The 144,179-nt window shown below is 41.0% G+C and overlaps 3 protein-coding genes and 2 pseudogenes across 5 annotated transcripts; 4 read left to right on the forward strand and 1 right to left on the reverse strand.

Moving 5' to 3' along the window:
* Positions 1 to 7,721, forward strand: part of LOC127652988 (myosin heavy chain, fast skeletal muscle-like) — a 14,894-nt pseudogene extending 7,173 nt beyond the window's left edge.
* Positions 7,722 to 8,060: 339 nt separating this feature from the next.
* LOC127652989 (myosin-8-like) lies at positions 8,061 to 9,046 on the forward strand (annotated as a pseudogene).
* A 37,817-nt stretch (positions 9,047 to 46,863) lies between these two features.
* On the forward strand, positions 46,864 to 94,783 carry LOC127653406 (growth arrest-specific protein 7-like). Of its 3 annotated transcripts, XM_052140088.1 has the most exons (11): positions 46,864 to 47,034; positions 50,530 to 50,598; positions 63,874 to 63,963; positions 65,764 to 65,876; positions 68,291 to 68,365; positions 68,568 to 68,646; positions 69,176 to 69,307; positions 77,765 to 77,888; positions 88,900 to 88,979; positions 89,164 to 89,262; positions 90,376 to 94,783. In XM_052140088.1, the coding sequence occupies exons 1-11, from the start codon at positions 47,020 to 47,022 to the stop codon at positions 90,487 to 90,489; spliced, it is 990 nt and encodes a 329-aa protein (XP_051996048.1). In that variant the 5' UTR covers positions 46,864 to 47,019; the 3' UTR covers positions 90,490 to 94,783. The 3 variants fall into 3 exon arrangements, with proteins under 3 accessions (XP_051996048.1, XP_051996047.1, XP_051996046.1); XM_052140087.1 differs by lacking the exon at positions 46,864 to 47,034 and having other exon boundaries at positions 50,381 to 50,598; positions 89,121 to 89,262; XM_052140086.1 differs by lacking the exon at positions 46,864 to 47,034 and having other exon boundaries at positions 50,381 to 50,598.
* Positions 94,784 to 94,856: 73 nt separating this feature from the next.
* LOC127653414 (recoverin-like) lies at positions 94,857 to 97,232 on the reverse strand. The gene is made up of 3 exons (XM_052140097.1): positions 96,713 to 97,232; positions 96,257 to 96,368; positions 94,857 to 96,180 (listed from the first exon to the last, which is right to left on the reverse strand). Exons 1-3 carry the CDS (start codon positions 97,091 to 97,093, stop codon positions 96,062 to 96,064), a joined length of 612 nt encoding a protein of 203 aa, XP_051996057.1. The 5' UTR covers positions 97,094 to 97,232; the 3' UTR covers positions 94,857 to 96,061.
* A 16,679-nt stretch (positions 97,233 to 113,911) lies between these two features.
* LOC127653410 (germ cell-specific gene 1-like protein) lies at positions 113,912 to 128,777 on the forward strand. Its single transcript, XM_052140093.1, has 5 exons — positions 113,912 to 114,212; positions 116,208 to 116,255; positions 118,616 to 118,768; positions 127,474 to 127,585; positions 128,498 to 128,777. Exons 1-5 carry the CDS (start codon positions 113,912 to 113,914, stop codon positions 128,775 to 128,777), a joined length of 894 nt encoding a protein of 297 aa, XP_051996053.1.
* Positions 128,778 to 144,179: the final 15,402 nt, after the last annotated feature.

A 144,179-nucleotide genomic window follows, 5' to 3' on the forward strand; every position in this document is an offset into this window, starting at 1 on the left:
AATGATTCATAGTTTGATTGTTCTAAATTAGTTCAACAGCCTGGAGCAGCTGTGTATCAACTTTACCAATGAGAAACTGCAACAGTTTTTTAATCATCACATATTTGTGCTGGAGCAAGAAGAATAAAAGAAGGAGGGCATTGACTGGGAGTTCATAGACTTCAGAATGGATCTAGCCACCTGCATTAAGTTTATTGAAAAGGTAGGCCATCATCACTCGGAAGGTGAAAGATGTAATTTTTCCACCTAAAAATGCTGGTTTCGGGTTAGATACTTTGCTCATGTACTCGTTCTTGATAAAATGTTCCAATGCCACGCATCGTAAAGGTTGAGTAGAGCTGCCATTATGCATCGTGACAGGTTTTGTATCGAATTGTGTCACCTGTCTGAATCTGTTTCCCTCTACCCCCAATAGGGAATGGGGTTATGATTATGGCTATGGTAGTGTAGGTTAGGGTTAGGTAGGATACCCTGCTGGAGGGAAACAGACCCCGACAGGGAAATAGAGTTCGACACAACACCGGCCGTACGAAGTTTATTGAGCGTGTACAGAAATGCTCGAACCGACCACAATCTCCTAGAATATCTTCAGCAGCGCTGGGAAGTTTATTCATTGTTGTGAATTAGTTTGTTTTGATATTTCATAGAAACAAGAAAAATGATTCACAGACTTCTCAGCACTATTTGAGAGTAAGGACATAAGAGAAAGTGTTCAAAATGCTCACGCATATCTAATGTCCGGAGTGTGCTCAGCTCGCGCTTGCATATCAAACAAATAAGGGAGCGAAATTATTTTGATCAATTTAAAATTTTATTTGTAACACATGTAATGACCGATCAGAAAAACATGATTGAATAACTAATAAATAAAGAGTAATTACTTATATCGCTTCATAGCAGGAACATTTTTAATATTCTGATAATTATTATGTCACACCCAAAACTGCTTGTGATTTGCATTAAAAACAATTAACATGCAAAATCCAAGGGCATTGAAAGTAACAAGCTCTTACCCAGTATAATATTTGTTACTGTACATAATTGCATGGTCAGAAATAAACTTTTCCATAAAGATGCCAATAATGGCCCTATAAATATAATTTTTAGGGGTTTATGAGGTTGCAATCTAAGTTTACTCACTTTTAGCACCCCCACTAGACATTTCTCTGGAAAACTGCATCCAAATGTGTAATGACGCGCGTAATTTTGGTTTGCAAAAATGTTGCCAATGTCACATACATTTCATGAGATCAGACTGTATGTAGTATTACATGACCTTTTTCCACCCTGTCTCTGGTGCTCAGCCTCTGTGTACTTTCCCTTTTCAACAAGCATGCACGCTGTGCTATTTTTTGGTTAGCAACTTTGGAGTACAATGTGAGTTTAATAAAACTGTATCCAGCTTACGGCAGAGTTGTAAGGGATAGTTGGCCCCGGGATTCCCCTCTATAATTTTCGGCCAAAATACGGGACATCCTGGCTAACGTTCAAATAGCTGACAAGCTTACAAGCATATACAACACCATTGTCTTTTGTTGCACTCTGCGCTACATGTTCTTCTTACCTAATAAAATAATTAGATCTCAAATCTATATTTTGAGAGCAATTATATATTTCTTTAAGTAACCATTTAATTAGCACAGGAGTCTTGATCAATATTTATTCTGCGATTAAAAAAACATCTGTCTATGCAGTTCCTTACATATAAAAAAATAAAAAAAATTAAAAAAATAAATAAAAAATAAAAAATCGCAGACAGATATGTACAATATACTGTAGTTGGCACTGTGCCATCTTTCAATACAAGTTTTTTTGCAAAGCATTAATATTGGTTCTCGCAAGAATCCATTGAAAAAATTGCCAAACAAATGTAGTATACACCCACTGTTATGAATGCAGACGAGGGCAGACGAGGAGTGGGGATCTAACTGCGGGTTTTATTGGAAACAAAGTGAAAACAAACAAACAGGAACAAAAGAAACATCCACGATGGGAAAACTGAATCTAAAACATGAAAACATCGAAGGAACACGGACAGAGAAAACATCAGGGTTCAAAACATCTGAAACATTCAACAATCGACAAAGGAATGGAGAAACAAACAGGGTTTAAATACACAGACACAGGATGATCACAAACGACAATCAGGCGCGAACAATGACAGAGTGATGAGGGCCGGGAATCATGAGAATTGGAGTTTTTTGACAAAGACTAGTGACACACAGGGCAGACAACAAGGGAATCGTGACATAACCCCCCCTCAAAGGAGCGGCTTCCAGACGCTCCTAAGAAAAAAAAAAAAAAAGAATACCCAAAAAACAAAAATCGTCCAAGGAGTGAGGGGGGGCAGGCAGACCAAAGAGGGCACAAGGGGCAAACAGACAGTCCAAGGGAGCACAAGGGGCAAACAGACAGTCCAAGGGGGCACAAGGGGCAAACAGACAGTCCAAGGGGGCACAAGGGGCGGACAGGCAGTCCAAGGGGGCACAGAGGGCAAGAAGGCAGTCCAAGGGGCCACAGGGGGCAGACAGGAAGTCCAAGGGGGCACAGAGGGCAAGAAGGCAGTCCAAGGGGCCACATGGGGCAGACAGGAAGTCCAAGGGGCACAGAGGGCAAGAAGGCAGTCCAAGGGGCCACATGGGGCAGACAGGAAGTCCAAGGGGCCACAGGGAGCAGACAGGCAGTCCACGGGGAGCACAAGATGGGGACTGGGTCAGGTGGCCTGGGAGCTGGCCACAGGGCAATGACAGGTCCAGGAGGCCTGGGGGGCGGCCACAGGACAGGGACAGGTTCAGGGGGCCTGGGAGGCGGCCACAGGACAGGGACAGGTTCAGGAGTCCTGGGAGGTGGCCAAAGGACAGGGACAGATTCAGGAGGTCTGGGAGCTGGCCACAGGACAGGTTTGGGAGGTCTGGGAGTCGGCCTCAGAACCACAGCAATGGGGAACTCCAAGGGCGTAGCAGAGGTAGGCGGAGCCATGGAGGGCGAGCCTTGGAAGACCCAGGTGGCAGAGCCATGGGTGGCTCAGGAGGTGGAACCGTAGAAGGCTCTGGAGTCAGAGCCATGGGAGGCTCAGGAGGCGGAGCCGAGGGCGACTCAGAAGACGGAGCCGTGGCAAGCGGAACCATGGAAGGCTCTGGGGGCAGAGCCGAGGGAGGCTCAGGAGGCGGAGCCGTGGGGGGCTCAGGAGGTGGAGCCGAGGGAGGCTCTGGAGACGGAGCTGAGGGAGGCTCTGGAGGCTCAGGAAGCAGAGCTGAGGGAGGCTCAGGAGGCAGAGCCATGGAAGGCGAAGCCGCGGAAGGCTTGGGAGGCGGAGCCGAAGGAGGCTCAGGAGGTGGAGCTGAGGGAGGCTCAGGAGGCAGAGCTGAGGGAGGCTCAGGAGGCAGAGCTGAGGAAGGCTCGGGTGGCGGAGCTGAGGGAGGTGGCACCGTAGGAGGCCCTAGAGGCGGGGCCCTGGAGAGCTCTGGAGGCGGAGCCGAGGGAGGTGGTGCCGTAGGAGGCTCTAGACGCTGAGGCCTGGAAGGCTCTGTAGGTGGAGCCGAGGGAGGTGGCGCCGTAGGAGGCTCTAGAGGCGGAGGCCTGGAAGGCTCTGGAGGTGGAGCCGAGGGAGGTGGCGCCGTAGGAGGCTCGAGAGGCGAAGCCCTGGGAGGCAGAGCCATGGAAGGCTCAGGAATTGAAGCCATGGGAGGCTCGAGGGGCAGAACCGAGGAAGGCTCGAGGGGCGGAGCCCGGGGAGGCAGAGCCGTGGAAGACTCGAGAGGCGAAACCCTGGGAGGCTCGGGAGGCGGAGCTCCGGGAAGCTCGGGAGGCAGAGCCGTGGAAGGCTCAGGAATTGAAGCCATGGGAGGCACGAGGGGCGGAGCCGAGGAAGGCTCGAGGGGCGGAGCCCTGGGAGGCTCGAGGGGCGGAGCCCGGGGAGGCAGAGCCGTGGAAGGCTCGAGAGGCGAAGCAGAGCCGTGGAAGGCTCGAGAGGCGGAGCCCTGGGAGGCTCGGGAGGCGGAGCCCTAGGAGGCTCGAGAGGCGAAGTCCTGGGAGGCAGAGCTGTGTAAGGCTCAGGAATTGAAGCCATGGGAGGCTAGAGGGGCAGAGCCGAGGAAGGCTCGAGGGGCGGGGCCCGGGGAGGCAGAGCCGTGGAAGGCTCGAGAGGTGAAGCCTTGGGAGGCTCGAGAGGCGGAGCCCTGGAAGGCTCGAGAGGCGGAGCCCTGGGAGGCTTGAGAGGCGGAGCCCTGGGAGGCTCGGGAGGCGGAGCCCTGGAAGGCTTGTGAGGCGGAGCCCTGGGAGGTCATGGCTACAGGCGCTGGCTCTGGGACGGTCGAGGCTACAGGCGCTGGCTCTGGGACGGTCGAGGCTACTGGCGCTGGCTCTGGGACGGTCGAGTCTACTGGCGCTGGCTCTGGGACAGTCAAGGCTACAGGCGCTGGCTCGCTGACGTACAAGGCTTCAGGAACTGGCTCGCTAACGTTCGGGGCTTCAGGCACTGGCTCGCTGACGTTCCAGGCTTCAGGCACTGGCTCGCTGACGTTCGGGGCTGCAGGCACTGGCTCGCTGACGTTCAAGGCTTCAGGCACTGGCTCACTAACGTTCGGGGCTGCAGGCATTGGCTGGTTGGCCGTGGTAGGCGGAGGCTGGAGAGCAGAAGCCTTTCCTTTTCTCCTCCTCCTCCGGGCGGACGAGACTGGCAACGCTGGCTCGCAGACCGTGGCAGGCGTGGACTCTGGCTCGCAGTGCTAACTTACCCTACTGCCACAGATTTGCAAAAACTTCAAGGTGATACATCAAGCTTTAATTGCTCAGATGGTGGGAGCATTCCTTATTGCGTTAACTTTTAACACGTTATTTTTCATACAATTAATCACGCTCAATTAACATGTTAAATCGACAGCACTATTTAAAAAACCCATTTTAGCTATTGCTTAAGCTATTGCCACCACTCATGGTTGCCACTATGTTGAGATCACATTACCGGTCGAACACCACTCACTTCATCTCCGTAACCCACCCTAATCAGACACTTTCAGTTGTCCGCTTAACCGCTCCTTCAGATGGAATTTTTATTATTTCAAGCAGCAATGCACAGGATTTCAAAGGCAGCAAAAGATACAAGTATACTGCCTTTGAAAACTGAACAGATGAAGGCATTTTAGAAGACACGATGGGATGCAAACATTGGATTCGGATGTATCTTGTTGAGTTCCCAACACTGTATACATCCTGCAAAGGCAGCATTTTTCAACTTTTGGGTGCAGACTTAGTGTACCTTTTCAAAAAGAGTTCATGTTCACACTCTGATGTTATAGCTCCAAATTATATTTAAAAAGAGTGTTTTTTCAGCCTCTCAGATCTTCAATAGGACAAAATATAACACTTGAGTTAAATATTTCCACATTAAACAAGACATCCTGTATATACCGAGTTTTCCGGTGTAATTCTAATTATTGAATTATGTTGTCTGCCAGCCAATGGGAATCTTCTCCATCCTTGAAGAGGAGTGTAAGTTTCCAACGACAACAGACACTTCCTTCAAAAACAAGCTCAGTGATCAACATCTGGGCAAGAACAGTGCTTTTTCAAAAGCGCAAGCCAGCCTAAGGCAAGTCTGAGGCTCACTTCTCCTTAATGCACTATGCTGGCACCGTCGACTACAATATCAGTGGCTGGCTGGATAAAACAAGGACCTGTTAAATGAGTCTGTTGTTCAGTTGTACCAGAAGACATCAGTCAAACTATTGGCTAACCTTTGCCTCTGCTGAAGCAGGTAAATCATTCAGCTTCATTAGAGGAAAATTACAACAGTTAGTTCATTAATCAATCACCTTTTTTGTGCTACAGAGGCCACTAGTAGTGGAGGAGGAGGGGCTGGAGTAGTAGGAGGCAAAAAAGCAGCCAAGAAGAAAGAGGCCTCCTTCCAGACGGTCTCAGCTGTTTTCAGAGTATGAACACTGAATATTAGCCCAAATGGACCACTGAGGGCTTCAGTATTTCCTGTCTCTTATAAGTGATTGAAATTTCATGAATTGTTTCACTGCTCACAGAAGAATCTAGGCAAGCTGATGACCAACTCAAGTTGTACGCATCCTCACTTTGTGCGTTGCATGATCCCCAGTGAGGTGAAAACACTAGGTATACGAATATAACTTATTTCAGCACTTTATAGTCAACCAAAATGTAATTTTTATCTTATTTAACATTAAATCATATCTGTTTGACTATGTTGAATCAAACAGGGACAATGGACAACCATTTGGTTATCCACCAGTTACGCTGTAATGGCGTATTGGAAGGAATCAGGATCTGTAGGAAAGGATTTCCCAGTAGAATACTGTATGCAGACTTTAAGCAGAGGTAATTTAACTAGGATTATCAATAGCTTTCCCAAAACCTAGTGAGCTGCTTGCCAAGTATTTTAAAGCATTATGGGTATGCTTCCGACAAAAAGGCATGATGCTGTCTTCTAAGATACCTTGTTTTGGAAAAAATCTAATGCAACATTCCACATAATCTTTACAGAATAACAGATGGAAATGTGACAAGCACTGTAAAAAAACATTGGATGGATGCACAGTGTAACAAAGCAGACAAGGAGTGAGGATCTAGACGCAGTTTTAATGGGAAAACAAAAGATGAACAGGGTAACTCGGTGAAACAAAACAACACAGGGAACAAATAAAACATCCACGATGGGAAAACCAAAATATAAACAAGAAAAACATCCACGAAGGGCACGGGTAGGAACACATTCAAGAACATACATTACATTTAACAACTGACCACGAATGAACAAACAACAGGGCTTAAATACAAAAGGATAATGATAAAATGACACACAGGTGATAACAATGAAGTGCTGTTGGCAGTGATGAGGGCAGGGAATTATGGGAAGTGTAGTCCCGGACAGATGACAAGGGAGAAACACAGGCCAGACAACAGGGAATCGTGACACACAGACTGCACAAATGTTGACTATAAATATATTTGCATTTCATTTAATGTTTAAATAGGGCTGCACATTATTAAAAAAAATATAATAATTTCTGATTATTTCCCTTGATGTTCTAATTGTTCTAATTTTCAATAAAGATAATTAACATAAAAAATATTATTTTGTGTGGGGCTTTGTTTTGGAACAGAACTAATGTACTGGTTTCATATCCAATTAATATACAAGATCTAATAGCTATAACATCATGATCAGAGGTACAGAATCCTTAATGCCAGTGCTATCCCTGAGGGACAGTATATCGATGGCAAGAAGGCTTCTGAGAAGCTCTTGTGATCTAATTATATTGATCACACAGAGTAAGTTTGGCCTAACAAAGGTACAAATGTATTTTCATTCAGGTCTTAGGCTATAGCCACACTAATCCGGATACATTTGAAAATGGCATTTTCAAAAAGATCAGTTTTCACTGTCAAAAATGCCATCTCAGTTTGGATGGAAGGTCAAAACCTAGAGAAAAAGATGCGTTTTCAAAATAAAATGTTTTAGTGTGTACATGGCCTGTCACAGTTTTTGTTCACTTGAAAATTATTACAAATATTTACTATTACATATTTACAATAAGCCTCTTTAACAGGTGTTTTTCAAATCTGGCCTGCTGGGAGCATTAGAGGAAATGTGAGATAAAAAATTGGCATCTGAAGTAACCTTGAAAATGTCTCAGGAATCCATCATGGACCTGAAGAATGACAAGCAACAGTTGAAGGAGAAACTCAAAAAGTAATATGGCTGATAAACGTTAATGGACATGCATCACCAGCTCTTAAGAAAAATAGAGACTGAATGGGTTGAAGCAATCAATGGGTGCCCTGCTTCTGCACACCAAGAAAAAGCTTGAAGCTGATATTTTCCAGCTCCAGAGTGAAGTGGAGGATTCTGTTCAAGAGTCATGGAATACTGAGGAAAGAGCCAAGAAAGCTATAACGATGTGAGTAGACATTTTGCTTAAGTGAAAAGGCTCTACTCTGATTCTATTTACTGATTTTCCCTTATTTCTTTCAAGGCTGCCATGATGTCAGAAGAGCTCTGGGAAGAGCATAGCATCAGTGCTCACCTGAAGTGAATGAAGAAGAGCCTGGAGGCCACAATCAAAGACCTCCAGCATTGTTTGGATGAAGCAGAAGACTTAGCCCTGAAATGTAAAAAACTGAAGACCAGGGTATATTTGTGAATGATACTAAAAAATTCTGACAAACACCTGGAACAACTGAATGTTTTTGACTATGTTGGTACCTGCTGTCCAGGTCCGTGAACTGGAGAATGAGCTAGACATTGAACAAAAGTGTGGAGCTGATGCTACAAAAGGTGTCCACAAATACGAAAGTAGACTGAAGGAGTTTACATACCAGGTATAGATTGCACTCTTAGAAAAAAAAGGTTGTTTGTGGTTCTGTCTAGAACCCTGCACTTTTTTTCATACTGAATTTTTAATTCACATATCTGTAATTCTGATAATAAGACAAAAACTAAATTTAAAAACTAAACAAAAACCAAATGTTACGATTCCAAGTTGGGAACCCCTAATAGGTTCTATATAGAACCTTTTCACTTGGCTCAAAGAATCCTTAAAACATTTTCTATTTAGAACCTTTCAGGTGTTTAGGCCAAATATAAAGCAAGAGATGGCAACCTTTTGGGTTCTACATGGAACATTTTCTTCTAAGATTGTAGATAAGAACATATCCAACAGAGGACTGAGCTGACCGTAAACAAAAATGATGGTTATGATGGAATTTCAAGTATGTGAAATGTTTGGTACTGCGTTTGCAGTCTGAGGAGGACAACAAGACTGTTAACAGACTTCAGGACCTGGTAGACAAGCTTCAGATAAAAGTAAAATCCTACAAGAGACAAGCAGTGGAGGCTATAGGTTAAATTACTATACATCATGATTACACATTCAAACTCCATAAAGCAAAGTGTGTGGTTGCATATAATATAAAGGAGGAACAAGCTAATGTTCATCTCGCACGGTGGAGGAAGGCACAGCATGAGCAAGAAAAGCCTGAGGAGAGAGCAGACATTGATGAGTCTTAGGTCAACAAATGAGAGCATAGAGTCGGGACCTGGGAGCAAAGGTCAGTGTATGCTTTTCCTCGAGCCATTACCAATACTGTATCCTTTATTAACATTACAGCTATTCTAAAATACACTCACTTATGTATTATTACAATAACACTTTATTAGGAACACCTGTACACATACTTATTCATGAGATAATCTAATCAGCCAATTGTGTGACAGCAGTGCAATGCATAAAATCATGCGGGTCAGGAGCTTCTGTTAATGTTCACATCAACCATAAGATTGGGGAAAATTTTTTGATCTCCGTTATTTCAACCGTGTGATGATTGTTGGTGCCAGATGGGCTGGTTTCAGTATTTCTGTAACTTTCATACTCAAACATCTAGATTTACTCAGAATGGTGCAATAAACTAAAAAACTTCCAGTGAGCTGCAGTTCTGTGGACAGAAATGGCTTGTTGATGAGAGAGGTCAACATAGAATGGCCAGACAGGTTCGAGCTGACAAAAAGGCTATGGTAACTCAGATAACCCCTCTGTACAATTGTAGTGAGCAGAATTACATCTCAGAATGCACAACGTGTCAAACCTTGAGGCGAATGCACTACAACAGCAGAAGACCATGTCATGAGCTTTATTAGGACCATACTATTCCTAATAAAGTGCTCTGTGAATATAAATATTTATTGACTTCACAGACCATTTATTTAATGTGTTATGAGTCATATGGTCACATTTGTTACTTCCTTAATAGCTTCAAACAAATCCTGATTTCTCTTTTGTACACAACATAAAACATTTACTGCACAATTTTAGATGACTCACTTGGCCCACTCAGTTGAAGCAAATTACCCAACTGAAGCTGACTAACCAGGCACAAAGGGCTCTATATGGGTGATTGACAGAAAACTGGTTGCTTTTATTTAAAATCAACAGGACATACATTTTATACCTTCCAAGGATCCCCTCTTTGACACAGCTGTTTTACCCATGCTGCTCTGAAATGGAGTCCAGTGCTCGAGACTGGCTTGGTGGCATCCTCATTTAATCTAGACAAATTTAGACACAAAGCTTTAATCCCTAGTGCGGCTGTTCTCACCTTCAATTATGATTGTGTTAATTAAAACTTCAGCCAAGTTTACTTCTGAAGACAATGTCACAGTAAGGTGATTGTGAAACAAGGGCAGCTTTGACTCACATAGTGTTTTTGTAAGAGGGGAAAATTATACAGGAAATCTTTTGTTTCAGGCTAATTAATCGCTTGACTTCTCATGACAGGCGTGACAGTCTCACACTTGCTGCAACAATTTGTCAGTGCCACACTTTCAGGATTTTGTTGCATCATTGGGAAATATTCAATACATTGTAAATGATCACATTATTTTAGAGAGAAAAGATTACAATATGGATAACCAAAACTTTGATATAAGCAAACAAACAAATAAATGCTTGTAACAAGTAGGCTACAAGGTAGGTAAATAGGTATTATTAATCCCATGTGGGGAAATTAGTGTGCAAAAGCAGCCAAACATTAAAACTATACAATACACATATAATAGCACATATAATAATACATTAAATAAATACATGACTTCCAAAGATAATTACACAATATACAATGTGTGTGTGTGTGTGTGTGATGAGGATGAGGTATCAGATGAGTGTTTGGGTGTAGGTGGGGGGGATGCTAATTTACTAGCAAATTCACAAAAAATAAGCGGTGCCTCTGCACATGGGGGATGAATTGTACAATCTTATGGCAGTAGGTACAAATTACCTTCTGTATCACTCCCTGTTGCACCAAGGTTGGATTTGCCTACTGCTGAAGGTGCTCCTCATTTCAACAAACATGCCATATATTGTCCATGATGGTCAGAAATGTAAAGATTATTCTCTTCTTAGCAACCACCTCCAGAGGGTCCAGGTCCTCCCCAATGACAGAACCTGCCTTCCTAATGAGCTCATTCAGCTGTTTAACTTCTCCAGATATAGCCCCACTATCCCAGCAGACCATATCATAGAACAAGGAGCTGGTAGAATAACAGACTGACTGATTGAACATCTGAAGCATCTAATTAGACACATTGAAGGACCTGAATCTTCCTAAGAAGATGGCTCTGGCCCTTCTTGTAGGTTGCCTCTGTGTGTTTAGTCCAATCAAGAGAACCCACAGTTACTTATGTGAGTCCACTATCTCCACGTTTCAGCCATGTTTACAGACAGGAGAGGGTTGGTCCTTTTTTCTCCTGAACCCGATTACCAGTTATTTTGTTTTTGTGATGTTGATTTGCAGATAATTTGTTCCACACCACTTCACAAAGCTTGTTGATTAGTGTCCTATACTCAGTGTCCTGTCCACCCTCGATACAGCCTACAACAGCAGAGTTATCCAAAAACTTCTGCAGGTGGCATAACTTTGTTTTGTACCAGAAGTCTGAAGTGTAGAGGGTGAACAGAAATAGAGATAGGACAGTTTCTTGAGGAGCACCTGTGTTACTAACCACACCTGAACCACAGTTCCTCAGCCTCACAAACTGATGTCTACCCGATAGGTAATCCATGACCCAGGAAATCATGGGGCTATCAACCTGTATTACATCCAATTTCCTTTCTTGTATTGCTGGTTGAATGGTGTTGAAAGCACTGGAGAATTCAAAGAACATAACGCTCACAGAGCTGCCTGTCCTATCCAGGTGTGAATAGACCCTCTGAAGCATATGAGTTATTGCATCATCCACCCCCACTTGGAAGCAGTAAACAAATTGCAGGAGGTCCAGTGATAAGATGACCAGGGGTCTCAGATGTGAAAAGACCAGACTCTCCATGGTCTTCATAATGTGAGATGCCAGTGCTACTGGTCTGTAGTCATTAAGAACGGTTGGGGACCCCTTCTTTGGTACTGGAACCAGACATTATTTTTTCCAGAGCACTGGCACATTCTCCAGGCTGAGACTCAGGATAAACAAATGCTGAAGCACTCCATTAAGTTAATCAGCACATGCCCTTAATACTCTGGGTCAGATGCCATCGGGTCCTGCAGTCTTACACTGGTGAAGCCTTCTCAGCTCCCTCCTAACTTGATAATCCATGATAGTCAGTCCCACCTGGGGGAGTCAGAAATCGTAAATGTGTGTGAGGGAGGAAGCTGTGTTTTTTTTTTTGGTGAGAATGATTGCTGAGCACTGTGTCTGCAAGCTTAGTGAAGTTGCTGTGGGGTGGTGGGTGATAGAGTGTAGCAGGTGGTCCCCAGTCAAACTTACTGAAAAACTGATTCAGCTTGTCAGCCATCTCCAGGTTACCCTCCATTACAACCCCTGACTGTTTGAAGTCAGTAATTTCCCTCATACCACTCCAAACATCTTTAACCCTATTCCTCCACAGCTTCTCCTCCAGTTTTCTCTTATAAGTGTCCTTACACTCCCTTAGCTTCCATCTGAGTTCCTTTTGTATGTGCTTCACCTCCTCCTTGACTAAATGACCTCCTTGTCATTTAATTTAGCCTTCAAGTCACTGGTAATCCATGGCTTGTTGTTGTGGAAGCAACACACTTTATTGGTGGGGATGGTTACATATATCAACACAGAAGTTGATGTACTTAGTTACACAGTCTACCATGCTGTCAATATCATCCCCATGTGGTTCGCACAGCACATCTCAGTCAGTAATGTACAGTGTGCTACACAGATCCTCAACCCCTTCCTGGGTCCATCTCCTCACTGTCCTAGTAGTCACAGGTTGACACTGGACAACAGGCTTGTAGAGTGATGTGAGCTGGATCAGGTTGTGATCTGATCATCCTAGTGGGGGGAAGGCAATAGAGTTATAAGATCTATAAGTCCTGTGTTCTGTTCTCTCTGGTTGAACATTTTACAAATGTATTAAAAGTAAGCAGAACTGATGAAAGAAAGACATGATTGAAGTTGCCCGATGAAAGTGTTTGGTTGTGTTTGGAGTCTGGCTGTGACTGTGTGTATGATGTCACATGCGGCCTCACGCTTGCCATAGGCAGAATGTAAGTGGCAACAAAGGTGTTAGACGTAAACTCCCATGGCAGATAAAAAGGACACATTCCTATGGCAATCAGTTCAGTGTCCAGGCTACAGAATTGTTCCTTAACATAGATATGCCTAGGATCGCACCATCTGCTGTTAATAAACCACCAGCCCCCTTCCTTTCCTCTTACCGCTCGTGGCTATGTCTCTGTCCGCCCGCACTATAGCTTTAGAGTCTGGTATACACTCACCTAAAGGATTATTAGGAACACCTGTTCAATTTCTCATTAAAGCAATTATCTAATCAACCAATCACATGGTAGTTGCTTCAATGCATTTAGGGGTGTGGTCCTGGTCAAGACAATCTCCTGAACTTCAAACTGAATGTCAGAATGGGAAAGAAAGGTGATTTAAGCAATTGCATGCGTGAGCGTGGCATGGATGTTGGTGCCAGACAGGCCGGTCTGAGTATTTCACAATCTGCTCAGTTACTGGGATTTTCATGCACAACCATTTCTAGGGTTTACAAAGAATGGTGTGAAAAGGGAAAAACATCCAGTGTGCGGCAGTCCTGTGGACGAAAATGCCTTGTTGATGCTAGAGGTCAGAGGAGAATGGGCCGACTGATTCAAGCTGATAGAAGAGCAACTTTGCCTGAAATAACCACTCGTTACAACCGAGGTATGCAGCAAAGCATTTGTGAAGCCACAACATGCACAACCTTGAGGCGGATGGGCTACAACCCACCGGGTACCACTCATCTCAACTACAAATAGAAAAAAGAGGCTACAATTTGCAAGAGCTCACCAAAATTGGACAGTTGAAGACTGGAAAAATGTTGCCTGGTCTGATGAGTCTCGATTTCTGTTGAGACATTCAGATGGTAGAGTCAGAATTTGGCGTAAACAGAATGAGAACATGGATCCATCATGCCTTGTTACCACTGTGCAGGCTGGTGGTGGTGTAATGGTGTGGGGGATGTTTTCTTGGCACACTTTAGGCCCCTTAGTGCCAATTGGGCATCGTTTAAATGCCACGGCCTACCTGAGCATTGTTTCTGACCATGTCCATCCCTTTATGGCCACCATGTACCCATCCTCTGATGGCTACTTCCAGCAGGATAATGCACCATGTCACAAAGCTCGAATCATTTCAAATTGGTTTCTTGAACATGACAATGAGTTCACTGTACTAAAATGGCCCCCACAGTCACCAGATCTCAACCCAATAGAGCATCTTTGGGATGTGGTGGAACGGGAGCTTCGTGCCCTGGATGTGCATCCCACAAATCTCCATCAACTGCAAGATGCTATCCTATCAATATGGGCCAACATTTCTAAAGAATGCTTTCAGCACCTTGTTGAATCAATGCCACGTAGAATTAAGGCAGTTCTGAAGGCGAAAGGGGGTCAAACACAGTATTAGTATGGTGTTCCTAATAATCCTTTAGGTGAGTGTATGTTCGTGCATCCATGTCTCAGTAAAGCACATAATACTGAATTCTCCATATTCTCTCTGACTCCTCACCAGCGATGACAGCTCATCCATTTATTCAGCAGGGATCTTACATTCCCCATGATGATTCTTGGCAGATATGGCTTGAATGTCCTTGTCTTCGCTCTTCATAGCGCTCCAGCTCTGCGACCCTGGCATCTCCTCCTTAGCTACTACGGGATTGATGGTCTCTCACCGGTGAGTAGTGTTAAATATTACCATATCGTCTCTGAGTATCAGAGGCCCCAGTTACTGAACTAATTTAAATTCACCAAGAAAACCCAAGACCTAAACATAAACGAGTCCTTTTATAACTTTCTGCTTTCTGCGATTTGCTTTTCAATTACTTTCTGCTATCAAAGCATCTGCCAGGTTTTTTTCTCTCTCTTCCAAATACACGTTTTCAATGTTTATTGTGCATATCTCCTGCTTTCTTGTATGGCAAACTCGTAAAACCACCCCGCCGTGATGCTTTCAGCAACGCTTGTGATATTTAAGTATTTTCTTTTTAATAAATTTGCAAAGTTATCACAAATCTGGTGTGGCATGGGGGGCGTGGTCATGTGTCGGTCTGCGGGAGAGAGAGAGCGGTAAGGCTTGTCACCTGGTTTGTAATTACCTCTAACACCTGTGTATTGTTATAGTGATACGGAGAGAGACATTTAAGGGATGCCAAGTGTCGAGAGCGAGAGAGAGAGTGTCCAGAAAGCACGACAGCCAGAGTTGCAACCTGTGCCATTTACCCTAAATATACATATAATTATAACGATGGTTACCGTCGTGTGTGAAAAAGAAGTGCAAATTAAAAGTACTAACATTGAACCTGCCTCATTGTCTCCTGACTCCTCCATCACCCCAACCAAACCAGTTTACATCTGGTTTTTATTTTGTCATTATGGGGTATGGAGTTTAGATTAATGTGAAAAAAATAATATAAAGCATTTTAAAATAAGGCTGCAACATAACAAAATGTGAAATTTGAATATTTTATTTAGCCTCTGAAAAGTGCAAATTTAGGACATCCACAACAAAATAAGGTACTTCAGATGTTGAGAGAAAGAAAAAAGTTGACGTGCTAACACTGATCCTGTCACTGGTCCGAAGCTCGTGTTTCTCTGCTGTGCCAGGGAACCACGGTCAAACATCTGCCTAGGGGACTTGTGCCTCTCAGTAATCAAACCATGGTTGTTCCACTGCTGTTGGAATTGTTTCAAATCTGAAATAAATAAATGTTTACATTATTTACTTATGACTTCACAGATATGGTATGCCCAGAAAAAACCCAGAACTAAAATCTACTGGTTATCATTGTATTTGCCTTATTAATAGACATAGACATATACAACATAAAGTTATAGGTATATGTTATCATCTAAGGCTGAATTTGTTGTGTCCAATTATGAATTCAACTGCAATAGATTAAAGCACCTTAAAGAATAATAATAATTAAAAAAAAGATAGATAAAAAGAAGATCCAAGTATGGAAGGTGGGTTTGTTGAGTAGGAATATAATTTTTTTTTAAATGCTTAAAAAGATGTCACACAAGAAATGAAGTTGATATCACAGCATCAAACCCACACCAGCTGGCTACAATGAAACATTAAATATTATTGTTACTTCATGTTTTTTAACTTTGACTGTAATACCCATACATCAGATTCTGACTAACATGCCTTAAAATACAATAATTACTGTTTATTTTTATTCTGCCTCACCAACACGCACATCATGGCGATTGTGCCTACTGTCAATGCCTCACACTGTGATACACATTTCACATTATAAATACTTTTTATCCTAAGCATTCAGTCAGTACATTGGCCTTGATCAACATTGTTCAACAACAGAACAGTAAACTCTTGTTCTGTGTCTTGTACATTTTTGAATGTCTATATTTAAATACTTGCACATTTAAAACTTGTATTTGATTTGTACTCTTTTTGTATAATAGGTACACAGTATATTATGTGTATTGTTTATTTTGTGTACATTTTCTTCATTTTTTTTATCTTAAACTTTTTCAGTCATCTTTACACTTGTGTTCATGATAAAGTGACAATGTGATTAGATTTGACTCTAGTCATATCAGTGCTCTAGAAACAATTCTTATAGTCTTATTCTACACTTTTCATGGCTGCTGACATAAGATGACATGACCAGCCGAGTACTACTCATTCTTTCTTTGTAATTACACTTTTGGTTGCAGAATAAGTTAATCATGTGTAACATTTACAACTGTGAATACAGTTTCTCTACAATGGCATGGCATCATTAACCAAAAAAGTATGCAGTGGTATGATGCTGCATTTACACTAATACTGTATTAATTTGAAGACCACTGTTGAATCAGTCAGGAAAAGATAAAGACATGTAAAGTTCTGCGGACAACCAAGTAAACTTCTGCAGATCATATAAGTTTTACTTGATGCACAAATTATGTATTAAAATGTGTGGTCAATGAAATATCACTATATAATAAAAACACAACTTACCTAATAATTATATATTGTAGAATATCTGCCTCTTTGTTACAGAACAACCACAGGATGTCATCAGAAATGTATAAGATGGTGAACCTATGTAACCACTACAAATCAGTGATGGTCGATGTCCAGAACTGTCTGTAGAGTAGCAGATTAAACTTATTCTTTTTTTAAATAAACAATCTTCCTCCAATATCAATGTGATTCTGACATATTTTTTCTTCATGCAATAATACATTAGCATAATAACAAGAACATTTTACAAACCGGCCAACAGCAATTATGTCTGTAAACAGTAGGTATATCAATACTTCTGTAATATTTGCAACACACACACACACACACACACACACACACACACACACACACACACACACACACACACACACACACACACACACACACACACACACACACATGTTGTGTTTCCATGTTTTATGGGGACTTTCCATAGACATAATGGTTTTTATACTGTACAAACTTTATATTCTATCCCCTAAACCTAACCCTACCCCTAATCCTAACCCTCACAGAAAACATTCTGCATTTTTACATTTTCAAAAAACATAATTTAGTATGATTTATAAGCTGTTTTCCTCATGGGGACCGACAAAATGTCCCCACAAGGTCAAAAATTTCGGGTTTTACTATCCTTATGGGGACATTTGGTCCCCACAAAGTGATAAATACACGCTCACACACACACACACACACACACACACACACACACACACACACACACACACACACACACACACACACACACACACACACACACATACACACGGCGGTAAGTGAATAGGGTCTTGGTTAAGGAATAGCCAGCTTAGCTAGCCACCTAGCTGTTAAACCTGAACTCAATCCCTGAGTCAAATTCTGTGTGATTGGTCGAATAAATAGTTTTGGACAGCAGAGACAAAATCCTTACCTACTTAATGATGACAGAGGATATTAGGTCCTTGACTATTTGACAACAAAAGTCAGGTGCAGGCATTTAAAGGTGCAATCAGTAAATCTTTGCTCATGTCACCTTGGACTTACAGTGACACCTTGTGGTGTGGAAGTAGTATCATTCAAAAAGTTTCCAGTTTCCAGTTACAGTATATATATGTTTGTAACGTGATAATTTTTTACTTCATAACTGTCTAAATAATCATATCTGTCATAATCTGTAGAAGTAGTATGCGTTTAGAATAAAGTTTAGGACAAAACCTCTCAGTGTTTCTCACTTCATGCTCATAGATTTAAATGAATACATCACATTCAGTCGGATGTCACATAAGGTCTAGTCGCAGAAATATTCCAAAATATTCAACAGATCCAAAATTGCGCCTCTGCAGATGGTCGAAACTCCACACAGCCATTGTACGACACTCCATTTGTCTGTAATCTGTAATTTGCCCAATACAGTGGAAAGACAGACTTCAGTCCAGTAAGACAAAAAAAATTTGGAAATGTAATTAAGTAAAAGTACAAGCATTCTGTTTAAATTGCACTCGAGTGAAGTACAAATCCCACCAAAATAATACTTAAGTAGAATTTGTGTCTCTGTTTTTCCTATTAATTGTTTGATAACTGTTTGACAAATGCTGTCTCCTTTTAGTTCATAATAATGATTTACACCTCCTCCTCAGTCACGAACCCGCCCCCTGCTGGGTGTGTGGAGGTAGGTAAGTGCTTTGCGTCTATTCTCAGCACCAGAGCCTCCGGCCGCTTCACTGCCTCCCGACGCCACATTACCTGTTCCGAACCGCTGCGAAGCCCCGCCGGGTACGTCAAAAATACTCGTCCCCTTGGTGCCCCTAGCTCGGAGTTTAGAGGCGTGGCTCTCACTGCCCAACCCGTCATGCTGGCTGCACCAGACCATTCGACTCGGTTACGCAATTCAGTTTGCCAGGCCTCCGCCCCCCTTCGTTGGCGTCCATTTTTCCGCAGTACACGGTGAACATGCCCAGTCCCTGCGCGAAGAAATCGCCTCTCTTCTTATCAAGGACGCGATAGAGCCTGTCCCTCCAACCGAAACGAAGAAGCGTTTCTACAGCCCTTACTTCGTTGTACCCAAGAAAGGCGGCGGCTTACGACCGATCTTGGACCTGCGAGTTTTCAACCGGGCTCTGTCCAAACTCCCGTTCAAAATGCTCACCCAGAAACAAATTCTATCTGGCGTCCGGCATCTAGATTGGTTCGCAGCGGTAGACCTGAAGGACGCGTACTTTCACGTCTCGATCCGCCCTCGACACCAACCCTTTCTACGGTTAGTGTTCGACGGCCAGGCGTATCAGTACAAAGTCCTCCCCTTTGGCCTGTCTCTGTCCCCTCGCGTCTTCATGAAAGTCGCAGAGGCAGCTCTTGCCCCGCTCTGAGAAGCCGGCATACGCATACTCAATTACCTCGCCGACTGGCTCATCCTAGCCCCCTCGCGAGAGTTACTATGCGCGCACAGAGACCAGGTGCTCAGGCACCTCAGCCGCTTGGGGCTTCAGGTCAACTGGGAAAAGAGCAAGCTCAACCCGGTTCAGAGCATCTCTTTTCTCGGCTTGGAGTTGGACTCTCCAACGAGCGTGCTCAGTCGGTGCTGGAGTGCATCGCTTCCTTCAAGCCAGGCACCGTGGTCCCTCTAAAATGATTCCAAAAGCTCCTGGGGCATATGGCATCCTCCGCGGCGGCCGCGCCGCTGGGGTTGATGCATATGAGACCACTTCAGCACTGGCTCCAGACTCGAGTCCCGAGACGAGCATGGCGCCGCGGCATGCACAATGTGAAAATTACCACCCCCTGCCGCCAAACCTTCAAACCCTGGACAGACCTCTGCTTTCTACGGGCAGGAGCACCCTTGCAGCAGGTGTCCCGACGCGTTCTGGTCACAACCGACGCCTCCAAACTGGGTTGGGGCGCTGTGTGCAATGGGCACACAGCCGCAGGCCGTTGGAACCGGGCCCCGCTGCTTTGCACATCAACTGCCTAGAGCTGCTGGCTGTTTTCTTTGCAATGAGGAAGTTTCTCCCGTTAATTCGAGACAAACATGTCCTAGTCAGGATAGACAGCACCACAGTGGTAGCTAGCCTACATAAATCGCGGTACTGTCCCCTCACGAGCGGACTCCCTTGTCTCCCTTAGGCAGTTACAGCTGCCTCGGTCGCCGTGCTGTAATCTTCCCCCCTCTACGAGGCTGGATCTACCACCGTGCCAACTTTCCCACATAGGTCCGAAGCGGCCATGTGATGTATTCGCCACTCTTTGCCTCCCCTGCAGGGTAGGTGTGGTCTCCGCAGGGTCTTCTCCCCCTGAAAGAATAGGAAATGGGGTAAGACCCCCTTCCCTTAATGCATGTAAGGGCCCTGGCCGTAGTTGCTCTATGGGAGAAACATAGAGAGAAAAGAGGCCCAGCCAGGCTTGGCCCGTTCCCAGGTTGGCAAGGATCACCTTGTTCCCCTCTCCAGGGTAACCAGAAGGATTCTGATGGCTTTAATGGGGCATTGGGGAAGGGTACGTGCAGCCTGATACAGCTGGTCGCCTTTGCACGTAAGAAATACCTGCCCGCTCCTGTATCAGCAGTTCACGTACACGGCTCAGCGCATGTCACATTTAAAAGTGGACCCCTAGTGTCGCTTCTCTGACACAACGTGGAGAGAGCGGCTGAAGGGGAACGTCTAGGTTACGTATGTAACCTCCATTCCCCGATGGAGGGAACGAGAATATTGTCTACACAGGGCAATGCACTGGGTCCTCAACATTGGAAGAACGCCAGTCAGCGAGAAGTCACTATAGACACATTTCAATTATAATAGACCGTGAATGTAATGCCATGACACTAGCTAACAGTGTAGTAAACATGGACATATATCAGTCCTCCGACATAGTCAAAACCTGTGAAGGGAGGGAGGAAACATCCAAGTTACAAAACCTGGCAAAGCACATCTAATACCAGTGCTAAGCCCCACACTGGGATGGTAGCAGAGCGAGAGGGTCTTAGCCATCTTAAACAATGCTAAAATGTACTGATCACAGACAATGAGTGCCCACAGACAAACCACCCAAAGGGTCATGGCCGTTTGTTATGGCAGTGACGTATGCTTTAAGCGTGGATGGATTAAGTCCTGCATCCAAGCACTCTTGCAAGAAGCAGAATATTGTCTGCACAGGGCAATGCACTGGGTCCTCAACATTGGAAGAACGTCAGTCAGCGAGAAGTCACTATAGACACATTTCATAAATATGTAGGGAGCCAGGGGCAAGCCGAAGGGCAGGACTTTGAACTGGTATGCAGTTCCCTCAAAGACAGCTCTCAAGAATGGCCTGTTCATCTGCACATATTTTACCTGTGAGCGCAAAATCACAATGTCCTCCACAGTGGAGCACAGGTCACTGTTAAAGCGAGGTGGATGCCTTGCGAACTGAATCACACAGCTGTGTAGTGCACAGAAGACCATGTAATGCATCCATGTAGCAAGCCATGGGGGACTCTTTCAGTAAAACCGTGTTTTTTGCTTAAAGCTGGACATTTTTGTCTGTAGTTTTGTGCTTCACACAACTGCAACGGGGTTCGAAAACTTTGTTGGAATGTGACAATCATGGCACGGACCCAACAGCAACAAACACACTGTGAACGTGTTCTCGTTCCTGGCTCATCGAGAGTGGGGATACATGAAGGCCACTTTACCGGGCCTTCTTGAGGCTGGAAAGAAAGCACTGTGCATCATAGCAATGTTCTGATATGGAGACACAGAATTAAAAGCAGGGCAAAACCTACAGTATTTTACAGAGGAAATGTCATGCTCTCATTCCTGGCTTACACTGCAGGGAAGCGAGAAGCCAATTTCTGATCAATTTAGTCAGGGTATCGCTCCACAGACACGGGGTCTTTCTAGGCTCAGGTGACAAACTTCAATCAACTCACCTGAGTGGGTACATGTTTCATTAATTAAGACACAGTGACAAAATATCCCTGATATCATCACTACCCCTGAATGATAGCAGTGTTCTGGAGCGGACTGCAAATCGCCACGTGCGCACTGAACAGGTGATGCCGTTTGAGATTTTGTTTCTTTTCACTGAAAGAAAAACACACAAAACAACATAATGCAATCAATATTAAACACAGAAATGTTTGAAGGCTACACACAGGGAAAATAAATATACTCCACTCATTAAAAGGGTACAGATCCAAACAACAATTAGCATTCATTTATGTTCTTACGACCCTGAAGAGGAAAATACTGATGATGTGTTGCGGTCCCCCAAATTATATGCACTCAATTAACAAGTGCCACCTGTGTATGTATGTAATTTTGTGCAATATGTAATTTTCATGATTTTATAAGTTTTTTTTTAGATCTGTAGTCCTGAGAGGAGCCCCCATAGCATCAGCTACTGATGCAGCATTGAAGTGACTGATTTGAAAGAGAACCATGGTTATTATATGAATACTACAGTATTACTGTAGTAAAACCATGATTTTCATCAAAAAACATGGTTACTGCAGGCATGTATACTACAATATTCCTATGGTAAAACTATGGTTACTACAGAATTAGAATATTAAACTATTGTTTTTTATACTTAATGTACACGTATAAACTAGTAAAACATCCCATTTTATATAACTGAATCAAAATATATTTATAAACAGCAGAAATACAGTAAATATTCTATTTAAAAAAGAAGACAAAGTCCCTTTAAGGCTGCGCATGGCTCAAGTAAATCAGTCAATCGTTTATGAAAACTAGTTTACCATTTACAATAAAGATCTAAAAACAACTCACTAAAATAGCACAACACAATCATAACACATAATGTAACAAAATAGTCAATTCTGTCCAAAAGATTAACGTTTTTATTTGTTTTTCCCAGCACTACATATGAGACAGGATTAAGATGAGCGTGTTGAATTACTCTCACAGCTCAATTGATGCACTCGCAATATAACGAGATAAATGTAGCGTTTTGTTACACTAACTGCTAATGCTACAATATTGTAAAAATAATTACTGTCAAGCTATTGAAAAATGTCCTGAAGTTATTAGCGCCACTACTTTTAGTTAACTAAACCCCAACACTGATATTGGTTTTTAATATGTTGTTTAACATGCTCCTAAAAAGTTCTGTTTGATGGTCTGTGGTCACCATTTCCATTCTGTAAGATCCAAAGATGTCAAATTTCTTGCCAGCTAGTGGGAGAGTTTGTGCAGGGAAACTTCTCTCCAGAATGCCCATTTAAGCTGCAGTCTCAAGACACCACTTTGTCTTCTGTTTTCCCCCACTTCCTTTCCCTTTAGCACTCTGTCTTGTCAGTTGCAAGAACAGCCGAGAAGCTCTATACCTCTATATAAGAGTTTCATAAAAGCAGAAAATGAGGGACTGCATGGGCAGCAGTCAATGCACAGAGGGTCAATTTGATTTACTAGAAATAGAGAGTCTGACAGCACAAAACCGGCCTTGTTGCTTACTAGAGTACCATCGCTTCATTCACACAGTGTCAAGCATTGAACCGCAACTCAGCTGCCAGATTACTGCAGTACATCCTTAGGTCCTTTACATCTAGAACTTTCCAAACAAAGGCTTTTAGAAATCTCTCCAGTACAGAAACCAGAGCAAGACATTTTTCATCTGACCCCTTTTTTAAGGAAATGAGAGAAGAAAAAAAAATGACGAGCTGAGTGACATTCATACTAGTTAATTCTTTCCAAGCCATTGACCCTGGGACTTGGGTCATTTCATGCATGAAGGAGTGAAAAGTTCCATATTTTTGAGACGTTGCCTCTCTTGAGACGCTTGGACTGCTTTTAAACACACGTTGGACTGTATTTCATAACAAATCGGAATTCTTTTCACATTGCTGGTAAAGGCTCATTTTGAAAGGCGTGGTATGGTAAGAGCTTTGGTTCATAACTTCATTTGAGACTAACAGCATTATAGATAAAAAACAAACAACAAAAAAAAATCATAATGTGTAGGCCTATCTTTAACTACTGTACATAGTTTCATATGGTGTATTTTTGGACTACCGCACACAATTTTCTCACTCAAAGTTAAAAGCTCACCATTCACAAATATGTGGACTAATTGTCTTATTTTACACAGAACTGCCCGAATAAAGAAAAAAGACTCACATTTTTCATAAATAATATTGTATGTGTTTATAATTTTTTGATAAACAGAATTAGTTTTTTTTTTTTTAAAAAAAAGATTTTTTTTTTTGTTTGTTGTTGTCCTAACTTTGTAAACGTATTTACTTTGAAAAGTCTAATTTTCCACTAGATGGCAGAAAGCACAAGAATTGTTTTTTTCTATCACATTCCATCACAATGCACAGATCTGAAATGTAGGTGGCGCTAACACATGTTAGCTCTCACAGATGTACTCATCCATAGACATTCAGTCTAATTTTCAGTTTAAGCACCACAATTGATGTTTAATTGAATAGCTTAGCCTATGAGTGGACTAGAAGCTCAGTCTAGGTGTCATTAGAAAGCTGGGATCCTCCCCGATTATATAAACATTTTATCATCAATAGTCGAAAACATATTTTCTGATTATTCATTTTGCATGCTTTTCCTACTTGACTGCATATTTTGTTCTGGACATCTAAGATATAACATTGGATTATTCAGCCAAGCAAACTCACAGACAAGTAAACAATGGCTAATTTTTTAGGTAAAAGCAGATATAAACTTTTTAGCTGTTTGGGGCTTACAGCAGCAGTTATACAGTCAGGTCCATAAATATTGGGACATCGACACAATTCTAATCTTTTTGGCTCTATACACCACCACAATGGATTTGAAATGAAACGAACAAGATGTGCTTTAACTGCAGACTTTCAGCTTTAATTTGAGGGTATTTACATCCAAATCAGGTGAACGGTGTAGGAATTACAACAGTTTGTATATGTGCCTCCCACTTTTTAAGGGACCAAAAGTAATGGGACAGATTAACAATCATAAATCAAACTTTAAATTTTTAATACTTGGTTGCAAATCCTTTGCAGTCAATTACAGCCTGAAGTCTGAAACGCATAGACATCACCAGACGCTGGGTTTCATCCCTGGTGATGCTCTGCCAGGCCTCTACTGCAACTGTCTTCAGTTCCTGCTTGTTCTTGGGGCATTTTCCCTTCAGTTTTGTCTTCAGCAAGTGAAATGCATGCTCAATCGGATTCAGGTCAGGTGATTGACTTGGCCATTGCATAACATTCCACTTCTTTCCCTTAAACTCTTTGGTTGCTTTCGCAGTATGCTTCGGGTCATTGTCCATCTGTACTGTGAAGCGTCATCCAATGAGTTCTGAAGCATTTGGCTGAATATGAGCAGATAATATTGCCCGAAACACTTCAGAATTCATCCTGCTGCTTTTGTCAGCAGTCACATCATCAATAAATACAAGAGAACCAGTTCCATTGGCAGCCATACATGCCCACGCCATGACACTACCACCACCATGCTTTACTGATGAGGTGGTATGCTTTGGATCATGAGCAGTTCCTTTCCTTCTCCATACTCTTCTCTTCCCATCACTCTGGTACAAGTTGATCTTTGTCTCATCTGTCCATAGGATGTTGTTCCAGAACTGTGAAGGCTTTTTTAGATGTTGTTTGGCAAACTCTAATCTGGCCTTCCTGTTTTTGAGGCTCACCAATGGTTTACATCTTGTGGTGAACCCTCTGTATTCACTCTCAAGTGATACATCATATGCCTGACTTATGTATGCAGAGACTTAAGTTTTCAAGTTTTTAAGTGTAAACCTTTTTTGTGATACAGAGCCCCCCTCCTTTGGACACGCCAGTGGAGAGTTTAAAGGGTTAACAACCAGTCATTAACTGCACTGCCTGATTTAAGTCTCACAAGCCTTAAGTATAAAATTAGAACACAATAACAGCTTGGTTCATTTCTAGCTGGATATAGTCTTAATTTATGAAGTCATAACTTACATGTCAATGAGATTTATTCATCTACTGACTGAAGTGGTTTTGATTTACTACAAACATAAATAAATAAATTCATCAATGTTCGGGAGCCACATTATTACACTGGTCGCTCTGTGTGTGCGTACTATAAGTTATAAGTTCAGCAATATATCTACACTGGTCATGCTGTTTATTTCACATTGTAGATTCAAAACAACCAAAATGTATTTGGTTATCGGAATGGTGTAGTGTTTTGCATAAATACAGAAATGGGGAACTAGCACTGCAGGAAACACTGACAGAGTATTTTAGTATGGTGTTCCATCCACATCAATGGAAAAATGCACATTCAAGAACCATTAAGTCATGAAAATCAAGGTTCCAGTATTTTTTACAAACATTTGGAAGTGTTTTCCAAATAAGAACTGATTCTCGGTTCCCAAACCTAGCCCCCAGTTTGGGATGCTTTTATGTAGCCTTCTTAACAAGCCTAACCAGAAAGATGCTTCCCCAGAAAGATCATGCTGGCCGACCAACTTAACCAGCTATGTTTTGCTGGTGAATAGCATGGATATGTTTGGCCAACAGCTAGACAACAACCAAACCAGCACTTACTAGCCAGAATCAGCATGGAAATTAAAGCTGGTATTTCCAGCAGGGTTATCTTATCAAATGAAAGACTTGGTTATTCCATTTCTGTGAGTAATTGTATTCTCAAGCCCCTGCTGTCAACCTTCCCTCTGATTTGTCTCTTTAAATCCCCCTCTTGTCTCGAAGGAGCAGAGAAAAAAAACTCAGGTCAAATGAAGTCTGGTTTGTTTAAAGTCATCAGCTTTATTCATCAGCTTTATCTAGTGCTAGAGATCTTTAGATGTTGTCCATGCTCTCTCTTATTAGGATTTGGCCCAAGGCAAATTCCCTCTTACATTTCTGAGAAGGTTTTGTAAGTAGCCCCAAATGAATACAGCTCAGCTGAGGAATTTAGTTAATCTTTTTTTTAAATTGGCTTCATTTAAATGCAGTTTGCTCCAGCTCTACTGTGAGTAGCCATAGAAACCAACTGGTTAATTGAGGTCAGAATATCAGTCGCAACATCATATTTTGTCTTTTGATCAATGACAAGCACATTGAGTCTAAATTTATGGTATCCTATGGATAAATATAGCCCTTTTTGTTGATTTTGAAATGGACCATCCTTCCCAAAAATGATCAGTCATGAAACTCAACATGGCAGCAACGTAAGCAGATCTAGTTTGCCAAGACCAACATTTCATATCCATTATAATACTATAAATTACAATACATAATATATAATACCTGACTCATGAATTAATTAAACTTTATAAAGAGTTTAGACCCAAAAGATAATTAACAATTTTGTGTACCAATTATAGAATATTGTTCTGCACAACTGTTGATGAGTACTAAAAATTAAAAGTAGCGAGTATTTTAACTAAATATTTCAGGAGCCTGACAGTAGCACATCTGCTTTCAAAGCAGTGTAGTTTTTCTAGCAACAAGATACTTTTTTCACCATGTAGTGGTGTAGCGTGACAGAATGATAAAGTATTGCATTGTACTGTATTTTATGTCACATTATATAGTATAGCACATGCAGCTATCATTGAGAAAATGGATACAATAATCAAATGTGCTCTCCTAAATTTTCCACTTTGTCAAGTAGCATAAGGACGTAATCAAGAATAATTTTAGTGAATCAGTTATTTTGGACAATTCATTTAAATGAACTGGTTAAAAAAATGGGTTTCACCAATATGACTGCTCATAATTAATCTTAACTGGAGACAGATCAGCAGGGAACAAAGCTTCATCATGGAGAAAACCCCTCACTCTCTGTGCTTCCTTCTCTGTATGAGGCAAATCTGTAGCTGAACCTCAAGGCAGATAGATGGAGGGACAGATGTAGGGAGAGAGGTACAGAGAGATGGAAAAATGGAGGGAAGACAGAGTGGCCGTGGAATCTCTTTTATGTAACGCATCAAAAGGGGATCAATCCACAGTGATCCTCACCCACTGCTGCTATAAAATTCATGATTGCCTTTGCAATTCGGTTAATAACCCTTGATGTCCATTTGCCTTATTTCATGAGCTGGTGTTCTGCTCTGCACTGAGAGATGGCCAGTTTGTAGCTTGAACTGTAATGCATTTTCATTTACCACTGCCAGACTGCAATTTTATTTGAACAGCTTTACACTGTGAGATGTTTTTTGAAAACAACAAGAAGCTTCAATAAATTACTTGTTTCAACAGCCCCCCCCCCCCAAAAAAAAACACTTTGACAAATGTGATTTTCAGTAACACTTTGGCTTTGTTCAGACAGGCGGCAAAAATTATATTTATGGTTTGTAGTCTGAACAGCAAAAAGCCACATTAAATCAGTTTTTTTTTTACAAACTTGATACAAACCATATCCATATGGGGTTTGAAATCCAATTTCAATCAGATTTTTGGAAATATGTTAGAGTCAGAATGGTCAGTTGTTGTTGTTTCTTTCAGTTTTTTGGGACATAAAAGATGACTCACGCAACATCTTATACAAAGCGCAGTGTTGTGCAAATTCACTCATTTTCTATGTAATAAATTACTATGTAAAAAATGTGTGATTTTTTTTTTGACACAACGTATACATGAATGTGTAAAATACAGTAATGTCTCTGACACTGTTGTCTGAAGCAACTCATGAGTTTAGCACCATAATGGACATGAACAGAGGCAATTATTACATTATGATTTCTGTGCCACTAGTGGTACCAAACAGAATTGCTGTCTTTTGTGCTTTTTAAGTAATGGAAACAAGCTATGAGTAAAATAACTACGTATACAAATATGGGGGTCGTAGGAACCTTGGGCACGTAGCCCGGTCACAGCCTCAGGATAACGTGAAAATGTGCCAGACCAAACTGCAGGCAGGTGTGGCTCAAGTGGCTCGAAGGGGGGTCTCTGAAGGCCCGAGAGGCCCACCTGAGAGATCCTAGGAGGGGAATAGGCTAGGCCGGGGAGGGTTCAGTCTCCAGGCACCTTTCAGGAACCTGATTATCAAGTCGTGCTTACCTAGGGACTTGCCATCTACAGCGTCCTGGTGGGCTGCGATAGCAGCTACATACACCTTCAAGGTGGAGGGGGACAGCCTCCCCTCCAGCCTCTCGTGCAGGAAAGAAAGCACTGACCAAACTGACACCTCTGTGGGTCTTCGGCTTGGGAAGAACACCAATTCGTGAACAAGCGCCACTTTAAGGCGTAAAGTTCCCTGGTGGAAGGAGCTTTGGCTTGCTTGATCGTGTCTACAACTGCAGGTGGTAGATCTACTAGATATTCTGCATCCCGTCCAGGGGCCAGATGTGGAGGTTCCAGAGTGTGCCCTGTCCCTGAGAAAGAAGGTCCTTCCTCAGGGGAATTTTCCAGGGAGGTGCTGTCGCGAGGAACGTAAGATCTGAGAACCAGGTCCGGGTGGGCCAATAAGGGGCCACCAGAATGACCTGTTCCTCGTCCTCCTTGATCTTGCACAGCACCGGTGCAAGAAGGTTCACTGGGGGAAATGCGTAGTTGCGCAGCCCCATGGCCAGCTGTGTGCCAGCGAGTCTGTCCCAAGAGGAGCTCCTTTCAGGGAGTACCAGAGCAGGCAGTGGGAGTTGTCTTGTGAGGCAAAGAGATCTATCTGTGCCTTGCCGAATTGGTCCCAAATCAGCTGGACCACCTGGGGATGGAGCCTACACTCTCCGCTGGGAGAAACCTGTCGTGACAGCGCGTCCGCCGTCGTGTTGCGGTTGACAGGGATGTGAGTGGCGTGCAGCGACCTGAGTCGTGTCAGACTCCAAATGAGGAGATGGCGGGCGAGTTGTGACATATGATGAGCGCACATGCCACCTTGGCGATTTATTTACGCTACCGTCATGGTGCTGTCTGAACGGATCAAAATGTTCTTGCCCCAGATTAGTGGGAGAAACCTCCATAGGGCAAGAGATACAGTCAGCAGCTGTAGGCAGTTGATGTGCCAATGCTGCCAGGGTCCTGTCCAGAGGCCAGCGGCAGCATCCCCATTGCACACGGTGCCCCAACCCTGTCGAGAGGCATCTGTGGTAACCACGACACATCTGGACACCTGCTGCGAGGGGACTCCAGTCCGCAGAAAGCAGAGGTCTGTCCAAGGGTTGAAAGTCTGATGGCAAGAAGGGGTGATTGTCACACGGTATGTGCCGTGGTGCCATGCCCATCTCGGGACTCCAGTCTGTGGCCAGTGCTGAAGCGGTGTCATATGCATCAACCCGAGGACGCTGCTGAGGACGCCATATGCCCCAGGAGCCTCTGGAATTGTCTGGAATTTGTGAGGCGCACCGTCGTTGAGATTGAATCTAACTCCATGCCGAGAAAAGAGATGCTCTGAACCGTGGCGAGCTTTCTCTTTTCCCAGTTGACCTGAAGCCCTAGACGGCTGAGGTTCCTGAGCACCTGGTCCCTGTGAGCGCATAGTAACTAGTGAGAGTGAGCCAGGATGAGCCAGACGTCGAGGTAGTTGAGTATGCGGATGCCCACTTCCCTTAGCAAGAGCTGCCTCTGTGATCTTCGTGAAGATGCGAGGGGACAGGGACAGGCCGAAGGGGAGGACCTTGTACTGATATGCCTGGCCGTCGAACGTGAACCATAAGAAGGGTCAGTGTCGAGGCAGAATGGAGACGTGGAAGTATGCGCCCTTCAGGTCTACTGCTGCAAACCAAACTAGCTGTCAAACGCAGGTAAGAATCTGTTTCTGTGTGAGCATTTTGAACGGGAGTCTGTGTAAAGCACGGTTGAGAACTCGCAGGTCCAAGATTGGTCGCAACCTGCCCCCTTTTTTGGGTACGATGAAGTAAGGACTGTAGAAACCATTTTCCATCTCGGCTGGAGGGACGGGCTCTATCGCATCCTTGAGGAGCAGGGTCATGATCTCTGCTTGTAAGGTGCTGGCTTTCTCGCCGTGCACGGAAGTGCTGCCAACTGCACTGATTGGTGTGCTTTTGAAGCTGCTGCCACAGACCTGGACAAGCTCATAGATACTGTGACATCATATATCAGTTTCTGTGAGGATATGTACATCCCTACTTGAACATTTTTATCATTCAATAAGATAAACCATGCTTTACAGGAAAACTCAGACAGCTTCGGCATCCCAAAGAGGATGCTTATAGAAGTGGGGATAAAATATTGCACAACCAGGCCAGAAATACACCCACTAAGGGGATCAGAGTGGCTAAAAGAAGATATTCTGAAAAGCTGAGAAAACTGTTTTCAGCCAATGATCCTGCATCTGTGTAGAAAGGCCTGAAAAGCATCTCCAAGTACAAGATACCTCCTCCTCGCTCTGTAGAGTCAACTAATGGCTGATGAATGGAATATGTTTTACTGCAGGTTTGAAAAGCCCAGTCTCAAACTCCTCCCCCGCTCTGGTCTTCTTCACACACACACACACACACACACACACACACACACACACACACACACACACACACACACACACACACACACACACACACACACACACCAACACCTCCTGGAACACCCCGCCTCACCCCTTCTTCTACTCAATCTGCACTGATGATCTGTGAGGAGGATGTATGCCGGGTCTTTCAGAAACAAAAGACTAAGAAAGCTTCAGGCCCAGATGGTGTTTGATCTGAAAGTCTGCACTAACCAACTGGCCCCATTTTCACAGAGATCTTTAATAGATCACTGGAGCAGTGTGAAGTTCCCTGCTGCTTCAAAGCTCCACCATCATTCCGGTTCCCAAAAAACCCCAAATCACTGGACTAAATGACTACAGACCTGTCGCTCTCACATCCGTGGTCATAAAGTCTTTGAGAGACTGGTTTTGGCCTACCTGAAGGACATCACTGGACCCCTGATGGACCCCCTTCAGTTTGCTTAATGAGCAAACAGGTCTGTGGATTATGCTGTAAATATGGGACTGCATTACATCCTGCAACACCTTGACAGACTTGGGACTTCAAGTATCCTATGCAAGTATCCTATTTGTGGACTTCAGTTCAGCCTTCAGAGAACTTCTGTTCTCTCTCCACTGCTCTTCTCCCTGTACACGAATGACTGCACTGCAAAGGACCCCACTGCCAAGCTCCTGAAATTGTCAGACAAGGTCCTGTTTTTTTGTCATAGTCATCTGGTCACCATAGTCTGGCTTGTTGGGATGCTCAAAAAAACTGCACTGTTTTCATAACACCATAGAGCCACTGTGTTTACACTTTTCAGTGAAATTCACAAACAAATGGTTTACTTAAGCTATAATTCACATTAATCCAGATACATTTAAAAATGGCGTTTTCATTTTCGGACGCTCTCCATCCACAGACATTTTCCTATGTTTTCCAAAAATTGCTTGTCCACACTGAAATGTCTGAAAACACTTAAATCCACTAACTGCAAAATGTTAGAAGTGTGGCCTGCATAATTTCCATGTAAGGTATGAAACACAATTGTCCTCGTGTTTCGCTGCAATTCCAAGTAAACTTCTTGTCACCTTTGAAGGTCTGCAATGTGAAGGCTGTACAAAGTAACAGTTTTCTTTAACAATGCTATCAAAGTAAATAGCAGACACAACAATGCCGCTACAACATGGGCCGCCATCTTGATTGATTTGGGTTAAACAGATTACATGACTGCGTCACATGACATCAAAATCATCACATTTTGAGTATCTCTATTTTCCCTGTCCACACTACAACACTAAGATTATGTTATGTATCTACCTGGAAGAGCATTTTAGAAAAGGTCAAAATTTGCTGCACAAAAATGCCGTCTCAATATGAGCGGAAGGCCAAAATATAGTCAAATTAATGCATTTTCAAAAGTATTTGTGTGGATGTGGCCTTAAAGTTGTCTGGATATTAAGCTGGGATAGGAGAAAGTATTTAACAGAAAAAATTACACACATCACCTCCAATGCAGCAAGACGAATGCTTTGATGTTCATTATCATAAATAATTTAGCAACACATTTGGCAACTTTGACATATTATAAATATTTCATTTAAAATCTATTACAAAAAATTATTGTTTTGAAGGTGTGCTTAATTAAAAAGGTTGGTGATTTATAAAATGTATTTGGATGAACTCAAAGCCTTCTAAAAACAGTTAATGGTGTTTCTTTATAAGCAGAACTCATTTCTAATTCATTCCAAATGTCACTGAGTAAAGGCCAAATTGCCCAAATATTAACAGTTTGCTACAATAAACAGAAATTACATTAATACCACAGATTTAGAGAACATTTACTGTCATATTCGATTATGTCTGAATGTTTGCAACAAGTGTATATTGATAAGGTTTGATAGAAGAAATGCAGTAATTATTTTATTTATTTGTGTATTTGTTTGTTGCTATAGCAGCAGCCGGTTGTCTCCTGCTCTTTTCCAGTAGAGGAAATAGAGAGTGTGTCACTTCCTGTGGCCTGGAAAAGCTACAGGTCACCTGAAGGACGGAAATACTATGTAAACACAAACACTAAAGGTATGTCTGATTTTTCTTTCTTTTTTTTTCTTTGTGTATGTCACTAAACTTGATGATGGCTTTAGTGTGGATTTGTGCACTGTGAGCATTCTGTTTATGAAAGTCAATAGTTTATAATATCTCAGAATGAGTGTCACTGGCAGTGTTTAAGACAACAGTCAGATTCAGTTTTCTGTACCAATTTTACACAGATGATAAGCTGTCAAAACCTTTTCACAATGGACTCTGAAACTTGAATATAGTCTTAAAGGCTTTGAGAACACATGGAAGCCATCCCTTACCAAAACGTACTGTGATGGATGGTACCATGAATAGTAGCATTCTGAAAATAAAATGCTATGGCTGCATCTCTGACCCCTTTGTGCATCACATTGATGAACAGGATGTCGTAAAGTTGAATTGTGTAATTTTTTAGATGTTAAAATACTTCTATTCTGCTTTATATGCAGACAGCTATATAACGATCTGTTTGACCAATGGAAAATGAGAGTGTTCAGGAAACCTATTTGAAATCAATAATTATTTTCGCAATCACGTTTAGTGAGACTAGAGTCACAGAAATTACACAATTTAGCTTTAAATTGCCCTTTCCAAATATCTCAAATATTTTAGTATTTTCAAAGCTGTTATGGCAGCAGTAAGATAGACTTTTATGCCACAGTTCTGATTCACATACCTTAAGGCTCCTTTTTTTACATGAGTAAAGAATGTGAAATGTTGATAAGGTATCTCAGTATTTTGTTATGTAATCAAAAGGATCCAGCTCATCGTCATACAGCGCCAAAGGCTGGAAAACTTAATTAGCATTCTCCATCATCTTTATAGTCTATTCATCTGAAGAGAGGCAAATCACACTCATCTGGATTTATCTGTGTAACGGGTTCTTACAATGGAGGCGGGAACCGGCGGAAAAGTTAACCTAACTTTAATGACTTAAAGAAACTGAAATATAACATAAAACACACAGACGTGCACACACACAGCATCCGCATGGATGTCTCTCTCTCTCTCTTGATCTGGCACCTCCAGCTCGTATTTATCCACCTCCCCCTCTCCCTCCCCGGCTGATTAGGACAATTCAGTGCCGGGTGTGCATCCTCATGGCCCGGCCATGCCCTCCTCCTCGTCACACTCTGATATTTTCATATCCCTTCTCACATACTAACTCGCTGTGTAAAACGTTATCATTTTGCTCTTTTCTGACAATCCCAAGCACACTGCCTAGGATATATAAAGATGTAAAGATGAAAAATGACCTCTTGTTTTCCATTGAAGCATAATTTAAGTAAATGATGACTTCATGGTTGTTTAGTCATGCTAACTATCAGCTATTTAGGCGTGCAGCTCCCAAAGAACATTTTGTGTAATGCAGGATGAAAACCAGACATATAAAGACTTACAAACTACTGTATATTGATTGAATATTCACAATGAATATTTACCACAAACCAGATTCAAAACAATGCATTCTATTGGACCTTTCACCCTATGGATAATTTGTAAAATAATATAATTGAAATCCTACTTGGAAAAAAAGATGACAGAAGCTTTTGGATCTTATGTCCGAAATGATATTTCTTTAGATGTGAAGCTGACCCCTGCTTATATCATTAGTCTCTGAGTCCAACAAAATGTGGGGATGTGTTTAAAGGATTAGATGTCATCAGAAATCAACAGTCATCATTAAAGGAAAAGTCTGTCAGCATTAACATTATGCTTTAAACTTCCAAATTACTTTCTTCCATCCATGGAACACAAACACAGCAATTTCTGTCTTTTCCTCACATAAAAGTGTCGTATGTCTTCAGAAGACTTTGAATATATTGCACAAGTCATATGGACAACTTTTATTGTGCTTTTTTTTTATTTTGGAGCTTGAATGTCCAAGTTCCTATTCACTTTCATTATATGGTAAAGAAAGACCAGGGTATTCTTCCAAAATACCCTTTTGTGGTCCACGGAGGAGAGACAGTAATACGGCTTTGAAACATCTCGATGATGAGTAAATGATTACAAAATATTTTGAATAGTTTTTTGGGGGGGGGGTTTGTCTGTCTGTCGATTACAATTTTAATCGTGATTAATTGCATAATTTTTGTTTTTAATCGCAATTAATCGCAGACCTTGAAAGTGCTTAAATTTGACACTATATATAACTATACAGTATAACACTATATATATTTGAAAATACGCATAAGAAAACCTGAATGGAAGCGCTTAATATACGAATAAACTTTCTAAATTCGCTTAAACTTTTATGTGCAAGGAGGAGGTGGATTTTCTAGAGTTTTGCTTTGTTCAAATGCGCATTAAGGTGATGGAAACGGTTTATTCACAAAACGATGATGTTTTTTGACCATTCGTTCATGTGTTATGAGTGTGTGATAGCTTGAGGTGACTAGCCCACCAAAAGGTATGACCTTGGCTCACAATTCTGTGAATGTAGCTCTTGTCATTCGGAAGTGTTTTACCCACAGCTGGTCGATAAATTGGATCCTCATAATCCGCCAGAACAGTTTTGAGTGTGGCGCTTTAATTCGTAATTTAGAATTAAATCCTAAATTACGAAAATTTAACATGTAAAATTTTTTTTAATAATAGACCTAAAAATTTAGGATTTAGAAATTCACTCTCCTGATATTTTTTTCATCACAAGGAGCCTGATGTATAAAATTTAGCGTTGATTTCATACTAAAATGTGTGTGCGCACAAGTCAGATTTTGCATAGGCAAAAAAGTTTTCAGATTTATAATATTGTACGTACACCAGAACCAGTGCACAGTTCTCCTTACTAATGCCATTTAGAAGAATATTGCGTGTACATACACAAGAGGTACATACACAAGCTTTCTTCCCCGTCCCGAAATAACAATTTATGGAGCTTAGAATGGCTGTTTTATCTATGCGTAACCTAATTTACATAAAATTCAAATATGTATATTGACATCCAGACATGTGACACTGCCATATGTTTAACGATATGAGAAACTAGGAAAATAGATGATAATACAGACTAAAGCCTAAATGCTGCAAGTGAATAGACGCTGCAGCTAAAATCATTTCTAAATCTTTATTTTGTTTTAGAGTAAAAATTTCTAAACATCCTTTAAACAAGATCAATTTACCTGCAAAACATAATTGTATCAAATACTTGTTGACAGAGAATATATCTTATATTATTTAAATGTCTTATTCTCAAACCATTAGGAAATTATTTTAGAGCATATTAAGCATACACCTAACCTAATTTTGCTCCTCAGGTACATTTAAAAAAATGTTTTTTAGGACGTTTTATAAATCCTTAAAAAATAAGATTTTATTTTTAATATTTCTGCAGTGTAAAACGTTATCTGACATCATAGAATATAAGTTTATTTAAAAAAATAATAATGCCAAAACATGCAACTTGTGAGCTTATATTTTGTTTTATATTCAACTTATAATACCACACCACTGCTGAACAGCAATTGTATTTTTCATCAGACCACAATCAGGGTTATCACTGCGTTTCTTGTACAGATTACCGGTAAATGGGCCAGTCAAAATTTTGTTCTGAATGCTTGGAATGAGGTATGCTGTTTTGCAAGTGTCAAAAATCTGTCTTGACTTACAGGAAAAATAGTTTCTGGCAACTGTTTAAGAAAACAATGTTAACTATTTTCAGCTTGGCTGTTGAAAAAGAAAAATAGCTTTCACAATGTTATGTTTCAGAAATTGCCCTCTTCTTGGGTTGGCTGTTGTGTATGGAAATGTGAGCAATATGTCTTTGTCTTGGTACTTTGGCTTTAGTTTTATTATTTGATATGTGATATGAAAGAAAACAAAAAAACAACAACAATATGGCAGCTCAAGGACAGAAAGACAAAAACACTGACTCAACCCTAATGCAGTAGACATTGTTCCCTGTGCAAAATAGTATTTGTTTTTTATTTAAATATTGCTAGTACTTTGGAAATATAGACTAGTGGGAATCATAATTAATATAACTATGCCTATATTTGTTTTAGAGACAACATGGGAATGGCCATGCATGCCAGCTGCCACACCAAAGGCTACTGGGACTCACAAAGACTCAGGTAGTATTTTCAAAAGGGCTGGGTTAAAAATATAGATTTTTTTATACATTTCATTCTTTATCTTTAAAATCAAGATAAATTATTAATTATGTTTTAAATGCACTTTTCAGTAGATGTGTAAAGATTTAGGCTAAATATTAATTAGTGTGCCTCCTGAATTAGATTTACGAAATCACAATAAATGTAAAAAAATAGTTCAGTTTAATGACTTTGCTGTTGTTGTTTCTGTTCAAATTAATATTTTAGTAATGTTCCCAGTTATGGTGCTGCTTGCACATTGAAATTACTTGAATTTTAGTTATGAAACTCGACATGGCACAAACTGAACTTGTTATCTGTTATACAATCGGTTTGTATGGTGTAAGCTGGTGCATATATCCTCTGACATGTAATCTATTAGCCAATCAACTTGTGTACTCTCTCTTTGTCTAAAATTTAAATTGCTCACTTTTACAGATAAGCCAATTTCACTGTAATTGGACACATGGTGAACAGATGTGGGAAAAGAACATGGTGGACAGATGTTGGAAAAAGTTGTAGGGAGACAAAATAAAAGGAGAACATGGTGGACAGATGTAGGAAGAGGAAATTGTGGGCAAAGGTCTGTGGAGAGGATGTGATGGACAGACATAGTACAGATGTGGAAGTCAGAGGCATAGTTAGAAAACATGGAGGACAGACTCGTAGGATGAAGATATGGTAGACAAATCTAGGAAGAGGATATAGTGGACAGAGATTTAGAAAGATGACATGATGGACAGAGATGTAAGGAAAGGACATGATGGACAGGGATATAGAAAGAGGACATGGTCGACAGAGGTCTATGAAGAGGACATGATGGACAGATGTGGTAAAGGCATGGTAGTCAGAGGCACAGGTAGAAGACATGGTGGACAGAGGTGTAAAGACAAGACATTGTGGACCGAGATGTAAAAAGAGGACATGGTGGACAGAGTTTTAAGAAGAAGACATGGTGGACAGAGGTCTATGGAGAGGACATAATGGACAAACGTGGTACAGGCATGGTAGTCAGAGGCACAGTTAGTGGACATGATGGACAGAGAAATAGGTTTGAGGACAAGGTGGACATACATTTGGGCAAAACACATGGTGGACAGAGGTGTAAGGACAGGACATGCTGGACAGAGATGTAGAAAGATGACATGGTAGACAAGGGCATACAAAGATAATATAGTGGAAAGACATTTAGGAAGAGAACATGGTGGACAGAGGTCTAGGAAGAGGACATGGTGGACATGTATTGACGGGATGTAATGGACAGACGTGATGTCAGAGGCATAGGTAGAGGACATGGTGGATGTATAAATAGAGTTGAGGACATGTTGGACATAAATCTTGGCCAAGGACATGATGGATATAGGCATAGGTAGAGGACATGGTGGACAGATAAATAGTTTGTGGACATGGTGGCCATAAATCTTGGCAAAGGACATGGTGGACAGAGAAATACGGTTGAGGACATGGTGGACATAAATCTTGGCAAATTACATGGTGACAGATATGTAGGAAAAAGGACATGTGTACAGATGTGGCAGTAAGAGACAAACTCTAGGTAGAAGACATAGTGATCAGAGTAATAGGGTTGAGAACATGGTGGACATAAATCTAGGCAAAGGACATGGTGAACATAAATCAAGGCAAAGGACATGGTGAACATAAATCAAGGAAAAGGACATGGTGGACAAAAGTCTAGGAAGAGGACGTGGTGGACAGGGCTCAAAAAGTGATAGAGGTGAAGGGAGAGGACATGGTGGACAGTGATGCAGGAAGAGGACATGGTGGAAAAATGTGGTGGACATAAATCTTGGCAAATTACATGATGACAGATATGTAGGAAAAAGGACATGGTGTACAGATGTGGCAGTCAGAGACATACTCTAGGTAGAAAACATAGTGCTCAGAGAAATAGTGTTGATAACAAGGTGGACATAAATCTAGGCAAAAGACATGGTGAACATAAATCTAGGCAAAGGACATGGTGGACAAAAGTCTAGGAAGAGGACTTGGAGGACAGGGCACAAAAAGAGACAGAGGTGAAGGGAGAGGACATGGTGGACAGTGATGCAGGAAGAGGACATGGCGGACAAATGTGGTGGACATAAATCTAGGCAAAGGACATGGTGAACATAAATCTAGGCAAAGGACATGGTGGACAAAAGTCTAGGAAGAGGACGTGAAGGACAGGGCACAAAAAGAGACAGAGGTGAAGGGAGAGGACATGGTGGACAGTGATGCAGGAAGAGGACATGGTGGATAAATGTAGTACAGACATGGTAGTCAGAGGCATACTGTAGGTGGAAGACATGGTGGAAAAATCTAGGAAAAGGACATGGTGGAAATATAGTAGGTGTAGGAAGAGGACATGGTGGCCATGCAAACATGGTTGAGGTCTTGAGGATATGTTGGACATAAATCTAGGCAACAGACACGGTGGATACAGGTGTAGGGAAAAGGCATTGTAGACAAAGGTGAAGGGACAGGACATGGTGGACAGAGGTGTAAAGAGAAGACATGGTGGACAGAGAATTATTGAGAGGACATGTTGGACATAGGAGTAGGAAAAGCACAGGCTGATAATCAGAGACATGGGAACAGCAGTGAAGAATTTTCCAGTATTTGAGGACAGACTGTAGTCAAAGTGTCAAAGGCTACATGTCAGTGCTTACTGTACATCTGAGCAGGCTGTCTCATTTAAGCTGCAGCTTTGAGTGTTTCTTTAGCCCTGAGGAAAGGAGATGGACAGCACAAAGAAGAACTACATTGTGGCACAGACTGCAACATAATATTAACTCACTACTGGACAGTCAGTTCACGCACACACACAGGCTGTTCAGCCTGAACGAGAGCTGAATGTTGGCCAACTGTGGGCCATAGGGCTGTGCTCAAATATATGATTACCATTTGGACATAATGCATTTCCTTACACTTTAGCCTCAGTGCTATGTAGTGTCAATATGTGTTTATGAAGGCAGCATGTATGCATGTATGTGTAATTTCTTGGAAATGAAGTGTAAGCTTGGAATCATGCACTGATGAATACATACAGTGAGGAAAATAAGTATTTGAACACCCTGCTATTTTGCAAGTTCTCCCACTTAGAAATCATGGAGGGGTCTGAAATTGTCATCGTAGGTGCATGTCCACTGTGAGAGACATAATCTAAAAAAAAAAATCCAGAAATCACAATGTATGATTTTTTAACTATTTATTTGTATGATACAGCTGCAAATAAGTATTTGAACACCTGTCTATTAGCTAGAATTCTGACCCTCAAAGACCTGTTAGTCTGCCTTTAAAATGTCCACCTCCACTCCATTTATTATCCTAAATTAGATGCACCTGTTTGAGGTCGTTAGCTGCATAAAGACACCTGTCCACCCCATACAATCAGTAAGAATCCAACTACTAACATGGCCAAGACCAAAGAGCTGTCCAAAGACACTAGAGACAAAATTGTACACCTCCACAAGGCTGGAAAGGGCTACGGGGAAATTGCCAAGCAGCTTGGTGAAAAAAGGTCCACTGTTGGAGCAATCATTAGAACATGGAAGAAGCTAAACATGACTGTCAATCTCCCTCGGACTGGGGCTCCATGCAAGATCTCACCTCGTAGGGTCTCAATGATCCTAAGAAAGGTGAGAAATCAGCCCAGAACTACACGGGAGGAGCTGGTCAATGACCTGAAAAGAGCTGGGACCACCGTTTCCAGGGTTACTGTTGGTAATACACTAAGACGTCATGGTTTGAAATCATGCATGGCACGGAAGGTTCCCCTGCTTAAACCAGCACATGTCAAGGCCCGTCTTAAGTTTGCCAATGACCATTTGGATGATCCAGAGGAGCCATGGGAGAAAGTCATGTGGTCAGATGAGACCAAAATAGAACTTTTTGGTCATAATTCCACTAACCGTGTTTGGAGGAAGAAGAATGATGAGTACCATCCCAAGAACACCATCCCTACTGTGAAGCATGGGGGTGGTAGCATCATGTTTTGGGGGTGTTTTTCTGCACATGGGACAGGGCTGACTGCACTGTATTAAGGAGAGGATGACCGGGGCCATGTATGGCGAGATTTTGGGGAACAACATCCTTCCCTCAGTTAGAGCATTGAAGATGGGTCGAGGCTGGGTCTTCCAACATGACAATGACCCGAAGCAGACAGCCAGGATAACCAAGGAGTGGCTCTGTAAGAAGCATATCAAGGTTCTGGCGTGGCCTAGCCAGACTCCAGACCTAAACCCAATAGAGAATCTTTGGAAGGAGCTCAAACTCCGTGTTTCTCAGCGACAGCCCAGAAACCTGACTGATCTAGAGAAGATCTGTGTGGAGGAGTGGGCCAAAATCCCTCCTGCAGTGTGTGCAAACCTGGTGAAAAACTACAGGAAACGTTTGACCTCTGTAATTGCAAACAAAGGCTACTGTACCAAATATTAACATTGATTTTCTCAGGTGTTCAAATACTTATTTGCAGCTGTATCATACAAATAAATAGTTAAAAAATCATACATTTTGATTTCTGGATTTTTTTTTTTAGATAATGTCTCTCACAGTGGACATGCACCTACGATGACAATTTCAGACCCCTCCATGATTTCTAAGTGGGAGAACTTGCAAAATAGCAGGGTGTTCAAATACTTATTTTCCTCACTGTACAACATACTTAATCTGTGTGTCCTCGTCTGTAGATTTCTTGTCTATTATAGAGTTTTCTTCATACTGCAGGCTCAATAGCCAATCAAAACCTGATCGGATTCAGTATTTCCAACATCGGATTCCTGTTACCATATAAATTCCTGTTCAAATGTGTCTTATCTTTTATCTGCATGTTACATTACTAAAAACTGTGGAGAATCAAGGCAAACCCTTATTTCAGTCAACTAAAAAGAGAAAATCTTAATTTGATAGTGATTACACACCTAATAACATTGTATATAAACAGAACTGCTCATTACATCTCTACAATACACTAACCATGGTAATATGAACTTTAAAAACAATTGCCTTAACCATGACCTGAATCAATATGTAAATTAATTAATGTTGAGTTAATAACATTAATCATATTTGAGCAATGTAGATGTCCTTATTAATGTTTTACATGTTCATTTGGGAATTAGGGTTGACACAGTTAATCAACTGTTTGCACTTCTCAAGATTTATTTTAAGATTTAAAAAAAGGGAAAATAATATACACTCTGGGCACCTTGTGTAACTAAGAGTTTAACTTTGTTTTTGGATAATGTCTGTAAAATTCAGTTTATTTTAATTTACATTAGAAAATAGAGAAAAAACGTCTCTGATAATATGGCCAACCACAGGTCTTTAAAAGAATAATTTTAAAAGGAATAGTTTACCCAATAAGGAACATTCTCTCATTATTCACTTACCATGATGCCATCCCAGATGTGTATGACTGTCTTTCTTCAGCAGAACACAAATGAAGATTTTTAGAAGATAGAGCTCCTTATAGTGGAAGCACACGGGTGCCAGCATTCTGACGGTCCAAAAGTCACATTTAAGGGGTATGAAAGTAATCGACACGACTCCAGTCAATCAATGAATGTGTTTTGAAGCAAATCGATACGTTTGTGTAAAAAATAAATTGATAATTAAAATGTTATTAACTTTTCAAAAGTGCTTCCTGCCAGCAGTTGACACGACACATGATGTAAGTGCGTCGGCGAGTTCATGCGAGTACTTGGAAGCGGCGCTTATTTACAACAGAAGAACAAACGTCCTGCGAGAGTTTGGCCATTTCAAACAGTGTCAGAGCCCTGGATGGAAGCGCTAATTTAAAGTTAAAAACTTTTAATTATCAACTTGTTTCTTTCATAAGCCTATTGATTCACTACAGAAGACATTCATTGATCATCTGGAGTCACATGGATTACTTTTATACTGCCTAAATGTGACTTTTGGACCGTCAAAGTTCTGGCACCCGTGTACTTCCATTATAAGGACCGGACATATTTTTTCTTCTTCTAAAAATCTTCATTTGTGTTCTGCTAAAGAAAGACAGCCATACACATCTGAGATGGCATCAGGGTAAGTGTATAATTAGATAATTTTAATGTTTGGGTGAACTATTCCTTTAAGTGATTAGCAAAGGGTTAATGTCATTGACTTCTAAAACATGGCCAATAATGTACAAGTAGTTAATTAGCAGATACTTTCACCAGAAGTACACAGGGACTGTACAGGGTCAATCCCCCTGGAGATACCTAGGATTAGGTGCTTTGCACAATGGTGATGGCTCATGCCTCGCTCCTTGTAGCAATTAAACCAGCAACCTTCTGGTAAACCACCTTGAGCTTTATCCAGTGTTTCACACAGACTGAATGTTGAACCTATGAGAGTGCAAGCTTTGAGGTAATTCAAGACTTACTTGCTATCTTTATGTTGCAGCATATGGATGTCAGTCTCTTGGAGCCACTGGTCAAATGCTGGACCATCCAGATGTGTTCCTGAGAAAAACCAGCTCCAGCAACCAGGTATATTCCTATTTATGCATAAAAAATTAAATAGGTTTGCAGTCTTGTTACCAAGGACTTGATTTACCAAAGACCAGCTTGAGAAGGTTTTATAGCGAGCGAGGGCGGGATGGACACCTGGGGCGAATTATCTCGCCCAGCTGTTGATGACTGCCATATTGGTGGGCGAGGGATAAAGATGCTAGCAGAGCTGCAGTTGAGAGAGACACAGAGAATGAAGGACACAATGAAGCTGTGTGTGTGTTTAAGTGTTGGCTGAAAAGGAACAAGTTTTTGTGAAAATAAATGTCATACGTTTGGATGTGTACTCTGCTCCCGCCTCCTTCTTCCCGAACAAGCAAAGGTCTTTAACATTGGTGTCAAAACACGGGACTTTGGAGGAGGACTATTCTGTCCTGTAGACCTTGCTGCTGGCTCAAGAACGCAACGCCAAGGATACATGATCTGGTGGTACTGGAGCGATTTTCCAGGGGGTGGAGGAGCCCAATACCATCCGCCAGTGGGCTGAGGAGCCTGCTACTGTCCACCAGGGGGTGGAGGATCCCGCTACCATCCGCCAGGAGGTGGAGGATCCCGCTGCCGAGGCGAAGAAGCCCGCTACCGTCTGCCAGGAAATGGAGGAGCCCGCTTCTGACCACCCGGAGGCGGAGGAGCCCGCTGCCGACTGCCCGGAGGAGGCTGCTTGTGTTCGGCAGCAGCCAAGGAACAGCTGAGTGAGTCCAGTGCCATCACTGACGGAGGTGTTCCAGATGGCTTAGGACCGGGTAGGCGGTGCGTTTTTTTTCTTCTTCATTCTCTTGTCTCTCACGCTCTCTCGGTCGCTACTTCTCTCTCTCCTCCCTACCCATCTCCTTCCCCTAGATCTGTTCCTGTTTCCCGGAGGTGGAGAAAACCATCCGGTGCTGGGTCGGCCGAAAGGGCAGCAGTTCCTCAAAGAAATTATGGGGGGAGTAAGGCACAGGCTGAGGAGCACCCTGGCCTGAGTCGGGAGATGGGGTATGTGACAAGCGAGGCGGGGCCGAGCAACGACCATGCGGAGTGAGGCCTGGATGGACACCTGGGGAGAATTATCTTGCCCAGCTGTTGATGATTGCGGTGTGGGTGTGAGAGGGAGAAAGGGAAAGCAGAGGTGCAGTTGAGTGAGAGAGAGAGAGACGCAAAAAAAGCTTTGTGTGTGTTTGAGTGTTGGCTGAAAAGAAACACGTTTTTGTGAAAATAAATGTCATACATTTAGATGTACACTTCCTTCGAATGAGCGGAGGTCTTTCGCACTCTCTTGATGGGCAAGATTCATGTCAGTGCTACTAAATTCAGAGTTCAACTCCAACTCTGATCGAACACATCTGAACCAGCTGATAAAGCATGGCCAGGTCTAAAGGGGGTGAAACCACACCCCCCAACAAATTTCTGATGCCCCTCCAGAACCAACGTAAAAACACAATACGAAAAGACAAAAAGAAAACCTGTTGCCCACCCTAAAGATCGAAATGCCCCCCAAAGATTGCATCGTAGTACCGCCCCTGTTATCAAGGGGGTTTGTTCCATTTTGAAGTGATAATTCATATGCCCTAATCCCTTTGAATGCTTTACCCATCAGAATGAGACCTTCACATGTTTGAAGGGTCTAGGACTTTAATATATTGGTCATTCTGAACGCAATGTCATCTTTCCAAGCCAAAAGAGCCACTGTTAGCGTTAAATAAATGCTAATGCTAATTAGAAGTGAATGATCAGTTGTACCAAATCAGAAAATATTATACATTATTTTTCCTCACTATTAACTAATTTTAGAATGTAAAACAAAAATAAATATTGGTACCACTTTGTTGTTTTTAAATAATATATATTAACATAAAAATATATCTTCAACTGAGGTTGAGGTATTGGTAGGTTTATGAGTAGGGGGTAGGGGTTAGGGAATAGGGAATAGGGTAAGGGTTGGGTTAGGATTAGGTTTAGGATTAGGGGTAAGGTTAAAAGTGTAACTTAGATGAAATTAAATGCAGGTAATTTCAATTTAAGTACACTGCAACAACACATATGTACATAATAAGTACAATGTATCAAATGATGTGTACATAGTAAAGACACCTAAGAGGAAGTGGGTCCAAAATGTTTTACTAATCTGTTTAGAAATTTAGGCTTCGTGTTTTAAATGTTTGTGTTTTATTTATTAAATAAAAAAATTAAAAGAGTTAACAAATGTTAACTCTGTATTAAATTATTAAATAAATATATTACCCCTGTTTATAATTCTTTTATTTAAACTCTATTAGAATAACAGAACAAAATTATTTGCAGTAAAAAGCAATCAATAACCAGTTTCAAACAAAAGGCCACAGGTTTAAATACATTTATAAATGATAAAAGTTATAACAATTAATGGCTTTCATAATCCACAGAGATAAAGGGTTGTCACAGGTTTTGTTTATATAACTAGAGTGTGTTTACAGGTGCTGCTGGTTTAATTTATGATACACTTGCAATCCTTGTGCATATTTATGACTTCTGGTTCTGGTCATCAGTTGAACCCTTATAGAAAAGTTCATTTCAAAGGGTCATTCGAAGCAGTTATCTCTGAGCACTTTGGTTTAGAACAATCCTACAGCATGGTGGCCATTTATCCCATTTGGAATGCAGGGAAGGACTTCAGGACGTGTGAGTCAGTAGATTTTGTACTATCTTCTGCAATCTGGGGACAGTAACAGTTAAAGGAAATGGTAAAGCAGGGCCAAGTAAAACCCTCTGCTGCCCACGTGACTGACTAGCAGTCAGACAAGGGCAGCTCATGCCATCAGCAAATGGGAGCGGCAAGGAGTAGGCCATATGGGCAGCCCAGTGCTGGATCCTCATACACGGTTAGACTTTGAACTTGGGCCAGGATTGGTAAGGTGTTGGATTTAAGCGGAGCTGGGAAGGTTTAGACAGAGAGGACGAAAGAAAGAGTCTGGGGTACAGAACATTTACCGATCAGAATCGGGTGAACAGCGAGGAACCGAACGGCAGGTTCTGGACCAGCACTGCCATGTTCTGCAAGACGGTGAGAGAGAAAAGTGTGTTTGTGCATCGCCATTGACTTCTCGTTGTACGGAGTGCTGTGCATGCTGATTATTTGGCCATGTAATGACAATATTTTTTATTGAAAGAATGGGAGGCAAAGTGATGTCTTAAAAGTAATCGTCTGCACTGAGTGGTGTATTTTGCTTGATTGCTGGGAAATGTTTGCTATACATACACTACTCGCAAGAACCACAGTCTCTAACACCTACTTTCACAAGGATGGTGATGCAGTACACACATACACACACTCTCATATCTCTCTCCATGCACTAACATTGATGCAAAATGAATGCAGATACATCAAAGCATCCCCCGGTTCCTAAATGATAAGCTCATATCAGCACACACATACACTCACACGCTGTGAGAAATGGCTTTGTTTTTGCAGGTCATGTCGTTTGTCTCTCCTGACACCATGCTGTTGTTTGCAGCTTACCTCCAATGATAATGATAATCAGCCCCTTAGTGCTCATCGCACGCCCATTTCACCCCTCCTTCCTCTCACTCCTCCTCTACGCTCAAACATACGCTTGCTTTGGAGGAAGAAAGGGGTGTGGTGCATTTTAATTAAATCATGTCCTCTCATTTCAACACTCTTTTCTCTGCTGTTTTTTTTAAAGACTTTACACTTTAACTTTAAATTATTTAGGGTTGGGAATTGTAAGTAATTTAACAATTCCAGTTCCAATTCCAATTCCACCGAACAATTCTGTTTTCTAAATGGCTCCATTTAAAATTTTTGAGGAATCAATCAATAAATAAACCTCACACACCTGGAAGGTACTTCTGAGGGAGAAATATTTTGAAATAAAGAATGCAGTTCTTATTGTATTTACTGCCCTCAGCAGCCTGTTACCAAATAATGTGATCAAAATATCATAGATATTTTATTCATTGAATACATTTTTATAAAATACCACTAATAACACCAAAGCTAATTTGTATCTTTACCTACGAATTGTCATATTAACAAACATCCAGTAGGCTAATTAAGACAGAAACAGTCCTTGGTTCATTTCAAGACAGATGTGAGTGAATGACGGCTCAGTCCGTTTTTCATTCAGTAAAAAAAGAAAAACGGGCTCAGAAGAGTCATTCTTTGGGAGGTAGCTCTTTTTGTTTTGTGGTTTTGATTCAAAAGAACCGACTTATAAGTGTCATTTGTTTGGAAATCTTGCTACACTGGTCCTGCTGTATGTTTTGTGCTGTAGATCAAACCCCGGCTCAGTTGACAGTCATTTGATCAGCAGGTTGCTCTTTATTTTTTGCGGTGTCGATTCAGATGAACCAACTAAGACGAATCATCGGACTACAGTTGTCACGTTGTATTTTTCGTGCTGCTATTGTTGCTGTGCTGCTGAATGGTAGTCAAGGAAACACTGTCAGAGAATATTAGCAGAGTATTTGTCCCGTCAATGTTTACTTTTTCTCTGCCATTTTTCAGAAATTAATCTCTCTTATGCGTATACAACTCTTATGACAGACACACTCTTTGCCTTTTGTATTTCCATCTGTCTGCTTTGGTCTTCGTGTCTTCTTGGGTGAATTTCATGAAGAAATGCCTGCATATTATTTCTCCCCTCAATTAGTTGGTGACAAAAAGTACTTGCCATAAATAAAAGGAAAAGCACACCATCCTAATTCTTAGTACTAGTCGCATTCAAATATGCAGCCTTTTCCAGAAAATAACCTACAATTTCCAGGTTAGAGGTCATGTTTGAACAAAACCATTTTGAAAATAATGGTAAACTTTCCTTAGCAATTTTCCTTAATGCAAAGTTGTATTATTGCCTAATACATTTCCATACTGATGGTATGTGTTAACAGAGCCATTAGATTACTGTTTTCGGTACGAGGTCGGGTTGCGCTGACGTTAGAATATTCTGATGGAGATTACACAAAAAAAAAAAAAATGTCAACAAACTGGCCAGATAGTAAATCTAGAGCAGATGAAGAAATATCCCAAAAACTGAAAGGAACAGTTAGCGATTCCCCATGTATTCTCTGATGATCCCATGAACCCACAGACTTCTGTATACTACTGTGCTTTTCAGCCGCAGATAACGTCTCCGCCTTCAGAAGTTAGCAACAACATTTCTCTGTAGTGTAGTTCAATAGTCTCATTTGAAGTCGTTGCATGCGGTGTACGCATTAAATTAAAACATTCGCCAAAAAACTGGAAAAACTAAACAAAACACCACATTACCAACCGGATACGTTCAACTACAAAATCATGCCCTCCATGTTTTCAAAGTAAAAGCCCACATTTCCGGCTTTTAGCAGACGTGTTGAGGTCTTTTCTGTCAAACAACCCCCCCTCCCAATATTTATACCGTGATCAATGGAAACATGTAAATGCTTCATGCTGCAAACCCCCCCATCACACATTTGTGCTACATTTTCCAATAAAGACAATCCAACGATTTTTCGGTTTTAGGATTTTTTACCTGGTTGTATGTGCAAAAGGGGCTACTATAATACGTGAATGAAAATCATACTATTTGCTCACAATTAATAAAATAAATAAACATGAATTTACAACAAATACCATGAAGTGTGCTTAGAATTGTACTTTACAATTAGAATGAATTAGGGCTTTCAATCAAGTAATTTTTTTAATTAAGATAAATAAATGATAAGCAGATTAATCGAATTATTCACAATTAATCACACACATCAGTATTTGCAGCGAAAGGCCCCCAAATACAAATAATTCAATATGTAATGATTAAATAATTAGACATATATTATTTCATAAATATAATCATTCAGATAATGAATTAAAAGGCATTACATTATAGTGGCTGATGAGAAAAGCACTGATAAGACAATACAAATGTGGCTTTAGAAGGCGATATACAGTATTGTTTATTTCCATTTCATTAAACATAAACATTTTGCTTTTGAATTCATTGCATCGCATCATAAACAGCACTTTTGTGAAGTTAAACGTAGTTTAAAACTTACAAAAACACGTCTCGATACCCCTGCATTCCAAGCTGTGCTCCATCCAACTTAATGGCACTAAAAATAGGCTTAATTTTTTTTATGCAAATTACATTTTCCTATTTTTGTATCCTCTATATTTTGGACTGAAAAATGACCCAGACACATTCTTGACAGTTTCCACGAGACTCACCCTCTTGTCTGTTGAATGTGTGCCCTCTTAAATATTCTGGAAGTCTTGTGTATCTCACCTAATCTCTTTTTTCTCTCTCGCTCACACCGTCACGCTTCCACGACCCCCTCCCCCCGAGCAACCCCCCACCACACACTCTACTCTGCATCGTTTGCCACAGCAACAGAGCTAGACAGTCAGACTGTGTGCAGGAGTTGAGCAGAAGAGCGCGTGAAAGTGCAGAAAGAGTGAGGCAGAAAGAGAAAGAAAGGAAAGAGGAGGCACGAAGTCATGGAGATGGAGGAAAGCTTTGATGCCGAGGCCAGTTTTGATGATGCCTCTTGTCTCTCCCCTCAGAGTCCCGGGTCCACCTCCCCAGCCAGGAGGCAGAATAAGGAGAAGGAAATCAAGGAGACCAAAATCACTGTGAGTATTGTCAACTGCTTACAATGCACTCATTCACACACATAATATAGAGCTGCTGTCTAATGAAGGATCTCCATCCACTGACAGCGACGTATAGATCTACATGCTCTCAATGCATCAGTCATCGGTTTGATTTTCATTAATGATTATGTCAATTAGAATGAGCCAGGATGTTAGAGTTTTGCAGTACTGACCCCTGGGATTCTAAATCAGTGGTCTGGATTTTTCCCCGAAGTGTTTCGCAGATGTGAAACATCTGTTCATGTTTTGTGCCACTCTCTTCTCTGATCTGACAGTGTGTGTGGGTTTGTGTTTTATGACTGATGTTGGAAGTTTGTGTGTACTTCAAAGAGATGTAGTGTGAAGATACACTATGACTTGTAGATTACATCACTACTGTTTTGCAATTGCATGTTTTAAAGGATTCACCATGCAAGCATGGATTGAAAAAATTATTCCAAGATCTAATTGCTATGATTGGACTCCTGGGAAGTGCTTTAGATGAGACTGAATGGAATAAAATGTAGTGGCACAAAAGTCAACTGAGTTTTTGTTGTCACTTTTCATTATCGTCTATGCTTTCGGCATTCTTGCATACACTTCACAACACTAACACGTTCCCTTTTTCCAAGAAAGCTCTTGATCTTCCAAAAGCTGTTGACCAGCATGAGACATCGTGCCAGCCGCACTGAGAAAAGAGTATTTTGAATGCCAACGCAAGCTGTGCGGAGACCCAAATGCGCTGTTATCTGACATGGCTGATGCTTGGATAAGCCAGCGGGAATCGCTAGTTATTTTCAAATTATGTATGCGACGTAAGTGCAGAGACGTGGCTTTGCAGCTGTCTTTGAACCTGGCTTTGATCCAGCTTAACCTGGAAACATCGCAAAACACGCCTAGCGTGAGGCTTCATGGGGTACGCTTTTGGTTTCCTTGGAAGTCAACAATTTCGAGAGATGTTGCCTGAGTAAAAATGCTGCAAAGAAAAGCAGCTATGCCTCATAAAGCAGCCCGAAGAGTGTCAGATGTTGCAGCCGCATGGCAATACAGGTCACCTTGCAATACTTATCACAGATGTGTTAACACCAGAGAACACTTGGGCAAGAAGTCCTCTCTGATTTTCTCTTGCTTTAGAAAAAGCCATAACATCTACATTGAGAACATGTAGAAGGGTGTTAAAATTTGGTTGGGCAATATGTTGGATAGACAGCTCTAATTAATGAAAACCTGCTGATTGTTTTAGCTAATTAGTGCCTATGATTGCATTGATTGGTCACTCCGTATATTTACATGAACATTTATAGCAGGCTTGTTTTGGTTAGTGTTATGTAACATGTAGTGTGAGAGAGATGCAAGGATGCTGTAGTATGGGGTGCACCGGAGATTCTGGTGTGGTATAGGGCAGAATATTTGTCCGTCAGAGGAGAAAGACCGCCCACCAGAGAGAGGGAAATAAAGAAGCCTAGAGAACATGGGAAGACGTGGCTAGTCCAGTTTCCATGGTGACAATAGTATAGACTAATGGGTGTTGAAATAAAAAAAAAAAAAAGACACACACAAAGAGAGAATAAAAAAGACAGAGATCTGAGAAATTAAAGAACGCTGTCATTCAGCCTTTCATTGTTTTTCATTACAGAGAGGCAGTACGCAGTGTATTTATTATACTGAAGTTTTGGTTGCTGGTGTAGCCAGACTAGACTACTCTAGTATGCATATGTGATGCATGTGTTAAGTAAGGGATAGTGCACAGATGGTTGGCCATTATCACAAAAAATCAACCCAATAGGGTGACCAGAGGCTGATCAGGGTGCCAGTGCGAAGCAGACTTAACAGATAAATAAATTAATTGACATTAAATCTTTATTTAAATTGAAATCAAAATTGTATTATTTTAGAAGAAAGAGACTGCAGAGTGATATGAGTGACATGAAACTATCACAGCTATGTAGACAATTGGTTGCCTGAGACAACGGTCAAGTACTGTATATGGTTAAGCAGTCATTATAGAAAAATATTTGACCTCATAATTCTACAATTAAACAATAAGCGTGTAATAAGAGAGCAATGTAATAATAAGTGTTATACCTCCTAACAAAGGAATTCTGTTTGGTTGGAAGCCATAAATATTATATAATCTCCATTATAAATGATATTACCATAAAATATTTTTGCACTACCATGTTGTGTACCTTGCAGTACTGCAATTTAAGAGTACATTTGCACCATAGTATTGTATTTATAAAATACTGTAAGTACTGTAAATCAAAATAGTATGGCAGATTATTTATATGCTGATAGACCAATACTGTATCAGCCAGTCCGATTAATCAGCCAATATTTGGTCAAATTATTATTGGCATTGGCCAATAACGTTGACGATTAACAGAACTGGTTCCACCTGTTCCAAAAACTACCAACAGCTTTATCAATGGACAGTAAAAATTTTTAACATTTTTTTATTAAAAAAGTTTTAGTCTTTTGAGTTAAAATAATAATAAATAACAATATCTACAGTGTTGTACTGCCAAGCTCTCAAGATGACTGGAGTAGTATGCTAGAGCAGAAATAAGAAACAGAAATATTTGTGTGTGTGTGCGTGTACAGTAAGTGCAAGTTAAGTTCAATAGTAAGTGCAATTAGTGTGGATTGGTTAAGTGCTCTTGGAACAGATGTGCTTTCAACTGGTTCTTGAATGTTAAGGTGGTATCAACAGATTGTGTGGATGTTGGAAGCTCATTACACATCTGTGCAACAGAGAAAGTGAAAGATCGTGAAATAGATTTTTAGCCTCTTTGTAATGGGACCATCAGGTGCCACTTTTTCATACATTGCAGTGAGTGAGTTGGAGCATAGACCTGGAGAAGTGAATTGAAGTAAGAGGGTGCGGTTCCATTTGCTGTCCTGAAGGCCATAGTCAAAGCTTGAATTTGACGTGGACAGCTACAGGTTGGCAGTTAATTGAAATTAAGAGTAGTGTGACATGAGCCCTTTTTGGCTGACTGAAGACCAGACGTGCTGCTTCATTCTGAGCCATCTTCAGTGGCTTAATTGTGTTAGCTGGGAGGCCAGCCAACAAAGAATTACAGTAGTCCAGTCTCGAAATAAACAGAGCTTTGACCAGGAGCTGTGCAGCAGATTCAGACAAAAAAGTTCTGATTTTCCTTGTGGAGTGTTAATCTGCAAGACCAGTGATAAAATTAAGCCGGTTATCTACCACCACTCCCAAGGTCCGAGCTGTTCTGGTTGGTGTTAGTGAAGTTGAACCAAGGTGAATAGTGAGGTTGTGGTCAATAGATGGGGTTGGCTGGGATCACAAGGAGTTCTGTCTTGGCAAGGTTGAGCTGAAGGTGGCGTTTCTTTATTCAGACCGAAATGTCAGAGAAGTAGGCAGAGATACGAGCTGAGACAATAAGGTTATTAGGCTGGAACGACAGCTAGAGCTACGTGTCGTCTGCATAGCAGTGGTAGGAAAGGCCATGTGCCTTAATGATCGGCCAGAGTGATGTTGTGTATATCGAGAAGAGTAGGGGTCCAAGCACTGAACCTTGAGGAACACCAGTGGTCAGCTGGGGTGACTTGGACACCTCTCCTCTCCAGGAGACCTTAAAGGATCTGCCAATGAGGTATGATTCAACCCATCCAAGAGCAGTTCCTGTGATGCCCAGGTCAGAAAGGGTGGATAGGAGAATCTTGTGGTTCACAGTGTCGAAAGCAGCAGACAAGTCAAGGATGATGAGGATGGATATTTGGAGTTGGCTCTTGCCAGTCGCAGAGTTTAAAATAGGATGATGTTAGTGAAAATGCACTTTGGAGGGTAAAATTCACAAAAATTAGTTTTTTGAATTAGTGTTATGAATTAGGTGTTTGCTAGAGAAAACGTTAATTTGCGCAATTGGACATTTGATTCCAAATCTTAACATTATATAGACCCATGTGACACCCAGCCCCAGTATCCCCTATATCAGCCATTGGCCACCCTGCTCTCTAGATATCTTTATAAGACATTAAATAAACCCATATCACTCGACCATTAGTTTTAACATCTGATGCCATCGCTGAAACATGGTACTGCCATAGCTCTTTTGTGCATTTTGCTAAAAATGCACTATATAATATCAATATTACATAGCACATTACTGAAAGTGTAATGCACATATAGATTTCTGTATATATTACAGGGTATTTTTTAGCTCTCTCATGAAGCACACAAGCACTTCTCCATGACAACCATTGAATCGGAGAAACACTGAATCAATAGTGTGTTCTTGTTGGGTGTTTGAAAGGCTGGCTGGGAAGCTTTCACCTTTTGCTAACCCTTGAGTATTATTTATGTGGAACCAAAAGCATGCCAGTTTGGCTGACTGATTCAGGCTTGCGCTCTTTCCTGATGTACTTTACTGCGTTTGAAATAATAGGTAGCTGTCAGCAGCCGGTTGTAGTGGCAGCGTTTCACAAGCAACATTTTAACAACTGAATTAAAAATACATACAGTCCAGAAATATATGGAGATTTTTAGCGTTATTTGTTCACGAAAACTTGCACTTAGCAATGGTAATGGTTTTTATTATAAGAGTAGCACAAATATTGTTTTGTAGTAGGGAACAGAATGCCCTTATAGGAAAAGCAATTTGTCGCTTAGCAACAGAGGCAGAGCACCCGACAGTCTGAGCAATGGTTGAGATCTCTCTGTGTGTGTATTTGTTGGAGTAGAAACCTGCTGACTGCATTGGTGTTTTGTAGATTTATTTGTTTGCTTGCCTGATTCTTTTGTGTCTCTCATGTATGCTGCATGCTATCATTAGGTCTGCGATATTTGCCGCTGTTCAGCAGAAATGGCAGGTTTCCACCAGCAGTGTTCATTACGGCCATTAAATGGAGTGGGGCAGCAGGTTCATCGGCTGGTGCCAGATAATGCTGGGCACAGTCATTCTGCTTACCCAAACAAAGAATACGTCCTCTTTTAACCTTTCCCTACATAGGCATTCACACTCACACATGCATTGGAATGGTTATTTGTAAATTGTTTGTCAGTGTTGTAGTTTGTTTGTAAACTCCTGACAAAAAGTTATCACTGCTCTGTTTATGGGTTTAATATACAAAATAGAACATTTCATTCTTTGATTTCCATGTCGGCCGCAGATACATTAAAATGACTAGATAAATAAGCTTTTCAGAGTTTGATATCCCAGATTTTCCCAAATTAAACAAGGTTCAGGAAGGTTTTTTTTAATGCTGCCTTGAGCAGGGCTGATATAGTGAATTTTCATTTTATTATGAAAACTTTTCTTTTCATCTCTCTGGATTTCTGGCATTTTGATAAGTTTAAATCTGGTGGTCTACAAACTTTGCCAGTCAGTTCTTGCATTTGATTTACTGCCAGCTGTGAATCAACATTTAACTTGTGTGTGCATGATACATTGTTTTCCCACCAATTGTGAGGGTTAATGTGCAAAAGTGTATGCCATGCCGCATAAAAGCATTTGTGTAAATGCCCAATTTCTTGGTATATATTCTGCTTAAGATGTGGCTTCCTCTGCTGTGCAAAGATGGCCCTAAAAATTATGCAACTAGGATGCTGCCATCTTTTCTTCATAGGCACTCGGTTCCAGAATTCATTTCTCGAACTCTATATTAAAGATTCTTGCATCAGAGATGGAAAAACACAATTCTATTTCACTCTGTTTAGAGCCCTTTTAAAAACAGTCACTGGTGAAACATTTACTGCAGTACAATGAACATTTTGCAATTTTTAGGTTTCTTGCAAAGAAATGTATTTCAGAATAATGTGTATGTCAAAATACCTCTAGCTTCCTGTTGTGTTTGGGTATTTTTTTTTTTACCCATTTAATAGATTAAAACAGTAAAACAAATCTTAATCTTGTATTTGGTCAAAATGTCATTGGATTCTCCATAAAAATTAAACAATGACTAAATTAAAAACAAGGGAGAGGCAATTTATACATGTTATTTACACCGTGTAAAAAGCAACAAAAAGTATCTTCTTTGAGCTAAGTGCAAATAGTCATAAATTATATTTTCACCCCTGTGCAAATAGTGGCAGATACTATTTGCACTCCTAATGAAATACATACAGTATTGCTGCAGTGTGTTTATTTAGTGTCCCACAGACACCCTACACCAACCTCTAAACCCCTAACCCTAACCTTACTTTACAAAAATAAACCATGGTTTTACTAAAGTAACCATGATATTACCATGTTTTTTTTTGTGGTAAAATCATAGTTGCCACAAAAATTAAACATGGTTAGTGCAGTATATTAACACCATATTACTGTAATAATACAATGGTTAATTGCATTAAAACTATGGCTTCCACCAAAAACATGGTTACAACAATATTACTATAATAAAACCATGGTTAATTTTACCTGGCTCAAATATTTCTCTCAGCTCCCCAGCCATCACCATGGCCAAATCGGTTGCATTACTCAGGTTTTGCTAGGTGGTTGCCAGGGCATTCATTAATTTTTGCAAGATCACTGTATTTGTTTCAAACAATTATGATAATTGATCAACACAAATGATAAATTCTTAGTCAAAATGTAGGGGTTACTTTGTTTGAACATGTAAAAGAATAGTACCATTATAGGTGGCACTCTTTCCAGATGAAATGCTATTTGAAAAAGCTTGTTTAATGTGAAAAAGAAGCCTATGTCAGTGTTTATGTTTATAATCAAAAGGGTTGTTGGAGGTGCTGTATATCTTCTATACTCTACAGGGTCTTTTTTGACCGGAACCAAACAGTTGTTTAGAAATCTACCACAGAGAAGGGTTAAATGCCAATCAGTGGAGGAAGATACATTGTGCCCATACAATGGTGTAGTCACATCATCTACCAGCAGGGACTTACTGACTAAGCTAACCAGCCAAAACCTGGGCAAAGCTAACCAGAATATTTTTGGTTTATAACACAGAAAGGTGGCCAGCACTGGGGCAAAAGGGAATGCCATACACCAATTATATATACTCTGTGCAGGATTTGGCTCATTGAAATCTTAAAACAGAAAACTGTTCTGTATGAAATTCACTCAAAATTTCAAAGCCCATCCACTATGTAGATGTCTACCCTACCCCATGGGTGAAAGATGGAGTTTAGTTAGCCCTCAAACCAATCGACAGCAGTATCTAGACTTATATCCCACCCTGCACTGATGCAAAATCATTGGGGATTCAAGTTACAGCTTCAGAGGCAGTGAACTTGCCCCTAATCCCTGAGAAAGCTGCATGGATTTCATGCATGTGGACAGAGGTTGTAATAAGCTCCTGATAAGGGCAGATCACTCCACTGAGGAGTTATAAGGGAGGGTTGATGGGCCTGAATCTGATGAATGAGCTCATTTTGGGTAGGATGAGAGGAAAGGATAAACAACAGGAGTGATAGATGTGGTGTCACTGTAAAGGAAAATCTATTGGCCGCGACAATCAGAGCAATCTTCCAGGCATGAAATGAACAATATGACGAGGCCAGAAAGAGTAATTCACCTTAAACAGCATAGGATTAGGAAGCGTCTGGGGTGACTGCATATGGTCTTATCATATGCAGTCACATGTACGATCCAATTATCCGATGCCTTGATCATAATTGTGTGTCTTTGGCCACACGTCTGCACAATTAGCATTGTGCCTTCTAGTCCATCCTGAAACCTTGTGAGCTTCCTCGCTGCATACTGTCAAGGCATCTGTCTTTTAAGGCAGTATCCTAGTCAACATGGAACCTAATAAGTGGCTGATTTGCAACTGTTCTACATAGGCCGCAACCACACAAATAATGCTCATCTCACAACAAACCCAACTCACAATAGATTTCTATAGAGTTGTATCAAAGTCCCTTTCAAGGTAAGTCGGTGCACATGGCGGCCATCTTGAAATTGCTCTTAGGCAGCTATTTTCTATGAATACAAGTGGCATAAAAGTGCAGCTCTTATGTAATGGAATAAGAAAAGACCACATCACTGAGATACATTTTGTTCCCTATTCTGATTGTTGATGTGAACATTAACTGAAGCTGTTAACATTAACTGACCCATTTCTGCATGATTTTATGCATTGTACTGCTGCCAAATGATTGGCTGATTATATAATCACATTAATAAGAAGGTGTACAGGAATTCCTAATAAAGTGCTAAGTGAGTGTATTTCAAATCAGCTGTAAAATCTGACAAAAGTGGTATTGTGCTTCTTTAGCAGAGATCACGCTAAAAAGCGCTATTTTCCTGGTTGGTCCAGCTAATGCACATGCAAGTTCTCAAGTTGACTTACAGGTGATGTCTGTATAGAGCTGATTGGCTCTTTCACCAGTAAGACAGGACTTCCTTTTCTACATCCACCATAGTGGGCGTTCAAATTTCTCCCATTCATTTTAACACAAGTGCTCGGGGCTAAATAGTCTCTGGTTTCACATTAGCATGTTGCTAAGCTAATGACAGGATAGTCTGTCATTAATGGTGCAATGACATTAATTATCATTGTCATGAAATTACATTTTAAGGGTTAGTTACTATAGATAACTATTGGTATATTTGCAAGGCTGCAACAATATATTTTGGATTTCGGGCAAAAATTTACCAGTTTAAGAATTGGTTGAAAAACCAATTTTTGTTGACCACAAACCTGAACCTTATTTGGGTGACACAAATTCCCTTATGGTGCTCCCCCAATATCTACAGTGGTTACGGCCCTGAGGTGGGAAAGTATGTTGACGTAACAATTCAGTTGTAACCTTTACAAATAAACTGAGAAAGAAAAATATCCTGTCATATTCAGGCACAAATGGAATATATTCTGAGACTGTTGAACTATCAAATTAAAATAAGACTCAGACTGTTGAACTATCAAATTAAAATAAGACTTTTCAACCTTGTCTAAGTTGGACAAAAAGAACGAGATTAGCATGTTAAATAGTATTTCAAGTTTGTGAACTATCTTTACCATTAACATATATTTGCTAAATATCCTGCCTACAGGGGGTTGAGGCTTACAACCTATTGATTTTTGAGCATGAGTCTGTATGTGTGGTGCACTGAAGGGCTATGGCAGGGAGCACATCCTGTTTGGCAAAATTTTCTAATTTTCCCAGAGTGTATACTCAAACAATTTACGAGTGTATACATGAACTGCACTCTGAGGTAGGGAAAGCCAGCAGTGCAAGGTTTGCATTGCTGTATGTGCTGGTATGGGATTAAAGTTACTCTTGACAATTTTGGTTGTTTTTTTAGTAGTAACAGAATCTCTGGCTATGTTCTGGGAATACTAGTGTACCATATCCTGCATACTTTAAAATAGGTTATAACAGGGCTCAACAACTTTTTGTCACTATGCACTGCAAAACACAATGACAAAATGTGGTCTTTAAGGTAATTTAGTAAAACGTTCCTTTTTTTTCATTGTTGTCGGAATCCCAGAAATGTTCACATATATTTTGAGACAAAACATTTCACGGCGCCGTTTTGTGGTCCGTTCTGCATAACACGGCGGCTCATTTTTGCTTATCAAGGCCCATTCAGCCTGTTTCGCAGCCGACCCACAGGTCTCCCGATGGCCATTCCACCCTTGATCAGCACCAAATGGCGTTGGCCCACCGGGAAAATGCCCAGCATGCCAGATTATCAGTCCAGCCCTGCCACTATCCCACATAGGATAACCATCATCAATATTTTTCCTTTTCAAGAACTTGTCCATGTTTTCTGTCCGTCTTAAAAATCACATAGGTAAGCTACGCTGTGTGTTGTCACAGGTGGCAAGAGCACTAACTGGATAATGTAAAAGAACACATTTGCTTCTTTTCTAATTTGTAGATTTGATCTTGCAATGCCAAAACAAATTACAAGGATGCAAACACATGAGGGGCGAAAAAGGTACAACAATCACTCATCCACGAAAAAAGTTTCTGGGCATATTGTTTTTAAAGAATAAGCTAAAAGCATCAATTACAGCTATTTTAGTGATTCAAGTTTATTCAAGTTTACAATTGTGCAGAATTAGTTTCAAAATAAGGAGTATTTTTGTGAGGCTTGCTTCTGTTTCACAAATTTGTTCAATTTTTTTAAATGAATAGTTCAGTGACCCCTTCTGGAGATGTGGAGACAAATGAGCATCTTATATGCTATGAGTGAGTCATTGAATCATTTTGAGTCATTCACGACCGAAATCTACCAAGAGAATTCATAGTGTTTAAGCATTAAAAGAACAAAGCAGATCTATAGACTTCCTAAAATCTGAGCATTATTTTTCATCCTAATAGACAATAATAATAGTCAAATAATATTAATGAGTATCAATAATGTCCTTATTCTCCTTTATTAAAACTTGCATGACTACAAATTTACTGACTTCAGAATTATAAACACAAAGCAGATCTACGGTAACATTTTCCTACAGTATTTAAACAGCTGAACATGACTTCTCAGAAAAGACCACAGTAATAGACCAATAATAATCATTTTGAGTTTCAATAATGTTCTTTCGTCATTGTAAAGCGCATTTCACATGATTTGAGTCGATGCGTCAACGCTCCGTTCAATGCCAGCGTCAAGCGCCACATCGCCCTCCACACAAAAAAGTTTTTAAATATTTATTGTTGCTTAGTACTCTCAAAGACATTATTGGTGAAGCAAAAACTTGTGTGTGAAAAACACTTTGGTGTTAAGTGACGTCACTTCATAGACTTCAATGTATTCTGCAGTGCTGACCCTTAACACCTATAAATATCATTCACTTTTACACATTAATCATAGTTCTTCACAATCACAAAATTCACAGATTATGGTTTAAAAATTGTGAATTTCTCTCAAAGGTGAGGAGTTTGGATCCCTGAAAAATGTATTTTCATGCATTTATTTATTTTGTGGAATTTGATAATTTTCCAAGGCACACTAGACAATCCTGAATCTCTAGTGTGCCATGGCACAGTGGTTGGGAAACACTGCACTAATTGATGGGATATGCCTCTTTTGAGGCCATCAGTCTGCATTATTTCAAATGCGTTGTTTAAAAATTGTTTATAGTGAAATCCCTGGTGATGAAATACACTACCCATGATCCAGCAGAAAAAGATCCACCAATCAGGGAGTTGCGGATAACAAAGTGCGCCAAAATAGCATTGCAGTGACCGCCCACTTCCATGACTCACCTTGAGTGACACGATCGTATCGGTCTAACTACAATTTCAAACTACTTTTATATTTGCAAATTTCTAAATATTTTGAAACAAATATTAAGATAAATTTTTTATACTTATAATCAACTTTTAATCAATAGTTTTATATTTTTCAATCGTTTTAAACTTGATTACATTGGGATTATAGTTTATACCCTCATTAAAGACGTTAACACAGTTTTCAAATGTCTTTTTTGCTTCTAATCAAAGTCTGTAATGTTGTGATACACCTCAGAGCTGATTGGTTTAGTTCATGGCTTACAACTCTTTAATGAAGAATTTTACGAGATCCCTATGGAAGAAATTAATGGGGAAAATACTTCCGGAACCAGCATGGCTGAAAAAGTGGTCGAGTACTGTTGCACTCTTAAACTCTTGAATAAGTGAAAGGACATATTTGGGCAATTTAGTATCAGCCACTTAAGAACTATATCTACACCAGGGGTTCTCAAAGGGGTTCAAAGATGCCAGGGTGCGCTGAGAGCAAATTAGAAGAGAGGGGGCTTTAGGTTACAAATGAGGGGCAATTATCATTCATGTTTAAATAATAACATCATATTCAAATAATAAAATCAATCACCAGAACAGCATAGCATAAAGGGAATGACAATGTATTGATCCACAGTAAAATAATAAAGGAAAGTCTTTTGGCATAAGCCCCCATCTGACGGTCCAGTGAAAATTTGAGTGAACCGGCAAATCCTGCCGGGCAACACAGAAGGGGCGAGCAGCCTAAGCCCTGTCAGAAGAAGAATGCTGGTGGTGGTGGGGAGGTTGCTACGTTGGCACCTGAAGGCAGCAGAGTGGTTGGCTGCTGGCAGACCTTTAAAACGAGAGGTGAACATTGATTGGTTAAAAGGAAATTTTTGAATGAAACGATGACGTGTACCGAGCGAGTCTCCTTGACAGAACTACAGCTTACGCTTCCATTTCAGTGGATCAAAATCTGCAATATTATTGGTCTTTTCACTTATTGGTCACTTTATGTTTAGTGGACTTAACTACTATGTACTAACATTTCATATGTACAAGACTATTTACTGTGTAACTACATGTTGTTCTGCAAAATTCCCACATTTATTGCTACTGAGATTGAGGTACTGGTGGGTTTAGGAGTAAGGGTAGGGTTAGGATTAGGGGTAAAATTAATAATGTAACTACAAATGTAATTTAATGCAAGTACTTTAAATGTAATTACTATGCAACTACATGTATGTACATATTAAGTACATTGTATCAAATGTTAATTACATAGTAGTTAAGACCACCTAATATAATGTGGGTCCCACTTTTGTTTTTTAAATATATTTTATTATTAGTTTCTGTCTTCATATTTTGATTTTATGGGCCTCCATCTGCTTGAATTCAAGAAACGCAAGGTTTGACTGCATTCATGAATTCATTCTGAATTTATTTTAAAAACTTTAAAATTATGCAATGCATCAAAGTAGCATCGAGCAAATTATGCAAATAACACCAATATCGAGTTTTGTGTTTTGTTTTCTGGCACAACAAAGTCTCAGCTTTCAAATGATGTAATATTATTGTTAAGTTATTTTTAATCAAAACAGACTTCTTTTATCATTTCTTTTCATGCAAATCATGTTGCTTCATTAATGTTCAATAAAAATAATTTTGTTTGACCGTTATGCACTTTGTGAATAAAAGAAAAGTACATTTTCTTCAACCTTTACTTGTACTATAGACATGATGCTATTTTTTCAATAGTATGTGAAACATTTGGCATTATACAACAATGAACATTCATTTGTATACTAAATGAAGCTGATACTGTATTTTACACAGTGTGCTCTGCTATAAACTGCACATTTTGGCACACATTTCAAGTAGTAGATCACCCATGTATTCCATGCATACAGAAAACATGCATACTGTGCATGCAATGCAGACTGCATAATGTCTTTCAAAAATATTTTTTCTCTTTCTCTCATCTATCCTCCAGCAGTATAATAGGTCACAGTCTATATGTCCTAACCTTTCATTTCTCTCTCTTTTGAGTCTTACTCAAAGCAGCTCTGTCACACACACACACACACACACACCGTGAAATGATCTCTCTCTTTTTTATCTCACCACAGATCAACTGCGTCACCTTCCCTGTGCCCATGTCTATGCCGGAGCAGCAGCTTCTCAAGCCCAATGAATGGAGCTACTGCGACTATTTCTGGGTGAGACCGAGAGAGGACAATAAACCATGGACATCCTGACCACAGTTGTTGAGTAATAATACTAGAAAATAAGGTTTAATACCATACCAAACAGGCCCCATCTCATAGATGGAAGTATCTTGGTAGTACCGAAGTAATTCAGTAATTCAATATCTTCACATGCACAGTTACAGTTTTTGCCTAGTTGTGCTTCATCTGTCATTCCATATATACTGTACATGACACAATGCTTCATCAGATATTTAAAGAACATCAAATGTGATGGGTTAAACATACATCACATTTCACCTGCCTTTCGGAGCATGCGCTCAATGCAGAGGCCAATTGTGGTCCAATTAACACGTAAATACTGGACGAAGGCGGAGTTACAATCACGTTATCTAGGTCATTTAGTCCAACTTTGCAAAAATTAAGGACTAACACATTGTTTTGACACTTTAATAAGGCGAAATATTGTTTTAGTCGAATGAAATTAAATGCATGTAAACGTACTGCCTGTGAACAAACTCATAATACACACAGGGTTCAAATTTAACAATTGTAACAAGCGGTAAATACCAAAAACAATTGGCTGAATTTTTTGCAGAATAGTGCATGGTTTAACTTGAATGATAGTTTTATCTGACAAGAGTTTAATTGATCAAATGATGTGAGCAAATAAAATTGCCAAAAATAATCTACTAAATGAAACTAAATTATGTTGAGGTTTTTGTGACAGGTACAGCTTCACTTCAAGAATGGCAAATATGATGCAGCGACTGATTAAAAAATATGTGCTGTTGGCCAAAAATATGCAAAGAAAAACGGCTAAATATCGCCATTGTAATAGAGATGAATATGTAAGGATGTCACTCTGAACGGGTTTAAATTGTGGTAGTGGGCGGATGCATTATCTAGCTTATTACAGGGCTGCTTGCAAATAAATACATAAATGCACATATTGTAATATTGATTTGAATTAGATTAATTTTATTATGTGCAATGAAGTGATATGAAATAGGTAAAACTAGCACAGCATTTTAAAATCAGTTGCCTGGCCATAAGTCAATTATACAGTTTAGTGGCTGTTATACAAAAATATTTAACCCCAGAATTCTGCAATCAACCAATCAGAATGAAGTATTCCATAGTAACTATATGAGTGTTTCTTCAACGTTGGGACCTTTTAGCACTGTAAACTTCTAGAAAATATATTGTTAAAATATAGTCACATTCTTTTTTGAATTGGTCTACTATCGTTTTCAAACAATTTATCACAGTGTATCACATCAATGTGCAACACAGGAGCATTATGTCCTTTTTGTAATTTTTCTCAAGTCAAGCATGTACCGAGGTTACAACACATCTGTCATGTGTGGAGCGGCACAACAGCAACCGTCACACCTACACACACATGTAGGCATATTATATTAACATGCCATACACAGACACTGCATCAGGCGCACTCACATTTCATTAGTCATACCCTGCTCGACATCCTTATGCGAATCCACACTCACAGTTACACCGCAAGGGTGTACACCCCCTCACACACTCTGATTCATGCAGACCCACAGTCTGACTCACATACACATGTGCCCACTGTCACGTGTTGTTGACAGGCTGTTGCTGTTGATGTGTGATGTGTGATAACAGGGGCGGACTGGACATAGGGAGACCTGGGACTTTTCCCGGTGGGTCAGCTGCGAAATGGGGCTGAATGGGGCCGAACCCAAAGTGCCTCCACCCCTTTATTTTCAAATCCAGGGCTGATTTGACTTCCTAGTCCACCCCTTGTGATTAAGTATTTATTTTCTGCAGGCTGATAAGAGGGACCCTCAAGGGACCACAGTTTCAGGGTTCGAGGTGCTGCTGCAGAAACAGCTGAAGGGGAAGCATACGCAGAAAGAAATGGCAGAGTTCATCAGAGAAAGGTGGGCATTAAAATGTGTAATCGATTACAGTTACACATTGTTTGTATCCTGATTACGTTACACAGTTACTAATATTCCCTTACTTCCCAAGCCTGTCAATGGTCTATGACAATGTCTACACAAACACAATGTCATTGTAGATGTGACCCGTTGCTCCACCTACTTTAACTGCAAAATGTATTTCCGGTTGATTTCTTCACTGTGTGAGTGAAATGAAAAACATGAACACAATTGTGTGCAGAGTTGCCAAGCTGGTGCAAACTTACCTATATCTGATATTTTCCAAGACTATGTCTTTGTTATTTTTATCATATAACATATACAATTCCGTTGCATATTATGGCCATGTATAGCATGTTAGCCTTAGTACCATGAATGTAGAATGTAAACCTGACAAATTACACATCATCTACTTTATGTATTACTTTAAACTATCACTGATTGCTTGAAACAGCTTCTTTTACTGATCTCATGTGTATTCTATTCATAGAATGAGGCATGTGCTAATTGATAACACATTTCAATGTCGCATTGGTTCATGTTTTACACATAGCCTGTTGACAGACGTGTCTGACTGTTTGCAAATAGTATACCATTCCTCAACTATTTCACCCTTATTTCTGTAATGCTGTGAGTCTATCAGTTTATTATTATATATTACATTACATATGAGTTCTCCCCAAAATGTTAATTTTGTCATTGTTTACTCTACCTTTGCTGTTTACTTAAAATGCATGGGGACTGAGGCTTTCAAGGTTCAAAAAGGACGCCAAAAAGCATCATAAATGTATTTTTAAGCCATTCAAATGCTTTGTGTGACTGAAATTGAAGTCATTATTTGCTGATACTGTAATCTTAATATCCAGAGAGCTGTGACCGGATCATTGAATCAGTGAGAACTGGACAAGTCATGTTTGGTAATGAATCATTCAAACCAGTTTTGTGAACTGGATTCAAAAGAATGATTTGTTCACAAATTATATTGAGTATAATTTTTCAGTTAATATGGACTTACATTTTTGATAATTTCCACACACAAAGATATCGTCATATAGACTACTTTTTATGATTCTTTTTTGAGGATGTTGCATCCTTGAAGTTTGAAAGCCCTAGTCTTAATTCATTGTAAATGCATGAAAAAAAAATTACCAGAAAATGTCTATACAATTTCTCCTGCAGAAAACAAAATGCTGAGCAGCATGACAACAGGCATTGCTGTCTCTAATGCAGTATTTAATTTACCTCGAATCCAAGACTAAAGCCTCACACATGAAGTTGCCAGTGGGCTCTCCTACTCTTGTTGCTCTGACGTTATTGGTGGACTTCATGTCTGGACATATCTTTTGAAAATATGATCACAGATGAGACATATTGCCAGTAAAACCAAGGAATTCGTTTTTTTATGCCTAAAATGAATATTCTACAGTGGAGAGTGTTGTTATATAAGCTACATCAGCGCTCAGGGTATTAAATCATTAACCCGATGTTGAACGATCTATAAATGTACAAAATCTATGAATCAAACTAACTGCCAACAATTTCTAAAACGTCATTCTATATTGAAAAAGAATCAGTTTTCTTGTTCTTAAAGATGTATGTTTTGCATATGAGAGTGATTTAAAATGAATGAGATCTAGTCGCTGGAAGACGCTGCATGTGTGCACGGGCTTAAAACTCAAAGGTGCTGTAAGCGATTTTAGCCATTCTGGAACTTCCACGAGACTGAGTCATTAGATTAGACACGCCCCCTCTTTCCAAAACACCACCCTCCAAAGATAGTGTTGAGACTGTCACCTTCTCACCGTAGTACTCAAAAAGTAGCAAAACAGCGCTCTCAACTGACAACTGAGTCTGAAAATGATATTTAACCTGAATTTACCGCTTCAACTACTTCACTATGACAACGTGTAAAATTATTGACTGGCAGAAAGCACATAAAAGTCTTCTGATTGGCTGATTAAATAATTTTTCTCTGGCTTACAGCAACTTTAAGCTTACATAAAGCTTTAAAACTATTCTTGTGCTGCCTTGCAAGCACTGATTTTACTTTCTGGAAATGCAAACCTAGTTATTTTTCCACTACATTAGGCTCTTACCGTATCTTGTTCATCGTATCTTAAAATCTGGATTTGTTTTTTCCTGTTTAATCTCGACTGCTTTCTGTTTCACCTCCCGTTTTGTTCTTGTGTGGCAGAAGTACTATGTTAGTTCATCATGGATGTGTTCAGAATAATTTACATTTTATTAGGTAATGTCAGAGATTTCAATTTTTTTGTTTGGCTGGGTTTGTCCTTTTCGATTCAAACCATTAAGTGTCTCAACAGAGGTCTCAAGCAAGCCACTACTGTGGCATCATGTTACATAACTGGATCTATCTTTTATCTCTCCATCTTTTGTTGCTCACTGTAATTCAGGATAAAAATTGAAGAGGAGTATGCCAAGAACCTCTCCAAACTCTCACAGTTCCCTATGGCAGCACAAGAGGAAGGGTATGCAATGAGTCAAAACTACAATAAAGTTTAACACTTGCATTGAAGTATTGAAAATGTTTGCTTTGTAAAGAAATTCAAATGCACAATTTATATTTGTCAACAAAACATTTAACAGTTCACACTTTTGACTAGTAGTGTGTATGAACATTTTGTGGAAGGATATTTTTAACCATACTAACTGGGTTCTGGTTTGATGTAGGACTCTTGGAGAAGCTTGGGCTCAACTTAAGAAGAGTCTAGCTGATGAGGCCGAGGTCCATCTTAAGTTCTCTTCAAAGGTGGGCACAATCTCTATAATGGTATTTCGCAATAGAGATGATATAAGATTCAGCCGGGATGACATATGATTGAATTATTGGTTCCAACTCTAGCATTGTCTTGGAAGATAAATATCCTGCCTTTATTTCATTTCGGTGCTGTGCTGAATAGCTTTCTCCTCAGAGATGTAATTAGCTGCCTGTATGTAATGAGCTACACAGCTTCCCTCAGTCTGCTGTGATTTGTCTTTTTTTCACAGCTCTGCTTTCCCTCGTTCGCACAAGCATGCTCCATTTAGTGCCAGGGTGGGTGATTAATTACAGATAAATGGAGGTGATTTTGCAGCCTTATTCCCTCAGATCACATATGATTTACTGTCCTCCTGAGACAACCCCCCCTTTCTCCCTCTCTCAGAGAGAACATCATAATCTTTACCCATATGGAAACTTGCACCTGATCCAAATACAGCCCAAAGTTAAGAAAACTAATTTTAGGCCCAGTCTGAGTATAAATGTCTTCCTAATTGATTTCGAGGGTTCTGTCTCTTAGCTTCAGAGTGAAGTAGAGAAGCCACTGCTGAACTTCAGAGGAGACAACTTTAAAAAAGACATGAAGAAATACGACCATCACATCGCTGACCTGAGGAAGCAGCTAGTCAGTCGGTATGCTGCAGTAGAGAAGGTATGGCTTTTTTACAGTGTTGAAATCAAGTGTGATGTGCGTAATTTATTTTGTGTTAAATTAGGGCTGTCAATCAATTACAAATTTATATGATTTATCGATAAACTAACCAAATTAATTGTAATAAATCACATTCCAATATTTACTGCGAAAGGCCACTAAATGAAGGTCATTTAGGTAATAACTATTAAAATAATTATAAATGTAATTTATTCACTGAATACTATATTAGGAACACCTGTACACGTACATCTGGGACCGGGTGCCTGTACATCTTATCAGCCAATCATGTGGCAGCAGTGCAATGCATGAACTTACGCTGGGGATGTTTATTCATTGTTGCGAATTGGTTCATTTTGATGTTTAAGAACCAAGAAAAATTATTCACAGACTTCTCAGCACCATTTGAGAGTAAGGACATAAGAAAGAGTGCTCAAAACACTTGCGCATCGTACTTCTGTATCAACCAAATAAAGAGTGTGCAAACATTTTAATTAGATTAAAATCATATTTGTAAAACAAGTAACAACAGAACAGAAACTATGATTGACTTAGCCTACTAATAAATAAAGAATAATTTCTTATATCACATTATAGCAAGACAATGTAAAATATTCTGACTATCATTATGCATCACACACAAAACTGCTTGTGATTTGCAGTGAAAAGCTCTTACTCGGTAAAATATTTGTACTGTACATTACTGCAGTGTCAGAAAGTAACTTTTCCATAAAGATGCCAATAATGGCCCGATTGATATCATTTTTAGGGGCATTTTTAGGTTTATGAGGGCATTTTATATTTTTATGAACATATAAAAAATTTATTGTGTCATTCTTTTATTCAAAACATATTTTTGCTCATAGTGTTTCAAATGGTATATACACTGGAGGCCAAAAGTTTGGAATAATGTACACATTTTGCTGAAGACATCAGAATCCTCCATGTGCAGCAATGACAGCTTTACAGATCCTTGCCATTCTAGCTGTCAGTTTGTCCAGATACTTAGGTGACATTTCACCCCACACTTCCTGTAGCACTTGCCAAATGGACCTTACAGTCTCATAGACCTTACAGTCTAGCTTATCTCACAAAACCTCAAATGGGTTAAGATTCATAACATTCTTTTCCAAATATTTGTTGTCTAATGTCTGTGTTTCTTTGCCCACTCTAAGCTTTTCTTTTTCATTTTAAAAGTAGCTTTTTCTGCACCCCGAGTCTTCTCTTTACTGTTGTACATGAAACTGCTGTTGAGCGAGTAGAATTCAATGAAGCTGTCAGCTGAGGACACATGAGGCGTCTATTTCTCAAACTAGAGACTCTGATGTACATATCCTCTTGTTTAGTTGTACATCTGGCCTTCCACATCTCTTTCTGTCCTTGTTAGAGCCAGTTGTCCTTTGTCTTTGAAGACTGTAGTGTACACTTTGTATGAAATTTGGCAATTTAAAGTATTGTATAGCCTTCATTCCTCAATACAATGATTGACTGACGAGTTTCTGGAGAAAGCTGTTTTTTTTGTTTGTTTTTTTGGCATTTTTGACCTAATATTGACCTTAAGACATGCCAGTCTATTTCATATTGTGGCAACTAAAACAAAAAAAACACAAATTCGAAGCTTGTTAAGCTTCATTTAATGAACCAAATAGCTTTCAACTGTGTTTGCTATAATGGCAAATGAAGCACCAAATTAGCAATTTAGCATGATTACTCAAGGATAAGGTGTTGGAGTGATGACTGCTGGAAATGGGGCCTGTCTAAATTTGATCAAAAATGACTTTTTTCAAATTGTGATTGTGCTGTTTTTACATCAGTAATGTCCTGACTATACTTTGGGATCAGTTGATTGCCACTTTGGTGAATAAAAGTGCCAATTTCCTTCCGAAACAGCTAAATCTGTTGGCTGGCAGTGTATATATACTGTGTATATATATATATATATATATATATATATATATATATATATATATACACATTTACATTTATGCATTTGGCAGACACTTTTATCCAAAGCAACTTACAGTGCAATTATTACAGAGACAATCCCCCCGGAGCAACCTGGAGTTAAGTGGGGATCGAACCAGCAACCTTCTGATTAACAGTTATGTGCTTTAGCCCACTACGCCACCACCACCACATCCTACAGTACTGTTCAAAGGTTTTAGGTACATAAAATGTTCCATGTTATTTATATCTGCTACTTTAGAGGAATATAAATGTTAGACTCACAAACATTACTTTGCAAATAGAAAAGATTAGAATAGAAGAACAGGGAGCCCTGCAACAGATGTCCTGGCTCTCATAAAGCCCCCCACTAAACATCATGTCAGTTTGAGATTACAGAAGCAATTGAGACAGACTAAATAGATGGAAGAACTGTGGTGAATTCTCCAAGAAGCTTGAAACATCCTTTCTGCCAAGAACAACTGTGTCCAGGTGTACCTAGGAGAATTGGTGCAGTTTTAAAGGCAAAGATGGTCACAACCAATATTGATTTAGCTTTTTTATGTTTAGTGGACTTTGAATGACATTAAGTGATAAATAAAAATTATTTATGTCATTATTTTTGAAGACATCCTCACTATGTAACATGTTTCATAAGTGCCCAAAACATATGCACAGTACCAATATATATATATATATATTTATATATCAAAAGAAACCAGTGCATTTATTTGCCCCCACAATTTGAACTTTAGTTTATTCAATGCGGAATTAGGGAGCTGGGTTGTATCTTCCTTTGTTTGAGCATCCTGCATCACTTTATACAACCGTTCATTTAGAATTGCAAAATAGGGATATGAAAGTACGACATTCAGCTGGAGTTGTTGACCATCGATCAATCTCACTTGGTCAAAGACGTGCTTGAGGGTTTCGTCTCGCTGTAGCCTCTCCCCCACTTACGTCATCCTGACGAGGAGCAGATGAAGACGGCCCAGCCTCCGCCTCCCCTGCCAGAGCATCGCACATTTCACATCTCATCGCTTTAGTGCAGGAACTATCCGCACATATTTCCTTTAAAACGTTTTGAAATTCATGCCAATTAGTCCCCTCAATCAGCAGATGGGTGAGGCAGGAACTAACAAAGGCCTCCACTCCATGTTTTGTTCCCTGAAATTTAATCACAAGGGTCACCACAGGGTAGTTGTGAATATTCCCATGCACACACTTCACCCTCACTGTTTTAGCTGTGCCCAAATCCTTGTGTTGAACCAAGCATTGGTGGATAGTGGTTTGATTATAACCTGTAACCCCCTTGACACTTACCGGTATCCGGTATGCTCTCGCCCGATCGGGGGCAGCCTGTGGAATGTCGGGGAATGCAACTCCAGCAGACCAGCCCAGGTGCCATGCCTGCACCTGCGTTGGCAGACACTTCCACCCGAGGGAAAGAGCGGTGGGGCACTGTCGAGTCTGAGGGTGATACAAAACCCTGCGCACGGGGAACTGGCTTCGGTGGCGGGACTCCTCGCCTCCACGGGGCAGCAACTAGCTCTGGGGAGAGAGCAGAGTGAGATTGAGAGTGAAGAGGGGAGGGGTAAGAGAGTGGGAGGGCTCTTCTGCCCTCTGGTATGCCGGCATATGGTCTTCCGCCAGTCAGACTGCTTCCTCCAGCTACGCCATGTGGTGACACTGGACCCACTCCGCTGTTCCTCTGGGCAGTCAATGGAGTAGCTGCTCCAGCACCACCTGGTAGACAACTCCCACAACGTCGCGATCCCCCGCCAGCAGCCATTTCAGATAGCCATTTCGGAGCCGCTGGGTGAAGGCAAATGGGCGGCCGGTCTTCTCCAGCTTCGTGGTTCGGTAAAGCTGGTGGTACTTCTCCAGACTGTTGCCAACCCTCAACAGGATGGACTTCTTGAGGTCTTCATAGGCCAGGAGGTTAGCCACCGGCAGTTGTTGGGCAGCAAGCTAGGCTGCCCCGGACAGCAATGGGAGGATTCTTGCCACCCACTGATCATTCGGCCAGCTCCAGATCTCAGTGGTACACTTGAACAAGTCGAGGAAGGCTTCTGGGTCATCAACTGCCCCCATCTTAAAGCGTGGGTGGGGGCAGGGGGCTGTGACTGTCCGGGGACACGGCCGGGGCTCTCTCCTGGACTGAGGAGGCTCAGAATCACATGCCGGTCCTCTGCCTGAGCTCTGAGGATCTCAAAGAACCAACAATCCTGGTCTTGATGTAGCACAAGCAGAGATTGTGTGTGACTGGTGTAGGCTGGCAAGGGACTTGAGGATCTCAGCCAACAACGAGGACTCCATGGGGCGTACTTCAGGATCCCGGGTTTTGTCACCAGTGTGGGACAACTTAACAGCAGAAGGGAAGTAAACACAGGGAAGCAGGGTTTCTCCTGACACAGGTAGACTGGCCACTTCAATGCTTTAGAACTTCACAAATTCGTAAGATTCACAGCAGGTTGTCAAACAAACACATCAGCTTCACAGGAACGTAGTAACTTCAACACATCAGCTTCACAAACATAACAGATTAAACAGCTTCAGGAGCACTGTGGCCTTGCTTGTGCCAGACTCTCTCTCTCTGTCTCTCTGCTGGTGGCATGGCTGTTTATATGCCGCTCTCCCCATGTCCACTGGAATGAAAGACATAATGCAGTTCAGGTCCAATCACCCTTAACGCTTTCTCTCTCTTTGGACTGTTGGCCGCGCCCCTGCTGCCACAGACATGTTCACTTATGTTCATTTATCATGCATTTTCTTTACAACATTATTTTAATTACTATTTCAATTTTAATAAATGTACTTTAAATGTCTGTAAACTTTAGTTAAGATTCACACCACTCTAATTTTATTTATAAATAAATAAAATAGAAAGATTGAACAATTGAATTTTCAAAATTTTGCATGGCAGATAGGTTACTAATCAAAAAAAGGAGAAAGATGTACCTTTTTTTTTTTTTTCTCCAATGTGAACTGAGAAGTTTGCAATTTTTCGTGGCACAAGTATTTGCTTGTGGTAGCTCATTATTACTGAAGGCTACCCCCCGCACTCATGTTCATTCTCAACATCTGTAATTTTCTGTATTTGTGATCAATCTATCTTATTATAGGCCTATTTGACAAAATCCATCTTTCTTGTAAATGTTAGCTTATGCTCGTGTTCAAGACCGGCCCAAGCCTTTATGGGGCCCTAAGCAGAATTTGATTTGTGCCGCCAATATGATTGAATATTCTCAATGCTTGATTATTCGCACACTATAAATCTAACACACCCATTATCAATTTTATTAGTTGTAGCTGTGTTGCTTACAACATACCAATGTCTGCCTGGCAAGATTTTACCCTTCTAAGGTTTTAAATGTAACAGTAGCACACCTATATTTACCCAATCCTGTTGATCATCTGTTACCAATTTTGTGTACTTCCTAGAGAAAAATTTGCAGCAGAAGCTGTAGACCAGGGGTGCCCAATATGTCGATCGCGATCTACCAGTCGATCGCAAAGGCAATGCTGGTAGATCGCACGAAATGTAAATGTGCTTTCGTTCAATTTTTATTAAAATGAATAAATATATAATGTCTTTCCTTCTTTTAGTTTCTGTCTGACTTGCACTTGACGAATACATTTTGACCAGGCGAGATTTCTTTTTATTCAGTTGCCATGTAACTAGGTTCAGGCCTTCCAAGGGCTTCTGAGAACAGAGCGCGAAATTGCGAAGCTAGCAGTGTTTGAGACTAGCTATCAGCAGCTACTGCCCGGATTATGCAAAACTGTCTGATTCCATTCAGTACAAGTCATCAGAATAAGGTAAATGCCCTGTCTATTGTAATCTATTGTGCTGTAGGTGTTTTGGGTTTAGTGTTAAAACTGAATGATATCAACATTGAACATTATTACATATATATATATATATATATATATATATATATATATATATATATATATATATTTTATTAATTACAAGATTAATTCCATGTAGGGATACATGCAGTAGTCCCAACAAACATTTAAAAAAAATGAAACTGTGATTTCTTTAGTTGGTAGATCTTATTGAGTTGGCCATTTAAAAGTAGATCATCATGCAAAAAAGTGTGGGCACCCCTGCTGTAGACCGTATCATTTCTTTTTGAATAAGTGAGCAGCTCCACTTACATTTTTTCCCCATTAATTAACTTTCTGTAGGTGTAGTGGAAGCTTCGGCCATCAGGTTTTTCAGGGAATGTGAAGTTTTCCTTTATAGGCAGTGGCCCTCTGCTTACCAGATCAGTCCTTTCTGAGTCAGACAGGATAGATGACCATATCAGTGGATGCACGTGCTGGGAAGTGCTCCTCGCATGCAGAGGATGGACCTGATGAAAGATGAAAATAATAATAATAAAAGCTAGCCATGTTAGATGTCATATTAGAAGGTAATGCAAAGGCATGTTTATCCATATAAATATAATGATCTGGGATTGTTGAAAAATCATCATCAGCTGTAGCACTGGCACTTGGGGCAGGTGGCATTGGTTGTGCCCCACGTCCAAAATATTTCAACAGTACTCCTAGGGAAGTTTCATAAGAGTACATATTTGACAGAACAGAATGTTATTTTCTCAGCACAAATTATTATACACAGCAGCAAGCCATCTGTACTCCTAAACAACAACTCTTAATCTATAATTAGCTAACTGAGGCATAATGATATTGGAATATAATAGCAAAGAGCCCAAAATGGCAGTCTAGTGTAAATAATGTTAAGTTGTTATCAGTACCACAGAACAGAAGCTTATTTTTATTACAAAAATATATACCCAGGAAAGCTATTTTTACACAGAAGACAAAAACTTTAATCTAAAACTTGCTAAGTAATATGTTGTACTAATAATATATTAAGATGTCAAGGCTATTTACGGGTGTTTAATCAAACTTTCCTAAAAAACTAAGATATGCTACATAGGCTATGTTAACTAACTAGCCAGCTAATGTTAGCTTGTAACTTAGCCTAGCTACTTAACATGCCTTTATCGTGCTGTTTTTTCTCTTAGTTTCTTTTTCCATTTCTTTGCACCAGAGGATATGTCCTTTTTTGTGACATTGCTGTTTTGCTGTCTGAATGTGCTTGCATCCTGCAGCCCGTTAACATAATATTGCATTTAATATTGCGTTTTGGTATAATTACCATTGTCCATTGACAGTATAATCAGAAAAAAAAAAAAATAAATAAATCAAGCTTTCATTTCATGTGATCTTGGGGGCCCCCTGGTGGCCACCGGGGCCCTAAGCAGCTGCTTAGTTCGCTTATGTCTTGGGCCGGCTCTGCTCGTGATGGAGTGGTATTGGAGCAATGGAAATGCTGATGTCCTGACTTTCAGAGAGAGACATTTTTTTTTGCTGTTTCGCTTCTATTCCGCAACACTCCCGTAACTTGAGTCACGTTCAATGATCGGGATGATTGGGACCACAGTCAGCTACAATGTATATCGTGCAGTCTGACATTACATCGCAGAGTGTACCATGGCAATATCAATGCGTTCATATCGTACAGTCTGACAAGCAACAATCGGAAAGGACTATTATAAATTGTACAGTGTGTACCCGCCTTTAGGGGCAGAACTACCTGCTTGTATGAGCAATGGTTTTCCTATATAAATATAATTTTTCTATCAACAAGCCTATCCAAATATTTGCATTGACAGCAGACTGCTAGACGAGACATAAGACAGATCACAGTGATGCCTTGTGTGATTCACTTGTATTCATCCAAATGATTAAACATCAGTCGTATAGACACCCAACTGCTGCTCATTTAGAGTACATTTCACAAACTCAAACAATCACAAAAATGTACTTTTACTGATTCTAAGTGGGCAGTTGGATTTGTTGCGTTGCTTTATGACACGTGTTGCTGTGTTTTACAACCTCTGATACTCCCTATAAGTAAAAAGTTGCAAAGGGCCCCAAACTACTAGGGGGCCATCATGCTGTCAAAGACGTTAAAAGTTGCTTAATATTTTTCATGCAAACATAAGAATTTTTAATTGAAACCAGATGTAGACAACAGATAATAAATGACAGTAATGGCATTTTGCAATAAATAATTCCATAAAAAATTCATTAGCTTAGCTGTAAATCTTTAGCCTAATTGAAAATAGATATTGTAGATATGTAGCCTTAAAATAGTATATTTTAAACATATTTAAGATCAATATTAAGATGTTAAAACTATAGTTTTATTCTACATGGAGAGAATCACATGACCAACAGAATACAATCTCAGTAACAGTCCTGTTATTGGACACTTTCACTCATTGATTAAAGTAATCATGGCTGACAGTGAATACTACATTTCTACAATGACATCTGAAACTGAAAACTATTGATTTTAAATGATGCTGCATCCAAGCCACTATGTGCCAGAGTGATTTAATATCATTTTTACAGCTCTTTTTTACAATACACATTATTCCATTACTCTTAGTCTGACATTACATTATCTGTTTGTGTTGTGTTTTTCAGGCACGGAAGGCTTTGGCAGACAGACAGAAGGATCTTGAGGTGAAAACCCAGCAGCTTGAGATCAAACTGAGCAACAAAACAGAGGAGGATATTAAGAAAGCCCGACGGAAATCTACACAAGCAGGTCAAATCATCAGGACCCACTTACTGTAATTGTGGAACTGCTTAAAAGTGGTTCATTAAGTAAATGTTAAATTAGAATGATCTAATCACACAAAATATACCTGTCAGCAGCTTTCTGAGATCTAACTCAGAAACTAAATTCATAGTATTTTGGAACTAGGAGTTACAGACACAAAACAAGTTATGGATTATAGCGATACTATTTTGGCCCTATTGGCATCAGAATTGTAAGGATTTAAAGATTCCAATTCTTATTCCAACTCCTTTCCGATTCTGATTCTTATCGGTTGAACTAACCCTTTATGAATTTCAACAAAACATACTGATTTACTGTGTAAAAGAGATTTCTCTCCAACTATCAGAATTGTCAAATCACTGCCAGCGCTCCAAATTCCTGGATGCTGTCCTCAACTTTTTTATAAGATTGACTTTATCAAAAGAACTCCAGACTCCAGACTTCTGCCCAGTCACTCGTTTCAAAACCCTCCAGTTATTCTTTTCCAATTGGGATGGCTTTGCAAGTGAAATGAACCCTCCATAATCCAATGTCAGTGTTTTAAGGAGCATTTTGTGTGGGGAAATCTTGAATGGGGCACAAATTGCCTGTCATTGTTATAGCGCGCTGAGGTTGTGGAGTTTGGGCTGTGTTTTTAAGTGCAAAGGGAGAGTGGCGTGACAAACAGGATGGGAGAGAACAGTGCAGGCCAAGGGATGAAAAGGACTTTGCCTCAGTCCCAGGAGATGGTGTTTAAGAGAAGCCTGCCTGTATTGGTTCCAGATGGAGTTGGGAAAGGCATGGGGTAATTGTCTATTTTTGCAGTGGGAAAAAAATTGGCCCCGTGGGAGTTGACGATGAGCATGCCAAGCCTCTAATTTCTCGGAACAACTACTGTCAATGCTGGATTTGTTTTGAGCTGGCAACTCATACATCCTAAATGTTATAAGACCTGGCAACTTTGAGGTTCACATGCTCTGAATGGTAGGATCCATTGCAGGGACAGTTCTTTCAACCTTTGAGGTTGGAGACAACATCCTGGCCTGAGTGACTGGTGCATTATTGGTTGTCTTATTCAATGCTTATAGAATGACACTGTCAACACAGAGTGCCAAATGGCAGGAACTAGCTCACGAACAGCCATTCATGGAATCTAAGAAGTTGCAAATGTAGGAGCAGTGCTGCTCTTCTGTGTATTGTAAATGAAGTTTTTTTATTTACTCATGATATTAAAACAACCTCATAAGGATGCATTTACAGTTACTTCTTATTTAATACTAATTTCAGATTGTTCCCTTATTAAAAAGTATTGACATTATTTTTGGGTGTGAATTCATGGTACTTAAATTATAATTTTTTGGATATGTATGTAAAGAATGTAAGAAATGCATGTGGCTGGAAAGTTTCCCATGTTGTTCCTGCTGTATGCATCTCGCTGTTGAAGCTTACTACTTCAAAGTGCTACTATGACACAAACGGTCAACCTGAAACCATCAAAGTCACTTCCTTAGGTGATGTCCTTCCTTCAGCTATTCAATTAAGCATGGTGTCATGTGCAGTAGACATGGACCGAGAGATGAAGACTGACTATGCAAAAACCCACGCAGCTCGATTATAACTGCCCATTTAAACATACTCACTGATGTTGGTGCATGACACCGTGTTGTCTCCTCTTTACCATGTCAGTGGTGTTTATAATGTTGTGGCTGTAAAGCAGTTTGAGTAGAAACTTTAATGTCACTTTAAAGTAGAACACTCACTGTAGAATTCAAATAGGCCACACCAATTTGATGGTCTCCACCACGATGTCGAGTGAAGTATTGCACTGCGCTGTACCATGGTATAACCATCTGATACCATAACGCTACTGTACTTTTTGCAAGGGTTTTTAGCTATCAAGAACTCATTAGAAGTGTTCGCAAAGGCAAGCATCACTGAGTGTGTTTACATGCACAAACTGAACTTGTTCCATTTAAAAAAATAAAATAATGGCTTTCAAACCTGCATTCTTTCGTCGATTAGAGGGTGCATTTCCCAAAAATATCCTTAGTCAACAATGGTTGCAAGTTCCATTGTTATCAACATGGTTCCATGTTTGGTATCTCCCAAAACCTCTCCACCTCTGGTTAGAAGCATAGCTCCTTGTTAGTTTGCTGTGTTGACATCATTTGACTTCACTGAGGCTCCTAGATCTTTTATTCCATATATATCTTTCATTTTGTAAAACTTAAGACAACTGCTTATTCTGGGGTTTTGCAGAAAACATCATGTAGACATGAATGCAGCCATTTAAAGGAGTAAAGGTTGTTAAGAGAAAGCACTTTAACACACATGACTTCTGTTGGAGAACACGGTTTTTGTGTCTGTGTTAAAGCATTATGTTCTTACAGCTTTTTGGAACGTGCGCTTAAGTGCGTTGAGGGAACCCGGAGTCTGATGAGAAAGTCTAAAGGGATCCCCCACTATTGCATCACAATATATCTATAGCGTTACACAGTGCATGCAGCTTTCGTGTCTTCAGCAGCTTTCATGCATTAAACGTCTTTCTAGAGTATGTGTAAATGAGCTTTTATAATCTGATATCTGCAGACGTTATTACTCAACCCCCTGCATAACGTTATTTATGACAGCTCTATATTGTTGAACCAACATTGTTCAAACATAGTTGCTACAGTTATGGGAAACAGTTGTGACTAGCTAGTTCATTTCTTCTACGATGCATCGTACACTGGTGGCTAAGCAGTGGGTTACGTAGTTGTATGGGAAATACACATCTTGATGGGACAGCGAACTAAAATACTCTGCCAGTGTTTGCTGTGCTACCATTCAGTGGCCACAACGCTAGTAAATTAGTAGCGCAAAACATACAGTGCAACCCCCGGATGGCCGGTACACCATGGAAGCAACCCATGCCCAATGAAAATACAAATATTATTATTACTACTGTATGACCCTAGTTTCATGACTACAATCTCCTATATGCGATCTGTTACGCTTTGCAGATTTGGTCGGATTTTTCAGATATACAGAGGAAAAGTTTGGAAAAGTTTGGAAAGGTTTCATAATTATTACAGTGAAAATGGGAGGAATGTCTTACTTTGCCAATTAGGCCTATATGTACTTTTGAATTATGAGCAGGAGCAAGATCATCTGTTTTAAAGGCCTCCTTTTGCTTTTCCATTAAATATTTAATGCATGCAGGACTTAAACATTTTCGTTTATACAATAACAAATTAATTTAAACCATCAGTTTTGCACGCAGCCAGGGTAAACTGCACCGTATCTCTGTGTTTGGAAGTGTTTCCTTCAAATAAACGTGCTGTGAGATGCAGATTCACTGAGCGCACACTCAAGTGCCTGTGCATTGGCCAAGCAAAAGGTGTTTATATCGTAAAAAAAAAAATGTTTAGAGCTCATTTTGGCCTCTTGGGTTTAGAGGCCCATGTGCAATGGCCCAATTGGCCCTGTGGTTAATCCATGCCTGGCGCAACCTGTGCAGCCCTTTCCCGAGCAAATGACTCTTATATGTTTATATGAGTTCTTTTGACTCGACACCCAAAACATATACAGTGCTACCCCCAGAACGAATGACTCTAATCAACCAGTTCTTTTTAGTGAATAAAAAACTTACTGAACCACAAGTCCAAATTAACCAAGAACTGTTACTATACTGGCTTGTGAGACTAATGTCAATTACTGGATGGTTGTTTATATGACAATGTATAATATTGGTCTTGTAATTCGAGGAATTTTATAAAACATTTCTGAATCTAAAGTCCTCAAAAGTACTCAAAGGAATTGTAATAGTTAAAGGTGAAAGATTCAGAGTTGTTAAATCCCTTTTGATTTCCATTCCTAATAAAAACCACTCAAAAGACATTAGCAACATTGCTTTGACCTGGCAGCCACCCACTTTCCCAACTTTTGCAAGGCCAAGCAGCACACACATTTTGTTATTGGTGAGAATTTATCCACCTTTGATAATTATGCTGTTTCAAGTGAATGGAAACAGGGCTTTAGAAACAAATTCAGCTTTGAATGTCTTTATTTGCAGCACTCTAGATCTCTTTCAGTGCTTGACTGCAGTAGATTGTTTTTAATTGTGCTGCTGCCAATATCTTTAGTGTTTTTCTCTGCCGCTCAAGCTCAGTAGAAAAACCCTGTATGATGTTATCTATGACCAACCCACCCCCCACCCCCCCTTTGAAGCTCCCACGCACTGAGCATGTCTCAGTTCTCAGTATAAATCAATGGCCAAGCATTAAACATGGGTCAAACGCCACTTTCCTTTAAAGCCAGAACCTTATTTACATATAGATGGAACGATCTTTCTTTTTTTGCCCCAAGGAGTCAATATTCTCTCTTTCTACCTTCTTTTGTCTCAGATTACCTTTAATTATGTCATTAATAAAGCAAAGTGTGAAAGCCAAGTATTATGAATAAAAACGTCTAGGTTACGTATGTAACCTCAGTTCCCCGATGGAGGGAACGAGACGTTGTGTCAGAGAACGACACTAGGGGTCTCTCTTGAGCGCCGATATTCACCTCTGTACTATGAAAAAAGGCCAATGAGAGTTGGCAGCCAGTATTTGCATGTCCCGCCCCCGGACATACGTGTATTTAAGCGGCGCAAATACGGGAGTTCATTCAGGATTTTTCTGAGGAGCCGGAAATGGTCCGCCACAACAGGGGCTCGGCTCAGCGACGTGGCAAGGGGGACACAACGCCTCGCTCCTCCATCGGGGAACTGAGGTTACATACGCAACCTAGACGTTCCCCTTCTGTCGCTCTCTTACGCTTGTGTCAGAGAACCACACTAGGGGTCCACTTAAAAGCGCCATGCGCTGAGCCGCGTACGTGATCCGCTGATACAGGAGCGAGCAGGTATTCCTACGTGCAGAACGACCAACTGTATCAGTCGCGACGCACTCTTCCCCAATGCCCCATTTAAGCCATCAGGATTCCTTATCGCTACCCCGAGGGGGAACAAGGTGACGGCCGCCAACATGGGAACGGGCCAGCCTGGCTGGGCCTCTTTCTCTCTATGTTTCTCGCGATAGAGCAACTACGGCCGGGCCCTTACACGCATTGAGGGAAGGGGGTCTTAGCCCTTGGTAGGGCGGGGAAGACCCTGCGGAGGCCACACCTACCCGGAGGGGAGGCAAATTTGAGTGGCACATACATCGCATGGCCTATACCTAGGCCTTATGCGGAACAGTAGTGCGGTGGTAGCACCAGCCTCAAAGAGGGGGAGCATACAGCACGGCACCTGGGGCAGCTGTGACTGCCTAAGGGAAACACGGCGCCAACTCACGTGAGGGGACAGAACCGTGGTTTTACACACAGGGGAGTCCGAGCAGGAGGCCTTACCTGTGGGGCCCCTATACCAGTACAGGGTAGCTAGCGGTACCAAGCAGTGGTTTGGGTCGGCGAGTCCCTCCAAGAGAACTGCGACCCGCAAGGGCTAGGGAGGAGCCAACCAGTGTCCCAAGCCTGGGATCTCCTGGGAAGAAGGCGCACTGTTTCCCTGGTTAGGGGAAGGGCTGGGTGCAAGCGATCCACCCGGTCAGATCGTCGGCGTGTCACCGAAGTTCTCACGGGCTCGGTACCTGAGAGAACACGGGATCTAAACTGACTCAACTCGGAGATTGTAGAATCTCGCAAAAGTGTTAGGTGCTGCCCAGCCCGCAGCTCTACAAATGTCTGCTAGGGCAGTGCCCCTAGCCAGTGCCCATGAGGACGCAACACTCCTGGTGGAGTGGGCTCGGACCCGCAAAGGGGGGCACGGCCTGGGTGTGATAAGCCAGGAAATGGCATCGACAACCCAGTGGGCTGAGTCTCTGCTTGGAGACAGCTGCCCTTTCTGCTGTCCCCCAAAGCAGACGAAGAGCTGCTCAGAGCGCCTGGTGCTCTGTGTGCGGTCCAGGTAAATACGTAAGGCACGCACCGACACAGCAGTGAGAGGGCTGGGTCTGCCTCCTCCGGGCAGCGCTTGCAGGTTCACCACCTGATCCCTGAAGGGTGTGGTAGGAACCTTGGGCACGTAGTCCGTCCGCGTCTTAGGATCACGAAAGTGTCTGCCGGACCGAACTCCAGGCAGGCGTCGCTAACAGAGAACGCATGCAGGTCCCCGACCCTCTTGATGGAGGCGAAGCGATCAGCAGGGCAGTCTTGAGAGAGAGGGCCCTGAGTCCAACTGAGTCAAGCGGCTCGAAGGGGGTCTCCGGAGTCCCCTCAGGATCGACCGAGAGATCCCAGGAGGGAAATAGGTTAGGCCGGAGGGAATCATCCTCCGGGCACCTTTTAGGAACCTGACGATTAAGTCGTGCTTGCCAAGAGACTTGCCGCCTACCGTGGTCATGGTGGGCCGTGATAGCAGCAACATACACCTTGAGGGTGGAGGGGACAGCCTCCTCTCCAGCCTCTCCTGAAGAAACACGAGCACTGACCTAACTGCGCACTTCTGCGGGTCTTCGCTCGGAAGAACACCAGTTCATGAACAGACGCCACTTCAGGGCGTAAAGATGCCTGGTCGAAGGGGCTCTGGCTTGGTTAATAGTGTCTATGACGGCTAAAGGTAGGCCGGCTAGACCCTCCGCGTCCCGGCCCAGGGACCAGACGTGGAGTTTCCAGAGGTCTGGGCGTGGGTGCCAGAGCGTGCCCCGGCCCCTGAGAAAGAAGGTCCTTCCTCAGGGGAATTCGCCAGGGAGGGGCTGTCATAAGGAGCGTGAGATCCGAAAACCACGTCCGGTTGGGCCAGTAGGGGGCCACCAGAGTGACTTGCTCCTTGTCCTCCCTGACCTTGCATAGCACCTGTGCAAGAAGGCTCACTGGGGAAAAGCTGCACTTGCGCAGCCCCACGGGCCAGCTGTGAGCCAGAGCATCTGTCCCCAGGGGAGCCTCTGTGAGGGCATACCAGAGCTGACAGTGGGAGGTTTCCTGGGAGGCAAACAGGTCTACCTGGGCCTTGCCGAACCTGTCCCAAATCAGCTGGACCGATTGGGGTGGAGCCTCCACTCTCCGCCAGGCAAGGTTTGTCTTGACAGCCGTCCGCTATCACATTGAGGTTGCCGGGATGTGAGTGGCGCCAGCTTACTCCAGTCGCTGCTGACTCCAAAGGAGGAGACGACGGGCGAGCTGTGACATGTGGGGAGCGTACTCGCCTTGGCGGTTTATGTAAGCCACCACCGTGGTGCTGTCTGTCCTGACCAGGACATGTTTGCCACGTAATCATCGGAAGAAATTTCTTCAGGGCAAGACGAACGGCCAGCAGCTCTAGGCAGTTGATGTGCCAGCGCAGCGGCCTTGGTTCCACCGCCTGCGGCTGCGCGCCGTTGCACACGGCGCCCAACCCAATTTGGAGGCGCCGGTTGTAACCAGAACGCCGACGGACACCTGCTGCAAGGGTACCCCTGCCCGAAGAAAGCAGAGGTCTGTCCAGGGTTTGAAGGTTTGGAGGCAGGCAGTGGTAATTTCCACGCCGCGCGTGCGCGGGCGCCATGCTCGCCTCGACTCGAAGTCTGGAGCCAATGCTGAAGTGGTCTCATATGCATCAACCCCAGTGGCGCGACCGCCGCGGAGGATGCCATATGCCCCAGGAGCTGTTGGAAACGCTTCAACGGGACCACGGTGCCTGGCTTGAAGGAAGCGAGGCATTCCAGCACTGACTGAGCACGCTCGCTGGAGAGACGTGCTGTCATTGAGACTGAGTCTAACTCCAAACCGAGAAAAGAGATGCTCTGGACTGGGGTGAGCTTGCTCTTCTCCCAGTTGACCTGAAGCCCCAAGCGCGGAGGTGCTCGAGCACCTGGTCTCTGTGTGCGCATAGTAATTCCTGCGAGGGGCCAGAATGAGCCAATCGTCGAGGTAATTGAGTATGCGTATGCCCGCTCCTCGTGAGCGGGCAAGAGCCGCCTCTGCGACCTTCGTGGAAGACGCCGAGGGGACAGAGACAGGCCGAAGGGGAGGACCTTGTACTGATACGCCTGGCCGTCGAATGCGAACCGTAGAAAGGGTCGGTGTCGAGGGCGTAATTGAGACGTGAAAGTACGCGCCCTTCAGGTCTACCGCTGTAACCAATCTAGATGCCGAACGCCAGATAGAATTTGTTTCTGGGTGAGCATTTTGAACGGGAGTTTGGACAGGGTCCGATTGAAAACTCGCGAGGTCCAAGATCGGTCGTATGCCACCGCTTTCTTGGGTACAACGGCAAGGGCTGTAGAAACCCTTCTTCGCTTCGGTTGGAGGGACAGGCTCTATCGCGTCCTTGATTAGAAGGGAGGCGATTTCCTCGCGCAGGGAGAGGGCATGTTCGCCGCGCACTGCGGAGGAACGAACGCCCAGGAAGGGGGCGGAGACCTGGCAAACTGAATTGGCGTGAATCGAAGTCGAATGGTCCGTGCAGCCAGCGTGACGAGCTGGGCAGAGAAAGCCATGCCTCTGCGCTCTGTGCTAGGGGCACCAAGGGGACAAGTATTTTGGACGCATTCGGGCGGGCTTCGCGAGCGGTGCGGAACAGGTAACGCAGCGCCGGGAGGCTCTGTGGCGTCCCGAGGCTCTGGTGCTGAGAATAAGCTCAAAGCACTTACCTTGTTCCGCGCACCCGCAGGGGCGGGTTCGTGACAGAGGAGGAGGTCTGATGTCGGCGCCCTCTGGACTCGTCTGAACCAGCCGGCCGGGAACAGTCGTGGGGCTGAGGGCGGAGCACCGCATCCTGGGCGCCGGACTGTTGAGGCCTGAAACACAAGTGCCGTGAGAACGGCATTTGCGGGCCATGTGACCCAGAGGTAAAGGAAATAGCTCTTTTATTGAGAATTTGGTACCGCGAGCCCCGGCCAGGGGTGCGGCAAATGAAAAACACAAGATTCTCCTCCCGGCCCTCCACCGGGGACGGAGCGGTCTCACCATCTCCGGAGCTAACCTCTCGCCCTCTGGGTCCGCTGTCTCAGGGACGCTTGGGAGCCTTCCGGTCCTCGACGGGTCCGTGGAGGCAGGGGCGTACGCTTCCTGCGGTTTGCTCGACGCTGGGGCTGAGAGCTGGGCCCCGGTTGGGGCGGAGCAGAAGGTCTTCTGGCCGCAGGAGGACGCCTCGGCGAGCAGATGGGGCCTGGGCCGTGGCGGCAGGCTTGCGGCGCGGCATGATGTGAGAAATGGCCTCCGCCTGCTTCTTCACCAGGGAGAACTGCTGGGCAAAGTCCTCCACGGTGTCGCCGAAGAGGCCGAACTGGGAGACAGGGGCGTTGAGGAAGCGAGTCTTGTCGGCTTCACGCATCTCAACCAAGTCCAGCCATTGCTGACGTTCCTGGACCACCAGAGTGGCCATCGCCTGCCCGAAAGTGCCTGCGCTGTGACCTTCGCCGCTCTCAGGGCGCAGGTCGGTCGCTGAGCGCAGTTCCTGCAGCGTGTCGGGATCAGGGCCACCCCGTGCATGTTGCGGAGTGCCTTGGCTTGGTGGACCTGCAGGAGAGCCATGGCATGCAGGGCTGAAGCGGCGCGTCCGTAGCGCTGTAGGCCTTCGCGGTGAGCGAGGATGTTGCTCTACAGGACCGGAAGGGAGTACAGGGCGCCCCGCCAGGTGGTAGTGCTTCCGGGCATAGATGGATCGCAACAGCTCTATCCACCTGGGGATCTCCGTGTACCGCGTGGCGCTCCGCCGTCGAGGGTGGCGAGGGCGGATGAGCAGGTGGCACGACGAGTGGAGAGGGGTGCTCTCCACGAAGACGCCAGCTCATCATGCACCTCCGGAAGAAAGGTACTGGGGGCGAGGCTGTGAGCGCGCCCACGCTCAAAACCAATCGCCTAGCCGTGATGGCTGCAGGGAGGATGGAGGGTTCCAATCCAGGCCCACGCTATTGGCTGCCCGGAAAGCATATCGGACATCTGCGCTGCCGGCCTCCTGCTGGGCGTGCAAGCCCGGCGGCAGCCCAGAGGAGCCCTCAGCGCCAGAGCCCACGCCCTCGATGTCGCGGCGAACTCATCTGCTTCCATCGCAAGAGGGTAGGCAGACTGGCTGTGAGGCGAGTCGCCGCCACCTCGAGCAGGGACGGAGTCAACGAGCGTGCTGGGGCGCTGGTGGTCCGAGGGGCGTACCCGGCGGAGCTGCACCCGCTGCCATCCCCAAATCACCTCCATCGCCAGCCGCATCGCCCTCAATCCCGTGGGAAGAAGGAGCGACGCGGGGCTGGAGTGGCTTGCTTACGGTTGTAAGCAAGCCGTGACCGTAACGTTGTCATGGTCATGTTCTCGCAATGACAACATGAACCATCCACAAACGCAGCCTCGGTGTGATCGCTGCCCAGACACACGAGACAACGCCTGTGGTCGCCGGAAGCGGAGAGTACTCTACCGCGATCCAGAAACAACACAGGGGCGGAAGGGCATCTTTAAAAAGACGGCGTCCTGAAAAGGACGTTCAACGCCGCTGTGTTTTTGCTCTTTTAGAGGAAATTACTCTTTTAAATAAAATCACTCTTTTATGAATGAAAGACTCGTGAGAGATCTTTCTATCTGCAACTGTCGATGCGCTCAGGGGCAGGAAGTGCACAGCCGTGCAACCAGGAGAAAGCCACTGTTGTGCGCCGCAGAATCCAACAGCATGCAGCAGAGGATAGCAGGAACTCGGTGTGTAGTAACGCAGCAGACTGCAAACACGACCATCGGCTCCGAAGAAATTTTCTGAATGAACTCCCGTATTTGCGCCGCTTAAATACCCGTATGTCCGGGGCGGACATGCAAATACTGGCTGCCAACTCTCATTGGCCTTTTTTCATAGTACAGAGGTGAATATCGGCGCTCAAGAGAGACCCCTAGTGTCGTTCTCTGACACAACGTAAGAGAGCGACAGAAGGGGAACTTCATTTTTACTCTTAAGCATTTTGAGTTTGAATGACACATCATAATAAATGAGCTTTTACTGCCCACTGATAGTAAAGAAAAGGACTGTGTCTTTGATATGTTACTGTGTACATACTGTATCTGAATTCGATTGAAATTATTATCTCTGTTTTTATCTCAATAGGTGATGATCTGATGCGCTGTGTGGACCTTTACAATCAAGCTCAGTCAAAATGGTTTGAGGAGATGGTCACCACAAGCATGGTAATTGGCAATCATCTCACTGTTAATATTACTCACACTTAGGGTTAGGGGTTATTGGCAGATGATAAAATGGGCAATACAATTGCCATACAGTTAGAGTTTACCATTCATTCTGTGTGCTTTCTTGACTGCAATGCACAGACTGATTACAGATCAGTGATTTCTCTGAGTTTGTGCTCTGAAGGAGTTGGAGAGACTGGAGGTAGAGCGAGTGGAGATGATACAGCAGCACCTGCGCCAGTACACCACGCTACGTCACGAAACAGACATGTTCAACCAAAGTGTGAGTAACAGCATTATGTTCCTCTTAGTGACAGCTCAGCTAAACAAGGTTTAATCATCCAAGTGCATGTAATGTAATCTAAATACATTGGATTACTTCTTTAGCACTGGCATATTGTTTTCACTTGTTATGATGCATGAATGCAACACTTCATAAGAAAGTGTTTCACCGCTGTTCAAATGCACTTTGGGTCGCATCATGTGTAAATGTTTTCCCTCTGAAAGGACTAAATAATAAATGAAACAAGAGACAATAAAATGCAAAGTAATCTCTTCAGTAATCAAAATACTTTTTGAATGTAACTGTATTCTGATTACCAATTATTTAAATTGTAACTGTAGTGGAATACAGTTAATTATATTTTGTATTTTAAATACGTAATCCCGTTACATGTATTCCGTTACTCCCCAACCCTGTTTGTAGCCATGTTGTATGTGAGGATTTAATTGATTTAATTGAATCATTGGTTAACTGTACGTCATGCAGACACCGGAATGCGCACAGCTTGTGTTTCATGGCTTGTAACATAATGGAGAGTTTAAAATAGAGCGTAAGTGTAAACATCTGCTCAAGAGCGCTTGGGGTGTGCCAGTAAAAGCTGTAAACTAAACAGGAGACTAACTGCCAACACTCGCAACTTCACATGCTCATACAGTACAAACAGAGTAACACTTAAGAGCTTTAACAGATGGATCTTAAATGAGATGTCTGGCTTAATAGACATGTTGTCCATGAAACTTGTAGTCAACAAATATATATATATATGAATGTAGCTCTGGAAGAAATTAAGAGACCACTGCAAAATTGACGGCACCGATTGATCAGTAAAACTATTTAATGAATGTACTGTATCGGTCTACTGCTAGTAAATATGATTTATTTACTTAGAAGTTTAGCAGGAAGCTTTTCAAATGAAACAAAAAATAAACTTTTAAATGTATTAAAAGTTTATTAAAAATGTATTAAATTTATTTAACATTTTTAAATATTAGAAAAATATGTTTTTTTTCTAACATTTTCTGCTACAAATGACCTGAAAATACCCCAATAATATGAAGAAATTTCATTGAAATTACCATGTAAATGATGTTATATGATTATTCTTGTTTTTAGACGTTGGAACCAGTGGACCAGCTCCTGCAGAGTGTGGACCCAGCCAAAGACAGAGAGTTCTGGGTTAAAGAACACAAGACAGGGGAACTGAGACCTGTGGACATGGACATCTAGAAGACACAGACCTTTGAGAAACATACAGTACAGATTATATAAGAATCTACATGCATGCCTGTCTACCTGAGTACTTCAACCTCTCAGCCAAAGCCATACAGGTATCTCCCCTTGAAGCACTGGTTGTTTTGTGGATTTGGATAGAAAATACAAAATCAAAGCTTTCTTAATCAAATAGTTTCTTAATATCACATTAAATTGGTGATGATAAAGGACAGAAGCACAGATTGAATATTGAGTAGTGATTCCGTGCTGTGTTTTAGCATATAATCCTGCATGTCCTTCAAATAACTTTAATAGTATGCCATTTATATTAACATTGTCAAGACAACATTGATAAAAATCAGAACAACTAGCATACTGTACAGTCAAAATACGACTTGTGTATTTGCCGAAGTAGATGCCTACAAAACAAATTTCATCCAACCAATGTTTTTAGTTGTTATCCTTTTGGTGTCAAAGTGATATCGTGAAAACCTGGAACAAGTATTGCCATACAAAATATTCCAGAAATACTTTGAATCTTGTGCAGAAATAACCAGCACTAAATTATGAGGGGAAAATGCTCAAATATATTGTCATTAAATAATATTAATAAATCTGTTTTGAAATATTTTATTTTATTTTTATTTATTTTTTGCAACAAGGAATGCAATGCAAAGTTTTCAATGTTTTTTTCACAAACTAAACATAAACTGCTGGCAAATCTACAGCCTTCCTTCTGAAAGAGAGGTCTGTACAGAATGCATTAATTGATCTATTTTCATATTTTTGCAGATTTATTTTGCAGAAAAGCATGTTTTGTCTAAATGTAGTACTAGTTCTGTATTGTTAATGGAAAATAGATGTGTTACTTGAGTGGTACTGGTTAGTCCATTGATTGTGTTCATGGAAGATATATCAACTAGCTTGGCATTCAAAAGACCAGGACTCGATAGCAAATTCATATAATGTTTCCCTGCTAAAGCCAAGAAACCCTCTTATTACTCTTTTGGCATCTATAAGTTGCACTAAAACAACTTAATAGAGGATAACGTTTCTTAATGGTGAAATTATATGTTTTTGACTGTAGAATCCAGGTGTCAATCAAAGGTGGATCAGATGTGAACTATAATGATTTGTGTTACAATGTACACCTTTTAGTGCCTAAAGGTAAATTTGCCTTGGAATGTTCATAATCTATTCTGTTAAGTGTTTGTATATAGATGTAAATATGTGTGTGCCGTTTTTTTGTCTGTAATTGTTGTCAAGCACATCCTTAAAAATGCTCATCTCTTTGTCATCTTTGTGATACCATGTGTGTAAAAATGCACATTCATAGATACGTAAACTTGTGACTGATGCATACCACAATTTTATATTGAATGCATGTGCAGCTAATGCAGCTAATTATTACATTGTTCAAACCATACTGCTCTAATACTGGCAGATAATTTCCCATTTTAAAATGAATACAGTAATAATGTGAAATATGATACATTTATAGAATGCTCGTTTGAGAAAGTCAAAGCACAGATTGTCCAAAGCACATTCTGGTTAAAGAAAAATATGTGCTTTCATTCAAATTTCTCTCAGATTTGTATTATTTTACTATCAGTCGGATATGTTCTTGGCAGTCAAAGAATAGAATTCAGGTTTAAAAATGACTTAATTATACACTAGCTGCCTCTATTAAACTTACAATGCAAATATGCACACAAGGAATCGCTGATGGATCTTTTGTGTTCTAATTAGATTTTTGTAAAACCCATTATAATGAGAACATTTGAATTATTATACAATAATGTGAAATAAAATCAGAAATGTATAAGTACAAATGCAGTACCTTGTGACTGGTAATGGATTCACTTAATTTTTTGCTCTTTTGTAAGTTACTAACATTCAATCCAGCATAGTCTCGTGACAAATAATAATAATTCATGCAAAATGGTGAAAACTTAACATATCGTAAAACTTTTAGACCAAATAATCAACAAACTAAATTTTAAGTCTATACAATATAGGCATACGATTTTATCCATCACTTCATTTTAGAAAGGAAACATCGGGGGCCTGGGTAGCTCAGCGAGTCGCGAGTTCAAATCCAGAGTGTGCTGAGTGATGCCAACCAGGTCTCTTAAGCAACCAAGTTGGCCCGGTTGCTAGGGAGGGTAGAGTCACATGGGGTAACCTCCTTGTGGTCGCAATAATGTGGTTCTTGCGCTCGGTGGGGCACGTGGTGAGTTGTGAGGAGAATAGCGTGAAGCCCTCACACGCACTACATCTCTGCATAATGCGCTCAAAAGGCCACGTGATAAGATGTGCGGATTGACGACTCAGATGTGGAGGCAACTGAGATTCGTCCTCCACCACCCGGATTGAGGCGAGTCACTATGCCACCACGAGGACTTAGAGCACATTGGGAATTGGGCATTCCAAATTGGGGAGAAAAGGGGAGAAAAAAAGAAACAAAATGAAAGGAAACATCTGTAAACAAATTTGGTTACTCAGTCCATATTTATTTATGCAATTCAAATGACGGATGTACTGTATACTGATGAGCCAAAACATTATGACCAATCACATCAGAAGCAAATTACATTGATCATCTCCAAACAAGGCCGCATGTCAAGGTCTGGAAAGATTAAATTGTATGTGAACAATCAGTTCTAGTAGTCAAAGTGTTGACTGTAGGAGAAATGGGCAGGAGTAAAGACCTGAGTGAGTTTGACAAGGGCCAAATTGTTATGGCCAGACAACTGGGTCAGAGCATCTCTGAAAAGGCAAGGCTTGTGGAATGCTCCTTGTCAGCAGTGGTGAGTACCTACCAACGGAAATCCAAGGAGGTAAAAACCACAAACCAGTAACAGGGTGTTTGGCGCCCAAGGCTCATCGATGCGCAAGGACAATGAAGGCTATCCCGTCTGGTCCGAACTGACAGAAGGTTCGGACGTGCAGCCCCATATGCAGCAGGGTGAGATGTACTGTGTATTGTGACATATTCCTCCCATAACCATCATTAACTTGACTTGTGCCAAATAAGACCTTCTGTCGGTTCGGACCATATGGGATAGCCTTCATGTGGAGGGAGTGTGATGCTCTGGGCGATGTTCTGCTGGGAAACCCTGGGTCCGGCCATTCATGTGGACATCAATTTGACACGTGCCAACAACCTAAATATCGTTGCAGACCAGGTACACCCCTTCATGGCAATGGTATTCCCTGATGGGAGTGGCCTCTTTCAGCAGGATAATGCGCCCTGCCACACTGCACACATTGTTCGGGAATGGTTTGAGGAACATGATGAAGAGTTCAAGGTGTTGCACTCGCCTCCAAATTCCTCAGATCTCAAATCGATTGAGCATCTGTTGATTGTGCTGGACCAACATGTCTGATCCACCACGGCTCCACCTCACAACTTACAGGACTGCTGCTAATGTCTTGGTGCCAGATAGCACAGGACAACTTCAAGGGTCTAGTAGGGACCATTCCTTGGTGGGTCGGTGCTGTTTTGGCGGGATGTGGAGGACTAACAGTATATTAGGCATAATATAATGTTTTGGCTCATCGATGTATGCCAATAACCTGTAGTATGCTTCCCTCCTCTTGTTCCAAACACTGATGTTTTCTTTCTTATGTGGTACGCACACTTTATTTTCATTATAATCATGGTTAAATTTAGAGTTTGGGTAAGGGGCTAGACTTTATCGTTAGGTTTGGGTTAGGGATTATACAAATTAATATATCATTCATTGATTCGTTTATTTCTCTCTGTGGAAGTAAAAGTTGTACATATTTGAGCAATCCAGCTTGTACGATTTCTTACAATTTCAGGACCAGGTTGATCTTTCCCCTTTCACCTAACATAGGGTATGACTGGTTTACATTTGCTCAGTTTAGCATGTAACAGTTTTTAATGTATTGCATTGCCCAAGCTATTCTAGGTCTACAGGTTGCAAAAATTTTATTGAAAATCAATGTTAATGGTGTGCATTCTGTGTATTCAGAAAACTTGTTCAGTTAAATGTCTGTGTTCTGAGCTAGATATTTTATATATATATATATATAACATTTATAATATTGTAAATATCAACATTTACAATATTATATATATATATATATATATATATATATTGTAAATGTTGATTTATTTGCTCTCAACTTAATATGAAGTTTATGTTGAATATGCCCAGGACATGACTACAATGTCTATAAAAATTATTTAAAAAAAAACTCTAATTGTTATTACCAGTCAGTGAGGTTTCTTGTCCAGAACCTCTGTGGACCTCATCAAAAAAATTAAATAAAAACATAAATGCCAAAAAATTGCTTCTTTCATTGCATTTATTGCTATGTGGTTCTCCACACACAATAATTACTGTCCGAATGGAATGACCCTTAACCTTTTATCCCTTGGTTTATTTTGGGTCAGCAGCCACCATGCTACAGAGCTCCAGTCTATGTTTTGTATTGAAACCAGGCCATGAATTGCCAAAGATAGCTTCAAGAAAAGAAAGAGGTAAGCCACTGTGCATCAGGCTTGTCCTCAGAGCTTTGGCTGTAAGCAGCGTCAACATGATACAGATACGCTCAGGGTTGAAGCCCTTTCTAGTGCTTAAGTTTAGTAAGTCTAAACTTGTTCGTAGACTCAAGGCTCTAATCTCACTCTCAACTCATTCAGATAAAAAGGACAAGCAAATTATTACATTTCAGTCAGCTTTGTTTTTGTGTGATACAGCATGTACAAAAGTAGGTCAGTAACTTTCTCAAACAGAGGGTTACAGAAACAATATTTGCATTGAAAATCAACTAAAAAACACTATTATTTGGGAAAGCATATACACAATCTGTACTCATCTAAAACACCAGGATGCTAAATTATTACACAAGATACTTGGATAGAAACCAAGCAGTCATTTGTAAGTAGTACAGTATATTCACTTATTCCTTACAGACACAACAATTCTTAAATCTTCATTGATTACAAAGGGCAGAAAACATATTTTAATGTGGCTAGTTGGCAATGAAGGATTGATCAGTAATTACATAGATTTATAGCTATTTTTCATATGTATTCCTAAAATGTTCACTTTATTATTCTCTACAGTTCTTGCAACGTCCTGAAAAAACACAGTACAAGAAATTTATTTGATAAAATATATCCAGTCATCTATTAAACATATTGTTTCAATATCTGATGAATGCATGTTGAGACCTTAAACCACCTTAACCCTGAAGGGATCTAAAACAGGAGAGCCTCAGGACCCTGCGGATTTGTCTTACCCGACCTTCAGATCATAAGAGGATTGAGTGTTCTAGAGTAGGTCTGTTAACATGAGCCTAATGCTCTTATCGAAATTGGACTCAAAAACATTGGCAAAGCCAATGGGAGAATTCCTTCAGGTACAATTTTACTTACTGGTGGTCCAGCAAATAAGTCATTTATGTGTTATAGGAACAGCTATGTTTGTCTGATTCATGGCAGTGCTGTGGGTCTTCCAAAATGTGGCCTGGAAAAGCAGTCTGGGTGGTGTAGGTTGGGCGTTAAGGGAATGGAAATGGGGTTCTGAACAGTTTCATTGAAATGTGGCCATTAATGCTTCTTTTCCTTTAGTTTGTCCTGAATCTTCTTTGGCTCGTCAAACTGTATTAACCTCAAGATGTCTTTGTTTTCCATGACACCCTGAATGAATTCTCCTTCGCCAATCTTATCTGTGAAGACAATCACATATTATGAATATGTATTGTATGTGTGTGATTCATGTATACATTGGGAAGTTCATCTTACCATCTTCAGTCTTTCCAAAGAAGTTCCAGATTTTGTCTGCTCTCTTTTCTGGTGTGTTTTCATCTTCTGGAAGGATTTTCTGGTCCTCGGATGGAATCATGTTGAATATTGACTGCGTTTAGGGAGAATACTAAGTATTAAAACCAATTTAAAATAAAAATAATGACATATTAATGACAACAAATGAGGTCTGGAATGATTAAGTGATTGAGCTTTGTATTATCAGGTGGTATAATCTATCCTGAGCTTCTTTAGCCATCTGGTCACAATTGGTGAACTGTAACTGAGATACTACAACTTGCTACTAAATACTACAAGCTCTGTAGACTCAAACAGCATATGACTGGAGAAATGAATGCAAACAAAACGTTCCACAACAACATCAATCTAGTAATCTAGGTAGGATAATAATTCAGAAGAAGATTGGCTTGAATGTTGAATGCATGTTATACACACCCTGACAATCTCCTGCATCTCGTTTTTACTGATGGTCCCATTGCCGTCTACATCATACAAAGCGAACGCCCACTCAAGCTTTTGCAGGGTCTTGCCTGAAGAGGTAAGATGCAATGCGACAATGTACTCCTTAAAATCCAAGGTGCCGTCAGCATTGGTGTCAAAGCTGCGGAATACATGTCGTGCATAGGCAGTAGGGTCGGCATTGGGAAAGAAGCTGGCATAGATGCCTTCAAACTGTTCTTTAGTGATGCGTCCAGTGGGGCACTCTTTGAGAAAGCTGGCGTACCATGTACACAGTTCTTCCTCTGAGTATTTGGTGTTCATCTTGAGATCATCCAGAATCGCTTTGGACAAAGCGCCACTCTTGGTGTTGCCCATATTCCCAAGTTGTAGATGTGTAAAAGAGACAGTTGTATTCCACTTTAGTTTCTTCGTTCTTTCACCCACCCTCCGCTTTTTCACTCTGATTCTCACTCACTCTCTTTCCCTCCTTTCTTTATTTATATCTCTGACCAGAACAACAGGCTGGCGATGTCTCCGCTGGATTGCCCCTCTTTGGCTACTCCTGACAACTCCTCCAAGTGCTGAATGGGATTATGTATATCTCTATTTAAATCCAGATAGGCTTTCTGAAAGATTAGTTAGTTACATCACACCACTTTGATGAGTCCTGCATTATGTTTATTTGTTTCTTTATGGCAAGGTCTTATGGTAGAAGGATGGTAAACAAAACTCGAATTTACATGACTTGTGTCATTGTGAGATGAGTAACAGAGCTGCCTCCACTCTTGCTCTCTACATATGGGTCAGTGCACTCTACAAAAGTTTCATTTTCAATAAGACCCACCAGCTTAAACGACCATCCGCTATTACTCTAGTCCAGTGGTTTCCAACCCCCCCCCCCTCACATAAGCAAGAAACCCGATAGGTTGACAGACATACAGGTTTAATAATTGCTACGGTAGTTAACTCAGTGCGATCTCTCTGCATGCTTTGTGGCGAAACATGTTAACAGGAAAGCTTTATGGCATCAGCAAATGTAACTAAGGGAGGACAGGCTTACAGGTCTTCTCTCTCTTATGTGCTCACTTGAGCATGTGTGAGAGAGAGAGAGTGCTATTATCCAAGGCTGTGAGAAATGCAAAAATAATGCAAAGGTTTATTGACTTAAAACAATAATATGGTGAGTATACTATAATTCAAGTATACCTGGGATTTTGCCAATTCACAAGAGAAACAATACTTGAAAATAAACCTACAAGAACTTCGCTTCATCCTCATGCAGTTGTGCAAAGATTCTCTGGACTGCATTTCCCAAAGCATCACAAGCTTCAGTTGATTGCATAGAGCACTGGCACCAAGGGTTTCTATGATCTACTTATGCTTACGATGCTTTTGGATTCAACTTTATTGTCATTGTGCAGAGTACAGGTACAGAGCTAATGAAATGCAGTTGTTTTTGCAAATCCCAATTAAGCTTGGGTCAGAGCGCAGGTTTAGCCACGAAACAGCGCCGCCTGAGCAGATAGGATCAAAGGCCTTGCTCAAGGGCCCAACAGTGGCAGCTTGGCAGTGCTGGGCTTGAACCCTCAACCTTTGGTCAGTAACCCAGAGCCTTAACTGCTGAGACACCACTGGCCTGGGAAATGTAGCCCTGGTTGGTAGAGGGACATTTAATGAAGTTTTGCTACAGTTGCCATGGTGTCAGGGTCTTTAGACAGTTTTTTAAAGGTTGGGATCAACTGCTCTAATTGGACTAGAATGGGACATGGTAATTAAAAGGGGACCTTGTGTTACTTGTTGTGCTCTAAACATCCTTGAATTGCCGTCATAAATGAGACGACTAAACTAAAAGTCAGCTAAAAGTTCTTTAAACATTTTGTTATTTTATATTAAGAAATATGAAAGGCACAGTGTTGTGCTTTTGCTGGTCTGTTCGGTAAGTTCTATGTTGGTCCTTCCAGACTGATTGATCACACTGTTTATTCAGCAAAGAGAGTGAAAGTTTTGCTGCTGATATCTTCTATGCTTCCTGAAAATCTAAGGACTACACCCAGTGGTTGAAACTGTAAGTGTTATTGAATGATTGGGGATGTTTTCAGGTGAAATGTTAACTGAATTGGACCAAAAGCAAGTTGTATTTTGAATTGTAAATGATGTAATACAGTCAACAGGAAGACATAATTAACTCTACTCCCTAACCTAAATGTCAACCCTAAACCTAATCGTTAGTGAAATAAAAATGTTATTTAAGAGTAAATATGCAACCTCCAAATCACTCTAAAAAATTTTTATCTGGACAAGATTGCTTATCCAAAACCCATCTCAGAAGTTGCTCAGTAGCACTAGAGGGAAATGTGTTCATACTTCAATTGATTCAAATATGTTTGATGGGGGATGGCGCTTGTCAGTAATTTGGTTAAATAGTGTTGATTTCTGGGTATGTGAAATTTTGGAAACAGTATGTCCATTTCCTGTGTGATTGTGCTGTTGCAGTTATTAACAATGATCAAGTCAATTCCATCAAGCCTCTTGAATTGATAAAATATTTGCTTTCATTTGTTCTCTTTGCAGCATATAAACATGTGATATTTAAAAATGTTAAGGATGTCCCTTTCCTGTATTTTCAACAATCATTAGTTTGTTTTGAAGAATTGTTGCGTCATTATACAGTAATGCACTCATGTCAGAGACTACTAGAATTGAGTTGCTCCAAGATTACAATAGTTAAACAGACATGTGCAACAAACATTTTTCAGTGATTTCATAATAGCATATTATCCCAAGACATTACATCAAAACTAAAGGGAATTGCTTGGAAATACTGTTCGTTAGTCTACAGCTTGACATACAACATAGTAGGTTTGGTCCTGAGACTTTGTAGATATTTTCCCAGACTCCCATAGGAAGCGGAAGCAATTGCAGCAAAAAGAGTTGGTAAGTGTGACATCCCCTACCAAAATCAATTGGTCCAAGTCAGCAAGTGGGACGTGGCCTTAAGGGTGGTCGCCATGTTGATATCATATAACCATTCGAGTACTACTCACTTTATCCCCCTGTTATCGGATACTTTCGGTTGCAGAATAAACATAACATAGGCAACATATGTGTGGGATGGGTGACGCCTGCAAATAATGTATTTCGACAATGTCACATAGTTAACGATTATTTATTTATTTTCATATTTGCACTGTTGATTGTTGTGTTGTTCTTCTATATCCTACTATGTACCTTTACATTGCATTCATTTGCAAGACTATTTAGGATTCACCATAAATTACATATTTTAGATGAAAATTTATATTAATGGAATAATCATTTTTGATAGACATGGAAATAGCCCTTTCATCTGCATTTATGTAAATTGGTGCATTAATTTTTATTTATTAATATTATTATATATTGTTGAAATTGTTTTGTTGGGTGGGTTTGGTTCGGTTGGTGAACAGCCTGAGCTACTGACATCACTGACCTCATTAACACACATTTCCTATTTTAGTTGGCTCAGTGTCATGGAGGCCAGAGCTCCTCTGCTAACCAGCTTACGACTGACGGCAGATCTGCCAGCCAAAAAAAGGGAAAGTGATCTTAGATAATGCGTCTGGTGTGTTTTGAATGTTTACCTTTTAGTTGTGAATTAGTTTGATTATTTTTACAGAATAAAGCTGAATCAGTCTCTTTCATTCATTCATTCATTCTTTCTTTCATAATTTCTTTCTTTCCTTTAATAAAAAATATTTAAAAAAATGTAAGTGTATGATTTAATATTTACAGAAAAAAATAAGATAAAAAATAAATGAGAAATATTTAAATCGTACATGAGATATAAATAATGTTAAATAAAAAAAATAAATAAATAACTTACTTGGCCTGTTTGTCACTCTAACACTGGTGGAACAGGTGTATTTTTCAAGGATGCATCAGAAATGCTCAGGAATATTTCATCATATTACGTCAGAGGTAGATCTAATACTAAACTTCTTAATACATCTTAACTGTTTCAACTGCCATGGCGTCAATGATTTGGGGAACTGGGCTTACTCTATGTCTGACACAAGGCACGTCCCTGTGAATTTTGCACTGGAGAAATCCAGGCCTGTACTAGCAATATTTGCAATCTTTAGCACCAGTCAACAAGCCAGCCTCAACCCACTCCATGTGCTACTAAAAGAGTCTATGGTAGGTTTGCTGAGAGACTAGTTTTTAAATGATTTGTGCATGATATTTATTATTATTATTATTATTATTTTTTACTCTTCTTATGAGTTCTCTGAGTTCAACTGTTGCCACCAAACTGACCTGAGAGAGGTTAAATCTTGCTTATGTAATCATTTGAATTCAGTCCTTTAACATGATGGTCAAACATTGACATTTTGGTTCCAAAATAAAAAAGAAATATGTAATGTTTCACAGACAATACAACTTTATTTGTCATTTTACATTGAAAAAAGCTTGAAACATTTGTCCCACATGTAGCCATCCCACATGTAGCCAAACACAAAAGCAATTAACTCTGGCATGGGAGGATCATGTGCAGGTAAGGATTACATAAAGCAGTTTTATGGTTTAGCATCTCTTTTTCCTGGTAGTTACTGCAAAGATTCAATCAAGTGGGCAGCGTGTGGTCCTGTGCTTTCAATCTCTGTTCATGCAATGTAACAATCACCCCTCGTGGACAGACACTGGACGATTAATTCTGAAAGAACTGCTTAAAAAGTACCACATACAGTATCATCAAAACTTGTGAAAGTACACTTGAAACTTAAAGCCTTTGACTTTGTTTTAATCTTGTTCATTGTTCTACTTTGTTATACATTTATAAACATTAATTGAGTAAAAACATTTATTTTAATATCAGGCTGCTTTGCATATTTTGCCATTTTTATGCCATAAAAATTTCATGAGTGTTTCATTTCAAGTCAAATTTAAAATGGTTGCGGAAGTGCATGGAAATTAAGCTTGTAATAAATGTAGCAAAGGGCACTTTGCAAGAACAAGGTTTGAGCCTGTAGTACAAGCCTTCCGATGCACGGCATTGAGTGTAGTTTATACATATAGGACATGTAGGTCCTAAAAGGACAATGCACACATAATCATCATATCATCTAAAACTGAAAACTGTGCTTGCTGGATATATGTATTGTATGACAGATTACCCACAATTACCCAAAATTATATATACAGTATATGTATATATTAATCCTCTGTGTAGTTTCCTCGGTAGTGCAATGGTACAAAAATACATTTATTGACTCCTGTTGTAACTTGGGCTTTTTTTGTTGTGGCACCACCTGGAAGCTAAAGGTATTCATGTGGATTAGTTATTATATATCTGTAGCTCATACTGGAAATTGGCCTAAATGATTATGCCCTGCTGATTATGTCTATCTTTATGTTTCATCTGTATCATTCAGTCATTATCAGACAGCCCTCATGGAAAAATATAGTTTTTTAAAATGCAGTTGTGGTGAGCAGGGCATGACCTTGTGGTGAAATTCTGTTGGCTGTAAGGACTGATGGCTGTCAGGTATAAAGGCTTTTCATGTGTTAATAATTGTTATCAGAGCAGGCTGTACAGAACAACAACTTTTTGTACAGAACAACAGTCTAGACACCCTGTCAGTATAAATGTGTTAAAAAATTAGTCTCTCTTTGAGAGCCTCTTTGCTCTCTTTGCTTGACATCATGGGAAAATCCAAAGATATCAACCAAGATCATTATCAGACAGCCCTCATGGAAAAATATAGTTTTTTAAAATGCAGTTGTGGTGAGCAGGGCATGACCTTGTGGTGAAATTCTGTTGGCTGTCAGGACAAAAAAAAATGGTGGACCTCCACAAGCCTGGTTCATCATTGGGAGCTATTTCTAAATGCCTGAAGTTACCATGTTCCTCTGTAAAAACAATAGTACGCAAGTATAAACACCATGGGATCATGCAGCCATCATACCGCTCAGGAAGGAGACGCATTCTGTCTCTTAGAGATGAACATAGTTTGGTGCAAAAAGTGTAAATAAATCCCAGAACAACAGCAAAGGACCTTGTGAAGATGCTGGAGGAAACAGGTTGAAAAGTATCTATATCCACAGTAAAACAAGTCCTATATCAACATAACCTGAAAGGCTGCTCAGCAAGGAAGAAGTCATTGCTTCAAAACCGCCATCAAATCCAGACTACAGTTTGCAAATGCAGATGGGCACAAAGATCTTTTTGGAGAAATGTCCTCTGGTCTAATGAAACCAGAAATGAAATGTTTGGACATAATGACCATCGTTATGTTTGGAGGAAAAAGGGTGAGGCTTGCAAGCTGAAGAACACCATCCAAACCGTGAAGCATCTGGGTGGCAACAACATGTTGTGGGGGTGCTTTGCTGCAGGAGGGACTGGTGCACTTCACAAAATAGATGGCGTCATGAGGAAGGAAAATGATGTGGATATATTGAAGCAACATCTAACCCAGTTTTTGAACTGCATCTCACATAATAATTTGAATCCATAGAGTAAGTACTAAACTCTAATTAAAACTTCACACTGTTTTAGATGTTAGATTTGTTACCTTTTTTAATATTTTTAATACTTTTTTATTACCTTGTATTTTATTATTGTTATATTTTATATATTTCAAATATTCCTTGTAATAAAGTAAAAAAAATATAGTAACCCAATTGTTGTCTCAGTATATTTATATTGTGTCAAAATGTATTAAAAGCCTGCAATAAGAGGCAAAAACTAAGGGCTGATGGGGTTTGGGGTGAGCTACATTTTATGTTTAACCAAAGAAATGAAAGCCAATGCATACAGAGGAATAATACTGTAGCTGTCAGGATTTAGGGATGGGCTAAATCAATTTTAATCAATAAAATGAAATCCAGTGAATGTAATGACCCAAATGCTGTCAAGATTGAAGTTTAAGGGTAACCAATCCAGTTTGAGATAAATTACCAATAAAGGTGACCATTTTATCTAGAAGGTGAGAAATGCAATCATCAGGTGTGTAAAAAGTCCCCTGACAGACAATCTTGGGGGATTACCTACCATGGTAACAAATAGCCATACCTCAGAAAGGAATTGTACGTAATTACATATCCGAAATGATATATAATCAAAGGTACACATAATTTGACTCCACTCCTGTCCAGCAGTGCGTATCTAGTACAACCTACTGCTTAACAATCATAGTATGGCAACAGTTGGAGAAATGAACTAGCAAGCCATGACAGTTTCCTGAAACCGTATAACTATGTCACACATCCATCGTTTAAACCATAATGGTTCAACAATATAGAGCTGTCATTAATGACGTTATACAGGAGGTGGAGTAAAATAAATTATAATAGATCATTTACACATACTCCAGCAGCTTTTGTGCATTAAACATCTTTCTAAAGACACAAAAGCTGTGTGCATTGTGCTACAGGTACATTTACATTGTGCTGCAATAGTGGGGTTTACGTTTACATCAGACTTCAGGGTTCCCAGATGAACTTGAGCACATACGCACATGCACACTCTTCAAAAACATATAAGAACTTCTCTTATGCTTTAACATGGAAGCTGTGTTCTCCAACAGAAGCCTTGTGTGTAAAAGTCCCTTTAATCCCTTAAACGATTGAACTGGTTTCTATGTGACATTAGAACGCCGCTTTCTGCAAAACCCCAGAATAAGCAGTTTTCTTAAATGCATGTAAATGTTTGTCAGACTCTTTAGAGAATGAAAGATATATATGGTATAAAAGATATAGAAGCCTTAGCGAAGTCAAATGTCATCAACACCGTAAACTAACAAGAAACTATGCGTCTAACTACAGGCAAAGAGCTGTGTCTGTTCCCCGAACTACGAAACACAATACCCTCACTAAATAATTTAGAAACAATTTGATTAAGGTCAAACTTGAACAAAACAAACTAATTAAAAATACACATCATATAAAAATAGGGCTACTAAACATTAGATCTCTTTCTACCAAAGCACTAATTGTCAATTAAATGATTACAGATCATAGATTGGATGCGCTTTGTTTGACTGAAACCTGGCTTAAACTGGATGAATATATTAGTTTAAATGAATCTACTCCCCCAGGTTATTGTTATAAACATGAGACTCGTCTGAAGGGTCGAGGAGGAGGTGTTGCTACAATTTACAGTGAAGTTTTTAGTGTTACTCAGAGGACAGGATATAAATGTAAGTCTTTTGAACTAATAATGCTTAATGTGACACCGTCAAATATAAATAAAAAAATCTCTGTCATATTTTACCCATGCTACAGTGTATACTGTAGATCACCCGGGCTTCTTATCAGATCTTGTAGTTACTGTAGATAGAACCTTAATTGTTGGTGACTTCAACATTCACTTAGATAATGAAAATGATACATTGGGATTAGCATTTAGCGATATTCTCAACTCTCTTGGAGTCAGACAAAATGTAACAGGACCAACTCATCGCCATAATCATACGCTAGATTTAATTCTTTCATATGGAGTTGATGTTGATAATGTAGAAATTCTGTGGCAGAGCGATGACATCTCGGATCATTACCTCGTCTCTTGTGTGCTGCAATCAACTAATGTTACTCAATTTACACCACGCTATCGTTCAGGTAGGACTATTCTTTCGCCCACTAAAGATAGCTTCACTAATACTCTTCCAGATCTATCTCGTACACTCAATAAACCCCAAAGCCCAGAAGAACTTGATGAAATAACAAACAATTTAAATGCAGTCTTCTCTAGCACCCTTGATATTGTCGCCCCACTTCGATTAAAGAAATTTAAAGAAATAAGCCCTGCACCATGGTACAATGATCACACTCATGCTCTCAAGACAGCAGCTCGTAAAATGGAGCACATGTGGAAAAATACAAAATTAGAAGTATTTCATGGTGCATGGAAGGATAGTGTCTGTAGCTACAAACACGCACTCAAAGCTGCCAGGTCAGCATATTTTAGTAAACTCATAGAAAATAACCATAACAATCCTAGATGTTTATTCAGTACTGTGGCTAAATTGGTTAGGAATAAAGCCTCAACAGAACCAGATATTACGTCGCAGCACAAGAGTAATGACTTCATGAATTTCTTTACAGATATAATTGAAATAATCAGAAATATGGAATTATGCAATCATCTGTCATAGCACCTCAGAAAACAGTGTCTAATAATTTTCCTCATGTGCAAATTGAATCCTTTGCTATCATAGGTCATGAAGAGCTAACAAAATTATCGAAACATCAAAAGCCACAACTTGTTTGTTAGATCCTATACCAACTAAGCTCTTAAAAGAGGTATCTCCTGTAATCTCAGAACCTCTTCTTAATATCATTAACTCCTCGCTATGCTTAGGACATGTCCCAAGAAACTTTAAAGTGGCAATTATCAAAGCGCTTATTAAGAAGCCACAACATGATCCTGGAGAACTTGCTAATTATAGACCGATTTAAAATCTCCCATTTATGTCAAAAATACTAGAAAAGGTAGTATCCTCCCAAATATGTTCATTTCTACAGAGAAATAGTATATATATATGAAGAATTTCAATCAGGATTTAGGCCTCATCACAGTACAGAGACTGCACTTAACAGAGTTACAAATGACATATGTCATTTCATCAATGACATATGTCAAAATATCATCAATGACAATATTTCAAAATATCATCAATGAAATAAAAGATTGGATGGCCAGAAATTTCCTTCTACTCAATTCTGACAAAACAGAGGTTCTAATTATTGGACTAAAAAACTCTAAAAATAAGCCACTAAAATATAATTTGACTCTAGATGGATGTACTGTTACATCATCTTCAACAGCAAAGAACTTAGGTGTTATATTTGATACCAATCTGTCCTTTGAAAATCAAACTACAAATGTTTGTAGAACAGCAGTCTTCCACCTAAGAAATATTGCTAAATTAAGGCATATGCTCTCTGTTGCTGATGCCGAAAAACTGATTCATGCGTTCATGACCTCAAGACTAGATTCATCTGATTTTAAATTACTGTACATAAAAAAACAAAAAGATTATGAAATTCAATTCAATATAGCAAAGGGTGAACATAATTTACAAATCACCGCTTTTTATTTATTTGCATTTTTCATACTGTTACGTTCCTGTGTTGTCTGCCCTTTGTTCTCGGTTTCACTATCACGATTATTTCACGTTTCCTTGTTGTCCACTCCGTATTTTCCATCTCACCCGTCACCGATCCTGGTCCAGGTCACGTTTTCCCTGTTGTCCGCCCTGAGTCTCACTGTCCGTGTGTTAAACTACATTTCCCACAATTCCCGGCCTCCCTCACTGCCTGCACTCATCATTGTTTCCACCTGTGTCTCGTTCAGTCTCCACTTTGTCTGTGTATTTATACCCTGGTTCTTTGTTTAGTCTCTGTCGATTGTTGTTCGTTTCTTGAATGTCGTCTAGCCTGGTCTGTGTCCCTTACCCGAGTTCTTAGTTTTGTTTGAGTTTTGTTTCCTCGTGTTTAATCTGTTTCATTGTGTTTTAGTTTCCAGTTTACCCATCGTGGACTTTCATTTGTGTTTACCTTTGATTTCTTATGTGTTTATCCCAATAAAACCGCATTTGGATCCACACCTCTTGTCCGTCTTGTCCTGCTTCAACACCCATCATAACAGAACAATTGACCAAAGAATGGATCCAGCGGTCCAACAGGCCAACTATTGGCTGCTTTGTCTAAAGCAAGGGGACCGACCAGCGTTGAACCACATAGGCGACTTCCTCAAGCTGGCTAGCGTCTCAGACTTCCCGGACTCTGCCCTGGTGGTCTACTTCAGGGGCAACCTGAACGCCTCGTTGAGGGAACGGTTGCCACCGGCAATGCACGAGTGCACTCTCTGCAGCTTCGTGGAGATGACTTTGCGGGTCTGTGGCTCACCGTTGACCGTGGGCGTTGCCGAGAAGGACCCTACCTCGCCATCCACAGTGGAGTCCCTTCAACCACCTCCGGCGGCCCCAGTAACACCAGCCCCACCTGTCAGCGAACCGACCCTCACGCCAGTCACCTTCCACGAGCCAGCGCGCCCACGCCGTCAGCCGGAGGGTGAGAAGACGGCCTTCCGCCTTCTGGCACACGCCTGCCCCGGTCTGCGAGCCAGAGCCCACGCCTGCCCCGGTGAGCGAGCCTGTGCCCACGCCAGCCACGGTCAGCGAGCCTGAGCCCTTGCCAGCCACGGCCAGCGAGCCTGAAGCCACGCCGACCAGGAACAGTGTACCCACGCATACCACGGTCAACCAGCCAGAACCTGTCACCTCAGAAGTCAGTGAGCCAGTGCCTGTCGCCTCAGAGGTCAATGAGCCAGCGCCTGTAGCCTCGACCGTCCCTGAGCCAGTGCCTGTAGCCTCGACCGTCCCTGAGCCAGTGCCTGTAGCCTCGACTGTCCCTGAGCCAGCGCCTGTAGCCTCGACCATCCCAGAGCCAGCGCCTGTAGCCTCAACCGTCCCTGAGCCAGTGCCTGTAGCCTCGACCGTCCCTGAGCAGCGCCTGTAGCCTCGACCGTTCCTGAGCCAGTGCCTGTAGCCAGGACCATCCAAGAGCCAGTGCCAGCAGCCATGACCGTCCAAGGGCCAACGCCTCCCGAGCTTTCCAGAGCTCCGCCTCCCGAGCTGTCCAGAGCTCCGCCTCCCGAGCTGTCCAGAGCTCCGCCTCCCGAGCTGTCCAGAGCTCCGCCTCCCGAGCCTCCCAAGCTTTCCAGAGCACCGCCTCCCGAGCTTTCCAGAGCTCCGCCTCCCGAGCTTTCCAGAGCTCCGCCTTCTGAGCTTCCTAGAGCTCCGCCTCTCAGGCCTCTCGAGCCTTCCAGGGCTCCACCCCTCAAGCCTCTCGAGCCTTCCAGGGCTCCGCCCCTCAAGCCTCCCAGGGGTCCGCCTCTCAGGCCTCTCAAGCCTTTCAGGGCCCCGCCTCTCAAGCCTCTCGAGCCTTCCAGGGCTCCGCCCCTCAAGCCTTTTGAGCCTACTAGGGCTCCGCCCCCCAAGTCTCCAGAGCTTCCTCCGGCTCTTCTTCCAGAGATCCCAGAGCCTCCTACGGCTCCGCCTCCCGAGCCTCCAAAAGCTCTGACCCCAGAGACTCCAGAACCTACCAGGTCTTCGCCTCTGAAACCTCCGACGGCGCCACTTCCCTCGGCTCCACCTCTCGAGTCTCTCGAGCCTCCCAAGGCTCCGCCTCTCGAGCCTCCTACGGCTCCGCCTCTCGAGCCTTCACAGGGCTCCGCCCCTCAAGTCTCTCGAGCCTTCCAGGGCTCCACCCCTCAAGCCTCCTGAGCCTTCCAGGGCTCTGCCCCTCGAGCCTCCTACGGCTCCGTCTCCCGAGTCTCCTACGGCTCTGCTCTCAGAGACCCCAGAGCCTTCTAGGGCTCCGCCTTTGAAACCTTCTACGGTGCCACCTTCCTCGGCCCCGCCTCCTGAGCCTTCCTCGGCTCAGCCTCCAGAGCCTCCCATGGCTCTGCCTCTCGAGCCTCCGACAGCTCCGCCCTCAGAGCCTCCCGAGCCTCCTACGGCTCTGCCTCCCGAGCCTTTTACGGCTCCGCCTCCAGAGCCTCCTACGGCTCTGCCCCCGAGACTCCAGAGCCTTCCAGGTCTCCACTCCTAAAGCCTCCTACGGTGCTGCCTACCTCGGCTCCGCCTCCTGAGCCTCCTTCAGCTCCATCTACAGAGCCTCCCTCTGCTCCGCCTTCTGAGCCTTCTAAGCCATCACCTCCCTCGACTTCGCCTCCCGAGCCTCCCTCGGCTCCGCCTCAGAGGTCCTCCTTGGCGCCGCCTCACATGGCTCCGCCGGCCTCCCCAGTGGCCACTCCTCCTCCCAGGCCCTCTGAACCGGTCCTTGCCCCTCGGCCATCTCCTAGGCCACCAAAACCGGCCTCTGTCCTATGGCCACCTCCCAGGTCCCCTGAACCGGCCCTTGCCCCACAGCCATCACCTAGGCCACCAAAACCGGCCTCTGTCCTGTGGCCACCTCCCAGGTCCCCTGAACCGGCCCTTGGCCCACGGCCATCTCCCAGGCCACCAAAACCGACCTCTGTCCTGTGGCCTCCTCCCAGGCCCCCTGAACTGGCCCTTGCCTTACAGCCAGCCCCCGGGCCATCTAAACCCGACCCTGCCCAGGCAACACCTCCCAGACCACCGAAACCTGTCCCTGCACGGTCGATACCTCCCTGGCCTCCTAAACCTTTCCCTTTGTGCCCCCGTGGACTGTCCCATTTCCCCTTGTGCCCCCGTGGACTGTCCCATTTCCCCTTGTGCCCCCACGGACTGCCTAATTGCCCCTTGTGCCCCCGTGGACTGCCTAATTGTCCCTTGTGCCCCCATGGACTGCCTAATTGCCCCTTGTGCCCCCGTGGACTGCCTAATTACTCCTTGTGCCCCCATGGACTGCCTAATTGCCCCTTGTGCCCCTGTAGACTGTCTATTTGTCCCTTGTGCCTCCTTGGATGGTCTCTGTGTCCCTTGTGCTCCCTTTCTTCTGTCTGTGTTCCCCCGGGTCTACCCCCTCACTCCTTGGATCTTTTGTTTTTGTTCTTCTTTGTGGGGTTTCTGTTTGCTATAGGACCATCTGGAATCCGGTCCTTTTAGGGGGGGTTATGTTACGTTCCTGTGTTGTCTGCCCTTTGTTCTCGGTTTCACTATCACGATTATTTCACGTTTCCTTGTTGTCCGCTCCGTATTTTCCACCTCACCCGTCACCGATCCTGGTCCATGTCACGTTTTCCCTGTTGTCCGCCCTGAGTCTCACTGTCCATGTGTTAAACTACATTTCCCACAATTCCCGGCCTCCCTCACTGCCTGCACTCATCATTGTTTCCACCTGTGTCTCGTTCAGTCTCCACTTTGTCTGTGTATTTATACCCTGGTTCTTTGTTCAGTCTCTGTCGATTGTTGTTCGTTTCTTGAATGTCGTCTAGCCTGGTCTGTGTCCCTTACCCGAGTTCTTAGTTTTGTTTGAGTTTTGTTTCCTCGTGTTTAATCTGTTTCATTGTGTTTTAGTTTCCAGTTTACCCATCGTGGACTTTCATTTGTGTTTACCTTTGATTTCTTATGTGTTTATCCCAATAAAACTGCATTTGGATCCGCACCTCTTGTCCGTCTTGTCCTGCTTCAACACCCATCATAACACATACTATCCCAAATTTTTGGGAATTAGGGTTGAAATACAAGAATAGAAATGAATACATTTGTCCATGCTTGCCAATAAGATCACACTCTCAAGAGAAAAAAAGACTTTAATCATCAGACCCAAAAAATGTATACATATAAAATACCAATTATTAAAGAGATCACATCATAAAACAATTCCATAGATGTATTTATAATACTCAATATATTTTATATATATATATATATATATATATATATATATATATATATATATATATATATATATATATATATATATATATATATATATATATATATAAAGTTAGATCAATAAAATTAGATACCTGGATAGCTTACGAACAAAATGCAGCAACAAAACACCTCCTAATAAAGGGAAATAATTGAATGCCCACTATAAAGAAGCTGGTTTGTACTGTTAAATATTCTACAGCAATTCAGGTCATTCAACAACAACAACAATGGCATAATCTGCTTTTAAAGAACGCCACAAACTTAAGTGCAGTATGCTACAGACAAAGTGTGACCTCCACACTATCAGGCACCCAAAATGACAGCCCAACCAGCTAAACTGATAGATATAAGTGCCGTTGATATAATGCACATATTTTGTCTCATATTGTTTAAACAAAGCAACATCACAGATGATGAAAATAGTTATTCCAGCTTTTAATAAAACTGCAGTAAACCGGTTGCTGCCAACTCACAACAATTAAAGAAACATTACAAGACAAACTGTGCATCTACCATAAAGCCGCAAGATCATTTAAAAGAGACCGACCAGAAATTGTTCTCCCAACAACTTCCCAACCTGTTCTACAAACAGGAAGTGGTATACTATATATAAAGAAAAGTTGCAAATTCTAGCAGGCACACACAACAGCGCCACCGACTGACTTGGCCACATATAAACACTTACATTTCCGTTAGGTCCAGGTATCCAGGGAGTATCCAGCCATCGATCAACATGGTCCATATTTTAATATTGACATTTTATGAAAATCGTGTTAATGTTAGTAACACTAATCATGTTAAAGTCACTATGAATGATAGTGAAGCACCTCCCAGTGTGGTTTTGAATGAGGGTGAGTTCAGATCAGAAGTGATTATCCCTATGCCCTATTCCCTTCGAAGACTTTACCATGTACTGTGAGAGCTTTGAAAGGCTAAAAGGTATGAGGCTCAAAAATAAAGGTTATTCAGAACTAACTTTTAAAAAAAAAATTTAATACAAAGGCAGTTTGAAGTGTTGTGGCAAAAAATTATTAACCAACCATTATCACATAGAGACACTCTGAATCAAACAGTCTTTGAAAAGAATTTATTCTTGCAAGAAGGACCCAGTCATTACACAGGAATCACACTGCGACACGAGTGAGACGTAGTCGGGGAGGGCTGAGTTGTTTTTATACCTCTTTTCCCCAAGGTCTCCAACAGAAGCAGATCTTCCCCCTCTACATTCCTTAGATACAGGGACTAGGCCACTAGCCCTGATTTACTACTAACTAGCCCAAACTTACCCCCCTGTACTAAATGACCTCTGACCTGAAGAGGGCAGAGGACCCCACTCAGCCTTTCCCGAAGTGTCTCGGTTCTGCTTTTCAGTCGTAAATACTGTCTCGGTTCAGACATAAGCACATACAGAAATGTTCTATCCTCATTTCCCTCTACGAATGAGAAGACTAGGTGGCATTCCTTTGCAATGACTATTACTGATCAATGAGTATTAACATTTCTACAACAGAAGCAATCTTACAGAATGACTATTATGATTTTTCTCCCTTCAAAGTGTCATTCGGAGGTTGATTTATCCCATTTGGAATGTAGTCTGAGTTTGCGTCTAGCAGGAAATGTTCAAGGAACAAAAATACGTCACTTCCTTAAACCATCTTGAAATTGCCTATATAATATTACATTGTGTAAAATTAAATTCACTCAGCTTGAAATATACAGGGAGAGATAAATCTCAGGATTCCATCTTACATAAACATCCTGTGGTGGTCTTTGATATGATGAGCTTTAATCCATTTCCTGTTCCACAGCACCTCTAAAATCATGTAATTTTCTCTGTATTTTTTTTCTTTTCGCACAGCTCACTTAAAATCTAGAAATGGTGAGATGTGGCAAACATTGTCATGATGTCTCGTGGTTCAGCCTTTTTGAAAAGTGTTATCTATGAGTCTCTCCTGGACAATTTGTGAATATGTTTTTGATAAAAGTTCAAAAGTAATTTATAACAAATTATTTTGTAAAAAATGTATTTATAACAATAATTATTATTATAAAAAGAAGAAGAAAAGAAAGAAAGAAAACAAGAAAATATTTTTTCCTTTGGAAGATGGGCCAGGGTTTGTTGTCTGCTTACATCTGTCAGCCCCTTAAAACATATTTGCAAAAGCCATTTGCCTATATTTGCTTGAAATATCCCACAAAAATAATCCAGCTGTCAAATCAGACAGGATTTGCTGTCTGCGCACAAACACACGTAAACCATTTTTGCATGCTCAAACATGTGCTTATTTGTGGCACCAAAATGTCATGCATTCATCTTGTGTACATAAAACCCATTGTTCAATACGCTGTTGCAATTCGTTTATATTATTATTATAAAGTTGTGTAATCTTGAAAATGGTGGAAGTTGCCACTCACATGCTGGCAGAGAGCCCTACATCAGATTGAAGAATAATCTGATTGGTAATCTTTTTTATTGTTATGCTCACAGAAATAAGCTACGGGTTTAGGTGGAACAGCAAAACCAAGGTCTAACAAGTAATTGCCTTTTGAAATGATAACAGTGGAAAAAGTTGGGGGAAGGGAGGTTGTTGAGAGGGGGGAGAAGTGAGACAGATAGCAATAGAGCTAGACATGAGCAAAAGCGGTCATCGTTCGAGAAACATCCGTGCTGGTCCACTTAGTCTATCAAAGCTCAGCACTTCCAAGGAGCAGCAACCACAAATGGGACATTCAATTATCTGTACTACCCAATAAACCAGAGACAATTAAATATTCAAAAAAGTTTGAATGTCTGAAGTAAGAAACTCAACGGTCGCTTGCCTGAATCCAGGATTACTCTTCTCTTATGGGTATACAACATGCTCAGAGAGCATCTTTGGCTCTCATTTTCAACTATGTGGCATTTTTCATGGCGATCTCAGCGGTCACGACCAGCTACTGGTGCGAGGGGACCAGGAAGGTGGCAAAACCCTTCTGCACGGGGCCAGTGAGAGTGAAGCAGTCCTACTGCATACGGTTTAACAGCTCCAACATCAACGACACACGGCTGGTGCAGTACATCTACGAGACGGGAGAGGAGAAGTTCCTCATGAGGAAGTTTCACGCAGGTATCTGGTTCTCCTGTGAACAAACAGTCGACTTAAGAGGTAAGACAGGAGTATCATTGACTCATTTAGATTTTTGACTGTATTGTCTGCAGGAAGTTGGTTGCAGTCCATTCAAGGTACATGTATCATTGAACTCATGACTTAAGGTGCGTACACACTGCCAGCGACTTTATCGCTGCAGGTCGCCAGTGGCTGGCGGTGAAGTCGCTAGTGGGTGTTCCCACTACTGGTTGCCTAGTAACGTTTATAAATTACATTCACGGATGCCATTCCATTGCTGTTGACAGCGAATCTCTTTTCTTGCCACTAAAAACAAACATTTTGGAGGGAAAAGACTAAATATAAATGGAATCAGTACATAAAATGCTTTATATCAAAGATGAATGAGAAACCAGGCGTGCTGTTTGCCAGAGCGGCTGTTTATCTGCGGCGAAAATGCAAATGCCGGTCTGTCTGGGTCCACAAAATCCCCGCGATCTCAGATACACCTTTCCACGCAGTATTTTTCTTAAAAATGTCCTTGTACGTGGGAAGAGACATATCATAGAGCACTGGAAAATGTCTAACAGCAAGAATTAGCCTTTCATCCATCTTTCCGTTACTGCAGGAGCTGAGAGAGAGAGAGAAGGCCACATCTAGCGCCAACGGTCGCGACAGCTCGTGTCGCCGGAAGTCGCTGTGCTCGCATTGAAAATTAATGGTATTGAGTCGCTGTCGCGCGCAATGTCGCTGGCAGTGTGTACGCACCTTCAGGGTTCTTTACCCTAACAAGTGATGGTTAAAATTGAAACAACCTAATATTTTGACAGTGTTTCTTGAGTCTATTGGTAACAATTTTTAATGCATATTTTGTCATTAATATACTATAATTTTTGTATCCAGTTCATGCTGAGGAATGCCAGCCTTACAGTTACAGACCCTGACTTCTATTTGATGTGTTTATTTACATCTAGAAGACATATTTTTTAGGTTGTTCGGTCCTACTTTATATTAGGTGTCTTAAGCTACTATGTAGTAACATACAATACAATGTACTTATTGTGTAACTACATGTTGTTCTGCAAAATCACAAGATTCACATTTGTTGCTACTGAGGTTGAGGCATGGGTAGGTTTAGGGTTAGGGGTCAGATTAGGTTTAGGGTAAGGGTTGGGGTAGGGTTCTGTTTAGGATTAGGGGTTAAGGTAAAAAGTGTAACTAGAGATGTTATTAAATGCAGGCACTTTAAATGTACTGTAAGTTCAATGCACCAACATGTATGTACTTAAATACATTGTATAAAGTTATTAAGTACATTGTTGCTAAAGACACCTAATATATAGTGGGTCTGGTTGTTTGCTCAACTGCAATACGTCTATAAGATGTATGTCAGTAAGTGTGTCTCAACTGTCAATAAAACATTCATTAGATGACTTTGAGAATGTTTGTAAAACTGATATTTTTAAGATGTTTAGCAGATAATTAGATTGTGATGCTTTCCAGATGAAAAGATCTAAAACAGACTCAGAGATGTACGTGTGCTATCTGGATCTGCTTTTGATATAACATTTGGTGTTTAATTAAATCATTTTTTTTTTAAATCAATGTATAATAACAAAATATGGAGCTGTTTTTGGTCCTACTTGCAACCATGGAATTTCTATAGGATATGACAAGAAATATTTGAGAAAAATGGTATGTTGCTGTATTTTGGAACAGCCACAAATTTGTAGGTGATATAACTGCAAGATACTGCCAATTATGTAATTATGAACATATTAATTTTGTCACTCTGTCAAAGTAATGTACATTGCCAGGTGTACATTTTCAATGTATAATGGTACATTTGCAATGGAAAACATAAAATATAGTGTAAAAGTACTCAACATCAGTAAAAGCAGTATACACCATGGTAATGTAAAGTACTGTAATTACTAAATAAACCAAAACTGCACATAGTATGTACTTGCACCTTTAACATGAAAATGCAGATGTTTTTTATTAAATTAAAAGGTGTTTAATCCAGTGTTTTACCAGAACTTTCTGTGTTTATAGGATTTAGTTGTAGGAAGTTTTTAGAGATCACACCTGATCATCAAAGAGGTGGGTAAGTAACACATGTTAGGCTACATGTTATTCAAATGAAAAATGAACAATGGTATTGTATACTGAGCACTGAAAAACTATTTACCCTAAACCAATTATTTCATATTACAATATTACAAATATAACACTGAAATGTACTGTAGTTCACAGGATTACTGAAATTGTTTAGATGTGTTTTATTTTCTAAAAATGTAAGATCCACACACACACACACACACACACACACACACACACACACACACACACACACACACACACACACACACAAAGGCAAATTCTGTTTAAGTTTACAGTCCTGTTAAGCTCTAAGTTTATAGATTTACACCATTTACACAGTTCCCTTACACTTGACCTTCTGGTGAATTATTAAATTCACACAGTAAAATCCCACGATTAAGGAAGTGACATTTAGAATCTAAAGGAGCAAACTAAAGAGCATCCCAAATAAGTTGATAATGAAGTAAAGCTACACCAATCAACCACATCAAGTGCTCTGTAACACTGGACTGTATGAAAGTGTCCTACAAAAAATCCATAACTTACAAAACCACATCTAGAGCTGACCAAACAACTTGATGGGTCCAGTGTGTGGGCCTGGAGTGGATGATTAAACTAAGTAAGCTTAATCATAATAGCTAAGTAAACTAAGCTTATTATAAGGCTACTAACCAAATAAATGGGAATACTGTAAAAGTGCAACATCACAACATTTGTTTCCATCCAGAGCTGCATTGATTTTTAGCCGAGATCTTGTATTGATGATGGGAGAGTTGAACCACTCCTTAAAGTCTTCTCCAGCACATCCCAAAGACTTTCAGTGGGGTTAAGGTCAGGACTCTGTGGTGGCCAATTCATATGTGAAAATGATTTCTCATGTTCACATTTTAACATGTAAAATGTTAAAGTCCCTGGATACATAAATGGTTAATTGTGGAACCATTTGAAAGCAATCTGAAACTCCATCTCTTTTGCATTTATGTTACACAAAAGATAAGACATAATACAGATAAGCCAAATGATCACCACCCTGAGGTGAAAATTGAAATATGAAATGATTTTTTTTTCAGATAGCTCTATTTCTGTTCTCAGAAATGTGATTATATAGTTTTATTGCCATAACACCACAGTTCGATTGATTATCAAACAAACTACAAAGTGAAATATGATCTCTGTGAAACAGCATAGAGAAAAGTTTCATGTCTCGTCCGATCACTGTTTTGGGATATTGATGATGAAATGTTATATCAAAAATATGTTATCGCAAAGCTGGATCTCAGCTTTACAACAGCACATAGATTAATCTTGTAGTCCACTCAGAGGCCGGATCACATAATTTAGGATCACAAAATAGACTGAAAGCTCAGCAACAAGCACAAATCAAGTGCTCAGCTGCATTAGAGCACCACCTGCATTTCAGATCTGCATATTGCAATGGAAAAGGAAAGAGGAATGTGTCTTATTCCAAGTACTTGCTGCCATCTAGTGGAATAAAATAAAACTTTTTGAGGGATAGATAGGGCATATATAACATGAATTTTATGTTTGTAAATTTATTAAATATTATTAATATACAATATTATTTATATATTATTGGAATAATTGTATATATATATATATAGGTAAAGAAAATCTATATTTTCAGTATTTTTCAATTACTTCACTGTATTTGTGTATGGTAAGCTTTTAAATTTGGGTGAGAAAAATTGCAGGTGACATCCAAAATATACAGCATATTTTAAAGGGTTAACACATTTTATATGACACTTTTTAGGTTTTAATAAAGTTGTTAGCGCTCAACAGAACTCTGTCTTCCCAGCTCCCCTACTTTTCTCTCAGTATCAGCTCAGAGTAAATCTGCCTAAAGGAATGGAACAAAATCAAACCTGAATAGTTCTCAAAGTTGATCCTTATTTACAGTAAATATACAGCCATCATTGCTAAAATTTGATTGGATATTTAATAGAAAAGCATTTTTTTTACTTTTAATAATATGACAATAAAGTGAAAGAACTGGTAATGGGGTTAAACATTTTTCCATGTTATTGTGTATGTCACCATATTTTATTTTAATTTTTAGAGTAAAACTTAACTGGAAGAACTTTTGTTTGTGCTTATGCATGCATGCATTGTTTTTTTTTCTACCTTTTTTCTTTTTTTTTCAGTAATTTTTATTGGCCATTATTTGAGTAATTCAAAATCAGTTTACTATTTGTAAAAATAGTAGTTACTCTCTTTGGAGAATAACATCTGTGCAATAACAATTATTTATGGAATCTCTCTCTCTCTCTCTCTCTCTCTCTCTCTCTCTCTCTCTCTCTCTCTCTCTCTCTCTCTCTCTCTCTCTCTCTCTCTATTAGGAGTGCTTTGGCTTTGTATTGTGGCAGAGTGTCTGTACATTGCTCTGCTAGTCACGGGTGGTGCTCTCATGGTCATAGAGATGTGTTCCTGTTTTAACATGATAAACAGACTCAAGCTCAGTGCCTTTGCAGCTCTGTGTACTGCTCTCTCAGGTAACTGCCCTACAAAAGGTGCATCAACAACACAACAATTTAAAATACAGCATCTATTTAAAACTCTGGATTGAGAGTTTTGTTTTGACATATTTTTACATTCTTTTTCTTGTAAAGATAGATTTTTTTACACTATTTTCTTTTATATTTTCAGCTGACCCCCAGAACCCCCTTTTTTTGATGCAACAAGAGTAGAGTCAAATTGACACTTTTCATGATTAGTTACAGTAGATGATTAAAGCTGTAACTTTAATCTTGATTATTTATTCAATTAAATGTGCAACCCTCCTAATTAAAATAGACATGCTTGATCAACATCAGTTAATGGGCACAAATTTAAAACACATCCTACTTTTGTTTTCTTTCTGGTTTGAGAACAATTTGCTGTTGGACATGTTAAATATCCTCATGGTATCATTATGCTTATGAAATAGAATTCATACATTGTATGTGCATTTGCAGCATATAAAGTTATAAAGGAGTGTGTTTTGGGTGGTGGGATGAGTCATCATGTTGAACCTAATGTGCAACTTCCTATCTGTGATCTGTCCCGACAGCGTGGGGATTTGGTGGTTTGTGCTGTAATCGGATTGGTGTGGGGGTAGTGGTTTTGGTACGTGACATGGCGAGCGGAGGCCAACCTCCCTCCCCCAGACTTTCGCTAATCCAAATGATTGTAGGAATGCTCACCCACAGACTCTCTGCACATCAGCACCTGCCATTACAAGAGCCAAAGAAAATATCAATCAAATATAAACAATAGCTACATTCATATTCTATCAATACTGTCATCAAAGTTAGTATAAAATAAAATAAATGATCTTTAAGGAATAGTTCATCCAAAAATTAAAACTAGCTGATCATTTACTCATCCTCATACTGCCCCCAATTACCCAAATGACTTGACTACACAGTCTTCTTGGTGCTCTCATAAGAGAAGTATGAGCATTGATCAGACAGAGTGTGGTCAGGTTTGTGGTTTTCATGCCCAGTTGGGCTATATTGAAATGCAGTCATGAGTTAAAATTATGGAATTCTTTTGTAATATTTTTAAAATACACTGCTGCCAAAACAAAGTTGATGGTAAACACTAGAAAATCTAAATACAATCTCTCATTGATGTCAAATTTTCAGTGACCGATGTCATTGTAGAAATTGACTAATTCACAGTCAGCCATGATTAATTTAATCCATGAGTGAAAGTGTCAAATAGCAGGACAGCAGGAATGAGAGCACCTTTAAATTTACAATTGGTAAAAAAATTAAAAATACCTCTGGCATCACATGGCTTGTTGTTACAGCAGTTTTTTGCTGTGGGGTTAAAAGTATGCAAGTTCAAATCTCTGAGAAATATAGTTGCTTTGAAACAGAAAAGACTAAGTCAAATTGCAGCTGTATGTCAGTAGATGGATGCAGGTGTCCATGCTGATGTTAAACATGTTAATTTGGCAATAAGGACTGACACAGTTTAATCCATAGCATGTTCCTCCCGAGGTTTATGTAAATATTTATTTTAAAAAGGAACAAAAACACTGTGTGTATCCTCTCTTGGTACTTTGTGTCACTATTACAAGTGACCCAACAACATATATATATTTTTTCAAACACACTTAGACTCCAGCAAACGTTTTTCAGAGATATGGCGGACGGCAACAGTTACTAAGATGGGAACGGTCAGGCGAGACTTAGCGCAGGGTAAATTCTGCAGATAGCAGCAGAATTGAGAGGGGGTGGAAAGTATAGCTCAATTCAATTATAATGAGAAGGGCGGGTGGAATGGAGAGTGGGCGCAGTCCCGTGAAAGTGCATAGAATGAGTGGTGGTGGTTTTTTTCGTACTTTTTTTTTTTTTTTTTGACATTTTAGGCATGTTTTAAAGCAGTGTTTCTCTTTTTCTTTTTTGTGGTCATACCCTCCTTTGAAACTTTTTTCTGTCATAATTTATTCACCCTTGTCGTTCCAAACCAGTATTTGAGTACCAGTTTCTTTAATACCAATATTAACCAGACTTTTTTGTCTGTGAAACACAAAACGAGGAATGAGAGGATCAAGCTCCAAAATGCACCTAAAATGCGTCCATATCACAGCACTATATTTAAGTCTACTAAAGCCATATGATAGTGTTATGTTAAGAACAGACCAAATTATAAGTCTTAATTCACTGAGAAATTTCTTATTCAACTATTTGAATCTGGCTCACACATTGAAAAAAAGTTTTTTAGAGCTGTCAGAATTAACATGTTAATGCATACGATTAAATAAAAAAGATGTAAATTAATCACGATTAACATATTTACAATTAATACAGCATAAACCAGTATAAACACTTGTTGGAAGGTCGGAACCTTTGTGATGTATTGATGTGTCTGCCCGGAATTATTACACTGACGCACACTTCTCAATACACATACACAAAAGCGCTTCCTTGTTAGTGATAAAATGATGGAGAAAAGACCTCTTAGAGATATCTGATGTACAAAACAATCCAATATAGGACTTGTGATTTTTAAGCCTATGTAAGGCATATTCTAATTACCACAGAAGCACATCAAGTCTCAGCTATCACCAAAACGCAGAATGAGACATTTTTGTCTACAAGCACTTTTCATGTGGATTTCTAAGCAGTGTTTGAAGCTGATGAGAATCATGAATGCAGCTTCATGATTGCTGTAGGAAAGTGGATAGCAACAGTCTACAGGAAGATTAATATTGTGGAGGATGAGAGTTTAATAGATTTCATGCCCATTGCAATGAACATGCAACCTATGTGGGGACTAGTTCTTTCAATTAGTCAAACTACCAGTTAGGGAAATGTTCAATGTTCTTGAATTGGTGATTTTTTGTGAATTTCTATCTTTATTCTTTAGAAGGCTTTGTGTTTAATATATAATCAAAACATTATATTGTTACATATTGTTCCCCTTCTATCACTCACTCGACGTTGTGTCGATGTAGTTACACTAGGGGTCTCTCTTGAGAGCCTCGGTTACCTCTTATCTTTGAGAAAATGCCAATGAGAATTGGCGAACAGAATTTGCATGCCCCTCCCCCGGACATATGGGTATAAAAGGAGGAAAGCGTGCATCTGTTCAGAGCCCAGCGGTTGTTTTTCAGCGAGCTGAGTAAAACCCACTGCTGTTTTACTCACCTCTAAAGAGCATATGCTTTTGGAAATATGGCACATTTCACTTTTCTCTTCTTCTGCACGCCAGTGCAGACCACGCCCCTGAGCTCTTCGATAGCCCTCTAAAAGAGTATATATTTCTCTAAAAGAGTAAATATATTGATGTTGAACATCTTTTTAACGGCGCGTCTTTTTCAAGATGCCCTTCCATCTTTTGTCATTCCTGGATGCGGTCGTTACCTCTCGGCATCCAACGGCCACAGGCACTGCCACTCGTGTCTGGGCAGAGATCACACAGAGGTAGCGTTTGAGGATGGCTCATGTTCTCACTGCGAGAACCCCCACTGGCCCACACGGAATTGGCTTTTGGATCTCACGCTCCTCGTGACAGCACCTCCCTAGCAAATTCCCCTGAGGAAGGACCTTCATTTTCAGGGATGTCTGGCCCCTAGGCGGAATGCGGAAGATCTAAACAGTCTACCACCAGCCATCGTAGACACAATCACTCAAGCCAGAGCTCCCTCGACCAGGCAGCTTTATGCCCTAAAGTGGTGAGCTTATTCGCAAATTGGTGTCCTTCCAGATCTGAAGACCAACAGAGCTGTGCAGTTGGGTCAGTGCTCTCATTTCTGCAGGAGCAGCTGGAGGGGCGGCTGTCCCCCTCCACCTTGAAGGTTTATGTAGCCGCGATAGGGACTCACCACAATGCAGTGGACGGTAAGTCGTTAGGGAAGGAAGCATCTAATTCCTTAGAGATCATCTAATTCCTAGAGGCTGAACCCTCCTAGGCCATGCCTGTTCCCCTCATAGGATATCTCCATTGTCCTCTCAGGCCTTCGGGGAGCCCCGTTTGTGCCACTTGACCCAGTCGAACTAAAGGCCCTCTCCTTGAAGACGGCCCTCCTGATAGCTTCCATCAAGAGGGTTGGGGACCTGCAAGCGCTCTCTGTCAGCGACACTTGCCTAGAGTTCAGTCTGGCAGACTCTCACGTCATCCTGAGGCCCCAACTGCGCTATGTGCCCAAGGTTCCTACGACCCTGTTCAGGGATCAGGTAGTGAACCTGCAAGCGCTGCCCCGGGAGGAGGCAGACCTAGCCTTAGCGTTGCTGTGTCCGGTGCGTGCTTTGCACACCTATTTTGATCGCACGCAGACCTTAAGACACTCTGAGCAGCTCTTTGTCTGCTTTTGTGGACAGCGGAAAGGGAACGCTGTCTCCAACAGAGGCTTGCCCACTGGATCGTGGATGCCATTGCGTTGGCCTACCAGACCCAGGCTGTGCCCGCCGCCTTGCGGGTTCAAGTACACTCTACAAGGAGTTTGGCATCCTCATGGGCACTGGCCAATGGCACCTCTCTAGCAGACATCTGCAGAGTGGCGGGCTGGGCAACACCCAATACCGTCACAAGATTTTACAATCTCCGGGTTGAGCGGGTCTCATCATGTGTTTTGACAGGTCCGAACATGTAGAATTCGGTAATGCAGTAACAGCTGGCCGGGTGTATCACTTGCGCATAGCGCCTTTCCCCTCCCCTGAGGGGAAGACGTGCACTCTACTCCCCAGTTGAGTCCACAAGTCACGGAACCTGGGTGTCCATTCTCCATAGCCCTCTGGCTCCGAACTCAGCGGAGGAAGTTCGCAGCCAGACCCACCGCAGGTACCGACTTGCCTGCACTGGAATAGGTGCTCCACTGGTTCTGATTAATCCAAAATCTCCTGTGATGTATTTTCCGTGTTACGGTCTGTCTGTCGGTGGACACACGTCTCCCTTGGGCAGAGCTCCCTCTGTCCCCCGGTCGCTGTGTTTGTAGAGCTCCTCCCCGTCGAGGCAGGACCTACCACCTCGCCACTTTCATGTGTGGCTGGAAAGCCCAAGTGACGTATTTACCACTTGTTTATCTCCCGTTGGTCAGGATGTGGTCTATGCAGGGTCTTTTCCCCCTGAAAGAATAGGATCAGAAAAGAACACCTTCCTCGATGTGTGTTATAGCATTAGATGGCCCCAGCTGCATCTAACACTCTATAGAGAGAAACCATAGAGAGAGAAAAGGCTGCGGCTGGCGCGGCCTGCTCCCAGGCTAGTTATGTCGCTTTCCTCCCTCAGGGATGTGGGGAACAATATGATGTCTCTTGGGGCATTGGGTAAGGTTACGTGCAGTCTGATGCACCTGCTATTTTCACACGGAACAGCTTGCTTGAACCTGCATCATCAGTCCACGTAACACGTTCAGTGTTGTGCCGTTTTTAAATAGGGACCCCTGGTGTCACTATATCGACACAATGTCAAGTGAGTGACAGAAGGGCAATGTCCGGGTTACTATTTTAACCTCCATTCCCTGATGAAGGGAACGAGACGTTGTGTCCATCTTGCCACAACACTGTACTAAGCTGCTGAAATGGCCAGTTTCTTACTCTTGGCTCCTCAGCTAAAAACCTGTCTGAACAGACGCAAGCTTCCCTCCTTTTATACCCGTATGTCCAGGGGAGGGGCATGCAAATTCTGTTTGGCAGTTCTCATTGGCCTTTTCTCAAAGATAAGAGGTAACTGAGGCTCTCAAGTGAGACCTCTAGTGTCACTACATCAACACAATATCTCGTTCCCTCCATCAGTGAAAGGGGGTTACGACAGTAACCAAGACGTTTTTTTTTCTTTCCTATGATTAAATAAATGCATTTTTTACAGTAAAAGAAGTATATACCGTGTCAAATTTCAGCATTTTCAAAATCTTTGATTAACTGCAAATAATTATACGATTAATCACAAAATTTTTCACATGAGTAAAGTGCAATATTGAGAACCATTGTTGTAAAGCAGGGGTCCCCAAACTTTTTTCTATGAGGGCCACATCATTTTTCCTTTCTATAATGGAGGGCCGTAGTCTAACAGAAAATGTCATGGGCCGGAGTGATTTATTGTGTAGATATTATTATGATTTTATATGGATTTACAGTATTATGCCTCCTAATGCTAGATTAATTTATTATTTATGCACTATACATATCAAGTGATATATAGCCTATTAAAAGAGCATTATTACTATCGTAATGACATTTTTTCATATTCATTGCTATTGAAATCAAATTATTTACTTACTCATGCGTATTAGGCTAATCAGTGTGAACTATGGGCTTGTTTCTGGCTGGTGAGAAGTCCAATGTCAGGTTCCATTCCTGTCACAGCCAGTCTCAAAGACTGATGCAAATGTTCATCAGTGAGTCTTGATCTCATCGGATTTTTCATCAGTTTCATGCGTGAAAAGGTTTGCTCACAGATATATGTGCCAAAAAGTGTGGACAACTTCATTGCATTCCTTCTGATGTTTGGGTAGGTCTCGTTAGGGAGGGCAGTATATTATTCAATGAGACTGTTGGGCTTAAACGCGTCTTTCAGAACATCAGAGTTCTGTAACTCAGCCAACTCAAACTGATAAGAAGGCAGGGCTTCGTCAATGTCAGCAGCAAAAGGGTTCTGAAAAAGGCGGATTTCTTTAGCGTGGACATGTAGCTCACGGAATCGCACATCAAACTCCGCCTTCAGCATTTCCAGCGCTTCCACTGACTTTTCAGCTGGGAATGGGACCACTGGTTTCTCAGCTGAGAGGCTTTGGGTAACAGGGAGATGGGTGAAGTCTTGCTTTTGCACTTGTCCCACAAGCAGTGCTAGTTTCACCTCAAATGCTTTTATGTGGGAATACATGTCATATATTAGTTTCCCCTTGCCTTGGAGCTGCATGTTGAGGCCATTCAACATTTCTGTCACATCTGTTAAAAAGGCGAGGTCCCATTTCTATTTTGTGTCGATCAGTTCTGGGACAGTTTTGCCCTTTGTCAGAAGAAAAACATTGATTTCGGGTAGCAGCTCAGTAAAACGCCTCAAAACTCTGCCCGGCTTAACCATCGGACTTCTGTGTGGTAAAGCACATCTCCGTGAGAAGACTCTAGCTCGGACAGAAAGACTTGGAACTGCCTTTGTTTAAGTCCGTTTGCTCTGATGAAGTTTATACATGACACCACCACTTTCATAATCGATTCCCACTTCAGAACTTTGCAGCACAGTGCTTGCTGGTGAATTAGGCAGTGTACTTGTAAAGGGGGCATGAGACCTCTTTCCTCCATTTCTCTATTCATGCGTCCTATCAGTCCCCTTGACGCCAACCATACTAGGAGCTCCGTCAGTCGTGATGCTGGCCAGCTTAGACCAGTCTAGATCCAACTCATCTATCGTTTGGCACACTTTACCAAAAATATCCTCCCCTGTCGTAGTACCTTTGAGACTTTTTAGGGCTGCCAGCTCCTCGGACACTTCAAAGTTTGAGCTAACTCCGCGAAGAAAAACGAGCAGCTGTGCCGTGTCCTGCACGTCATTACTTTCATCCAGCGCTAATGCAAAAAAATCTAATTCTTTCACTTTTTCCTTCAGCTGGGCATATACATTATACCCCATTTCTTCAATTCGTCTGGTGATTGTACTTGCGACAGACTCACCGCATTTAAGACGTCTTTCTTATCGAGGCACACCTCCTCCGCAACAGCATTCATAAATTTCTTTACGAACTCACCATCACTGAATGGCCTACCGCAGGTTGCAATCAGTTTAGCTACCTGAAAGCTAGCTCGAATGGATGACTGGTTCAACTGGATTTGCCATACAAACGTATTTTGCTGAGCAGATAGTCCACTTTTTAGCTTCGACACTTTGTCTGCTCTCATTTGGCCTTGTAAACTCGCATACTTGTCTCTGTGGCGGGTTTCATAGTGTCGGCGCAGATTGTATTCTTTGAACACGGAGACTGTTTCTTGACAGATGAGGCAAACAGCCATTTCTTTGCATTGAACAAAAAAATAATCACTTGTCCACTTTTGGTTAAATACCCTGCATTCTGAATCAACTTTTCTCTTTCCCAACCCTTTGGCCATTTTGTTGTCACTTTAAATTTTCTTGCTGGATCGCGTGCACCCGCTCGATCACGATGGAACGTTAATCCGGGTGAATCTAACAAATAATTTGGCTACTTTAATAATTATAACTAAGGGAAATTTTATTTTGAAAGCCAATATGTATTATCAAATACAAATATGAAATGATTAAAACATATTTAAAATTAAATTGTAAAAATATTTCTCTGCATGGCATTGTTCAGAGGGCCGGTCCAAATGTGGGGGCGGGCCGTATTCGGCCCGCGGGCCGTAGTTTGGGGACCCCTGTTGTAAAGGATTATTGTTTAGGAATGTGAAAGATTAATTTTGCCAAATAATTTACCATACTTTTTATTTCTAGCTCATCAATTAATGATCCATAAATAGTCAAAGTTTACTTCCTTTACCCCTGTGCCTCTAAAACATTTGGGGCTATCCTGAAAAGATTCAGGGCTACAGCTTCTTAAGCTCATGTATTTGTTCTCCCAGTTCTGTGGTACTAAATTTATAATTACAGCTTCTTATCAGTATGGCATTCCAAGCTGGACTGAGCTTATTCTTATGCCAACAGTCATTACAGCTAAACACAGATTGCCATCTTGTGGATAAAGACAAAAATTACAACTAATGCCCAGTAACAGATCTTACATTTTTTTGTGCCCTAGGCCTTTTTGGGATGATTGCCCACATGATGTTTACAACAGCTTTCCAGCTAGCTGTCAGTATGGGTCCAGAGGACTGGAGACCTAAGACATGGGACTACAGCTGGTCCTATTTGTAAGCTTCACATGCATAAAGGCAGATGCATAATCAAGACATATTTAGCACAAAATAAGTACATCAAAATGTGTCAATTAGCCACCTTTTTTCTACACTACCAGTCAAACATTTGGACACACCTACTTACTAGTACTATTTTACACATTTTAGAATAAAATGCATTACGTTTTTGTCAATAGGCCTACACTGTACTGTTATTTTCTGTTACATAAATACATAAAATAAAAAAATTTGACCTATATGCTTGTAAACATCAATGTGGCAGGTGTGCAGCATCACAGCCTGGCCTGGCCCTCCACCCTGCCACAATAAAAAAATAGAATAAATAAAAAGTTATACTGCTTGCAGGAGTAATGGTAAGATATAATAGCGTACCCAAAAATGTACATTTCTGTTATCATTTACTCACCCTCGTCATTCCAAACCATTATGAATAATAGTAAAGTCATCAAAACAATACAATAACCAAAAAGGAACCATGGGAACTATGTAGTGACCAAAACTTTCCTATATTATAACATCTTCAAGGTATAGCCTTCTCCATCCTGGGAGGCTTATACAATAATCAAGGAGTTGGACACTTTTTGATGCTTTTCGCACCCTATCCAGTCAAAGATTAAAAAAATCTAATTTACAGTTTTAGTATTGTAGAAACTTAAAAGAAACTTTAGAAATTCATATACATGCACAATTGATATTTGTCTAGAAAACACATTTCATGTATGTAGTAACAGTATTCAAATCAAAAAGTTTTTAAAATCATGAGGAAAATAAATTCAGTCAAGTTTGTCTAAACATTTAATTAGTGCACATATGTGAATTCTAATTAGAATTCACTGTATAAAAGATTCAGGATTTTGTATATGGTAAATGTCACAAGTTGGCTTTCTCCTGTACTCTTTCTCTTAGTTTGGCATGGGGCTCGTTTGGGACCTGCATGGGCTCAGCGGTCACAGCTTTAAACCGTTATACCAAAACCATCATCAAGTTTAAGTTCAAGCAGCGGACCACTGAGAAGAAAATGCGCATCAAGCAGAAGATGCTAGAGCTGGATGTGCCAGAAGATTTATGGTACATAACTTCATTACCAGAAAAAGCAGACCAACACACTGTCCTGTCTGTGAATGGCATAGAGCCATCCTTCATCAACTCCACATTACTAGACTATGAGGGCAGAGAATACTGCTGATAGACAATGAAGCACACTGCTCTTCTTCAAAGTAGAACTGCATTTCTATCACAGCGCTTTTGTCAACAGAGCAGGATATGGGCTCAACAAAGTTACTTTTGCAATACTGCAACTTCTGAATAGACTCATTGCTATTAGCATAACGTGTTTCCAATATCAACTTTATTGATGATAATTGAGGTTTCAAGGAATAGGCTGGTTCACGCAAAAATTACAATTTTGACATAATTTAATGACCTTCATGTGAGAAAGAAAGTTGTACAAGTTAGGAACAATATGAGGGTGAAGTCTGGTGACAGACTGTTCATTTTGTGGTGAACTATTCCTTTAAGGGAATGTTTTGGGTTCAGTTAAAGCTCTGTGGACAAAATTTTCGATTGGTCACTTACTGGTAAAAACAAACAAAAGTTGATTTACAGTAATGTAACTACAATGGAAGTCTATGGGGCTAGGATGCATGGATGAATGATAAATGCATGAAAGCAGGCCTACAGCCACAATACTTAAACAATATATATATATATATATATATATATATATATATATATATATATATATATATATATATATATATATATATATATATATATATATATATATATATATATTGTTTAAGTATTGTGGCTGTATCATCTTAAAATGATACTATTGTGATAAAATCACTTACTAACCTTTTTATGCATAATTATTAGGGATGTCCCGATACAATTTTTTTAGACCGAGGACGAGCACTGATAATTGTTTTTGGTACTCGCCGATTCTGATCAGCGATATTTATTTTTCAAGAGTTCATTTCAGTTTTATCATCAAAATGGTGTTTGAATAAATAAATAAATAAATAAATGATAACAATTAATTTTCAACATGATATTGTATAATTTTTTATCAAATGAAGTGCTTTTATATAGGACAGCACAATCTAAAATACATTGGAGTTATTTCTGTCAAATAAAGTGCTGAATGAGCGTCACAGATATTGCTTAAATATAATACAATTACTATTGATTTATTATTATTATTAGTAGTAGTAGTAGTACTAGCATAACAACTACTAATCATATAACATTTCTGTCATACATTTTTTATTTAAAGTGAGCTTTTATTATGGCTGAGCTTTTATTTTGAAGTGTTTCTGTGTTGTTATGACCAACTGTATTGTTGGAGCTCTCACATAAGATGGGAGCTTCCCAATCCAGAAAAGCCGGTCGCTACATGACTCAAAGTGATTATTAAACAACAAAAGACTAATATTTAAATAAATAAATATACTCTGTATGTGCCTCATAATACAAAAGTGAATTTGTGCTCTGTTCACCATCATGCTTCAAATAGAGTGCTCGATGCCCATGATGATGTTCCCTGTATAAGCCACGGAGGAGCTTTAAAAGGTATTTGCAGCTGATGTCGGCACCACACTGTTTCCACATATTCACATGTGTTCAAATTTGCAGCGCGCTGCTCATGCATATTTATGTCATTATATCTCAGGTGTTGCAGTAAAATATTCTCACTAGGACACAATGTGATTTTAATCTGTGCTCTGATTGCATACGTAATGATATTTGTTCTTCAGATGGTATAGTTTTTGGTATCAGGCATTTTTATGAGTGCGAGTACATGTGTGAGACCGGACCTGATTCATCCCTAATAGTTATATCATATATTTTAAATCCTCTCATGAAACCACCTGTTAGGGCACACCCAGTAACTTTCGAATAATAGTTATGCACATTGTTTGGGATGATTTTATTACAAAGAAATGTATTACTGTAATCTAATTATTTCTGAGTAGTGTAGTGCATTACATTTTCTATTTATTTTACTCTGATTACAGTTAATGACTTTCAGTTAAGTTAATTACTTTTAATTACTTTAATTGGGTTACATATATTTATATAATAATACTATATATGTGGATTACATTTATTGCATGAATTGTATTAATGTCCGTTAATCTGTTTGTGTTTTGTGATAACTGAAGTGTGTGCCCCCTAACGAGTCCATGAACAAGGAGAAAGTTATAGAGAACAAGGAGAGGATGTTATTTTGAACTCATGTTGCAGAAAAACTAAATCTTTTCTGTGAAAGGTGTTTTAGAAAACAATTTAAAAGTAATTTATTATGAGATTACATTTCCAAACAAGTCATCAGTACAGTCAGTAATCTGATTACAATTTTAGAGTAGGAATAAGTACTTTGTAATGCATTCATTTTTGAGTAATTTACTCAGCACTGGTCATGCGCAAGGACCCAAAGGAACTACATCTGTTATGAATGACTAGTATTAAAATCCTTTTTAACATTTGATGACTTGCAGGACAGGATTTTTAGATATCAACAATTACATTTTCACTGCTTATTTTTGATATCTGCAATGGAATTACTACTTGTAAAAAGGCCAGTTCTTGATATCATTAATAACCTTTGCACTACAGTAGTTATAGTGTTAATTCTTGAAATCAAAACTGGTGTAAATACTCACAGAAATACCAATTTCTGATATTGGAAAAATATAATTTTAATTAGTATAAAAACATATTTTTTTAAACTGCAACTTCATTAGTAGAATTTCACAATGATCTATTGCACACTGAATTGGCTAATAATCATGTGCAGGATATCAATGAAAACCCTTTAACTAGTTAAAATGCTATGTTTTGATATCAGGAATAGAATTACTACTAGTAAAAAAACTAATTTAATCAGTTATTACATTTACACTAGTAAAAACGTAAATTCTTGGAAAAAATGTTTGCTTTCATTACTGGCAGAAATACCAATTCTTGATATAAAAATTTTAATTGAATCTAGTAAAAACCATATTTTTTTATATCTGTGACAACATTTTTACTAGTAGAATTTCACAATGATCTGACATTCACTCCTATTCAATATGCAAAAAAAAGATATCTACTTAATTTGAAATTCCAATTTAACATATCAGCAATAAACTACTTACTATTTTTGATATCAGTAATTACATTGTTACTAGTGCAAACTTCCATTCCTGATATAAAAAACGGATTTACAACTAGAAAATTACAAAATAGAAGTTCATCTGCCTAGAATCACAGTCCCAGCGCTAAAATCACTATTTAGACATCATTTTTTTATACAAATTAATGAATATAAGAGCTTTAACAAAAATCCATGCTTCAAATTGATGCTTTTAAACCCTACAAAATTGTTTGCCCCACAGACTTCCCCTGTATTGCTAATTTGAAAACAAGTCTTTGTGCTTAATATGTTGCACAATGCAAATATTTTTGTGCCTTTGGCTCTGTCAGAAAGATGCGTTTAAAACATGATTTCTCCGGTGCCACAGATTTGTTTTAATGCAAACCATCTTGTATTTATACATTTGTAGGTTGACTGAAATGAATCTATTATGAATGTCAGTGTGGGTTTCGGAATTAGTTCTGCCTTTGATAGCATGGAAATCAATTGAATTTTACGCCCAGTACGTGGACAATTAATTTTGGCACTTTCTACACATTTACATACAGGTGGAGTGCAACAGGGTCAACAGATTTTTGTTTGTTTGTTTGCATTAGTCTAGCATAATACAATATTTGGCCTTGTGTTTTTTTCATATATATGACTAGTAAAGCACACTTTTAAGGTTTTATTCTGTTCTCTTTTTTTTTTTTCATGTCAACCATTTAGCATATTGTTGGGTATATGCAGTTCATAATAATTTAATACAGGTCACTATTTCATATTAAGGACATTGAATGAAAGATAAATTTGGTGTCTTTCACAAGGAAAAAAAGATGAGTGGAAAAGAGAAAAGAGGGTACCAAAATTAATAACATATAGGCGACCGACACTAGCAGTGATTCTAATATTGACCATATAGTGATCCAGTTCATAAATTGCATTTTAATTAGTGTGGGCTTATTGGACAGATTTAAAGAAACATTTCTATAATATAATGTTTCTCCTTGTTTTTTTTTTTTGGTCAGAACTCATAGATTCCAGAAGCCATTCATACCTATAGGTCATTACATATATAGATATTGTAACTTTCAGAACTCAAAACTTCCTCCCCAGCCTAAAGAGACATCTATTGAAACTAAGCTGCAAAAACATGTTCCAAACGTACACATACTTCAGACACATGAATATATTCACACATGAACACCCACATTTACATGTTAATGCCACCTGTTCGTTGTTCAGAATGTAAGGAAACAGCAGCAACAGTTTTTGTCAGATTTCAGCATGGATTGTTTTATGGATCTGTCACAATGTGATGCAACCTCTTCAAAGAGGCTATTATTGAAGGAGGGTGTAGTTTAAAACTATGTTAGAAAAGACAGCAAACCTGCAGACTGCGAGTAATCGCTCTTGCTCATTTCACACACAAATAGGGATTTTCTACAGACTCAAAGACCAAGAAGTAGTCTTAAATGAGCAACTAAGACTTCTTAACAGACTTAGTTTGTGTCTTTCCATTTTGAGTGAGAACACAGAAACATAATTTGCATAAAGCTGAAAATATGAGGCACTGGTTTAGGTGTATCCTGAGTGAGAATGACATGAACACAGATATTACCGGAGTCATAAACATGTCTGTCTTATTAGAATTATATGGTCATGTTTTCTGTCCTAGTGACATGTTTTCTGTTGCAAGAAAGAAAAGGAAAAAATTATGATACTGTCAATGTAAAAATCTTTAGCAATGTGAAAGCAAATGCTGTCTACAATCAAGTTTTAATTGTCATTGTCTCGTGTTTTTACAGTATCAGCATCTCCCACTATAAGCTTTTAGATGCGCACTCCATACCGCAAATGTTGATGGGAGAGAATAGGGTGACGAATGGGGCCCCTGGGTGTCGTGGGCCCCTGGGCTTCAGTCTGTGTAAGTCTGTGCATTAATGTGCCCCTTCTGATAAAGGGATATTTCACCAATAAAATGAAAACTCTCTTATAATTTACTCAAACTCATGCCATCCTGGATCTGTATGACTTTCTTTCTTCTACTGAACACAAATTAAGATTTGTAGAAGAATATCTCAGCTTTGTAGGTGCATAAAATAAAGCATGTGAAGGCAGCATAAAAGGAATCCACAAGACTCTAGTGTTTAAATCCATGTCTTCTGAAGCCATCCAATCTGTTTTAGGTGAGAACAGACCAAAATGTAACAAATTTTTCACTATAAAGCAGAATCTCCTCTATCAACATAATTGATTATCAAACTATAATTTGGTTTAGAGAAATGTGCATGACATGAATTTGGGAGCAGAGAAAGCAGATCAATAATAACTGTACTCGAGCTATGATAAAATACTAATATGTACAAATTAACTTCTTCTGCAGCCCCTTCATTCCAAATCTACACTGCATCTCCATCTTTCTTAGAATACTGATATTAAACAAAGAAGGTGTCTGATGCAGCCAAAGGTTACATTTTGTTTAAACAAATAAGCCATTCGACAATTCACTTGGCGTTACCATGTTTTTTGGACATGTACCATGATAATATAAAAGAGACTAACAAAAAGAAAACCCACTGTGGTGTTGCATTGGTAATATCAGTGTCTGAATAAGGTCTAATCCGCAGCTACAGGAAATGATTGGTTAAGGTCATCACTGCCAAAGGAGGATCAGCCATTTACTAAATCCAAGGGTTCACATATTTTTCCACAGCACTGTGAATGTTTAATGGGATATGTTCAATAAAGACATGACAGATTATAATTATGTGTGTGTTGTTAGCTTAAGCACATTGTTGCTTGTCTATACTTGTGACTGATGAAGATGAGATAACATTTTAAGATCAAATAATGCAGAAAACCAGTTCATTCCAAAGGGTTCACATACTTTTCTTGCCACTGTAAAACAGATATACAGGATATTCTATATATGTATGTCCAGAGTCTAATTAATCCCCTCAAGCATACAGCAGAGTCACCAGAGGAACTAAAACCACTGCCTGGCTTCCAACTTCACTGGACTGCGTTTACGCATTCATATTCAGAAACTTCTCGCACACCAATTTGCTAAATCTAGGTATTTAAAACAGATCAGAGAGAGAGAGAGAGAGAGAGAAAGAGAGAGAAATTTCAACACATTTTGGATGTCTCCTTTATCAAATTTGCCTGATTCCACTCATCTTGTTAGTAGAGATGACCTGAATTAGGTGTGTGTTAGATAGGAGAAAAACATCCCAAATGTGCAGTCTGTGGGAACAAACAATATATGTTTTCTCTGGACTCTTTAAAGCTATCTCTGGTATTTTTACAAGAATATTGCTTTAGTACAAAATGCTAAGGGAGCTATGCATTGCTAAAGTGATTACATTTTGTTCATCCCCGCCCATCTATTACTGACGACGGGTGGGAGGTGAATGAAATATCACACATAAAATCAGTTTAGTTCCTTTGTTGAGTCTTTGGCTGGTAATGACATATTAGCCTCAGCCAAACAGCCCTTACACTTGCATATAAGACCTAAATAATTCTCTCTGAACTTAAATAGACTGTTGGATTAAGCTCAAAACCTAAAATTAAGATTTGCAGTTGGATAGATGAGTACAGAGGCCCTTTGAGGAAAGGGAGGGAATTTGTTTTCTAAAATAGTTTTGCATTCCCTCTTAAAATATTTACCATGGTTTTACTATAGTAACCATATTTTCACCATGGTATTCATTGTAAAACAATTGTGAAAATACAGGAAGATGAAAACTGGTAATAAAAATAATTGTAACGCGCACACGAAGAGATAGTCACAATGTCGGGTAAACTGCTTTATTGGCAGAAAGTCAATCGTACAAAAGGGCAAATCCAGAGAAGAGTAGTAAGGGGAGCGTAAGGTCGAAGCCGGGAGATCAGAATACACAAAGACAAAACAAGCGAGTAGAATTGACAGGGGAAAGCTAGCGAAACACTAGAGCTGGCAAAGCGAAGGGGGTAAACTAAACAATAACCAACAAGTGTGAAACGAAAGGGCAGCGTATATATAGGGGAAAACGAACAGTGCAGATGAAACTAATAATCTAGTGATTGGGACGAGTGCGGGTGAAACTAATACTCTGGTGATTGGGAGCGAGCGTGAGAGCCAGAGGGGGCGGGGTGAACTTGAGGATCAGAGTTCGTTACAATAATAATTTTGTGATTATTATGGTTTACTATACAAATGCCGTAAATTAACAATGGTTTTACTATAGTGATATTGTAGACTGTAGTAACCATAGTTTTTGGTGGAAACCATGATTTTACTATTCTAATAAACATGACAATTTGACATATCATGACATGAAATATCTCTGTTCCCACGTCTATCTGTCAGTGGATCACCAGCTTTCTGACGGACAGGCAGCAGCTAGTGAGACTGGTCCTCTGCACTTCAGTAACTGTCTTGTATAGTGCAGCTATGAAATTGGATATCAGAAGACTACAAAAGGACAGTTCAGACTGCTGGGAGGATTATTGGTTGCCCCCTGCCCTCCCTTCAAGAAATTTACACTTCCAGATTGAGGAAAAATTGTGGAAAATCCTGGACCCAACTCACCCAGCCCACTACCTTTTTGAACTGTTGCCTTCTGGACGGCGCTACATATCACTGAGCACCAGAACCGTCAGGCACAAGAACAGTTTTTTCCATCAGGCTATTCATTTCATGAACAGTTAAAATGGCCCCATTGAGCAATAATTAATGTGCAATACACAATACACTTTACATACAACAGCTCTTCGTGATCGCTAGGAAATAGCTTTAAATGACTTTAAACTAACAACTTCAGTATTGCGGCTCATTACAGCTGAGAGACACAACAGAGAGATTAATTACACAAAGGGTGCTGTTTAAAATGTCGGAGGACATTGCGGTTTCTATAGTGATCGACTCTTGTGAGATAGTGAGAAATACGCCCGCTTGGACGCTATTTTTCCACTGAGAAAGCTGATATTCAGAAAGCTGACAGCATCTCTGCTTGGGAGTGGCAACAGGTGATCACACATGCTACGTCTCTCTCTCTCTCTCTCTCTCTCTCTCACACTCTCGGTCTCTCTCTCACTCACACACACGTCCTTGTATATCCAATAACTTGTTCGAAACAGCACAAGCTGTGATACTATTTCTGAAGTGACATTTTTGAATTACTAATGAATGCGTTTTTATTTCCTCATTTTTAAAAATGTACTTGTTCATTGAACTGTTGTATATTGTAACATTCACCTTGTCTCGTTTTGCCCTTACCTCTTCTGTGCCCATTTCGTCCCGTATTTAACTCCACAGTCCCTTTGTTAGCGTGCACGTTCCCTGTTATTAGTTTCACCTGCACCCAGCCCTCTGGCTCTCGCACTCGCTCACATTCATCAGAGTATTAGTTTCACCGCTACTCGTCCCAATCACCTGGTTATTCGTTTCACCTGCACCGTCGGTTTTCCCCTATAAATATCACAACCCTTTCGTTTCACTCTTGTTGGTTATTGTTTAGTTTACCCTTCGCTTTGCCAGCACTAGTTTTCCCCTAGCTTCCCCTGTCTTTTCCTCTCGCTAGTCTCATCTAGTTGTTTACTGATTTCCCGGCTTCGACCTAACGCTCCCCCCGACTACTCTTCCGTGGATTTGCGCTCTGTTCTATTTTGATTCCCCGGCTTCGACCTCACGCCCCCCCTTGATTCCTCTTCACTGGATTTGCCCTTTTGTACTGTTGCCTGCTTTGTGGAATAAAGCAGTTTACTCCGACATTGTGACTGTCTCGTCTTGTGTGTGTGCGTGACATATATAAGCAACATCACAGTCGCAATCGTGCTATATGGCCCTAAATCAGCATGGCTGTGATTACCTATGGCACTCGGCCTGCAGTCGAATTACAGCAGTGCTGATGTGTGTGTGTATATATATATATATATATATATATATATATATATATATATATTTGTCCTATTGTGTATTTCTATATATACTTTATTTTCTATTCACTTTTGTTTTTATTCTTTCTTTTATTATTACCTCTGTCTTGTCCCTGTAATGTTTGTGCACTGGAAGCTCCTGTCACCAAGACAAATTCCTTGTATGTGTAAGCATACTTGGCAATAAAGCTCATTCTGATTCTGATTCTATTATAGGATGGGGGGAGGTTTACTGTGGTGATATTGTAGTAACTATGGAAAGTAAGTTACCAGTAAGTAACCAGTTTTTTTTTAAGAAAACCATTGTTTTAATACACTATATCTACTTAGTAACCATGATTTTACTGTAGATTACCATGGTTAATCTTGTGTTTACTATGGTTTTACTACATATATTTGTAGTAAAAACATAATAACCACAACATTTGTTTTTATATGCATAGTTTTAATTTTCCTGTTACTATGGTTTCACTTTCTACAAGGTTCAAATTTGGTTAAATATTACTATAGTAATACCATGGTAAGTGTTTTGCGATGGAAAGAAAAAGCTATTGCGAGGACACGCAAAAAACATATTATGTAGAATGCACATTTCATTACAGGCACATTTCAGCTCTGTTTATCCATACAATGACAGCAAATGGGTGCCATGACGCTGCTTAAGTTGTGACCTAAAAGCCCATGTGATGTATTTCACCACTCTTTACCTCCCCCAGTCTGGGCAGGTGTGACCTCAGCAGGGTCTTTCCCCCCTGAAAGAATAAGATAACTGGGAAAGATCACCTTCCCCGATGCGTATGATAGCGTTAAGATGACCCCAGCTGCTTTAACTATATGCGAGAAACATAGAGAGAGAAAAGGCACAGTTGGCGCGGCCTGCTCCCATGCTTGGCACGTCTCCTTGTTCCCCCATGTCAGGGGTAAAGAACCAGAAGGCTTTGACTATTTTATGGGGCGTTTGGCAAGGGTACGTGCAGCCTGGTGTAGGGCTCACAAGTTTTGGAGCGGGTGTGTTTATTAGCAATAATTCATAATTATCATAGACAACCATCAATTATTAAAATAAATAGAATATTGATTAGAATCAATGTTACACGGGCACCAATGTATGTAGGCTCACAGGTTGGTTAGATCAGATTTACTATCAGATATAAATGAATAATTAATGTTTATTAATTATTAATTAAATTAAATAATATAATTTTGTTCGTTAAGTTCTATCCTCGGGGGACCACTCTTTGACAAGAGAAAAATGATAGTAAGTGACTGATCAAGTCTCATAAAATTCCACCCTGCAGATTGAGTATCTTGATTGAAAATCAAAATAATCAAAAGGGGAAGAAGTTAGTCAAATTGTTGCCATATGAACCCAACAGTAATCTGGTTACAGCTGGCTTCTAACAACAACAATTTAACAATACTGAAGTAATACAGGAGTTCTTGACGTGGCAGAGGCTGGCTTCAACACAATAATCAAACAAACAAACCAGGAATACTTATTATAATATAACAAGATTTATTATAACCAAACAGTAATGAACAATGCCAATACTAACTGAATATAACACAAAAACATAAGATGGAAATCCTAACTAAATGGTGGAGCTATATGCTAGTGTATGTGTGTGTCTCGAGTCGGTAACCAAGACACAAAATGGCGGACTAAACTCCTCGTGAGGAACTAGTCGAAATGGAGGGCTAGGCCGGAAAAGGCAGAGCCAACGATTATGTGACAGTGTAGGGAAGCAAGATGGCTGGATCAGATCCAGCACAACAGAGCTAATACTACGTGCGGGTGGTAATGAGCAAACACACAAAGGAACTGAACGAAACAAGCGGGAGAATTTGAAAAACACCAGCCTGATTCATACATAAACCGCGGTGCTGCTCCGTGAATTTCAGTGTGTGTGTGAGAGAGAGAGAGAGAGAGAGAGAGAGAGCGAACAAACAGGGGTTCAAGCAATTTAACAGAGACGACTCGCTGGTAACAGCGCGATTGAATCGTTGATTCAGATCAGTCAATAAATAAACATTTCCCCAAAAATGATGATCTCATAACTCCAAACAGCAATCAGCGATCATAGTTAAATGTACAGTGTAAACAAAACATTTAAACGTTCAGCGATCGTAGTTAACATACAAATGAAAACAAAACATCAAACATTCAGCAATCAAATATATATGATTTAGGTTTATAAGAAAAGTCACAGTTTCTAAACTAAATCTGCCCAGATATCAAGCCTTACTTGTGAAATCCTGTGTGATTTCAGCAGGGTTGTCTGTTGGATTCCTGTTGCATTGAGGTCAGGAGAAACAATCTGGATTCGGTCCTTGTCTCAACACTTGTCAGCAAAAAGACGTGTCTCTGCGTTGGTTCTCGGGTCCGGTGATTGCGAGAAACGCGAGAGGTAGTCAACGTTGTGGGAAACATGATTGAGAAGGGAAGCTGGTCGCCTTTTCCGTTTCCTATATAAATTCACTGTTGTTTCACAGTGAGGATGAAGTGAACCGGTTGTACACTACACGACTGGAACAAAGCTAAGTTAATCTTGCTCTACCGTGCCCAAATCAGAATCAGAAAAAGCTTTATTGCCAAGTACTTTTTTTACGCATACAAGGAATTTGTTGTGGTGTTGTAGGTGCATTCACACAATCTCTAAATATATGAACAAGAATTAAAATATAAGCAATATAAATATAAATATGTCCACGCAGTATCAATTAAAAATAAGTATAAAATAAAAGAGAGCAGAGTAGTGCAGTGAAATGTAGAGCCAGAGGTGGAGTGTGGAGAGTGTCAGGGTGGGTACCGGGCATTGTTGATAAGGCAAGTGGCGGATGGGAAGAAACTGTTCTTGTGGCATGAGGTTTTTGTCCTGATGGACCTCAGCCTTCTGCCAGAGGGGAGTGATTCAAAGAGATTGTGGCCAGGGTGGGAGAGATCAGCCACAATCTTTCCAGCACGCTTCAGGGTCCTGGAGTCGTACAGGTCCTGGAGCGGCGGCAGATTGCAGCCAATCACCTTCTCTGCAGACCGGATGACACGCTGCAGTCTGCCCTTGTCCTTGGCAGTAGTAGCAGCGTACCAGATAGTGATGGAGGAAGTGAGGATGGACTCGATGATGGCTGTGTAGAAATGCACCATCATTGACTTTGATAGGTTGAATTTCTTCAGCAGTCGCAGGAAGTACATCCTCTGTTGTGCTTTCTTGATGAGGGCGCTGATGTTCAGCTCCCACTTGAGGTCCTGGGAGATGATAGTTCCCAGGAAGCGGAAAGACTCCACAGTGTCAATTGTGGAGTCACAGAGGGTGATGGGGGCAGGTGCGGCTGAGTTCTTCCTGAAGTCCACAACCATCTCCACTGTCTTTAGAGCGTTGAGCTCTAGGTTGTTTTTGTTGCACCAGGTCACCAGGTGGTCAAACTCCCACCTGTAGGTGGACTCGTCACCATCAGAGATGAGTCCGATGAGGGAGGTGTCATCCGCAAACTTCAGAAGCTTGACGGACTGGTGACTGGAGGTGCAACTGTTAGTGTACAGGGAGAAGAGCAGAGGAGAAAGAACGCAGCCCTGGGGGGATCCAGTGCTGATGGTCTGTGAGTCGGAGACGTGTTTCCCCAGCCTCACATGCTGCTTCCTGTCAGACAGGAAGTCAGTGATCCACCTGCAGGTGGAGTCAGGCACACTTAGCTGGGAGAGCTTCTCCTGGAGCAGAGCCGGGATGATGGTGTTAAAGGCAGAGCTGAAATCGACAAACAGAATCCTGGCGTAGGTTCCTGCGGAGTCCAGGTGCTGGAGGATGTAGTGGAGGGCCAAGTTGACTGCATTGTCTACAGACCTGTTGGCTCTGTATGCAAACTGCAGGGGGTCCAGGAGGGGGTCGGTGATGACTTTGAGGTGAGAAAGCACAAGGCGCTCAAAGGACTTCATCACCACAGAGGTCAGGGCGACGGGTCTGAAGTCGTTAAGTCCTGTGGTCCTTGACGTCTTGGGAACAGGGATGATAGTTGAAGACTTGAAGCAGGCTGGCTTGTGACATGTCTCCAGTGAGGTTTTGAAAGTGTCTGTGAACACTGGAGACAGCTGATCAGCGCAGTGCTTCAAGCTGGATGGAGAGACAGCATCCGGTCCGGCAGCTTTCCAGGGGTTCTGTCTCCTGAAGAGTTTGTTGACGTCCCTCTCATGGATGGAAAGAGTCATCACTATGGGTACCTTTAAGGTGGGCATTGGTGGGGGTGCCCAGGTCCCTGCTGGGGTGGGGGAGGTGGAGGTGATGCACTGTGGCTGGAGCTGTTGGGAGGTGTCATGAGGGATGGTTTCAGGACTGACCCTTTGTCTTTCAAAGCGGCAGTAGAACTCATTCAGGTCATTGGCTAGGCATCGGACGTTGATGGCCTGGGGGGATTTAGGCTTGTAGTAGGTGATTTGCCTAAGCCCTTTCCAGACAGATGCAGAGTCGTTGGCTGAGAGCTGGTGTTGGAGCTTCTCAGAGTAACGTCGTTTAGCTTCTTTCACCACCTTGCTAAACTTGTACTTCGCCTCTTTAAATCTGTCTTTGTCCCTACTCCTGAAGGCAAATGTTGAGGTTTAGAAAATCGTGGTCTTTCTTTGTCTAGAAGGAGGGAAATTCCTTGGTGTAGATATGTCTCTTTAGAGCACAGCGAAGCTGTAGGTGTAACAGTCAGGCTGGATGCAGAGAGGGAGCGTCTCAAATGAGCACGCTAGTTTTGTTAAGAAGATGACGTCATTGGTCATAGGCCGCTTTTGACCAATAACGTCTGAGATTGAGTCCATGGGCGGGACTTCCATCCGACTGTGATGCATTCTGGGAAATAGAGTTCAATGTCTCACCTTTGATCATAGAACAAAGGGCCATGCTGTCTCTGTTGCCATTTTCAGTGAGGCAAGGCCCTACACTGGCACAGCCAGTCGCTTTGGTACGTAAAATACCTGCCCGCTCCTGTGTCAGCAGTACACGTACACGGCTCAGTGCATGGCGTGATTTAAATTGGACCCCTTGTGTCGCTTCTTCGACACAACGTCGAATTGAGTGACAGACAGGGAACGTCTGGGTTATGGATGTAACCTCCGTTCCCTGATGGATGGAACGAGACGTTGTGTCCTCCCGACCACGCTGCTGAACCGAGCCACTGTTCTGTCCTAACCTCATTGTCGGCTCCTCAGAAAAATCCTGGAATGAAACAGATGTATTTCCCTCCCTTTATACCCATATGTCCGGGGGCGGGACATGCAAATTCTGTCTGCCAATTTCTCATTGGCCTTTTCTCATAGATCAGAGATGCGAAAGGCACTCAAGAGAGATCCCTAGTGTCACTTCTTCAACACAGCGTCTCATTCCCTCCATCAGGGAATGGAGGTTACATCCGTAACCCAGACGTTTTTTCTCACATTCCTACCTCTTCTATACTTTCTACTTTTTCAATTTCTAAACAAGTTAACTGTTTTATATCATGATTACAATCATGAAAATGTCTTGAGATTGGCGAGGTGATGTCATGTCTTCGAATGGCTGATTCATGTTCACTTATATGTGTTTTTGAAGATCTTGATGTCTTTCCAATTCAAATTAAAGGTCAGAGGCATTTTAACATATAGATTACACGTGTCGTAGAACATGATGTGAAATATTCTCCCCGGGGGGCTGGGGACGTTGCGCTGTCTGTGAGGCGATGAGGTCCACTTCCACTCTGAAAAATCTCAACCAGATTGTTTCACCACCTCGGGGTGGAGTTTCCACTCCCCAATCAGTAATCCCCATCTGGACTGTAAATCTGCTCCCTATTCAGACATCCAGGGATATAAGCTGCTCTGATTAACAGGAGCTTGCCCTGGGCCCAAAGGAGAATCTGCCGTGCCAGTCTGTTCAGCTGGCGTGAACGTAGACCTCCATGATGGTTTATGTTAGAGGCTACCGCTGTGTTTCCATCCGCACCAAGACATGGCAGCCTCTGGAGGAAGTACTTCAGGGCCAGAAATACAGCCAAGACAGTTGATGTAACAATCGAGCTGACGACCCTTCCATTCTCCTTGAGCTGGACGATCACTTAAGACCGCTCCCCAGCCTGTCAGGGAGGCGTCTGTCGTTAGCAACCTGCGACATCAAGACGCACTTAGAATGGGACCCAAATTGAGGAACCGGTGTCTGAACCACATAGAAAGGGTACGTAGCATGCAGAGCGTAACCCTTATCAGCCTTAGGGGACTGACCCTTGGATGAAATCCCCTGGCTTTGAGCCACAAATGAAACGGTCTCATGTGCAAAAGGCCCAAGGGGATCACAGAGGATGCCATTGACATGAGACCTAGGTGTCATTGATACTGACGAACAGTGTAACCTTGGCCTAGCCTGACTTTGGTCAGGGTGTTCTGAATGGACTTGATTCGAGCAGGAGACAATTGCACCTACATTGTGATCGAATTCAATACAATCCCCAGATAAGTAGTTTTCTGAATGGGAGAGAGGATGCTTTCCTTGGCATTGAGCCTCAACCACAGAGAAACTAGATGAGCTAAGACAA

This window comes from Xyrauchen texanus, chromosome 12 (genome assembly GCF_025860055.1).
Source record: "Xyrauchen texanus isolate HMW12.3.18 chromosome 12, RBS_HiC_50CHRs, whole genome shotgun sequence".
NCBI classification, from domain to species: Eukaryota; Metazoa; Chordata; class Actinopteri; order Cypriniformes; family Catostomidae; genus Xyrauchen; species Xyrauchen texanus.

Excerpts from the sequence above, each read along its gene's own strand:
- LOC127653406 (XM_052140086.1), top strand. The coding sequence starts at position 50,464 with ATGGAGATGGAGGAAAGCTTTGATGCCGAGGCCAGTTTTGATGATGCC. Across the intron at positions 69,308-77,764 it reads GGTATGCTGCAGTAGAGAAG|GCACGGAAGGCTTTGGCAGA; the intron begins GTATGGCTTTTT and ends TGTGTTTTTCAG. Across the intron at positions 89,263-90,375 it reads CAGACATGTTCAACCAAAGT|ACGTTGGAACCAGTGGACCA; the intron begins GTGAGTAACAGC and ends TCTTGTTTTTAG.
- LOC127653414 (XM_052140097.1), bottom strand. The coding sequence starts at position 97,093 with ATGGGCAACACCAAGAGTGGCGCTTTGTCCAAAGCGATTCTGGATGAT. Across the intron at positions 96,369-96,712 it reads AGATGCAGGAGATTGTCAGG|TCAATATTCAACATGATTCC; the intron begins GTGTGTATAACA and ends CCCTAAACGCAG. Across the intron at positions 96,181-96,256 it reads CTTTGGAAAGACTGAAGATG|ATAAGATTGGCGAAGGAGAA; the intron begins GTAAGATGAACT and ends TTGTCTTCACAG.
- LOC127653410 (XM_052140093.1), top strand. The coding sequence starts at position 113,912 with ATGGGTATACAACATGCTCAGAGAGCATCTTTGGCTCTCATTTTCAAC. Across the intron at positions 116,256-118,615 it reads CACACCTGATCATCAAAGAG|GAGTGCTTTGGCTTTGTATT; the intron begins GTGGGTAAGTAA and ends TCTCTCTATTAG. Across the intron at positions 127,586-128,497 it reads GACTACAGCTGGTCCTATTT|TTTGGCATGGGGCTCGTTTG; the intron begins GTAAGCTTCACA and ends TCTTTCTCTTAG.